Source organism: Haemaphysalis longicornis, unplaced genomic scaffold (assembly GCF_048455015.1).
Source record: "Haemaphysalis longicornis isolate Haplotype H1 unplaced genomic scaffold, Haemaphysalis longicornis Haplotype H1 scaffold_10, whole genome shotgun sequence".
NCBI lineage: Eukaryota > Metazoa > Arthropoda > Arachnida > Ixodida > Ixodidae > Haemaphysalis > Haemaphysalis longicornis.
In genome coordinates this window covers 128,862,355-129,004,792 of record NW_027526204.1, presented here as the reverse complement: position 1 = coordinate 129,004,792, position 142,438 = coordinate 128,862,355, and the positions used below count along the sequence as shown (strand labels likewise).

At 48.0% G+C, this 142,438-nt stretch overlaps 4 protein-coding genes across 6 annotated transcripts in view; 2 read left to right on the top strand and 2 right to left on the bottom strand.

Annotated features, from left to right (window-relative positions):
* Positions 1–861, top strand: part of Ave (sterile alpha motif domain-containing protein aveugle) — a 25,574-nt gene extending 24,713 nt beyond the window's left edge. The window contains exon 6 of the mRNA XM_077690732.1: positions 748–861. Within this exon, the coding sequence (XP_077546858.1) occupies positions 748–779 (32 nt within the window). The 3' untranslated portion in view covers positions 780–861. The remainder of the gene's footprint in view (positions 1–747) is intronic.
* Positions 862–2,296: 1,435 nt separating this feature from the next.
* Positions 2,297–37,219, bottom strand: LOC144159320 (putative peptidase C1-like protein F26E4.3). Its single transcript, XM_077690731.1, has 12 exons — positions 37,065–37,219; positions 33,689–34,060; positions 23,454–23,517; positions 19,607–19,711; positions 13,831–13,921; positions 10,962–11,103; positions 10,168–10,321; positions 9,881–10,043; positions 9,222–9,267; positions 6,954–7,077; positions 5,025–5,067; positions 2,297–3,710 (listed from the first exon to the last, which is right to left on the bottom strand). Exons 2-12 carry the CDS (start codon positions 33,984–33,986, stop codon positions 3,510–3,512), a joined length of 1,431 nt encoding a protein of 476 aa, XP_077546857.1. The 5' UTR covers positions 33,987–34,060; positions 37,065–37,219; the 3' UTR covers positions 2,297–3,509.
* A 15,930-nt stretch (positions 37,220–53,149) lies between these two features.
* LOC144159319 (acyl-coenzyme A thioesterase 13-like) lies at positions 53,150–62,728 on the bottom strand. The gene is made up of 3 exons (XM_077690730.1): positions 62,539–62,728; positions 62,209–62,390; positions 53,150–53,399 (listed from the first exon to the last, which is right to left on the bottom strand). Exons 1-3 carry the CDS (start codon positions 62,620–62,622, stop codon positions 53,186–53,188), a joined length of 480 nt encoding a protein of 159 aa, XP_077546856.1. The 5' UTR covers positions 62,623–62,728; the 3' UTR covers positions 53,150–53,185.
* Positions 62,729–63,134: 406 nt separating this feature from the next.
* On the top strand, positions 63,135–136,787 carry R (carbamoyl-phosphate synthetase 2, aspartate transcarbamylase, and dihydroorotase rudimentary). 3 transcript variants are annotated; one of them, XM_077690729.1, is made up of 43 exons: positions 63,135–63,438; positions 64,252–64,400; positions 66,284–66,556; positions 69,742–69,800; positions 71,419–71,511; positions 72,266–72,407; positions 74,436–74,613; positions 75,393–75,578; positions 76,732–76,833; positions 78,972–79,122; positions 82,205–82,570; positions 84,318–84,539; positions 85,275–85,463; positions 86,193–86,426; positions 87,931–88,068; positions 89,240–89,407; positions 90,056–90,138; positions 90,611–90,860; positions 92,311–92,409; positions 92,512–92,613; positions 93,318–93,440; positions 94,162–94,344; positions 94,956–95,174; positions 97,055–97,228; positions 97,744–97,926; positions 98,232–98,336; positions 101,625–101,909; positions 103,358–103,606; positions 104,639–104,803; positions 118,181–118,312; positions 118,948–119,149; positions 120,861–120,976; positions 121,405–121,620; positions 122,771–122,854; positions 124,042–124,153; positions 126,177–126,565; positions 127,082–127,223; positions 129,026–129,096; positions 129,773–129,898; positions 132,057–132,212; positions 134,032–134,133; positions 134,237–134,331; positions 135,362–136,787. In XM_077690729.1, the coding sequence occupies exons 2-43, from the start codon at positions 64,295–64,297 to the stop codon at positions 135,462–135,464; spliced, it is 6,873 nt and encodes a 2,290-aa protein (XP_077546855.1). In that variant the 5' UTR covers positions 63,135–63,438; positions 64,252–64,294; the 3' UTR covers positions 135,465–136,787. The 3 variants fall into 3 exon arrangements, with proteins under 3 accessions (XP_077546855.1, XP_077546854.1, XP_077546853.1); XM_077690728.1 differs by having other exon boundaries at positions 63,136–63,438; positions 64,270–64,400; XM_077690727.1 differs by lacking the exon at positions 63,135–63,438 and adding an exon at positions 63,696–63,730 and having other exon boundaries at positions 64,270–64,400.
* Positions 136,788–142,438: the final 5,651 nt, after the last annotated feature.

Sequence of the window (142,438 nt, the reverse complement as noted above, 5' to 3'; positions counted from 1 at the left end):
TTCAGAATAAATTACAGTGGGTTTGAACGTGCTGAAAATACCTTTGAGCAATGTGAAACCTGGGTGGCTAGATGGGTGGAGGTTCTAACCTCTCCAGTGGGCTACTAGGGAACGGATACACCTGCCCATATGGGTTAACATTTATAACAGAGTTTTCTAGTGGCTATAAGACTTACAAGACCACCACCTCTGTTTGGAATGCCATTGAATGTGCTTCCCTCTGTCACATTGAATTTAGCTCTGGGAAATGTTTTAAACATTAGTAATCTTGTGCAGGATTGAAATGTTTGCAGTTTTTTTGTGCGTGTGCACTTATTTTGATTGTTTGTTCGTCTTGAGCACTTTTTTGAGCACACTTTTTTGACTCCTGGCTGCTGCTGCCGATTTTTTTATTATTATTATTGGGGCGAAAAGCGACAAATTTCATGTTTTGAGATTTATGCACGTGCAACGCACATGCTACAAAAGTGAGGTAAATTAATTCACAGCGCTGTACTTACGGTTCGCCTTATAGCCAAGGTGTTGCTGAAGTGCATGACGCTGATTCGAGTTTGATTTTTTTTTTTTTTTTCAACACTTATTGGGCATCTGCAGCGATGTCACAGGATTAATAGACTTGATATTGCGATATTGCTTGACAAAGTGCTGCCTCCGTGACATTGCCAGCAACTACTAAAGCAAAGTGTGCGCTGTATTTTGTTCCATCTACACTCTGGTTCTTTTTCTCACTTTCTCCCCTGTCCGCAGGAACGGAATTTTCCACTGTCGGAATGAGCTGAAGACGCCGTACACGTCTCAGTTCAACTCAATCAAGACAAGCTCACACGGGTCCTGCATAAACACTTGCTCATGCCACGTGGATTTGATATTGCTTATTTGAGGTGTGCGAGAGACGCCGGGCAGCGAGCAACGTTCTGTGCGCCGTTTGACGTCATTGCTCCTCGCGCATGCGCAGCACGGCTCTCCTGGAGCCACGCGAAGCTGTTCAACCTCGGTCAGTGTAGCTCAAGCTACAAAAAAGCCAAGCTGCGTAGGGAACAGGGGGAGTATGCACCGCTCGGAAAATTTCGGGGGGTATTCTGGCACTGAAACACGCATTCTGGCTACTCCCCTGAGTGCACCCATTCTCTCCTCCTGCCGCCTTAGCTGGAGGGACATGCATAAAGACAAAATTCAACTAGGGATCATTCAAAAGAATGCCAAAACAGAATTACATTCGTGACAATTTTAACACGGTATTGAAACAACTAGCAACTAGGTGGAAGAGTGGCAACTCAGCAGCCACATTTTCACAGCCCCATCCCGCTGTGATTTTAGTGGGACTTATTTGAGAAAGTGCGGCTGCCGGAGAAAACCATAGCCAGCAACGATGATTTTGCGATTGTATAAAAGCCTCTGGTTGCGCTCGCCTCACCAGTGGCATCTCTGCTGGCCTTGTAATGAAGAAACTCGGAAAATTGTCAGTATATGCGATTTTTTTTTTTTCTCTAAAAAAGTCCTTTGGAATCGAAACGTAGTTGAGTGGGTTACCAAGAGCAAATTCCCTCCAATTCAACAAGTATATATGCCGTCTTCATGGTTTCTTTAGGCACAATCATTGAGGTAATAAATAGGACTGCGAGTTCCCTGATGTGATTTAAAGGAATATGCGAGCATTTATGGAGGATGTCTTTTAAAGACACCACGGAGAGCGATGTTCAACACTTGTAAACCTAGTTATCACGAGGGAGTGGCCTGTTCGGCTTGGCTTTGCAAAGTCTAGGCACACAATTAGAGTTAGGCTTTATTGCAAGTCTGGTGGTGTATATCTTTGTTTCTTGAATGCTGACGAAGACGTTCGTATGTTCCGTGAAGTGCATTCGCTCGAGATTTCGATGCCTGCCGCCGTCTATATCTACTGGATGATTAAATTCAGCCTCTCGCTTGTGCCGAAGCGCATAAGCAGATGGTCCAGCCGGCGCGCCATTCATGGCGTGACTGAGCGACCAAGCACCGGCGAAGCAGCCGTTAAACCCTCGCCTAGTCACGTGGTACCGCAGGGGCGAGGCAGATCACGTGGCGTGACGTCACACCTGCCACACCTGCGCTCCGGCAGCTCAAGGTCATTGCAGCGCGATGAACGACCTTGCGAGACATGGTGCAGTAGAGCTTCCGCTCTAAAATCCTCGCTCCTTGGAACGTCAGGAGAACTCGGATGCAGAGCACTTTCACAGTTATAACTTCAATGGATGCTTCCACACATGTATGAAGAAAAGGACGCTTTCACGGATAGTCATACCAGAAGAGAAACGAGAAGTTTTCGGTGGCAGTGCAAAGGTGGCAGTGTCGCCTTTATTGGGCTACAGTAGTCGATTACAATGCATGAAAGTGCATGAAGCAGTACAAAATGATGCAAACAACACTAACGCAGCTGGCAACGAAATAGAAAAGATCGTGTGAGTGGACTAAGGAGCTAGTTGTTTTACGGTCTCATTACATTCCAATAGTTTTGCGAAAACAACTTAAACTAATATTGTATTTAAAGTTACAACTGCTTCCTGACCAAAGTAAGTGTAGCACTGTCTTATGCGCACACCATTTGCCTTGCATTTCGTGGCCATAAACTGACTATACCGTTGGTGTCCGTGTGCATACTGCACGTACATGTGTTTGACAAAAAGTGAACGCTCAGTCTAAAAAACAGCCAATAAAAAGCACCTTATGCAGAAAAGCCTCTGCAGTGCTGGTGTATGCGAAGACCCTAGGTAACTTCCCCAGGTCCCACCTGTGATTTTGAGAGGTAAATGCAAACTGGGTTGTCAACAGACATGTGGATGAAGTAGCAATGAAAAATGGAGGCTATCAAACCAAGTAAAATGTGACCTCTACGAATTATGTAGAACTTTAAGCATGACATTTGTTTAGGAAAATTGTGTGTCATTAGGTCGTGGCTCAAACATGCTACAATGACCCAAAGTTTGCTAAAATGCCGCAGATTTCTCAAACCACCAAATACGAATCTGACTGCGAACTTAAAACTCACTGTACGGTTTCAAGCACTGAATAAAGCCAGAAAAAAACGTATTCAGGTGTGTGGTAACAATAACAGGGCATGCGCGACATCTCAGATGAAATTTTTACATCATGTTGGCATAACGACTGCGAAAACCAGGATTTCAGCGAAGCCTTGTGCATCTATCACGCAATGCGTCGGCTTATTGCAGTTCAAAATGACAGTTATGTAAGGCCAGAGATGACGCCCGACTTTCTATAGACGAGTTATAGCTCTGTTTAGATAGATATGGTCGTTCTGTGCACAAGGAAATTCGCGCTTCGACGCATTCGTCGGGTTGCTTGAAACCTCCGGACACGGCATGTCGGAGGCAAGGCATCCACTCTTGCGTCTGCTAGAAGTCGTTCCCGTGCACAGCCTTAGATGGAAGGAGCAGGTTGTTGGTAGCAGACTGATGAAAAGTGACGAGCCCTCCACTGGGACAAAACCTGCGTTGGGGGCTGGCGAGTGCAGACAATTAGCTGAGCTCGTTGGGCGGGTAGTCCTCGAACTCCCGCTCGCCCTGCGGGAACTGGCGGGCGTGCTGCCGATAGTAGGAGGCGTAGCTGCGGCCCCAGACGCCCAGCACGAAGGACTCGATCTGGCTTTCGTCTTCGCCACGCACGATCCGGAAGTAGCCGTTCTCCCCCCAGTTGCTTCCCCACGAGTTGGCGCACAGCTGCGTGTGAAAAGGAAGACAGAGAGAGAAGATCGCTTTTAGAAGCACTTCCCACTTCCCACTAAGCAACAAGTATAGGAACCCTCGCACGTGCTCGTACTAACTTGTTTTGTGTCGTATTCATGAACATGAACTTGTGAGTACGTGCTCGAGTGGGCATCAAAAATGAGCGCAAAGGGCGATGTGATTGCTATGCACGAGAAGTATCGTTGACACATTTTTGTGGTTCTCGGCAAGGCGAAAGGACCTTCACCGAGCTGCGCTGCAGGATTCCAAGACTAAATTTCGATCTGCTCAGATCAGGGCTTTCCCCTGCAGAACTATGTGTGCGGTGCCAGGTCCCTGAAACAATCGAACATTTTTTTTCTCGTCTGTCGCCACTTCTACATATATATATATATATATATATATATATATATATATATATATAATTGTATTCAAGCTTTTCTTTCTGCTTCAGGTCGCTTGAATTGATGAAGGGCAAGAATTAACGGGTAATTCGGGTTTTATTCACAACGAAGTTTAATTTTACGGTCTGCTTCTTTCAGGTAATAAATTAGTATTTTGAGGTCCTCGCAAATTTCAGCAATTGAGTTAGCCCTGGCCGTCGCTTCTGGGTACGTGCCAAAAACTTTGAGGGTATCATCATCAACATCATCATCATCACTTGAATGCGGGAAATTGCGCTACTTGCTGGTGAGCTGAGATGAGGATTTTTAAAAGTACGAAGGTCTCCTGCCATATTTGGCAGAAAATGGGCGCTCAAGCTGTTCTTGCAAAATCGGTGGTCTGGCAACACTGCACCACCCTACCTAAGTTAAGCAATGGTGAGGTTCGTTTTCGCGCCTCATTACTGCAGCCGAGCGATGATAACTTTACGCATTAGGGAAGAAGTTGCACTGTTTGTGCGTTGTTTCACATGTTCGTGTTTGCGCATTGCATTTGTGCACGGTATGTTGCATAACAATGGCAGCGCCGAAAGTTGCGTAGTTGCCCTGCTAACTGTCGGAGTTGCAGCGTTGCGGACTCAAGTTTGTCCTTAAGGCGCAAGCTTCATAAAGTTGCTGCTTCCTCCGCCTCCTTCACCCACTCTTTCCATTCGCACAGGACTGGCGTAAACTGTCCACTTTAGCAAGACCATGCATAAGCAATGAATCCGCGCTGTTCTCGGACAGTCTGCAAACACTGGTATGTTAAGATAGAATGATGTGTTCGCACTCAACATCATGCATTGAGCACTGGCATAGTTAGAGCAATGCCCACTCATTCCCGAAGGCTATTCGTACACGTTTTTAATCTTGATGAGCCACTCACCCAGTACTTGATTGGCCGGTACTGAGACCTGTCAACGCCCCACCTGTAAATAAACACAAGTGCACAATCAAGCTTTGAAGACACTTCGTCTATTCACTCTTATTTGTTTAACGAAGTCCATTAGTGGCATGGAGTCGATTATCTTACCAACCGAAGCAGATAAATACACGCTGCATTTTGTGTTTTTTTTTTGTTACTTTAGCTTTATTACCGTTTTCTACACACGGCGTATAAATACAAGTATACGCCAGCATATTTTACGGATGTTTTTGGTGAGACGGTCTCGAGCCGTACGAAAATCTTGGTGGAAGCGGCTTAGCGTGACCAGAAAGAGAAGAACACCGATGCATTTTGAAAGGAGATCGAGTAGACTTATGGCCATAGCCCGAATGTATATTCGTAATACCCGTGTAGATGGTGGATATTTCACCTTAAACTTATAGTGGAACTAAAGTGTTGATAGTAAAATTTGTGCGCAGAATTCTCGTACACCACCATCATCAGCCTAGTTTTGCCTGCTGGCAGACGAAACCTCCCCCATGGCCTTCCAGTAACTCTTATTCCACGCCCGTGCATGATTCTATTTTGCTGCTTATGCTCTAGAGAGATGTAACCGGTAACAAAATTGGTGAGCCGTGCCATTCACATAGCGGCGGATTACCCGGCAAAGCTGCTTCTGTTTCACTGAGTTGTGTATCCACAAAACAATACACAGTTGACTGGGGTGCAGCCCAAAAGAATGCACGAGCATGCTGCTATTTGCCGGCTGGCGGTGTCCACGCAATTGGTGGCGGGAGCGGCTGTGTCCCGTTCGACGCCACATTCTCTCCACCCTCCCGCGCGCTAGCTGCTGCCGTCCGCGGCCTATCCCCCTCTCCGCAGCTCTAACGCAGCGCCGACGCCACATCCTCTCCCCACCAACCAGCGCCTCGGTTGCTGCCAAATCCACTCCCCCTACCCGGGTTCCTACTTGCGGGTGAATTTTGTTCGCGGACATTTCCCAGCTCGATTACCTTTCGCGGGTGCGCATGACGGATAAAGGCTAGAGGTGCAGTGATCTAGAATAGAGGTAAACAGCTTGGTTTCGGTGTGCCAAACAAGTGACATAAAACTTGCCTTTACAGGGACACTAAACGCTGTTGCGTTGTGGTGAAGGTTGACGTTCGCAAAACAGAGTTGCAATTCAGAGCAGGTCCCGTAGGAGAGGAATAGGGAACGTGACATCGATATATTTTAAGAAATTCTTTATGCTAATCACAGTTTCATGAATTTCGCTGTGAAAAAAATGCCATCCATGTTGCACTCGTACGTACTTGCTGTGGATGGCCTCTTGTGAATGTGCTGATCTCGCCTCCGTAGTTCTGTGCATTTCTCGCCCTCAAATCTAACCCCCATTCCTGCCATTTTACTAGTGTCACCCACTTAACTGGGCTTTTATCTTCTTAAGCTGACCTAGGACGTTATCTACCCGTGTTTGCTCCCCTAATCCATGGCTCTTCCGAAGTGGCCGGAACACGTACCCGCCTTTCTTTTCATAGATGCATTGGAAGATGGTACTGGGACAAAAAAAAAAGAAAAGAGTGACCGGACGGTCTGAATTGATGTCTGGGACACCTTGGTCTGTAAAACTTGATTGATTGTAGGGTTTAACGCGCCGACGCAACGCAGGCGATGAGGCGCACCGTAGTGGAGGGCTCCGGATTAATTTTGACCACCTGGGGATCTTTAACGTGCGCCGAAATCTCGTACACACGAGCATTTTTGCTTTTCGCCTCCATCAGAAAAGCAGCCACCGCGGCCGGGAAACGAACCAGCGACCTCGTGCTCAGCAGCACAACGCCTTAGCCACTGAGCCACCGTGGCGGGTCCTTGCTCTGTAAAACTTAGTTTTCGAGCCATGGAAGCGCGTAGGGGCATGCGTCTACTCACCCGACGATGCGCACCGAGTGCCATCCCCTTTTGCGGAACTCCGGCGGCATGGACTCGGAGAGTCGCGTGTGCCGGTACACGCCCGAGCGGTACAGGAACAAGTCCTCGTTCACCAGGATCAGCGCTGCGCATGCGCGCCGTCAAAAGTGCGTATAAGGAAGCCATGAAGACAAAATACAAGTTTGTTTGATTTGAAAGAACTAGCCTTGGTAACTTACGCGGCCACATTCCAGTCATGAAAGACCTTTTCTTAACAAAAGAACGGAAGAAATGTAAAAAAAAAAAAAACTAAAATTTCGCGCTGCAGGGACGTAATATGGGCAAGAGTGGCGTGTTAGTTATCAGTGCATAGTTATCAGAGCGTTACCTGCACGTTAGCGATTAAAAGATAGGATCAGGCAGAACTGGGGGCCCCAGTACAATTTTCCAATCATGTTTCTTAAAGGGTCCATGCAGACAAAACACAAGTTTGGTTCATTCGAGAGATTGCCTCGTTAGAATCATACTGACACCACTTTTAACGCACACTTCGCTCAAATCAGCTTTATAAGTACGAAAAAAGGAAGCGGCCATGCGACCCACTAGCCCATTTCCCGAAACAAAACCTATGATCATAGGTTCTGTTTCGCACAGCTGCGCATATGACATCGATGTCATATGCGCAGCTGTGCGATTGGCTGAAACCGGCAAAAGCAAACGCAAATTAGGCAGGAGCTTGCCTAACGAGCTGTTCGCGCTTAAATGTAATGCATACGAATGCTGGGGTAAACAATGAAAGTTACGAAAATGCGCGTAAACACAGAAGTACCGATGCGCACAGCTGTTGGTACTGGGCGCACTATGCTCGTTTTAGCTGCACAGCACTCCGCGCTTTAAAGTTGTCTTACACGACACTGGCCGATTAGCGTAAGAGACGTTGCCTTACGTGACCCCTGTTTGTCGAGCATACCCCACGTTTCACGAAACGACTACTTTCTACCTGAACAAAAACAAGCCAGGTGCGAATACGGCCAAAAAACAAAGCAACGGCGGACGACGGTTCACGGCTGCGTATGGTAGCGCCATCTGGGAGGACTGACGGGAAGCAAGGCTGCAGAGCCTAATCACGCACTGCAATTTCGTTTGAATACCCGCCACTGTGACTTCATGGCGGACGTCACGAAAACACATAATTGGGCGGGAGAATCAAAATTTTAACCTGAATCGAATAATTTTTCAGTGAATACGGCATCGTTTGCTGCCGGGAAAGCGCTGGAGGCACTGTAATACACGAAATCTTTCGACTAAAACAAACTTGCATTTTGTCTACATGGCCCCCTTTAAGGGTGTTGGGTCGGTGGCCGCCAAGTTTTTGTGACGTAGTCGTGAAATGTTGTTGGAAAGTAGCTTTGGAGTCGCAACTGCTTGATATGTTTTGTTTAATAGCTCGATTATTTGTTGGAACTTTGGGATAACACTGTTATCCGGACACAGTATAATGAACCAAACGTGCATTTTGTCTTCACGGCACTTTTAAGTACTGTCGCGGCGCTGTGTTGGGAATTCAGTTCGCAAATTGGCTACCCACACACCTCAGTGTGGCGTAACACCCGTTCGGTAGTCTGCGGGTAACTTAAAGTTGTCTGGTCATTAAAAATGTCTACCATAAGCAGGTTTTTGAAGTAAAGATTCACGTGTGGGCACTTAAAATTACGGGAGTATTAAAATCCGGGAAATTTCGTGCGATCGAAGCTTCTGTTATACTACGTGTGTGTGCAGGGTACTTCTGATCGGCCAGTGATGAGGCACAGTGCCCAGATTTGGCAGCATTGCGTAGATTTTTCTGCCTGAAAGGTTTCAGAAACACTGTCCTCTGAATTTGAAAAAAATGACCGCAGATTTTACGAAGCATTCCAATAAACCTTCGCGGGCAAGACATGTGTCTTCTAATTTCGCAATTTGTGCTTGGTAGCTGTAAGCGCTTGCATGATGTTATTAGGCCACTACAGCCGGAGGTTTCCGAGCTTGCCCATTTAAGGTTAAAAGAGATTCAGAGTAAGTATTCGCGAAGATACGTACTACTGTTGGCTTCAAGCACACACCTGCGCCCACCGATATCCAGAACGTGGTTATAGGTCTCTCCGCGCAAAGTTTAGGATTTGGAGGCCCTTTGAAGAAACCAACCTATCAATATCTAGCGGCGATGTCAGGGTATTCCTGGGTCACTCACTGCACACCACCAAAACCAGCATTTTTTTTCTCCATTAATCAGCGGATCCACCTACTCACCTTGAACTGGTCCATTGGCGTAGATCTCTTGCATGATGTCTTCTTCCTGAAACATTTCAGCAGGCACCGTTGACCGTACGTTAAAGGTGGGAGGGAGTCGAAATGATTAGAATAAAGCCGAAGCAGCTTAATTTTTAGTGCACACGACAAGCCACCGCACACTCCTTTTACGCGCGCGTTATGCATGTTTCGCTTTCCTTTCACTGCTTTGGTGTCGTGCAAAAAGGCCTACCTAGCAGTGTGCGCTTGTTTTGTGGCAGAGCCAACTCATCGGCATCGCGGGTGGAGAACCGAAAACGCCGTCGTGAACTCGTGGGGCTCTTCCATTCTCGTATAACAACCATTAGGCATCTACCTCTGTCTTTTTTGTATTTGCTTTGATCTTGATACTCCGAGTGAGTGTTTGAAATATCACGCGTGCATTGCAGATGAGCAGATGCAAACGCAAGGGCTCTAGAACAGAGACAATATAAACAATTCACCCGGCATTTCAGTGCCAGGGCACACGCAGACGACAGAACGTTTTATCGGTGCGTTCCCTCCCCTCATTGGCTGATGGCGATTTGCCCACTCTCCTGATTGGTCTGTGGCAGCCGTAGCTTTGGCGGCGCTGCGCGAATTTCGTGAAGCGGAGTCGTGGAGCGCTCGCGCAAACTTACCCTAGCAGGCACCCTGTACGGCGGGGTGGAGAAGTACTTCTGGTCCACCTTTCCCGTGGGGCACTCTGCGTCTTCGGTCGGGTTTCGGCGGCGCGGAATGCGGCAGGTGGCGCTTCCGTTGCTGCGCGCGCCTTCGTACGGGTAGCACTCTTCAGACACGCCTCTGTGAAGAAAGTGAAAAAGCGACGCAATGAATGTATAGATCGATCAATCAGCTTCTGGTGCACGGTTTCACCGTTTCCACGAGATGCACTTATCGTGCTAAGCGATGCTGTGCAGTGACGCACCCGTAGTTCATGAGGAACCTCCATGCGCGGTCGACGTGGCCGCCCTCGCAAACGACCCGGCGTCCTCCGTGCAGGCACGACATGAGGTCCTGCGGCGAGACCTCGACCTTGTCCACGCCCCGCGATTGGATCGACAGACGGTCCGAGGCCACCGCTGCAAGGGCGTGCATGGAACCTTCTTGAACCGTCGCCATCTTGAATATTCGACTGAATAATACGGGCGACCGCGAACCACACAGTTCTGAAACCTGTCGCGCGTGTTGTGTCGGTTCTGTTGCACGTGCCCGATCATTTCAGAGCGGTATAGGCCTTTTCACTGTTTAAGCCTTGATGACATTAACTTAGCGCGCTGCGCATGCGCAGTTAACGATTCAGTCGACTGCGCCAATTCGATTGGCGCTAGCGTAGCCCAACGGCTGCTCCCAGGACAAGAAGCTGGAAAGGTCTCTAAAGACTTGTTCTCTCCAAGTGACTGGCGGCAAAGTGACTAAGGGCAGCCCACCTGCTTGTGGAAGACAATTACGGACTCTATTAAAACTTCTTTCAAACACATTTCAAAGTACTCGGACAACTATGCTGGCGAGAATTCAATGAGAACCGCTTTGTTGAGCGCACGTGCCGCATACAGAGAGGGACGTTATTGCTAGATACGGCTCCCGCTAGGGGATGCAGATGTCCGGTCTTCGGCTTGAAACATGAACTTTATCGTACGATCTGAGCGCCGCCCTGGAGGATGAGGATATCCTGCAGAGGAGACAGCTGGAAGATGCGTGTCTACGGCGACTTCTACGTACCGGCCGTAGAGAAAGCCCACGAGGAGGCGCAGTCTCCCTGGTCCCGAACGGCGTGCACCAGGCCAGACCAGCGGATGCGCGAATCGAACTCATCGGGGAGCTGCTCCCGCTTCGTGATGTGCATCTCGTTCATCTCGGCCGTCTGCGAGTCGAGCGTGGAGGGGGAAGGATTGAGACACTGCACGCTCTAAGAAGTTCTTGTAGGTTGTCCTCACAACAGCGCTCCAGAAGACCAATGGACCTTTCCCCAGTAGCGTAGCCCTCTAGCGGCGGCCGCCCGAACCACACTTGGGGGATTATAGAACACGCCCCCTTTTTTCCGCCTGCCCAGCGAAGTTGAGGAAGCCGTCCCAGGTACCACGCATGGTTTCGGTGGCAGAGCAAAGCGTATACCTGTCGACCGTTTCCGAGTGTTTTAAGCGATGTGGGGTGGCTAACCGACTTTAAAGGTCTGCCAGCCGCTGGGGAGCTGGAGCGGCATTACGCCCCCTCGCAAGCTGGTTCGTCATGCAGACGACAGATGCAGCGTCGGTGGAACTTTTAGATGCAAAGAATCTTTTGCTCGGGGCTATGTCCGCTGTCCGTTGGCGTCCGCACCTCTCCTCCTCATCCCCCTCTCTACGCCAGCTGTGCGATAATGCGCTTCTCACTCCGTCCTCCTCTCCACGCCAGCTGCGCGATAGCGCGCTACTCCCTCGTCCTCCTCTCCACGCCAGCTGTGCGATAGCGCGCTGCTCCCTCCGTCCTCCTCTCCACGCCAGCTGCGCGATAGCGCGCGCATGCGCGCCTCTCCCTCCGTCCTCCTCTCCACGCCAGCGCTTGATTATAACCGCGTGCACGCGCCGCTGCCTCAGTTGCTTCGTCGGATGAGTCTCGCTCCGGCGTCTGATGAGTACCGACAGTCCTGCTAGCGGATTGGCTGACACAAGTTCAGCCAGCATCAGCCAACCAGTTAACAGAGCCGTTTGTCAGAGGGGAACCCTGAGGTGATGCGAAGCATCGCGAAGTTTCCAACAACGTTCACGCGATGTGGGTAACCAACGCAATTGAAAATAAAGGGAATTCCGCGATGCTTTGCATCACCTCAGGGTTCCCCTCGGGAAGATGGTGTAATTTTTTCGAGAACCTCTAGCCACAGCCGCCGATTGAACAGTTCGCCTAGTCTACCGCAGCATCCCGCAGTGGGGAATCCCGCAGCAGGCGCCACTTCAAAAAAATTCCCTCGAACTTCCCCGAGGGGGAGAGTGTGTAAGTGCGAATGCACGGTTGTTGATTGCGCGATTACGGTGGATATCGTGATCTTGGAGTGGAGAGGAGGAGCCCAACACCCGCAGTCACTGAGCGGAGAGAGGAGGAGGAGAGTAGCGCCCGCCGTTACGGCGAGGGCTACACGAGCGCCCTCATGCGTCGGAATGCGGAGCGCCCGCTACGCGAGCGAGAGCTCTCCCGCCCGAAGTGGAGAGGAGGCGCCCAACACCTGCAGTCACTGAGCGGAGAGAGGAGGAGGAGAGTAGCGCGCGCCTATCTCCCCCCGTTGCTAGGGAAGACGAGGAGGAAGACGAGGAGCGCGCGCACCCGCAGTTGCTATGCGGACGACGGCGGCGGACGATTCAGGCTCGCTTAAGAAGTGCGTTCGCACTTAAAAACTATGCACGTCCGTTGCCTCTCGACAGCGCCACAGCGATAAAAACAGCACACGATAAACGACGCGAACAACGTACGTTAAAGTGAGAACACAAAAGCAAAAAGTGGTGAAAATAGAAAAAAAAGACAAAGATATCAGAGCTCAGAAAACGGAGCATCGCTTATTTGCCTCGGTGCTCCAAACTGTCTAATCCAACATGGCGTCGTTTGTTGCATTTTGCCCCTAATAATGGCGGATCGGTCGCTGGGAGCGAGAGTAGCGTGTGCAAAGAGCGCTACTGAAAAAAGGTCCGTTGTAGCAACCAATTGTGCAAACTCCGCCAATGACGAGGTCCAGCATTTGATTGGTCTAAAACAAGTACATGTGCGCAGAGGCAACACGCAATGCGTGCAAGGCGTTTTGCATTGCGCAATGTACCTGCGCAGATGCCATTTTTCACTCTTATTGAATGTCCGGACACGTCATTCGTCGAATTTTCACACTAGGCCACTTCGATTGGTCATTCTGGAGCGTTGTGTTGAAGACGCTCTAGGGATTTTTTAAGTGCGAATGCACTTTATTAGCGACCCCAAACCTTCCATCGCCGGCGGCGGCGGCGGCGTCCGCAGTCCTCCTCTCCCTAGCAACGGCGTGGAGCGGAGAGGAGCGTCGGTAGCAACGGCGCAGTGACGTCACTCACCACGTGACGACACGCCCCTCACCACTCCTCGCGGCGCGACGGCGTGCGTGCGCGCGTCCCTCTCCCTTCCCCGCGCCGTGACGTCACACACTCCACCCCTCTCCCCGGCAGCTGCCGTGCGCCGCTGCGTGTCACTTTCCCTCCCCGCGCCGTGACGTCACGCACCCGCACCTCCTCTCCCCTCGCTCGGCTGCAGCTGCCGTGCGCCGCTGCGCGCGTCCCTCTCCCCTTGCGCTCGCCTCCTCTCTCAGCCACCTGGCTCGGTGCGCTCGGCGCGGCGTGCCCCCCCTATATATGCAGCGATAAACTGCCAGACCTCCGTGGGTCGGCTCGCGCGCGCTCTCTCGCTAGTCTCCTGGCTCGCTCTGCTCCAGTTTAGACCGTTCGCTGGCTGGGCGCCTCTCAAGGCGATGTCAGAATTACTACGCCGTGTACTCTCGGCGCAAGAAATGCATTCGCACTTCCTCACGATTCCCTTCGGGGAGGTGGGGGCAATTTTTAGACCCAGTGCAAAGCAGAAGAATGAGCGTCACTTCCCCACCTACCGGTCTCTCTGGTTGGTGGGTGCCCAGCCTGTACCGAATGCCTTCTTCCAGGAGCTTTCCGATGAACTGGGGGTAGGTCGTCGCCTGCCATCTGCGCAACGGTGCGAACAACAGTGAGCTTGTTGATTGATTGATTGTAGGGTTTAACGCGCCGACGCAACGCAGGCGATAAGGCGCGCCGTAGTGGAGGGCTCTGGATTAATTTTGACCACTTGGGGATCTTTAACGTGCGCCGAAATCTCGTACACACGGGCGTTTTTTGCTTTTCGCCTCCACCAGAAAAGTGGCCGCCGCGGCCGGTTCGAACCCGCGTCATCGTGCTCAGCAGCACAATGCCTTAGTCACTGAGCCACCGTGGCGGGTCAACAGTGAGCTTGTTAATTTTTTAAAGCTCCAAGAAGACGTGAGCTGGATTGTGTGGGATACCGAATCACCGCTCGTCTCATAAATTATTGTCAGCCTGCGCTTTGGATTACAGAGTACACAAGTAGAGAGGACAACCAAACGAACTGGAGTGCGCTCGTGCTGTCCACTTCACTTGTGTGTCCTCTGCCATTTTAAGCACCCTGTAACCTAAAGCACAGTATAACAATACTGCAAAAAACAGCTAGCCAAATTCCTTACCTTCCCCTTATGAAATTGTCATTTGGCGGGACACTGCATGCATTTGGGTGGTGACCACTTCAGCAAACTCACACAGACGGTAAATGTACAATCAGTCGGCAGCAACCAGACATAACCGGCGCAGGGTGCACGAAAATTTATTGCTATATGCTACATCTAGTCATCCCAAAATCACCCTTGCAGTATGCTAGTCATACGGACATCACCCTTTCCAATGCTGCAGGCGACGCAATTCCCGAGGGCGAGTGCGCGCAGGTCCTGAATAACACCTTTTCTTTAGTGTTTACCCGAGAGGACGTCACATCATCACCAGATGTTAACGCTTTTTCCGTTAGCTCAGTGCCTGAAATAGTCTTTAACGAGGCTGGTATACTTTCTTACTCAGCAAACTTAAAACCACTTCAGCATCTTGTCACCTTGGATTCAATAACAAAATACTAAAAAATGTTTCTCAAGGCATCCATCGTATTTTATCAGCTCTTTTCACTCAATGCTTGTCCTCGGGTTTAATCCCCGGTGACTCGCGAATTGCTAAAGTAATACCTACCTTTAAATCTGGCGATCGTTCATCCCCACTTAGTTATAGACCTATATCGTTAACAAATTTGCAAACTTCTCGAACATGTCATTCACTCGCAGGTAATTAACTACCTAGAAGAGCACAACATCATTTTCAAGTACCAGCACGGCTTTCGAAAGGGCTATTCGTGCGACACTCAACTTGCCGGATTCACTCACGATTTACATTCTTACATTGACGCTGGCATACAGTCTGACGCAATTTTTCTTGATTTTTCTAAAGCCTTTGACCGGATCCCTCATCACAGGTTGCTAATCAAATTAACACAGCTTAACATTCACCCGCTTGTACTCGCATGGATTAAATATTTCCCTTCAGGAAGACTTCAGTTCACATCCGTTAATAACACTTTCTCTTCTTTTGGGGAAGTGTACTCAGGCGTTCCTCAAGGCAGCGTGCTGAACCCCTTGCTTTTTTTAATTTTCATTAATGATTTGCCTAACACGGTTTCATCTCAGATCAGGCTTTTCGCGGACGATTGCGTGATCTATCGCAAAGGTTTGCGCAAAGATGATGAACAGACCTTCCAGGCCGACCTAGATGGTATAAGCTCTTGGTGCTCTAACAGGTTAATGTGCCTTAATAATTCTAAAACGAAGCTTATGTCCTTCACTAAACGCGCGTCTCGCATTTCAACCTCGTACCCTTTAAATAATACTGCAGTTGAACTTACTAATTATTGCAAGTACCTTGGTGTTTACCTTACTTCGGACTTATCCTGGAATCATCACATTAATGTCGTACTTGCATCGGCTAACCGCTCACTCGGCCTTTTAAAGCATAACATGAAGCATACCCTATCGCACCTACGTAAACTCGCTTACATCACACTTACACGGCCAAAAATCGAGTATGCATCCGCCATTTGGGACCCTTACCAAGCTTACATAATCAACAACATCGAATCACTTCAAAACAGCGCAGTTCGCTTCATCTTTTCCGACTACTCCCGTCATTCCAGTGGCACAGCCTTGAAAATTCGTACAGAACTGCTCGACTTGTCGCAACGACGCACAGCTTCATGGTCAGCACTTTTGTAGCGTAAGCTACACTGGCCGAGGTTGAGCAGTTTCTCGTGGACCTTGAAGGGCCGCATTTTACTAGCGAAAAATAGACGCGGACGAAGAAGAAGTACACAGGACACTCAGGACTAGCGAGTGTCCTGTGTACTTCTTCTTCGTCCGTGTCTATTTTTCGCTAGTAAAATGCAGTCAGATAACCAACTAGCCCAACTTTATGCCTTAACTTGAAGGGCCGTGCTGCGCAAGCGCGAGGAGCAATGGATTGGATTGGATTAAATTGGATTGTATTGTATTGGATTAGGAAATACAATCCAATTGGAGTAGAGTGTGTAGGGAATTGGGTCTGCAAATTCGTCGGTCTGCGCATGCCAGAGTGAAGTCATAGCCGTGGCAGACGCACGGGCGCCGGCGCGTGCCCAGCTGTGCGCCTCCGTTGCGCAGTAGCCAAGTCTGACGCTGCGCCGGAGCCGCTTGATAGCCGTTTCGCGTGGCTCCTGGAGAGCCGTGCTGCGCATGCGCGAGCAGCAGTGACTGGACTTTACCGGACTGGACTGGACTGGATTGGATTGGATTGGATTGGATAGGACTGGACTGGATTGGATTGGAAATCGTTTTAGCAGAAGTAAGCATGATAATCAGCTATTCTTAGACAACCAGGAAACCTAAGAATAACCAGCTGCACCTTAGCTCAAGCTACGTATATCCTGGCATACCCGGGCTAAGCCACCGCTAATTTTTTTCATAAACTTTATCACCACCCATTGCTTCATGACGATTTCTTTTTTTCGCCAGCTTCCATTCTTCCTAGACATGACCATCCTTTCAAAGTGAAGCGTTTAGCATGTCCCGCGTACAATCGTTGGCTGGAACGCCTTGCCATCACACATAGTCACCTTCATTGATGCTGTTAAATTTAATCAGCTAATACTCACGGAAGTTGTGAATTGAAAACAAAACTATCGTTTTTTTATTGTATAACTTCTGGCAGATTGTTATTTCGAGCTAATATTACATTTATCATATTTATGTTAGCGCATGCGCTGTTCTTTTTATGTTCTATTTCTCCCTGTGTATATGTTTGTTCGTATGTTTTTGTTCACTGCATTAGCCACCCCCTATGTATTACCCTCTTGCGCGAGGGCCTTTAGAGGTACTTTGAATTAATAAATAAATAGACCCCGCCGCCATCCCTCAACGAAAGCTGCTGGGAAACTGAAGTCCGCTTGCGTTCTTAGAAGGTGAAAACCTAGCGAATATCGAATAACTCCTTTACTGATACACCGTGCCCGCGTCTCTTTGTTCGCTTTCTTTTCCTCGCCTTCCGGCGTGAATCACACCGACAAGCAGACGGCGGCATCCACATAGTCAGGGCTCTCTTCCGCGTGCACCAGTTCTGCGCATGCGCCGCCACGCGCACCTGTCACGGCGCCCGCATCAAGCTAATTCTTGGTAGGGGCGAAGCCCCTTTGGGGCTTGGGCTGTCGCCGTCTCATGTCGTCGTCGTCATAACCGTCGTCTCATGTAGTCACGGTACTAAAACACCGGGACACTCGTTTACGCCTCGCGCTAGAACGTAACGCGTACTAAAAGAACACCGGGAAACTCGTTATCGCCTCGCGCTGGAGCGCTTCGTGCTTCAAACACACGAGACCGTTACAGCAAAGCTGTATAACTCTACCCCGCAACGGTTTCATCTCCGCTAGCAAAAACTCCAAGGAGCCAAGGATACACTTACAGACTGCATACTTCGCCTCTGCCCATGTTTCACGTTAGTGGAGATGGCCCGGGATTTCGCTTACAACACCCTTCCCAGTAAATACACAAGCATACGCCCTTGTTAAGTGTATTTTATCTTTAATTACTCCCTTTCAAAGGGTGCTTTTATAGGGTGTAAGGGTGTCAATTATATACAAAAAGGGTGTAAATCATTTTACAGTGTGCACCTGGCTGGTGCTCTGGTGACCCGGATTAAAATCGCACACGAAACCAATTTATTTTCTCTTAAATGCGGTGGTCATTATTGGTATACCATTCCTGCCGACGTCGACGCCTACTACGCGACTACGGACAATTTTCGTGTTTCATGAGACACGCAAGGCGTTCTCTTAAAAACCAGTCCACAATACGTGCATATTCCCGCTCATAAAATGTTGGGAAAGTAGTTTATGGCCTCTCGAAATCAGTTCATGGTTCATTTTTCCCACTTCGCCACGGGAAGACTTTTTTTCTGTCAACACCGATGACTTAGTAGTGAGTGGTGGGATGGCGCTCACTGCATAATATGATTTTTTTGTACGCCAATTTTATTCTCGCCTCCTGCATATCTGGCTTTTCCGCACATCTTCTGAGTCGTGCAAATAAGCCAACTTAATAACCGACAAGAAACAAATAAATGGAGAGAAAAAAATGGAAGCTAAAACGTCGTTAGAGATGTGCAGGGCTGAGAAATTGGTCACCAGAAAGGAAAATTTCTACGATAATTCCCAGGGCAGTGCTTTGCTTTTTGAGGCTAGAGCAGGTTGCTCGCGAACTAAGAGCGTTGAGGGGAAGTATTCACAAAATGATGGGGCATGCGTGGTCTGCGGAAAAGAAACAAACTATGCGGCACATAGTGCTAGAATTCGAGGGTATCCATCCAAATCTACACGAGGGAAATATTCGGCTTCCAGAAGCCCTAAGATTTGAGGGTAGCACAGAGGAAGTTAACTTCAAGGCTGTCGAGGAGACGAAAAGAAAATTAGAATGCTGGTGGACGAAAAGCAGAGAGGGGAATATTGCTTAGGACAGTTACCACCTGTAACAGGGGAAAAATAGTATTTTGTACATAACAGGTTTTTTAGCCTGGCCTAAGAAGCGCTACAGTATTAAACAAAGAGCATAAAAGACAGGTATACTAGTCCTTTTTGGTAAGATGACACGTCATCACCCCGCTATGTGGCAAGTGGCATGTACGTCATCATCAGGCAGAGTGACGTACATGACACTGTCATGTGGCGAAGCATACCTTTTGTGTCGGCACCAAAGCTCCGCAAAAAGTTAAGAGGGAAAAGGGTTTCGCGGGAGGCCTTGTGGGGCCGGGAAATGCCTCCGGCAGCCGTTATTGTAAAACATATAAAATCTAAGCTCTTTTTTTAAGAAAAAGATGATTAGAACGCGAAGCTTTACCCCACGCAACCTGGATCAAAGCCCAAAATCCAAACAGCTTCGACCGTGTCGTAGTGGCGTAATCGTCACAGCTTCGATTCCGACAACGAAAAGCGTTTTTTTTTTTTTTTTTTAATTTCTGGCGGAACTTGATGTGCCTTTGCTTATCATATATATATAATCACCAATTCATCATCGTTTTGTGAAACCTGGCGCGTAAGTTGGCTTTCCTGCAACGCGTTTCTGCTCTTCGGCGCCATCAGTGAGGCGTGTAAGGCTTGGCATTAGAAGAAACATCGCCGGCATTTTTGTCAACCTATATCAACCCATCTTTACTCCATCTAATTCCATCCGGACCGCTCGATTCGTTTAAGTGCTGTTCCACGCATGCGCAGAAGGTGCTCACCCGTAGTTTCCTTCGTTGATCTGCCTGACCAGCTCCGGCCTGTTGACGCACACCCGGTCTTCGCACTGAAGCTGGGCGTGGCGATCCGACACCTTGCGACAAGTGCTGCGGAGCAGGTAGAGCCGGCAGGAGCGAATTAGGCTTCGTTCAAATTACGTTTACTTCGTAGCCTCGGGGCTTGGTATACTGTAAAATCATTTACACCCTTCTTGTTTGTCCCTAACACCCTTATACACCATATCAAAAACAAAAAAATGCACTTTTTAAAAGGGTGCAATTAACGATAAAACATTCTTTAAAAGGGTGTATTCTTGTGTGTACGCTAGGGTGTAAAGGTGTTATGAAATTGAATGACAAAACACCCTTAGGGGTGTTTTTCGTTGTTTTTGCTAGGGTATAAGGGTGTTAATTATAGACAGCGATTTACACCCAAAAGGTTGAATTTGTGTTAAAAAACAGCGCCGCGTTCTTTTGGTGTTTTTTTAACATGCAATGTCATTTATTGTAGCGTTTTCCTACAGAGAAATCCACAGGACGTTTGACCCGAAAGTGATTGAGGTTTTTGTCATTGCTCTGAATGTGCTGCAGTGAAAAGTAACAGCACTTCCTCACCCCACCGGCGGCATTTCGTTGTTTTGTTTTTTTTTTTTTTTTTTTTTCCTATGGTCCCTTTGCATCTAAGTAATCGCGCTCAGCCACGAATTTTTTCGGCTCACGTGTCTTTTCATAGCTTGTCGACACATATTTATGGTCATAGTTGCTGTATTGGCGCTTACAGAGGGCCAAAAAAGAAATACCCTCGGCACAATGCCCAAGAAACCAGCCAATGTCGGCCGGTTTTAGGTACAGACCGGCAACCGGCCCGCTGTCTAAAAAACCGGTCGGGCCAGTCGAAAACCGGTCAGGTGGCAACCGCAAAGCTTAACAATAACATTCTCTTAAAGGACTGCTATTGGTACGTCATCGCAGACGACGTCACGAAACACACCGGCGGATTAAAAGTTTAACCCAAATTGATTAATTTCTCAGTGAATAAAGCATTGTTTGCTGTCGGACAAGCGCTGGGGGTGCGGTAAAACGCCTTTTCTTTCGAATAAAATAATCTTGTATCTTGTCTGCATCGCCTCTTTACGGGTGTAAATCACTGTCTATAACTAACACCTCATACCCTAGCAGAACAAACAAAGGAAAACATTATTAAGGGTGTTTTGTCGTTAGTAGCACCCTTACACCCATTTAAAGAGTTTTTTATATGGTGCAAGGGTGTCGTTTAAAAACAAAGGGTGTAAATCAATGTACAGTGCAGTGATCCGCGGTGTCCAGGACCATGGAGCCCCGGATGTCGGTGTAAGCCTGTGCGCAAGTGCAAGCACGCTATCATCACGTTTTTGTCGCAGACCCGGGATTCCGAGGCATGTCCATAGTAAATGAAGGACCAAGGTCTCCCGAAATCGGGGCTGCAGAGCAGAATAACCAATGCACGCTTTTGAAACGGACACAATTCACATAGAACTCACCTAAATGATGAGACACTGCGATTTTATTCAGCCCTGCGATTTCACTTAACCCTTCCAGCCCTGGCGTCGCCATTTGACGACACAACACGCAATATTCTCTATCGCCTTAAGAACAAAATTAAAGCTGTCAGTTTTCTGTTCAAGGGTTGTTGAAGGGTGCCTCTTGCGATAGACATCACCGTTGTTGAGCTGGACGCTATGAAATACAAGAAGCTTCAGTGGACACAGCGTACGACGACAGGGCGGGTAAGGAAACGGAAATTCCGGTACAGAGTAAAGAATGTCTCTGCTGTGACGTTATTCAGTATGTGACAGCGATCACTTTTTTTTTTGACAGGTCTTATACGGGCCTTTATTGTTTGAGAAAACTTTCTTGAGAACGCAGTGATTGGTAATTCCGGACCTTGCGGCAAAGTGGGCTAACGGATTTTTTTAGTGCGTATCACAGTCGCTTATAGCGTTCTTGTAGCGTTCTTGTAGCGCTGTAGAGCTAGCTTTTCCGCATTCCTTTTTAATTATCGCATATTCACTACGTGACAGACGTGCAAAAGGTGCGTTTTCCGGTTACATAGGGTGCCTCAATTCATGTACGCGAGCTTATGTTCTTTGAGACTCGAACGAGGCTTCTGCTTCAAGAAACAGTCTACGCAGTCGGGCTGCTTCACCGCACAGCTTTTGAGCGCTACAATGAAGATGAAGCTCGTTATGCGGACCCGAGGGGCTTTTCCCGACGGGCTTTTGTAACAGAGCTTGCTTTTTTTAAGTGCAGAACACTTTAGGGGCTCGCCTGGTCGTCGTAGCTGGCTCGCTGGACCCAAGTAGAGCCACACGGCGTTTCGTTGTCGCGGCGTAACCCAGAGGCCTCGAAAGCCAAGAATTTTATATAGTCATAAGCGCTCGAAACTAGTCAACCGCTGACGCTTGTCATACATCTCCCCATTGTTTAGCGCAAAGAAAACTGCGGGTACATTTGAGGCAAAATATACGTAATTAACCGGCAGCCCCCGCGCTCATTTAGTTAGGAATGCTCGTTGGGTTGGTTTTTAGGATATAAGCGAAAAAAAGTGGCAGTGCAATGCCGGCACGTGCGGGAGGAAAAGAAAGCAGAAAAAGAACAGAACTCCCGCTGGCGCAGTTTCAGGCAGAGGGTGCGCGAGCACTGCGAAGGCGGGAAATTCGAATTGCGTTGGGTGGTAGCAGTGAGCGGATAACGGTACTACTGCCCATTATGGCGAATCACTGCTCTGCACTTCCGACAGCTTTCACATTGAGTGGAACTGCTTTAATTTTTTTTTCCGGCATGCTGTAACCAAGTTTGTAAAACACGCGTGCCTTTTCGGGTAGTTCCTGGCCAATTTAAATACCATTCTCTAGTCTCAATAATACATATTGATCACAGGGGCTAAAGTCCAGGTTTGAAGCTACGCCACCCGTGTTATGGCAAAGGTGCTTTGTTGTGAAGCAAGGTTCTTATAAGTAGCTTCCTGTTTTCATATAACTAATTAGAGAACACTGACAAATAAATTCATACTTCACATTGAAAGCTGCAACATCCGTGTTAAGGCAAAATTGCTCTGCTGTGAAGCAAGCTCCGCGCGCTTTATATGGAAATGCGTGCTTCGCAGTTTCACATAACTGATCGGAGAACATTGACAAACAAATAAATACTTTGGTTTCGTGGTCAACATTTTATTCTTTCCACGCGGACTACCCGGAAGATTTCCTCAAGTGTGCCTATGACAGCTTCGATGTAAAAAAAAAAGTGTAATGATAGACAGATTTCATCTCTTTGATTGTCCTTAAACGCGAAGCATGCATTGGTTTGGGAGATTTACTCGCTTTAACTTCACACGCATTCACAGCTAAGTATTTGGGTATCCTTACAAGAAATAAAGCATTCAGTGCGAGCTGTGCGAGTAATACTGACATTATTACAGATACTAGCTCAGCGCCGTAATACTGTTTATGCTGAGGTGCACCCCTTCCAGGCAGGTCGGCGTAAAATAACCCGCCGGCGAAGCATTGCAAAGTGGTAGAATTATAGTTGAAAGAACACTTCGCATTGAAAATATATCAGCATCTGCTCATTTTTGCTGGGCCACAAACGTCTGGTTCCAACACGTTTTCAGATTCCTTCATGTACTTTGTCCTCGTTTTACAAGCTGCTTGGCGGCGTTTTCCCTATGTCACGCCACGTGACGTTATTGCCGTACAAATTATTTATGCGAGCACGTAGTGGCGTCGGTAAAAATCATCGATGATGTGGTCTCGTCAGTCTTTAATTATTCAACCTGGACAAGAAGATCAATGCAAACAAGATGATCACTTACCATCGGTTGCAATCAACGTTCACCGTCTGGCCCTCGTAGTACTTCACTCCATCGACGATGCAAGCTGCGTGAGCGGTCAGTAGTAATAACTTAGTGAGCGTCGTTATAAACAGTGGAGTAGAAGGCTTACATCTGGCGCGTCACATAATAATAAGACAATAACTCAATACAACCAAATAGAGGGGGCCTGGTGTATAGGTGTACATCTATTCGTGACCGTGTAAATGTCGTGCTTTATTTTATTTTTATTTTGTAGGGGCCAACGTTTTTCTAAATTGAGCGTAACGTTTACACTCGTTACGTGGTTAGGATTATAACCTATCCAACACTAAAACAGAAGCAGAAAACGGTATGATTATCCGCCCCTGGATTGCTCTGGCAACAATGTATAATAATTAACTACTACACGACAATGTAGAAATGTGAGCGCAATCTTTAATTACGTGCTTTTGGATCCTCCAGTATTGAATTGCTTAGCGAACCGCCAAAGTCTGGTGTTTATCAGAATGGTAAGCAGCGAACGACGGCAGTTTATTACGTTCACGTTTTCCGCCTATTGTTTCACTGCGTGCTCCGCATCGTTTTCCGTTTTTAACCAATAAAGTCGCCATTGCCGATCACCCCACTATCAACCAGTGACGGAGATGTCACTGCATCGAGCGCTTTCACTCAAGGACGCAGACGGGGTTGCCCTAGATCACTTCGCGCCTATCGCCGGCTCATTGTCGGAGCGCGCGCCGCGGAAATTGCGCAAGTCTCGCAAATTCACGGAAGGCGGCAGCTGCGTCTCGTCTGACGCTAGACGCGCGCAAACGCTAATGTTCTCTTTGCATAAGCTCGTTCGGAGCTGCGACACGTATTGTGCGGCAGACATATCTTTAACTGCACTTCCTATACACTGCGTAGTTTTTGCCTGATAATGGCGCGACGTCCGCGCTGTGGACGCCGGAAGCAGACGGCATGCGTAGTTCCTGCATCGACGCCTCCGTCGTCTGCTAATTGTCGTCTGCTACATCGCGATAAAGGGGCGGTCTCGGCTCGCGCGCCTTCTCGCAATGTGCGAGCGGCTTGTAGCGTGAAGCGTTCCACAAGCGGAACAACGGACCGCTTGCGATAAGTTGGGAGCAGGTCGACGCGAAGCTTTATGGCTTCATTCATTACGCGCTTCCGTTTTTTACTTCTTACTAGTCACAAAAAGAAATAAAATGTGAATCACTCTACAACGTGCGTGCGGGAAAGCCCTAACGCTGCGTGACACTGTTTCATTGACGGAAGCAGTGTTACGCACAGTATGCGCTACTATGCGGGCAGCATTCTTCACGTGTAACGTGGCTTGCGTGACTATGTGCCAATAATAAGATGTGGAGTGAAAAAAATGTCCGCTGGCTTGCCCTGTCGTACAAAAACCGACATTTTGCTGCAGAATTAGTAATTAGCTCACTCGACTACACTTTGCGATTGTCTTGGAAGAGGAGGAATATTATTTTAATTTATGAGTAAATCATTAATGTATTCCGCGGCTTCAGACTGCTGGCCGTATTTGTCTTTGCAAACAAGTTGTGATTCAATTTAAAAATTTATCTCCCTATTCCAAGCTGCAAAGCTTTTATTTATTATTATTCGAAGTGTAAAAGACGAGAGCAGCAATCAGTTCAATAATTCTAGCTTAGCAATCATACACATCGTGTCCAGTAATTTTCACGTGCACGACACGTGAAACCACGTGCGCACATCATGCGTGCTGTTCAGCTCAACGCACTCCGTGTTTTCCAGTTTTTGACAGTTACCGAACAGGCAAAATATTTCTGTTTGTTTTATACCCCCGCTAACGCGCATTTGAAATGACATTCAAGTTAAATGGCGTTCGAAATTTCAAATGTCGCACATTAGAAACTTCTAAGAGCATTTGGCTCTCATGTCATGGAGTATAGAGCGTTGTAAATGTTGTCAGGAGGTATCGGCTGTTTATAACTCCGTTGCCAATACCATCATCATCGAGGCTTGCCTTTAAAGGGTACTTCACAGCAAGCATACTTACTCTGCGGTGAAAGTTGAAGAACAGTTACCAGAAAGTATTAAAGCGTTGGCTGACATAATTTGTGATGCTTTATGCAGGCGGGTGATTTGGTCAGCCGAACGAACCGTGGAAGAAATACTATAGCCTAAGGAAAGGCCTAAGGAAATCGCGTTATGGTTACCTTCTTGCGCAAACTGAGCGCCATAGATGAGGTAGAACTGGTCATGTGATTCGAATGACGAACGAATGAAGGACCATCTGTTTAACCGAGTGGGCCAAGGGACGGCAGATTAAATCGGGAAATGCCAAAAACCCAATGAAGGGAGGAAATGCGGAAATCTGGGGTCAGAGAATGGACTCCAAAAACCCGCGACAGGAGTGGTTGGATATGTGGCATTTGTCGTGCAGTGGGCAAGAATCGGCTGATGATGATGATGACGACGACAATTATGATGATGCCGGAGGAGGCAAGACAATATTAACGATGAATAATTTATATTATTCGTCGTTACGCTCATCTGACAGTCATTGTGCGTGTGTGCGCGCGCGCGTGTATGTGTGTGTGTGTGTGTGGGGGGGGGGGGGGGGTGCGCGCTGTAGCAAATGCTCTGCTCACTTCTCTAGTGGTTTTCAAAATGCGCACCCACCACGGCGGCTCAGTGGCTATAGGGCGTCGTGCGGCTGAGCACGAGGTCGCGGGTTCGATTTTTCAGACGCGGCGGCCGCTTTTCTGATGGATGCGAAAAGCAAAAACGCCCGTGTGTACGAGATTTCGGCGTACGATAAAGATCCCCAGGTGGTCAAAATTAATCCGGAGCCCTCCACTGCGGCGCGCCTCATCGCCTGCGTTGCGTTGCGCGTTAAACAGTACAGTGAATTCAAAATGCGCACGCGTCATATATGCCTCGCGGCGCATAGCGACAGCGTTCAACGCCACAGCCTGCAGGGATCGGATTATGGAGGCCTCAATGTCACCGCGCCTGTATTGTCTACGACAATCTATAAACGCCCAGAGTGGTTCGATCGCCGTCGGGGTCGAGCGTCGCGTTACAGCGGCATCATGCATAGCGCCACGAATCGGTCGCTCGTCACGTCGAACATGACGCCTGTCTCGCGGAACCGCTCTTGGAACACCACCCCCGTCGGCAGCACATGCAGTCCCGCCTGATGCTCGCAGCGAACGAAATGAAAAAAAAAAAAAGCTTCGCATACGGACAGACATTGTTCACTTGCACCAAAGGTGAAAAACAAAATGCAGGTCACAAATGCCAAGAAAGGAAAAGGCACCTGAGGCATGATCCCGCGGAGGTGCTGCGATTTTCGGCGTTAGTATCACAGACAATAGTTGCGTGATATTGATTTGTTGCGTGAACTAAGTGATTTACTGGTTTCTGAAATTACTTATTTAATTAGTTGTTCGTCACGTCTCGTCCACTCATATTGGTTATTTGCTGCTCTATGCGCGTAGTATGTATGTATGTATGTACGTAGTATGTATGTACGTGTATGTATGTATGTACAGTCGAACACGGATATATCGAACACGGCTATATCGAATTATTGTCTATATCGAACTCATAAATTATCCCCTTGAAAATTCTGTGTAAAAGTATAGGAATTCGTACGTTTATATCGAACCGTATTTTTCCCGACATTGCGTATATCGAACGCCGCGCGAGCTGGAAGGTACTCTTCGGCGGTCGCTGCACCCGCGATTGAGGTTCTGGAGGAATGAGCGGGCATGGCGAAGACTGGTTCGCGGAACTAATCCACCCTACCGGAACGAATTTGCGCTTGCCCAGTCGGGCCCCGCTACCGGCCGCCGTAGCGTTAGCGGACGGAGCCCGGTATGCTGAATCTCTCTAGGCACACAAGCCCGAACGCTCGGAAAATGTGAATGCGAGGTAGGGATGCCCCGACTGCGCACGTCCTTTTTTTTTTGTTTTGCGGCTGCGTACGTTCCACGGCTTGCCGAAAAAGTTTTTTTTTTCTCTCTCTCTGGGTCTGTCTTCCCCCGATGTCATCTCGGGAAAGGGAAGAGGGAACGAAGGCGCTGGCGGCCTCCTTCTTTTGCATTTTGCTGCTGTTGCTGCGGTTTGGCGAGTTGTCCCGCACCTTTCGGAGATCACTGTTTCTCTCGAAGATGACCATCGCGACCACTTTGTTGCAGTCCGTTCAGAGAGCCTTCTAATTGTTACCTTCAAAGTTCTTGTGGTGCGCGCGCTGTTCTTCTTTTGCATGCGTGTTGTGCATGGTGTGCGAAGGCGCAGCGTACTGCTGGAATTTTGTAGTTGTGCAGCCTCGAGAAGATCGAGACCAGCTTCTTTAATTTAATTTCCAGAACGAAGAAGCAGGCCAAGGTCAGCGATTTTTTTTTCACGGAAATAAAGCGTCCTGTTGCGTCGTGAGTGCGGAATTAGTTGTCATTCTTGAATGCGACGATCGGTAAGTGCTCGTCCGCCATAGGTGAGGTCTCAGAGCCCATATTTTTATATCGAATTTTTTATATATCGAACTATTTCGCGATCCCCTTGGAGTTCGATATATCCGTGTTCGACTGTATGTGCATGTATGTATGTATGTATGTATGTATGTATGTATGTATGTATGTATGTATGTATGTATGTATGTATGTATGTATGCATGCATGTATGTATGTATGTATGTATGTATGTATGTATGTATGTATGTAGTATGCATGCATGCATGGATGTATGTATGTATGCTTACGTATGTGTGCATGTATGTATATATGTCTGTGTGTGTGTACGTACGTACGCACGCTACGGCACACCCAACGGGTACATACATCAGCTTGATGTAGCGAACGCCGCATACACCACGGAGTCACCACGTCCTGACTTTCTGTAGCCAAATGGAATTAACGTTCCTTCAATTCTGATACTGGAATTGTCTTAGAGTAGTGAACGCTAAAAGCTTTCTCCTTCTGATAACAGCAACAACAAACAGTGTTGTCACGCCCAGTTCTTTCTAACAACACACACAAAAAATGGCCGCAAACGTATTCTTCGTCCGCCAAATGTTCCCCCATCTTCTGCCACCGGCCCGAAGTTTAAAGGGCGGAGACGGTTTGCCCACTCCGTCTGCCGCAGTCTCAATAGAAGCTCCATTCACACACGAGCAACTCTTCACGGGCTGTTAACCTTCGGCGCCGCCTGTCTTCGCAGTTTTTGGCGGGAGATACTGGCGTTAGGCTTAGCCAAAGTTCGTGCAATCGCGCGCCTTTTCTGCCCTGCGCACGCAAACACACTCAAAGAATTGACCTCCTGTCTTTCTTACTTCGCTCTCCACAGATATAGGTAGATAGATAAACGTATCTACACACCCACTTGCCCCCCTCGAAGTGCTCTTTCTCTCAGACCCAGAACAGCCTTCTTCCTGCTACATTTTCGCGAACGGAAGCTTTTATGTACAAAACTTTATTGAGCCTCCGGTTCCTCCTCTCACCGCCGCTTTGTTGTCCGTTTATGGCGCCTCGTCGAGACGGTGATCTCTCTCGTTCGCTTCTCTTCGCGCTGTTCAAGGTCCTTCGGGCGTCCCCGCCTTAACTCAATAGACTTTGCTCTGACACTTCCACAGCCGGCGGGATGTCACCAGCCTTATTCTTTCTTTCTGTGCTGTGTTTGGAATGTTTGAAGCATGCACCACGTTCCAGGTCTGGATTCAGCATGGCTGAAACTTGCGGAAAGCTGTGTATGCTGTGCAGCGACTAGTAGACTGTGTTTTCAAGCTGCCTTACCCTATCCTGCAGAACTACGCCTCGCATTCGTCTTTGGTGTTTATGGCCCTTGTTGAGTTCCGCCAAGCCGCCTGACACCCGTAGTTTTGATAAAAATGGAGCGCAACCAACAGGTCATCGCCCTCAACGGCCCTCTTAGACTTCTGGTTTTGTTTGGTTTCACCTCATTTTTGGTTGCCTTCTCGTCGGCTTGGTCGTCAAGTTGAACCCGTGAACTTGAAAGGCAGTTGACTGCGGTCGGATGGTTGACAGACTCGAATGTGGGCTCGCCATTGCCTTGGCTAAACGACCGACTCGAGTCTTCCTGTCCTTATCTAAGAAGTACTACTATATAACTAATATTTCTACACTCTATTAAAAAACAAAGAAAAACGCCGTTTGTAAGGGTGTAATTAGCGGTGAGACACTTTTTAAACGGGTGTGCTGTGTTTTTGCTCAAGTGTAAGGAAAATACCCTTAGGGTGTTTTTCTTTTTTCTTTTTTGCTACGGTGCAAGGGTGTTTAGACAGTGATATACACCTTCAAGGGTTTAAATTAAGAGAAACTAAGAGAAACTAACAAATTAGCAAACTTTTTAGATAAATAAACAAATTAATAGGAAGAAAATGCATTTGGGTTTGCAGTTGGGTGCGGAGTACCGGTACCGGGACGATAGTGCAATCAATCGAGTAGCGCATACCAAGGGATAGAATCAGTGAAGGGACCGGCAGTTAGCTCGGTGGACGTACGAAATCGTGAAATTGGGGGAAAATAATGGATGAAGGTAAGGAGGGTGGAGGGGGAGTCGCAGGACAGGAGTTGTTGGAATCCTTTCAACGGGCTGCTCCTGCTGATTAAAGTCGAACAAAGCCGCCTGAAGGATGGAAACTGTGCCTTAAAAAAGAGCTCGCAGCCGCCGGGGTTGAACTGACAGGGCTAACTGACAGAAATTACTGACAAGAACAGAAACCGATATAGTTCTTGCTCCAGAACCGAAAGTCAGTGCAGAGATAACATTGGCCGACATTGATATTGTGCACTGGGTCCCCACAAGAGACAGAAACCACTCGAAAATAATCGTCAAGTTTCTAGCATGCTCCTCTCTACGCGCCTCTTCAAAAAGGTGCTCCTCACTGCCACAGATTACGCCGATTTACGTCAACTGAGCACAAGCGACTACTTGGCAAAGCTATTGCAGAAAAAGGCGCCGCAATTGGCGTTACGCTTGGGCATTTAAGGGCCGCATTGGTATGAAGAAAGTAGATAACTCAGCCCTAACAAATTCCTATCTACATCGGATCGGCCAGACATCAAGCCCATATTGTGACAATTGTAGTTCACTTGAAACTGTTGAACACATATTACTGGAATGCTCTGCCTATGCCGACTCAAGGTGCCGTTTACAACAAAAAATTGATTGCCTCCACCCTGGAGTACTTGGACCATGGCCCTCTCCCTCCGCTCAGCGCAAAATCTTGTCCGCGCCATTCGAATTCCTCCAGGACATTGGTGTGTCCACGAAATTGTAGTCGTTCCTCCATCTCAAGAGCCTTTGAACTCAATACCCTGAAGAAGGATCATATTTTTTTCCCTACTACTACTCTCCTTTTCTTCACTACACCTACTACCTTTTTCCCTCTCCTTCTTTCCCCGCAGAGTAGCATGCCGGCGATCTGATGTCGGCAAACCTCTCTGCACTTTCCTCTTTAATAAAGAGTTTCTCTCTCTCTCTCTCAAAGACGATTACGATAAGCACAGAAGCCGATCTAGCCCTCGTAGCGAAAACCTTTTGTCAGATGCCCTCCCTTCCACTTCCTTTTTGTATTTTTTTTTGTTTATCTTATCGTCTCTTCTATATGCTCAACACCAGGGTTGTTAACGACTAGCTGTTTTTTATACAACGCTTTCGCTGTACCATAAACCTTATCTTGTCCTTATTAAATAAGGCGTATACAACATCACTGCTTTTTTTTAAATCTTACTTTATATTTTTCCCTTTCCTAAAATAGTTTGATTGATTGTAGGGTTTAACGCCCCGACGCAACGCAGGCGATGAGGCGCGCCGTAGTGGAGGGCTCCGGATTAATTTCGACCACCTGGGGATCTTTAACGTGCGCCGAAATCTCGTACACACGGGCGTTTTTGCTTTTCGCCTCCATCAGAAAAGCGGCCGCCGCGGCCGGGAATCGAACCCGCGACCTCGTGCTTTCCTAAAATAAGACTTGTTTTATAAGGTGCAGCTCACTGCTTACATTCACGTCGTCCAACGTATTGTCAATCCGAAGTCCATCCACGTTCGGCAAACGATGATCTTGACTGAATCTCTGTATTTCTTTGTTGTCTTTCTTGGCTAGCGTAAATGTCCTGAACGAGAATTTTCGCATTGTAATATTTCGACTTCTGTTTCCTAGTTTCTCTGGTTCACTTTTCGTCATTACATTTCGTGTGCTGTGCTCCTAATGTTCTCAAAGGCTGCCCTTGCTTTCATGACATGAATTTTTGTCTAATTGCACATCCTCCCTTTACATGAATTGCCTGTAATCGGGTCCGACCTCTGAATGGCTAAGATTCCAGACATTGCTGCTTGTATCTGTTAATGTGAAAGCTACACAGTGGACAACTTCAATTTCATCATGATGATTCTAACTGTGATCTCTGGGGAATTATTTGTCGTCGAACGCAACGTCACTGCATTTTACAGCGATTCTGAAATTCAAACGAACGCCGGTGACTTCTGTTAGCCCGCATTGTGATTACCGGACAATGACAATAAAAAGCACGCAGTCGGCTCAAGGCAATATGGGCGGGCTGTTAGATCTCTTCGTGAGTTTCCCTTGCGCCAGTCACTAGATAGTTAAAGCAGATCGGTGAAGTGGTTCCGGTACGGTACAGGGTACTCGACCGGTGCGACTGCACTGCGCATGCGTGGACGTGCGCTCGCGCAGTGGCACTGGTCGCCTATCGGGTGCAGTAACGGGATCGTTTTTCGACTATAGCTTTCTACAGCGCGGAACAAGAACTACGAACCTGTCAGCCTGCTTTCCCGTTTCAAAAGGAGTATATAAATCCCGCGCTGTTCAATTTGTACACGCACCTGTCTATTTACGAAGTCTCATGTTTGGTGCCACGTGGTAAGGTTTAGCAGGAATTCGGGTGAAAATAAGAACGTGGGCGAACCAACTGGCGGAAGTGAATACGTAAACCGACGACATTTACCGTCGCTTCGCCAAAATAGAAGACCGAATGTACTCCTCTGAAGGGCCATTTATGGACGCCGGAACCGGCCTCATATTCTCACCCCGTGTAGTGTTCGGGAAAGGAGTAGCTCCAATGCTTCACGAGACGTCATGACAGACAGTCTGATAAGGGAGACCGCATGCGGAATCAGTACAACCAAAAACAAAGTGCGGTTCCTCTTTCACCGCTACTCAAGCTGAAACAGTTACTCCGTTGGAAAGTCTTCTGCCAAAGCCTTCTTCGGCTGGCTTTGAAGAGTAGCGACCGATAAGAAGCACAGCGACCAATAATCCTAAGAACCACCGCCTAGGCGGCCAAGAGTCAACATCTTTACGTATGTTGACGTCCGTATCGGGTTCTGAGAGGCATCGTCTCCATCGTATTTAGTCTTGCCGTATGATGCTATCGTGCCGGCCCCGATACGCCTCCTCATCATCGCCCCCACTGGCACACGCTTCAAGTGCCGGTTCTTATGATCTCAAGCACTCAAGTCCTTTTAAACCATTCGTTCGTAACTCGATAAGCTTCGAGTGTGATGGCACACTGACCCGGGGCGCATCGACTGCACGTGCATCAACGTAAGGCGCGAAGTATGGGGGCTAGGACATGCCTGGTGCCGAACAACGTCCGGAAATGTCTTGGGACAAGTTCAGCGCCCCGAAAAACTCGCGCCCTGTTCCTCGTCACCAGGATACTCTGGACGTCGCCTATAAGTAAGCAGAAGCTAGTCTTTCTGGAAATGCGTGAAGGAGGTGATAGAACTGGATGACGTGCGGTCCTTATTAAAGCGAAGCTTTAGTGCGGTCACTGATGCCGATGTACGCCAATACGCCCTGCAGAAAAGCCAACTTTCTCTGACGATGATGATGAATGATCGCGGGTGAAGTGAAAGAATAAAAAAAAAAACGCTTCCCGTGGCAGGAATCGAACCTGGGTCCTTCGCGTTATGAAGCCGACATCTGCCCGATTGCCCCGTTTCAACATAGTCGAAGCGAACGCCACCCCAAACCCAAACGTTAGGCCTACGGACTGCACATCCGAGAGTTGCTTAGAGAAGTGGCGCGCACCTCCAGAGTAGAGGACATACTCGCAGTGTGGGATTGGCCAACCAAAGAAGCCATCACGGGAAAGCTTCGCGTTCAACCATCGTCGTCGTTAGACGTAGGGGTGGGTTATCACCTCTACCAACCGTAACTTTCACGATTGACCGGAATATACGTCCGGGGAAGTGCGCGCACTCACAGAGCTCGACGATGTTGGGGGGCGGCTCGACGATGCCCTTGCAGACCCGCGGGTAGTCCGGGCAGCAGTCGCCGTTGCCGGACCGCTCGCAGAAGACGTCGCAGTAGCAGAGCGTTCCCAGGATGGGCACCGAGCAGTCGTCCATGCGGCCCCTGCAGCAGGGGTCTTTCCGGGCGGCGCAGTAGTCCCCCACCAGGTCGGCGTCGATGGCCAGCGTGGTGCCCGCTACCAGGCCCAGGACGAGCAGGGCCCACCAGCCGGCGGGAACCGCCGTACACGTCGTCCTTCTCGAAGACATGCCTTCTATCGACTGCTTCCAAGAAAGAACTCCTTGCTTTGCACTCTTCTGACTCCTCGGCAACCCGTGCTACCCTGTGGACAGCATAGAATCTATTTTGAGAGGGACTGAAGACCACCAACTAGTTTTGAAGGCTTTCCAACCAACATAGTCTTTGGTATAGTCCCAAGCTTTCAGTGGTGAGTGCCCGCTCTGGCTTGGCTCTACAAGGTCGGCCGCACATTAAAGCTCCCTTCAGCGAGAGATTTCCTGTTACACAGTATTCGCTGTAAAGGGATTCTCCGCGGAACCTCTGACGATGTAGCTCTCCTTCAAGGTTTCTGGGCTAGTGCTGAAGTATTTTGTCGCGCTTGCTATTGCGCTGTTGGCCCCACAGAAATGTTTTGCTGAACTAACTAGCAGAGCCACCCGATCGGCCTTGGACATTTTGTGTTGGCTCTTCGTCATCCCAAACAATGGGTGAAGAAGGGCATAAAGAAGGGGTGTTCGGTTAGGCGGCGAAAACGTTGAGGAGAAGAAGGTGAGTTGGGGGAAATGAAATGACAGTCGGAAGACCTTACATTAGTACTAAGACTCATATATCCAATATAGTTTCGTAGTCACAAACTGCTAGCTGTCGGTACTAACTAAAGAGCTCCAACCAGTGATGTCACTGGCATTGAAATCGGCCGTAAACTTTCAGCTGCGTGCCTCATCTCCCGGGCACAATCAAAACCGAACTTTAAGGGAATGCGCCATCTGTTTCATTAACTATAGGCGCCAATGCCTCATTGACTTCCCACTGAATTTTTATTGACTTTAATTTAATTTGAACTAGACTCATAATTCGTCTTGGAAGCGGCATGCTTAGTTTTGTCTTATACGGGTCACGTGACGGAAATCTTAACCAAGCCCATGGGAAATGAGTCTAAGTTGCACACGAAAGTGGTGCGTTGACGAAAAAGGTCCAGCAGCTAACCTCCAGCAAAATTTATTGGACAATCGTTGGAGAAATTTGGCATGACCACGCGCAAGGGTCAGAGCGTGCGCATGTTGTGGACGCCTGCGTGCTTTTCTGTCTTCGGTACAAATGTCTGTTCAGGTGACCCTTTCACGAAAATCTTTCGCTGCCGAGCTGACTGAGTTGAAGTGACTGAAGTACGCAGCACTCAAAAAGGCATCTCTTTACATCGTGCAACGTTTAGACTGCGGGGTGTAATGGAGGCAGGAAAACAATTGCTGGCCCGAGAGGCTGAGCTGTACGATAAACGCGATCGTGTGCATCAATCTTACTGCAGGCAGACGACGGGAACTGCCATAAAGTTGCCACTATCGCATTCTTTCAACATACCGCTATAGCCTCAGAAAATACTATTACCTACATCTCTGCCTTTGCAGTTGCTGTTTTTGCAGATTCAAACTCTCTCTTCTGTAAGTTTGCGACCTCAACGACAGTACATCAGCCCAAGTCTAGGCAGAAGGTGTGGCAATGTGACGTCATACGCTAATATCCTTCGACAGAATAAGAAGGGTGAGGGTGAGAGGCGAGAGAAGGGAAAGGAAAATTAAATTCGTCAGTGAAGAAGCGCCCGGCTTCTGATGCAAAGGGTGCCAGGGACTCTTGGACTGAGGACTCCACTTTATTATGACTCTATTGAAATTTAGCCAGCAAGAAATAATAATTCGCTCTCTTGTCTGTTTGAATGCTGCTTTGCAAAAATCAATTGTACTTTACGTATCATTTCACCACTCCTTTCTGTTATGCGCTACGAGCCTTGACAGTATTTTTAATAAATGAATAAATAAAAATGTTTCCCCTCCCCCTCCTCCGAGTTGGGTTCGGGCAACACAAATCTTCCCAACGTGCTTTTCGAGCGTGCGACGTTTATTCTCAAATACCCTCCCAGCGGCCACTGTCTGTTTCCGCGTCGTCGCACTCGGACTGAGAACGCACAGCCATTGAACCAACGTGGTGGGTTAATTGGAAATGCAAATCTCTTATCGCTCTTTCTGTACGACGTTCTCACTCGTCCTGTTTGCTACGTGGTCGTGTCTGAGAAGGGCGAATCTACATACGAGATGGAATGGCGGTTTGAGCGGTGAAATTACCCAATCTGAAAACGCGCACGCATGGATATCCGGTTGTAAGCGCCAGGCTGCACGTGTCCCATAAATGAGGCGTTCTGTAGTCGAGGGCTACGGACGGAATTATGACACTTGGCTAACGTCAAATTATCACACCTGGGGACCCTGAAATATCGTATGGGCGGGCATCTTAATTGTTCGCCTTCATAAGAAAAGGTTCCACGCGGCAGAGGACCGGACCTGCGTCTTCGTCAAGCATAGTTTTAGGCCCGTAAAATAGAGAGAGAGAGAGAGAGAGAGAGAGAGTAAAGTTAATTTGAAAATAGGAAGAATGGAATGTGACAAGAGTTATGGGTGACGTCCTATTTCCAGGAGTAAAGGAATGTCCCTCCAGATGTGGCCCAAGCGTTGTTGTTTTTTTCTTTCGAACGTAAATGAATGAATGAATGAATGAATGGCCTTTATTTAGGAAGAGGCCTGAGGCCCTGGTGTGGGTTAGGGGGAAAAGGAAAAGGGAAGACCCGTAGTACAAGTAATGATCACGTGACGTTGTAATCGTTTGGAGTTTCTATTCCGGTTAGCTGCAGGCACGGTTTGAGTGTTCACATAGGCACTGGTATGGTTGGTATGTGGAGCACTGTCAGCGAGGGTCACACGGTTACAGTCGCGTGCACGAACACTTGAAAAAAGGGTGGGAGTAAATGACTCGCCAAGAGCGCGTTGCGGTAGGTGATTATGATTACACTAATAAAATTACTACTACTACTACTAACAACAACAACAACAACAACAACAACAACAACAATAATAATAATAATAATAATAATAATAATAATAATAATAATAATAATAATAATAATAATAATAATAATAATAATAATAATAGACGAGTAGCCTAACTTTTCTTAGCGATACCCGATGAGTTTTATTGTAGGATTAAAACTTTTTGAAGTTCCGGAAACTTCCAGATGAAAACTTCTTATTGCTTAAATAACTTTTCAGGAGCACGCTTACCTTGAGACGGTCCGTTCCTCGACACTCCCCGAAGCGTGCGTGTGCGCGTGCACGACCGCCTTTGCTCCTGCCTCGCAGTGTTAGCACCTCTAAACTCTTGGCACAGTGGTGGCGGCGGTTGTGGGCGCTCGACTCTGAGCGCAAGGTGTTTATGAAGGGAGAGACGCCGTAGTTCGCGCTGACAGTCCAAAGGAGCAGAGAGAGAGAGAGAGAGAGAGAGAGAGAGAGAGAGAGAGAGAGAGAGAGAGAGAGAGAGAGAGAGTCGAAAAAAAGAGATAAATACGAGTATGAAGGAGGCGGAAGGAGAACTCCGGACGCGATTGTGGTTGCGAGCCGTTGCGATTTAGGATCGTTTCTCTCTCTCTCCCCCATCTCTCCCTTTCAATCTCCCCCGGTGGCTTCTGTTCTGTGCTTGTTTTGTTTTTCGAACTAGAAAAATGTATTTCTCCTTTCCTTCTTTGCGCATTGTTCCCTCTCCTAGTTGTCCCTAGCTAGGGAAAAAAAGATCGCAACCACAAAGGCGATGTGGAGCAATGCTTGCTACTGTCGTCGACTTGGCGTCCTGCCCGCGAGTTTCACCACCCAGGTGACAAGGTCTGGTGCGTGTGCGCGTCAACGTTGTGTAATCACAACTCCGCCGTCGGACTGGTTCCGGAATTGCTCAGTATTTTCGGAAACTGGGGGAATCAAATGAAAATGGGATGATAGCGATAAGGGACAAGGCGATTGGGGAGGAAACGGAGTCTTTTATATTAGGGATGGTGCTTGAATTTAATTTTGCAGTAAAATGGCGTGGCAGGAATTGACAAGGGACAAGAAAGGGCGCACCACAAGTTCTATGGCGTTCTTTACCTTGCCGGCTTACTGATCTACTTCTGTGAATATTATTCGCAAGCAAGCCCACCCCAAAAAGACTAGGACGTAACGTGCAGTTGAATAACGATGGCCCGGTCTTTACTGGAAAATTTTTGACCGGGCCCAAGGGTTGCCCTATAACCTAAGATGTGACATATTGGGTACGCATTTATGAATCTAGTTAAGGGTGCGTTGATAATGAACAGGTTACGTGTCCGTTTCTCCAGCAACGTAAGATGATAAAGTGTAGTTGCTGAGGGCAAGATGTAAGCAGTGATACCAAGATACGGAGCATGAAGTTAAAAACCGCCAACGGGTGCAAAAACGGTTGCAAAAACCGTAAAAAAGGAAAAAGGTTGGTCAGATGCAAGCGACGGGGCATCGTTAGGCGTGGTCAAATCGTACACATTAGTGGAGAGATGTCGGGAGGGGGGGAGGGTAAAGGTGGTGTGCGTGGGCATGGAACTGTTTTGCAGAAGAGTGTGCCTAATTGTGGGGAGTGTGAACATGTAGCGGTGTACTGTATCGGAAACATGGGGTGAAATAAAAGTATTGTGAGGGTGGGTGTTGGTCGACAGTTTTCGGAGGACGTTATACCTTTGCGTCGAGAGTTGTGGGTGTGGTGGTGGGGATTTTCGGCGGGACAATCACAAATGGGCGAGAATACCTGTACAGGGTAGAAAGGAGGTAGTTGGTGAGGGAAGAGATAAGGTGTTGTGGTTCGGTTCGGTGCACGGCCCACTGCCCGGTGTTCGTGATCTCGGGCCGCGGCGCGTGATGCTTCGTTGCCCCACAGGCCCGTGAGGTCAGGGGTCCATACCATGGCGACGAAATTTAGGCATAGTCGTAGGATAATCTGGAGTGCTTCACTTTTAACAAAAAGGGGAGTAACAATGTGGTAACGGGTTCTATTTACTAACTCCTTACGAACTTTACTACTCCTGCCACTAAGGTCCTGCCACTAAGTAGGAACCCTAAATGTTATCGTTACTAGTCTAGGCTGCACTTGGTAACTGCTGCTTGTCTGATGCTAACATTTATTGATAGTAACAAAATTGTGCGACTTATTGAACATAATAACTGCAACACTTTTCCCACTCCATCTCACGGTGAAAAGGTTTTTGCAAACCCACATGCTGATTTGTATATGCTCACATTAAAATGCATAATTCTAAAATTTTCGCTAAAATGTTTTATTTTTGCGACAAGCGCACCGACTCTGTCCAAGAACTTTCCGCTGCTGGCTGTAAAATCAAGAAGAGCAGATGTATTTCTAAGGTAACTAATTTATACTCGCTCACCCCGTGCATCACGTTGGTTTTCTTGCTCAATTTATTTGTTGTGCAAGTGTGATGTGTGCAAGTTGAATGTGTGTATATCATCACTAGTTCATGAGAAACAAGCTGACACCCACCGCGATGGCTCAGTGGCTAAGGCGTTGCACTGCTGAGCACGAGGTCGTGGGTTCGATTCCCCGGCTGCGGCGGCCGCTTTTCTGATGGAGGCGAAAAGCAAAAACGCCCGTGTGTACGAGATTTCGGCGCACGTTAAAGATCCCCAGGTGGTCAAAATTAATCCGGACCCCTCCACTACGGCGCGCCTCATCGCCTGCGTTGCGTCGGCGCGTTAAACGCTACAATCAATCAATCAATCGATCAGAAACAAGCTGACGAATGCAATCGACGACTTACGAAGTGTCGGTTGCAGCGAAGGACGGCGGATGTTGAATCGTTCTTTTGTGTAGTGTCTATTTAATGCACCAGCACCCTTGCCGGGGCCTCTCCGCATCGCTAAAACGGGCCCAGCCCATCTGAAAAGCTATTTCCCCCTCGACAGCAGTTGATTCTACGCTCCAATTAAGGTCTCACGTGCCGTAGCCGCACCTGGACCATGAGGCGTGCCGTCTGCTGATGAATTTGGCGAGCAAGCATGCAAGCCAACAAGGAAGCTGGCATTCCCACCTTGGTGCGCGGAGCCGAGCAGGCATGGCCCGTCTCCCAACATGCAGAATATAATAAGCCAAGTCAAGCTCACAAGCTTATCGAAGGCAGCCAATCCGCTTGTCTTTAACGTGGATACGAGGGGCGCGATAATCCTCCTTAAGAGCGGTTGAATCGGTAAGCTGGTGACCACGGGATTACTGGCCGCGGAACATAATTAATTCGGAGAAGGGTTATATTCGTTCGAAGCAGGGCGAAAACGGACGCGGGTAAATTATGACTCGAGCTAATATAAAAAAAGGGTCGCCATACCGCCTTGCGAAAGTGGATGTCAAGTGAAGCTGTTGTAAATCACTAGAGATGCTGATGGGGGGGTATGAAGTGTTTCTCGTGGTCTCGGCGGGCTTGTCGCTTGCGCTCGGCTTCTCTGGCGGCAAATGCTGGGTCCCGCCTATAGCCTGATGCATGCGCTCGGCGTCTTCGGCAGAAACTGCTCTATTTAGTGACATTAGTCCTGCCTAGCCTTCAAACATAATCTGCAAACATAATTTATCATCCATAATGTGGTGTCGATGCTTCTTTTGTGTTTTTTTAACGGATACTGAGCTCTATGTTGTATGCCTAATTAACCTGACGAATGCGCTCGGTGTCTTAGGCGAGAACTTCTGGGTCTTGCCTGGGTTTTTTCGTTTACGACACCAAATCTTCCGACCAACTAGAGGCTAACAGCTTCGCTGTAAAAAAAGAAACAATGCTCTGAAAGCAAATACTCAACAACCGCTCAAGTTACGGAAGCGTGTTTGTTTTTACGAGACCGTGTTAAATGCGTGCCAAAAATAAAACGACTTCGGAAATTCTACGAAGAATTATTGGCGGATCTTTTGCCTAATACAGCGAGAATTATACCTGACTTGCATACGCTGTCAACACACTCGTGTCTCCATTCGGTCATTGCTCTATTCGCATTCACAAGGTATCAGCATTCATCGTGTCTGAGAAGTAAATTCCGTCTTTTGCCGCTTACTCGGTCACGCGTGCGTTGCATCTTGACCCCCCGCGTATCGCACCGGCACACCACTCATCCACTTCGACTGCTCGCATCTTGAGACGCGTTCGCACTAACCTCTTCACTCTGTATAAGGCCGCAGGGCGATGGCCCTAACCCCGAGGCGCAGCTCTATCGTCACCAAGTCCATCGGCCTATTTCTGAAGATATTGACCTTTCTTGAGACGCGCGTGTGTGTCTGTGTGCGTGTGTACGTGCTTTACGAGCTTATCGGGCCCTGGAATTTAAGGTTGCGCAGAAAAACAAAATTCCGGTATGGGTCTTACAAGAGCCACTACATGAGCCCCTAGGTAAGTTGTTAAAATATAGTGACAACTTGATGTGGGCCACTTGGCACTACATGACTAAAAGGTTTTTAAGGTACAGAAAAAACGCGGACACTATAGAAGAAAACGAACGAGACGAACGAAGCGCTTTCTTTGTCTTGTTCGTTTTCTTCTATAGCGTCCAGGTTTTTTTTGCGCCTTAAAACATTTTAGTTACAATATAGCTTACGTTAGGTACGAAATCGGCGCATCTGAAGCACTCTTTTCAACGCAATGTAATAATTATTCGAGGGGCGCAAAATATTCCTCAATAACATTGGTACAGAAACCTTCTTGTGCTTTGAGACTGAAAAAAGATTGATGTGGCGAGCTTGAGTGAGTGAGTGAGTGAGTGAGTGAGTGAGTGAGTGAGTGAGTGAGTGAGTGAGTGAGTGAGTGAGTGAGTGAGTGAGTGAGTGAGTGAGTGAGTGAGTGAGTGAGTGAGTGAGTGAGTGAGTGAGTGAGTGAGTGAGTGAGAAACTAAGTTGATAAAATTAGGCAATCTTCATAAATTAGGCAATCTTCATAACTACATTCCGTGCCCTATTAAGACACCGCCATATGTTCAGAGCGGTTATATATACAATGGCAACAATGCAGGGCATTGCGTGAGCGCACCTTATTAATCGTACCATGCGTATGAATACTTGGCGTCATTAGCGTGCTGTAATTTCCGCATTATGGGGCGAATAACCGTCAGAACCTCTAGCAGAGAGTTGAGACTCAGTGGTCTTCGAAGTTCCTCTGTAGACCGGACATTGTTTCCAGTAAGATGTGTCCCACATCAAATACTACAAACTACACGTCCAAACTATACACGATACCCTCGATACCATTCTACCACCAACATATGCTCGAAAAGACGTTCCATGTTATACTGTGGGGTAAGGAGAAATTGTGTGGGAGAGTATTTTAGGGGTGAAGAACCTTATAAAGGCTCGGGTGTCGGCGTCTCCTGTCGTATCATGTAGTCACGGTACTAAAACACGGGGCAATCGTTTTCCAACGTCTCGCGCTACTTTAGCATACTTCTTAGCATGCTGCGGTGTGTGACACGAAGACAACTTACGGCAAGTTTGTCTCTCATTTAATTGCTTAAATCCAGTTCAGCGCAAGAGAGGGCGCCACCGCTTCAGCAAGCGCGCGATTGCTCCTCCCACCGGCGCTTCTCCGGCGCCCAATCAGCGCGCGCCATGGGGCAAGAGAGCGACTTACAATTTTTGAATACACTTATACACTGCATGCTTCGCCCCATGGCCCGGAATCTCTTGCGAGTCGCCCTGCAGCATCACGCTGTCTCGAGCAAAATGAAATTGGAAAAACTACGGTTAGGTTAAATTAAGGTTGCACATACATTGCGTTTAGGTTAGGTTAGGTTTGTTTTGTTGGGTTACGTTACGTTACGTTGGAGCAGCCTTTCAGGTAGGTGATGCTGGGTAACGACCTGCAAACAGACTCTCCTAAATTTTGTATCCTTTACTGTCTGTAAGACCTTGATAACAATGTCATACTCCATTTTGTAATGACGGTGATGAGGCTGTGGCATGAAGTATGTACGCACAGACAATTCTTTTCTGGTACCGAGCATACATTGTGTGTATATATATATATATATATATATATATATATATATATATATATATATATATATATATATATATATATATATATATATATATATATATATATATATAGTGAAAGCTCGTTGATTCGAACATCAATAATTCGTATTTATGGATAATTCGAACAGTACGACTTGGTCCAGCCAAGTTTCCATAGAGGTCTTTGTATAAAGAAGCCCGCTATAATACGAACCCGAATAGGTTCCACCACGGATAATTGGGACTACGCGCCACCGCGACGGTGCCTTGGCGCCTGCCACACGGCCAGAGAAACGCAGCTCTGTGCCTATATACACACTGTAGGCTGCGTATAACGCAGAAGGCAAAATAGGGTAAAGGTGAATCCCTCAATGACCACATGGCGGACGTTTTGGAAGACGCGTTCTTTGCGAACTTCGGCCATGAGAAATCGAGTTCGGAGGTGTGTGTGGTGCGCCGACAGCTAGATGAGGGCATCATATCCCAGGTAAGAGGAGCAGGTCCTGTCGCTGCCAGAGACGACGAGAAGGATGATAACGAAGCATAGTGCGGCGTCCACTCAGAAGTTATGGACGGATGGAATACCGTGAAATATACCGCCCGTCTCTTCTTCAGTTTTTAAGAAGGTGAAGATGAGTCTGTCGATTACATTTGTTTGTTAGAGGAAGAGAGAGAGAGAGAGAGAGAGAGAGAGAGAGAGCGAGGGAGAGGGAGAGAGAGAGAGAGAGGGAGAGAGAGAGAGAGAGAGAGAGAGAGAGAGAGAGAGAGAGAGAGAGAGAGAGAGAGAGAGAGAGAGATGGAGAGAGAGGGAGTGAGAGGAGGAGGGAGTGAGGGAGGGAGAGGGAAAAGCAAACGGAAAGGCCGAGAGGTTATCCAGGCTTAGAGCCCAGATTGCTACTCGACACTGGAGAAGGCGTGTGCAGGGGATGAAAGAGAAAGCAGACAAAAAAGAGGGGAAAGGAGAAGGGCCACGCACACACTTTAGTCCCTTTGCGGGCACTATAGTCTTTCGGTTAAGCCTGTTTCCTTCATAAAACGCAAAAGGGCTTTTGTTGCTTTCTGCGAAGTCGATTCTAGGGGTCGGTGTCCTAGAATAGTCTCTAGTGTGAATGGTTGATTGTCCAATCGGTTGAGCTCGGCGGCCAAAACACGTCTTTCTGATGAATACTGCGGGCAACGACAAAGCACATGTTCGATTGACTCTTCAACCTTGCAGGCGTCGCACTGGGCACTGGCCATGCCGATGAGGAAGGAGTAGGCTTTTGTGAAAGCCACTCCCAACCACAGTCTACAAAGTAAAGTAGACTGTGATCGAGACAGCCCACACTGAAGACGGCGTTGGAGTAAAGGGTCCTGGTTATGGAGGCGCGGATGCACAAAGTCCGGTGTATTCCATTGAGTAATGGAGGTCATCCGCGAAAACTGACGAAGCAGCCTAGCGGCATCTGTCCTTGCAAGCGGAATCAAGATGGTTCTTTCACTGAGTGCTTACTGTAGCCTTTAGGGACGAAAGGCCGGCCGCAATCACGAGATTTTCCAAGTATCAAAGTGTTGACATGCCCTATACGACTTCGCAATCGTTATGTACTGTCGTTCTTGTTCGCTTTCGTTAGTTGGAACTTTCATTAATTCGAACTGAGATGGCGTCCCCCCCTTGCGGTCCCAATCAACCAGCTTTTACGGTATACTATATGTGACATGATAAACTTCATCTAACCGGCAAAACTTGTCACCGTTCTTCTATTCCAGTCCGCGCGGGAGCATGCGGTAGTCCACTCGGGAGCATGCGGTGTGGTAACACCGACGCATGCTTGGTGGTGGTCCCGACGAGGGCTGCCAACTTATTCATCGCCTCCCGGTGACCCTGACATTCGGCGAGGACGGCCAAGGCATAACGCCGCCCTCCGGAAATAAACTCGCCTCCCTCGCCGGTTGTTCAAGAACGCCCGGCCATTGCAGCGCGAATTCTTTTCGATGTTTTGAAACAGTGCGTCGCTTTCTGTACCGCCCGTCCCCGTCAAGTCACGTTTTTTTTTTTTATTCCGGGCTTAGTGAAGACTTGTTTTAATTTGGAAGAACTAGCTTTCGGTAACCCACTCCACCCGATTCCAGCTACCAAAGACGTGTTAAAAAAGCAGCGGGAAATATTTAAAAACCTTCAAGTTTCGCGCGACACGACGTCAGCAGCAGTGACGAAATAGAGGTAAAAACGTAGTTATCACTGCGTCAAATGGGCGTTAGGCCGGGTTCAGACTGTTGCCGCAACTGTCGTAATAACTTTAAAGAATGACATCATTTCACGTCTCAGCTAGCCAACCGAACTGTGTGACATGCCCTTTTCTTACGTCCATAGATCACGATATGGCTTTTGCGACGGTAGTCTGAACATGGCCTTAGCCCTCTCGTGATATGACGGAACGAAACTATAAACCTTCTAATTCGCTAATCTTTCGTAAGATCAGGGGCGGTATTCTCGTAACTGTACCTTTTGAAAACGTCCCTTCTGGGTCCCTTTCATCGTGACGTACAGCCGGTAAAAGGCTTGTCTATAACACAGCTTTCGTACTCTCAGCCCTATCCTGCCCCGCCGGAGCGGGATTTGAATAAAACTACTGCGGAATTCTGAAGTCTTAGCCCTTAGCTTTTGCCTCCGACATGTTTGGAACGAGTATGTTTCCGCAGTTTTCGAATGTAGCTCGTTGAAGTCGAAATCGCTGTTATAGACAAGCGTTTTACCGACTGTACTTCCGGTTAAGCATTGGGCGTTGGCAGTAGGTTTGCCGCGCTTGCGTTACGTCACTTCCGGTTGTTTGCTTTTAGCCAATCAGGGCTCGCCAAAAGGGACACTTTTGAAAGGGACGCAAAAGGGACAAAACTCGAGAATACCGCCTCAGGACGTGTTCTGGGCTGTGTTGCGCATGCGCAGTTACATATTCTTGTCGACTGCGCCAATTATAGGACCGCTAGCACAGCCAACTGATAAAGTGGCGGCTCCCAGGACGAAGAAGTTAAACAATCACATAGCCATGTTTTTTTGGCAATGGCTTTATACGTAGTGAATGGGTCTATGTCGTACCACTACATGTATAGCAGGAAAAAGTATCCAGGGGTGCATGAAAATCTGAATAGATCCCACGACATCGCTTAGCGACACTTTCCGGAACCCACTATAATATTACCCCGGAACAGTCAGCGATCTTTGCAAAACATTCGGCCAAAGGGCAGATCTCGAACAAATAATATGGGCATGCACAACAACAACAAAAAAAACCGCAAAGAATAAACACCTTTACTTTAATGACGACCAATTTATGATGATTTGATTGTAGGGTTTAACGCGCCGACGCAACGCAGGCGTTGAGGCGCACCGTAGTGGAGGGCTCTGGATTAATTTTGACCACCTGGGGATCTTTAACGTGCGCCGAAATCTCGTACACATGGGCGTTTTCGCTTTTCGCCTCCATCAATGACGAGCAATTGCAGGCGGCTCTGCTCAGCTCCGAAGAATTGCTACAACTACTTATCCAAGAAGCTGAAGAAGCCGCCAGGGGCCAAGGACTCCTAGCTGAATACTGAAAAGGACAGGGCACTCCCACCTCTTCCCTTCTAGCTTCCTTGGAAACAAATAAAGCTGTTTCTCTCTCTCTCTCTCTCTGTCTTGACAATGACTTTGGTCGGCGGCCGCAGATCGCACGAACAATATCCTGTGATAAAGACCAGGCGAGGGAAGCCTTCTCCTGTTTTCCTTCCCAGTCGAAAAACACAACAGGAATTTCTGTCGCACAACAGAAATTTCTGTCGCACGACAGAAATTTCTGTCGCACGACAGGGATTTCTGTTGGGACTACAGGATGGTCTGTCGTGCGACAGGAAGTTCTGTAGTACAACTACAGAAAATCTGTCGTACGACAGGCATTTCTGTCGCACGACAGGAATTTCTGTTGGTACTACAGGGTGGCCTGTCGTGCGACAGAAATTTCTGTAGTACAACAACAGAAAATCTATTGTACGACAGGCATTTCTGTCGCACAACAGGCATTTCTGTTGGGAATGCAGGGTGGTCTGTTGTGAGACAGGAATCTCTGCAGAATGATGACAGAATGTCTGTCGTACGACAGACATTTATGTAGTACAACAGACATATCTATCATGCGACCGACATTCTGCAGTCGAAATTTCCTTTCCTAGCTCAGTTTTTTTATGTTTGCTATAAAATTGGTATCTTTGTCATTGGGACACAGTTTTGCTTCTTTTGAAACAAGCTTGTATTTTGTTAACTGCGCCTATCAATCGGTACTGGTGCTGGTGATATCGTATATGTTACGGCTAAAGTATGCAGTTTGAGTTTCCTCTTTAGGAAAAAAATTAAAGCCGTTCCACTCAACGTGAAAGCTGACGGAAGTGCAGAGAAAGTGATTCGCCATAATGGGTTGTAGCGCCGTTATTCACCAACTGTTACCACCCAAAGTTATTCAAATTTTCCCCCTCCGTATAGTGCTCGCGCGGCCCCTGCCTGAAACTGCGCCAGCGGGAGTTCTGTTCTTTTAGGGGCGAAGCTCCTTAAGTCATGGGTCTGTCCATCCCTTGTGTCTCGTGGTACGTGACCGCCGCATGCTTTCGGAGATGTCACAAAGTGGGCCGCGTTGCACGCGCAAGAACCGGCTGCAACCGGCAGCGCAAACTCGGCACCGGGAGCGCGAGCTTGTCTGTGTTCGCCAACGGAGGCGCGAGCGCACGTGCACTGCGAGGGGGAGATCACGCAAGAGATCACGCCACGAACGCAGGCAGTCGTTCTCGGAGATCGAACGAGACGCTAGGACCTTTGCTCGTTTCCTCTCGTCTTGTTCGGGCACAAGTTCGCCCTAAATAAAAGTTCTTTCTTTAGCGTTGTGTCCCATCCTGCGTGACAAATTGTGGTGGAGGTGCGGGGTAGTCCTCGATGGCGCGGGGTCTTTCACCAGGTCTGGGCCTGGGAGCATTGACTCCGAAAATAAAAGTTGATTTGTACAATGTACGCACACAGTCTTACGTCTTTCTTAATGATGTAATGGGCGAACTTTCACGGGAGAGTTACGGTTACCGATGATCTCCCCCTCTCGAGCTTCGCCCCACTTATCATCATTCATTCCGTGGATATGGCGTGATTTTTTTGTGCTCGCTTATCCTCCCGCACGTGCCGGCGTTGCACTGCCACTTTTTTTTTGTTCGCTTAATATCGCAAAAACCAACCCAACGAGCGTTCCGAACTAAATTAACGCGGGTGCTGCCGGTTAATTACATATATTTTGCCTCAAACGTACCTACAGTTTTTTGTTTTTTTGTTTTTTTTTCGCTAAAGAACGGGGAGGTGTACGACAAGCGCCAGCGTTTTTAAGAAAAACTGTACAGATATTCCGAACCAATTTCACTGAGGCTATAATGGCCCGTTCTGCGAAAGCCTGGCGTCAGCGTTATGTGTTGTGCTAAATATCCAACTCAAAATATCCAAATATATATAGTACCAAATATCCAACTCGCTGGGACGATAACATACCCACCCACGATTCTCGCATATCCACTGGGTGGATTGGCGACTAATGATGACAGCGATGAAATAGTTACCCAGCTCACGACTTCGACATGGTAACTTCACGAGTATGCGCTACTAATGCATACCAGGTCAAAGCTCGGCCGTATACCTGCGACAAGGCACCCGTAAATCATATCCTTCGATAAAACGTGCTTCATCCTGCTCAGTCGGTGGTGAAAAGCCAGTTTTTGCATCCGCGCGACCGCAAACCTGGTAACAAAAACGAAGATCACTTGGTCGTGCGTGCATAGCGTGCTTCTTCACTGCTCTTGGCACGCAACACAACAGCGACGACATTCGAAAGTGGCTGCCAAGATATATCCCGGTGTTCCTGAAATAGACGGTGCCTGCCCCACCACGGATGCTTGTTTGCTAAACAAACCCTCCTTTGTCCCCACCGCTCACCTCTTGAGAGCGTAATCAGAATGCGGAACTAGAGTCAATCCCGCAGTTTTTTTTCTTTTCTATAGTTTCGTTTCAGCAGTTGTAATTGCGAGTAAATTTAACGTTTGAACACAAGTATATGCCACGGACTCTTTTAACGCGAAGCATTATTTGGCCATGTCACCACCTCTGCGGTACCTGGCTATCTAGTCTGTTACGCCGAGCCGTCTACCATCGCTACGTGTACCTTTCCCTCGGTCCACCACCCCCAACCCGGACATTTAACGAGAGATGGAGGATATTTCTGTCCAGGGCCCACCCTGGAGGATCAGCTACGGCTGGCCACCAGGGCACAGGCGGCGAGAGCAGCATATGGATTCCCGTGAAGAGGGAACCACCTCCGTCCGGTGTGGAGTTCGCACAGAAGGCCTCTGGAATAAAGTTCATTCTCTCTCTCTCTCTCTCTCTCTCTCTCTTCGCGCGGAGCTGCCTTTTAATAGCGTCCCTACGCCTCCGTAGGAGCTTGATTGACACCAAAATGCCCCTCCCGTAGACACTGCTCATTCAGGGCGAATTCGAGCTGCACCGAAGTTGCTCAACCACATATATACCGTATTTATTAAAATATAAGGCGGTCACAATAAGGCGAGGGTGCTGTTTGGAAAGTTGGGAAAAAAAAAAAAAACATCGCCACACTATATATATGCTGGGCTTCGAATATAAGGCGGGTATGACTGAGACTACGGATTTTGAAAAAAAACATCGCCTTATATTCGAATAAATACGGTATACTGCCAACGTGCGCGAGGCTCGCGCTTCCATACAAGAACGACTACAGGTTTGGGCTGCAGAAAGTAGGTGGCTGTAGCCCAAACCTCGAGCAGTGGGAGATTGCGTTGTCCAGCGCACACCTCGCCGACCAGGTCATACTGGCGGACTGGGCGGAACGTGCGAAGACAGACTTGTGGACTGAGAAGCCACTCCTACGCTTAAAGGGGTCCTGAAATACCTTCCGCCGATGCGTGGATGTACATGTAACCAAATAAAGCAATGTATTAGCAATCTCCTCCTGCAAGAATTTTGTTAAAGCGATGAGTATTAGCTGAGAAATCGTAAATCAAAAACCGCGCATTATCGCCGAGCCGCGTTTCCTCCTCGTTTCAACGTATACTCTCCGCTGTTGACGGCGCGCGAGGCTTCCCTCTCATGATGCTGCGTTCCTCGGCGGTGACGTACTTCCGCTATTGCGCTGCTCACACTGCATGCCGTCTGCTACGGGCAAGCTTTGTTGACACCATGAATCCCGCACTACGCTAAAGGCTGGAAAAGCGAACGAAAAATCTGGCCGCATGTGTGCGGCGGCCTGGCCTTGCCCTTTCGCGGTATACGTTGCTGCAGAACTTTGCTATCGGCGGCACGTGACTTTTTATCGGCGGCGAACTCGCAGCCGCACGGGGGGATCGTGCGCTCGCTCCCTTGGATGCACAGCGCACTGTTTATCCAAAAAACGCCGTATCAGATGTGGCCCCGCTGGTGCCGTGTCTTATTTTGTGGCGGTGGTAATTCCTGACGGCGGCATGTGAAAAAGACATTTTAAACCGATACAGAACCCGTGCACAAAACGCCAGTTCAGCTTGGGGCGACGCGTGGTGGAGAGCGGCAACGTTGGCAAAACATGCTGTGCCGCGGCTCTGAGCTTTTTAGCGCTGAAGCGAGCGCCATTTCTTTACATCGGTTGCCCTGGCAACAAGGCACAAACCGCTCTAGAAGTCAGTTACGGTTGCGTGATCCCGGCTCAGCTTGGGGCACCACCTCGCGGCATATGGGCACTGTAGGCATACTACTCACTCTCATTTGGAAGTGCGAGATGCGTTTGGCATTACAGGAGGCGATGGTGTGTGTGTTGTGGACGCCTTTGTTTCGCGATGAAATGCGACGTTGTGCTTCTGCGGGTGGATAGTGCTTCCCATGGTTTGGATTATCTTTCTCGAGCGGCGTACGACTCAACCTCGCATGGGGTATGTGCAGTGTGCGTGGCTAAAAGCCATCTCGGCTTGCGCGCCAGAGTTAAGTGACTTGCTGTTCGTCCCCGCAAACCGCGCGCGAGGTGAGTGCCGAATTTACGACGGGCAGGAGGAGGCAACCTATCGTCTGTCAATCGCGGTTCAGACTTGCAACGCATGTTGTGACGTTGTGTTCGTTCGAAACACATCTCTGGATTGTTTTGAAGTGGAATAAAGTGTATCCGTCAAACCCGGGCATTCGGCTCAGGGCGTTCTCTGCGATTGCACGAAACAAGTGCCACGGGGCTTCAACGCTTTCTTTACGGAACGTACTCAGGTAAGAGAATATCCATGTCGTGTTATGGCCGTGTTGCATTCAATACAAACGGTTAAGCGTTTGTTTACACTTGTTTCGTTTGTCGTAAAATGCCCAAGCACTCCGACACTCCGCTGGCAGATCAGCCGGCGAGCCGACGCTGAGCAGACGACTCATCTATTTGCCGGAAGTGCGTGAAAAAGCCGCCCAATAGCAGGATGTCTAGCTCATGACGAACATCTGGGAATCGATGATGTAGACATGTGAAGATGGCGGCGTCCAAAAACACGAAGGAAAGGGTGAAAAAAAAGCGACAAACTTTGCAACGAAAGTGTGAGCTTTCCGCTGCGCGTAAAAGAGTAATACTTGGCCCAGATGACCTTGACGACCCAATCTAACGATTGCGCTACTTCATTTAGTGTGCTCAAAACGCCTTTCAGGGCCCCTTTAAAAATGCTGAATATAGTCTTACTATCTCCCTGTCTCTCGAATGGAATTGTGGCTTCCCTCGTACTTACGGCAAAAGCCTTATATTATCTTTGTTTAATGGAATGCGTTGTGAGGTACAAAAATGAGGGTTTAGGCCGCTGCCGCCCGTGCAATACAAGCCCTTGAGAGGCGGCGACACGGAAGCGAGAGAACGGGAGGCTGCTGGCGATGGCGAGCTATCGGAACGAACTTAATAATAATAACAATGGTGTTTATTGATTCCATAAACAGAATACCTTTGCGGGCCTGCCGAAGCAGGGCTTGAAGGGAGGAAGCTTCGGAGGGCTTGAAGCACGGGAGAGCGCTGTCCAGGGGGCTGGCCAAGTGGTGACGCGCGCGGGAGCAAAGTTCAACAGCAGCACTAAGCTTTCGCCTTCCCATTCTTCGAAAGTTCTAACCATACCCCGTAAATAATATTTCATTAAATTGTTTCAAGTGCAGAGCACTTAAAGACCACGCCTTGTCTTCGTAGCTCGCTCGCTGGACCAAAGTGGAGCCGGCGTTCCGTCGTAGCCGCTGTCGTCGCGGCGTAACCCAGAGGCCTCGAAAGCCAAGCGGATTATATAGTCATAAGCGTTCGAAACTCGTCAACCACTGGCGCTTGTATACATTTTCCCGTTGTTTAGCGCAAATAAAACTGCAGGTACATTTGAGGCAAAGATATACGTAATTAACCGCCAGCGCCCGCGTTCATTTTAGTTAGGAACGCTCGTTGGGTCGGTTTTTACGATAGTAAGCGAATAAAAGTGGCAGTGCAACGTCGGCACGTGCGGGAAGAAAAGCAGGCACAAAAAGAACAGAAATCCCGCTGGCGCAGCTTCAGAGGGCGCGCGAGCACTGCGAAGGCGGGAAAATTGAATTGCATGGGGTGGTAGCAGTGAGCGGATAACGGCGCCACAGCCCATTGAGTGGAACGGCTTTAATTTTCTTATTGGCACAACTGGAACTTGGTTTGGAATTCGCGCCCGTGTGCGGTATCCAGCCGGCAGCCACCGGGTGTAAAAAGAGCGGGAATGGCCTCGGCGCGACGGCACGCGGGGGTGACTGCCGAAGAGGCAAATAAAGAAGGAAGATTCTCGGTCGCCATGTTACGCGGTGCCTTTGAGACTGTTCAACAGCTTTCACTAGAGCCACTAGACTAGTTAGCTTATTTAGTGGCTCTACCCTTCCCATTATTGAATGGAATTCTAAGCATCCCGCGTAATTTTATTAAATGCAGAGCATTTCAGTAACTCACGATGTCACCCGCGTTGGCGTCCGATCCCTCGACCCTGCGGGCGGAACGCAATGTACAAGGTACTCTACCCACTGCGCCACAAAGCCGACACAGACTGGGGGGTGACGAACGCGCCTTATATCGTTGACTCATTCAAATTACTGCTGACGAGCGCTCTCTCGTCAGCAGTTGCCACAAGTGCAACAACATTAACGTAACGCAAACTGCTTAACGTCGTGCGCCCCCGGAAATGCTCTGCATTTGATCGTGCCCCTCGCGAGGGGGATGTTTGCGGTTTACGTGACGATTGCGCGCCTGCTTTGGCGCTAGTCACTGAAAAATTTTTCTTTTACCACAAAATTTTATTTTATCGAACATCAGGCGGCGGTGGGCTTGGGCGAAGCAGAGGGCAGCTTGTTGCCCAGGTAGTCCATGTCGTTGCGCAGGTGCTTGGTGTGCAGGCCCTTGACGAGCAGCTTCCCCGACTTCTTGTCGCGGATGTCGACGGTGAGGAAGGCCGTGCTGCCGCCCAGCTTCGTCGTCACAGCCTCCACCAGGATCGTGTCGCCCTGCACCGCCCGGCCCACGTAGCTGCGCGGTGGCGGCGAGAATAAAAAAAAACATCGACACGAATTAATTTATAAACACTCCGCACAAATCAACAAATAAAATGGCTGCGGCTTAGCTCCGCTTTTTCCCGTTGCAAAAGCTTGGCTTAGTCTACCTGAGTCTTGGTTTCGCTTGGTTAACCTTTGATTTAGCTGTATTGCCGACCACGTCTCAAAGCCCTTAGGTTATTCCGTGCAACGCTCACAGAAAGAGGCCGGGCGAACGCGGCGTTCATTCATAGCGAACGCACCGTTCCTCTTCGCCGGGCGCGAGACGAGTCACGTTGCCCGAAACGACCCAGCGCCTCATGCATGGGTGGCTGCGAGGGTGGTTGGCTGCCTCGGCCGCAGCGGCGGTGACGACCGCTGTGGGCGTCCGCAGGCGCCAACAGCGGGCCCGGCGAATCACGCGATGCGCTTCGAGGGGAGTGTCGCCGGGGGGGGGGGGGGGGGGTCTCTGGTCAAAAGGTCATTTGCGCATCCTCCACCACGAAATCGCTGGACGAAAGTAGTAAAGCTTTTCTTTAAAGGGACACTGAAGTGAATTTGTCAAGCTCCCGTTTTTGCTTGCACTGTGTAGACTGGCTCAAATTAACACACTATTCATCGTTTATCCGGTTGACAAATCGGTAATTATTTTACAAAGCGCGAAAGAAGAAAAAAATTGCCCCCACCTCCCCGAAGGGAATCGTGAGGAAGTGCGAATGCATTTCTTGCGCCGAGAGTACACGGCGTAGTAATTCTGACATCGCCTTGAGAGGCGCCCAGCCAGCGAACGGTCTAAACTGGAGCAGAGCGAGCAGGAGACTGTAGCGAGAGAGCGCGCGCGAGCCGACCCACGGAGGTCTGGCGGTTTATCGCTGCATATATAGGGGGGTACGCCGCGCCGAGCGCGCCGAGCCAGGTGGCTGAGAGAGGAGGCGAGCGCAAGGGGAGAGGGACAGCGGCGCACGGCAGCTGCAGCCGAGCGAGGGGAGAGGAGGTGCGGGTGCGTGACGTCACGGCGCGGGGAGGGAGAGTGACACACAGCGGCGCACGGCAGCTGCCGGGGAGAGGAGGTGGAGTATGTGACGTCACGGCGCGGGAAGGGACAGGGACGCGCGCGGCGCACGCCGTCGCGCCGCGAGGAGCGGTGAGGGGCGTGTCGTCACGTGGTGAGTGACGTCACTGCGCCGTTGCTACCGACGCTCCTCTCCGCTCCACGCCGTTGCTAGGGGATAGGAGGACTGCGGACGGACGGCGCCGGCGGTGGAAGGTTTGGGGTCGCTTATAAAGTGCATTGCACTTAAAACTACTATGCGCGGTTTGCGGCGGCCGCACCAACTAAAGGCTGTGACGTCAGGAGGGGGGGCACCGTGATTGGACGATGCCCAAAGTTAGCAATCAAAAGTTTCGGTTTCGGTTTCGGTTCTGTAAAACAACATGCTTGACATCTGATGGCGTTGTTGGATGGGCATTCTCGATTTCTCAATTATCGCCGTACCGCGCTTCTGCCATGTTGTCGGCTGTCAAATGTTTAAGATAAACCTCCCAGGGCGGCTTGGAATCGTAGAAATCACTAGACGAGGCCTACGCAGTGGATAAACGCCCTCCGCGTCACCGCAGACTCTCAAATGCCATGCGCTTTTCCCGCATATTCGGAGCTTGCCTCACTCATGTCTGTTCGTAAAAAGCTAGTTCGCACCAGGCCAAGGGTGTGCTGATTCAGGCCTGGGCCCACTGCCCGCAAGCAGTCGGTGCTTGTGGCAACAGCACGCCAACGAGAACTCGCTAGCGCGTCATTGTCAGTATGCGCGCGTTCTGCGATCTCGCTCGTGGAGCAGTGAACGTTACGGCCCAAAAATGGTGAACTCAGTTCAGAAAAGATCGGCCGCATACGAAAAAATCAACTTACAAAAAAAATATACATGTACCCTCGGGGATTCGAACTTGCGACTTTCAAAACAAATTCCAGCGCCTCAGACCGCTGGGCCACGAGCCGGCGCTGGCCAAGCTTGGATATATAAGGTTTATAATGTATGACCAGTTTACACTGTTATTTATTTTAAGCATTTTAAGTACTTTATGTGACTATTTGTTGTATATCACTCCTGCAGTAAGTGTCCCCCAAACTTCCACAATATCTCACGTCTAGCAATTGCATTTCTTTGACGGAAAAGCGTTCGCAGATGTGCGGTCGTGCTGCTGACCGCTGTGCTTGTTTACCCAGCGCAAAAAGTGCTTCCTGCTCCCTAGTTTTGCGCTGTACGGTATAAGTTTCAGGTGATTTTATTTTCTTAGTACCTATATTGACTTCGCTGACTCTTCTCCCGCCTTCAATTGGCCTTAGATTTTCCTACTAGCGTATGGTCAGCGAAGCGTCGCATGTGCACTTGTGCAGCGCTTGTGTGGAGCGACCCGGACTCTGAGTTTGACACAGTGTGCAAACTAACAAAGTAAGGAAAGGCACATTCTTTCATTCACAAAGGTGTTGTGGCTTAGTTTCAACTGAGCGAGCGAATAGCGACGACCCGTCGGCGGCCGGCGGACGAAACGCTGGGCCGACTGACTCGATCGGTAGGTCGGCTGGTCGGCGAACCGTGCAGTAGTTTTCCAGCTCATCTCCTGCTGACGGCACACGAAAACGCCACAGAAAATGGGCGAGCGTAAAGAGAGGAGGACAGCATTTTCGAATTGATTTTTCTACTAAATAAATTCGCGTAAACGCGGCCAGAGTGGTCGAAACAATGCCTACGGACTCCGAACTACAATTTGCGCTAGTAATCCCGCAATGTTTACAAATCACTTCAGTGTCCCTTTAAGTCATGAGTCTGTCCATCCCTTGTGTCGCGTGGTACGTGACCGCCGCATGCTTTCGGAGATATCGCAAAGTGGGCCGCGTTGCACGCGCAAGAACCGGCTGCAACCGGCAGCGCAAACTCGGCACCGGGAGCGCGAGCTTGTCTGTGTTCGCCAACGGAGGCGCGAGCGCACGTGCACTGCGAGGGGGAGATCACGCCAGGAACGCAGGCAGTCGTTCTCGGAGATCGAACGAGACGCTAGGACCTTTGCTCGTTTCCTCTCGTCTTGTTCGGGCACAAGTTCGTCCTAAATAAAAGTTCTTTCTTTACCGTTGTGTCCCATCCTACGTGACAAATTGTGGTGAGGTGCGGGGTAGTCCTCGATGGCGCGGGGTCTTTCACCAGGTCTGGGCCTGGGAGCATTGACTCCGAAAATAAAAGTTGATTTGTACAATGTACGCACACAGTCTTACGTCTTTCTTAATGATGTAATGGGCGAACTTTCACGGGAGAGTTACGGTTACCGATGATCTCCCCCTCTCGAGCTTCGCCCCACTTATCATGATTCATTCCGTGGATATGGCGTGCTTAATGCACTTTATAAGCGACCCCAAACCATCCACCGCCGGCGTCGGCGGCGTCGGCGTCCGCAGTGCTCCTCTATATTTAAAGAAGAAACAGCATCCGGCGCCAGGTTTCGATCCGAGGACTTTGCGGGCCGCAGCCCGACGCTCTACCGAATAAGCCACGGACGCGACGCCGATATTGTCAGTACGCGCCTTATATCTTTAACGCATTCAAACTACGTCGTCAGCGGCGTGCGTTGGCGACTCAGCGGCGTTATAGCGGCTTGATAACTGCGTGGTGTACACGTGATACTACAAACCCGATGGAAGAGATGGAAGAGAAGGCGGCGAGGCGGTGGGCTGCGGGGGCCGAGCGCAAGCGCCGCAAGCGGGCCGACAACCGTGCATTCGCACTTTCACATTCTCCCCCTCGGGGAAATGCGGGGGAATTTTTTTTTTCATCTGTTCCGTTTCTGTTCATTTATAATTGTTCTGTTCAGTTCATTTATAATTCTGTTTGAATTTGTGATAAACACGTACGACTATGTGTGTTGGCCGTCTTATCGTTGCCCAATGCTGTTTCGTGCGTGGGAACGCCACTATTCAGAGCACATGAGAGCAGGAAACTGTGCAGAAAACGGATTACATATAGGGAGTTGCGGTTGTCTTGTAGAAGTAGCGACAAAACCGGTACATTTAAAGGGACCCAGAAAAGCTTTGTGAAGGTGGCAATCAAATGCGTTCAGGTGATAGAAAACATAATGGGAGATTTTTGAGCCAAATGTGAGCCCCATACGTTGTACGGATAATTTGTAAACAATTTTTGAAGATGGCCTTTCTCAGCCGATGAGCGCGACGTCGCAGCGAGCCGATCGCGGTTGACGCAACGTCAAGGCGCCCCCTGATTCGCCCGATCGTCGGCCGCCGGCAACGTCACTGCCATTGGCTTCCGGCTGCTCTTCCTCCTTCCTGCGCGATCCCGAGGCAAGCAGGTCCGCAGCGATTGACTCGTGCCTAGGCGCAGGACTGTAGCTAGCCCAGAACGGAAGTCGAGCGCCGCGATGTCGCATGACTATTCCCAGTGTTTCCAGCTGCTTTGAAAGCAGCAGAGAGGGAGGAGGAATCGATCGGCAAGGGGGGAGAGGTGCATTTAATTGCTTCTGGCGCAGCTAATACTGAATGCAGATCAATAATTCCAACGGCATTGCATCGCTATATATATTGGTGCTACGCGACAATACAGGCCTTTTGTAACTGTTACAAAAGGCTTTTCTGGGTCCCTTTAAAGGGACACTGAAGTGATTTGTAAACATTGCGGGATTACTAGCGCAAATTGTAGTTCGGAGTCCGTAGGCATTGTTTCGACCACTCTGGCCGCGTTTACGCGAATTTATTTAGTAGAAAAATCAATTCGAAAATGCTGTCCTCCTCTCTTTACGCTCGCCCATTTTCTGTGGCGTTTTCGTGTGACGTCAGCAGGAGATGAGCTGGAAAACTACTGCACGGTTCGCCGACCAGCCGACCTACCGATCGAGTCAGTCGGCCCAGCGTTTCGTCCGCCGGCCGCCGACGGGTCGTCGCTATTCGCTCGCTCAGTTGAAACTAAGCCACAACACCTTTGTGAATGAAAGAATGTGCCTTTCCTTACTTTGTTAGTTTGTACACTGTGTCAAACTCAGAGTCCGGGTCGCTCCACACAAGCGCTGCACAAGTGCACATGCGACGCTTCGCTGACTATACGCTAGTAGGAAAATCTAAGGCCAATTGAAGGCGGGAGAAGAGTCAGCGAAGTCAATATAGGTACTAAGAAAATAAAATCACCTGAAACTTTTACCGTACAGCGCAAAACTAGGGAGCAGGAAGCACTTTTTGCGCTGGGTAAACAAGCACAGCGGTCAGCAGCACGACCGCACATCTGCGAACGCTTTTCCGTCAAAGAAATGCAATTGCTAGACGTGAGATATTGTGGAAGTTTGGGGGACACTTACTGCAGGAGTGATATACAACAAATAGTCACATAAAGTACTTAAAATGCTTAAAATAAATAACAGTGTAAACTGGTCATACATTATAAACCTTGTATATCCAAGCTTGGCCAGCGCCTTTTTCTCAAGGGCACATGTTTGCAATGCCGTGTTATACCCGGCCGTCCTGCACGTGGCCAGAGTATCGACCATCGACGCAGGCTCAGTGGCCAAGCTACACCGGATGTTCGCAGTATTCCTCTGGCGATTCACCTACGAGCCTATGCGTCGCACGAACATTTTCTGGAGTCCGGAAGCGGGTGGCCTCGGGCTTGTTAACGTGGAGCTCAAGCTGACAGTGCAACGTTTTTTGTTCTTCCGGGATCGTCGCGACGGTTTCCTTCGGGCTGCTCTGCAAAACGTAGGCTCCTCACATTTGGCCCCTTGGCTGCCAACAACAGCGGAGTTTACACATAGTAACCGGGCAACGGGCTTTTACCAAGAAGTGGCGGCAGCGGTGGCCCTTTTGCAGGGACTGTTCTCTTGGGAGTACCTGTGCGCAGTGGCCCCGAAGAAGTTGTACTGGGACCTGGTGGAACAGATTCTTCCACCCCCCATGTATCGCTCACCACCTCTTGGGCGCATGAAAAGTGACGTCCTCCGGCGAGTGCGGAAGCTCCCCATTCCTTCTGGTTCGAAGGATTTCTTCTTCCGCTTTCACACAGGGGTTCTACCCACTAAGGCAAGACAGGGGGAGAGGGGCTTCTTTCTTCCTGGAGGGACCAACTGCTTGTTGTGTGGAAGGAGGGAGACGGCAGAGCACGTCTTTTTGGAGTGCAACACGGCGTCGTATTTCTGGGACGAGCTGCAGTGCTCTTTCGACACGTACTGGCAGCTCACCTGGATGAACTTGAGGTTCTTGGAGGCGGCCTCGGAGCACCCGCTTCTCCGAGACTGCGTCCACGTCATAGGTCTCCACTCGCTATGGAGGGCGAGAGTCGACGTGGTTGAATGTGCCGAAAACCCGCGGCCAGCGTGGAGGCACTTTGTACAGAAGGCGCAGTGGGCAGTGGCCGCCCTCGACGGGCCCGATTCAGACACTGAACTTCGCGACTCACTGGCGCGGGGCTCACGAACCCTCATGGAGTTTAAGGTAGAACAGCAAAGGAGATGGGACTTGATCTGAGGGTCGGAAGCGGGACAGCACCATGGGCCACTTCTGCCCACTAACGACTTCTACGCCCAACCCCTCGTCCCTATTACATTACCGTATACTGTAAACAAATGACACCATCGCCCATTTGTAAGTGTTTCTAATAGGAACCACGCCAGCACTGCGTGGCTTTGCTGGCACTGTCTACGAATAGTTTCCACTTCCCTGGCGAAACACGCTGAATCTTGTCTCGGCTTGTTCAGCTCCCGAACGCGATTATTTGTCTGTGTGAGCAAAGGATGTTACACTGTACTCTGAAACCTCTGTAACCACTTCTTCTGGCCCTGTATGTATATTTGTAAATAAAGTTACTGTTACAAAAAAAAAGCCGGCTCGTGGCCCAGCGGTCTGAGGCGCTGGAATTTGTTTTGAAAGTCGCAAGTTCGAATCCCCGAGGGTACTTGTGTTTTTTTTTGCAAGTTGATTTTTTCGTATGCAGCCGATGTTTTCTGAACTGAGTTCACCATTTTTGGGCCGTAACGTTCACTGCTCCACGAGTGAGATCGCAGAACGCGCGCATACTGACAATGACGCGCTAGCGAGTTCTCGTTGGCGTGCTGTTGCCACAAGCACCGACTGCTTGCGGGCAGTGGGCCCAGGCCTGAATCAGCACACCCTTTGCCTGGTGCGAACTAGCTTTTTACGAACAGACATGAGTGAGGCAAGCTTCGAATATGCGGGAAAAGCGCATGGCATTTGAGAGTCTGCGGTGACGCGGAGGGCGTTCATCCACTGCGTAGGCCTCGTCTAGTGATTTCTACGATTCCAAGCCGCCCTGGGAGGTTTATCTTAGACATTTGACAGCCGACAACATGGGAGAAGCGCGGTACGGCGATAATTGAGAAATCGAGAATGCCCATCCAACAACGCCATCAGATGTCAAGCATGTTGTTTTACAGAACCGAAACCGAAACTTTTGATTGCTAACCTTGGGCATCGTCCAATCACGGTGCCCCCCCTCCTGACGTCACAGCCTTTAGTTGGTGCGGCCGCCGCAAACCGCGCATAGTAGTTTTTCTTATTTCGCGCTTTGTAAAATAATTACCGATTTGTCAACCGGATAAACGATGAATAGTGTGTTAATTTGAGCCAGTCTACACAGTGCAAGCAAAAACGGGAGCTTGACAAATTCACTTCAGTGTCCCTTTATGGAGCTTCGCCCCTAAAACGAAAGTGCGAGTTGTTACCTTACACTGCGAGTGCACATGCATGCATGTATATGGGTTGAAGGGTGATTTTCAAAGCTTCAGAACTTTCCGTGAGAGGGGTTTCGCGCAATATATATCCTTCCCACGGTAATCTTGTCGGTCAAATTAAAATGTGTGGTTGGTCAGCAGCAGCTTAATAAACTTTCTACAACTCTCGCCGATGACCAAGAATTCGTTGGGATTTTCAGACACCATACTGGTGTTTTAAGCATGCTTCGTCTGGCTTCGTAAGCTGCCGACGATCCGAAATCATCGCGTCAGAAAACTTCTTCAAGGCCAGCAGTCGCACTAGCTTCTGCATTGGATACCTTGCCGATCTTGCCGGTTTCTTTTCTTTTTTGTTTTTGAAGCTGACATCGAATTCTTGCTTCTCTTTTCCACGCAGGCCTTATGTACGAAGAGTAGTGCGGGAAAACACTAGGTACAGCATTTTACGTCTTTTCGTGTCACTCCGGAAGACTTCCGGCTGCAGTTCTTTATAGAAATGGTCTTTGCCCAATGTGTTTTCAGGGCTTCGCTCACTGGGAACTCATGGTAGGCGACATCCGGATCCTTTTTTCGCACGCTGCAGAATGGGACACAAAAACACCACGTTCTTCGGTTTTAAATTTCCCGAGCAAAACATCGTCGCTCAATTAGTTGGCAGGTATTACACGAATTTAGCGGCAGGTATGCTCGCAGATATTCTAAAAGATATGTAATATGAAGAGCCGTTCACTGACAAAAAAGCAGGAATGCTCAGTGCGTGGTTTGCCCACGGATCGTCTGCTATCATGCGACGTAGCGCGAGAGTATCGGTGGGTGGCGCCACCACACGGAATTAAGACGCAGTGGGAGAGGGCAAGGCGGGCACGTTTTGGTGTAACGCCGCAGGCAGTGAAATAGTAAGGGTGGCGATGGACTCCGTCAGCTCCGTCTGGCCAAAGCATGGCCAAAGCTCTCAGTCTGGACGGAGTTGACGGAGTGTCCAGACGGAATGAAGCGCTGCAGGTAACCTTCCGCCCAGACTGAATCCACACGAGAGAACGCTAGCCACAGCCATAAAAATAAAACACTCTAACCTCGTACTCATGTCGACGCTGACGTTTCGCACGTCTCGAAGCGTCAGGAGGGCGTAGGTGCTAATCACATCGACAAGGCTCGCAGAGAAGCTTCCTTGCATGGTTCCGAGCCGGTTGAGGACATTTTCGTTGATCGTGACTTCAGCCGTACACTTCCCGTCGCCAGCCGAAACTATGTTCACCTGGTTGTTTCAAAGAGAAAACCATTGGAGAAAACCTGAAGTTGGATAAAACTCTAGCGTGATGACATAGCGGTAACATTTCAGTCGCGACCGGCAATAAGTACAGTGCGGAATACAGTAATCACGGGGAAATAAGAAAGGAAATCACCGCATCGAAATGCCTCGTGAACGTTCCACTGCTGACGACGCGTTGTAACAACTGGCGAATTCGGTCCACCGTGTACGCGGCCATGTCGTTTATTTCACGCTGAATCGGTCGCTGGGCTGAATGATTTGTTGACAACGGGTGGCGAAGTAGAAACAGGAAACAGCTGAGATGATGGTAACTGCAGCAATTTCACGCTAGGGGTGCTAGGGGCGCTATTCGGTTTCGGTTAGGGTTAACTAAATTTAATTAAATGACTAAGATAGGCCAGATGGCGCATGCCGTCACCCCAATTCAAACAAAAAACAATTCATTATCATCATCATCATTATTTTTTAGGTAAAATAGAAGAAAGATATAAAAAATATAAATATTCATATAATTTCTTTGTAATGGTACTAAACTCTGGGTTTTTAACTACAGAGGACGAAATCAACGCATTTTTTTACATGGCGAGCGTTCCATATGCGAATGTTTTGAGTTGGACCATTTGGGCCATTAACTCTATGATTTGGGCCAACCATGGTTCGCACCTGGTGTTCTGCTGTCGCAGACGACCAGGTCCAGTTCGAAGCTGTAGTTTAGTAGGTAACAGCTCTTGCCAAAGAAACATATTTGAAGCGCACAGAAAAATAAACCAAAAGCTGCACCAATGCACATCAGTAATGTAGCGACACACACCGGCGGATTGTACAACCGAACGGGTCTTCATGCCAGGAGGCCCGCCGCTGTCCGTCTTCAAGAGCGCTACACGTGTTTTTCAGTAAACAATGTCGCCCCGCTGAGCGCTTCTCGGGGATACAGCCGCTTTTCCAAGACACAAGCGATAGTGGAGTCGAGCTGAAGGCGCGCGTCGCCTTCGCATTTTCCTTCAAGCGCTAACTGCGACGTCTGGCCTATCCGGTAAGGCCGGGAGCGTTGCCTCCTTCGCGCCCGGCGTTACACGAACTCATGACGTGCACGCGTTCTCACATTACTACCTCACAGACTGTGGTTTCAATTGTGCCATTCAGTCCTGACAGGGCCTTCTGTGTCCCTTTCAATCCCGCCTGCAGCTTAATCTCTGCAACGCTTGTGTTACGTAACGTCAAAAATTGCATGTGCTTCTCCTCTGTCCATCCGTCTGTACGTAACCGTCCGGTATGATTATTTTTCCGTCTATTTTAGGTCAACCGATGGGGCATTGTATTAGCAGGTAATTAGTTCATATTTTGCGTATGTGTGTGGGTATGTGTAGCTAGTAGCTGCGACTGAGTACTAATTTTTCACGTTTTGTTGTTCCGGCGAGTCATGTCGGCCATGTGATTTTTCCCGCCCCTTTAAATTTGAAGGAGTAACGATGCCGACCTGCCTCGCCAGTCAGTTAGATTCACTGCGCAGCAGCGAAGCCAGGTAGCGGATGAATGAACTGTTCGCGTTTTTTCTTTTTTTTTAATTGGCTGCCAACGTGTGCGCGGCCAACTCGATTGCCTCATTCATTGCCTTGTTTCGCAGACAACGCACCTCCTTAATTAACAAGTTTAGCATTAATTATTCCCGTAATCGTTTGGTAGCGCGCCAATCGATGCTTGCCCCGCTTTAATTGGGACAAACTTTTCTGCTATCTAACGACGTTTCACATGGGCTCGGGACTCAAAATACGCAGTGCGCAGTTGTGATTGGGTCGTAGTACGACTTCCCTTGGTTTCTGTGCCTTTACGTGCGCGAATATTTCAGATTGCACTGACTGCGCAGGAGCTGCCTTGCTGAGCACGCATCCATGGAGTCCGAGCCGGAACGAAGATGTGCGCGCCTTGTGCTAGAGGACGGGACGGAGTACAAGGGCACTGCATTCGGGCGCCCCGAGTGCATATCTGGCGAAGTCGGTGGGTTCACAGATTCCCTTTCTTGAACCCAGTGCGCGCTTGTAACCAGTGAATACTTATTTCAGGACTGAGACACTGGCAAATTATGGTGAAATCAGTGTCATGTCGAAGCCTGCTTTCATTCATCTTCTTTTTTAAAAATTTATTTATTTATTTATTTATTTAAAAAAGTATTGCCAATCTCTAGTACAAGGTCCTTGGCAGGAGGGGGCAGTAAAAAGACCAGAAATCAAACGCGACATGAACGCGAAAACGGAAAAAGAGAAATGCAGCTGTAGGCCACACCTAGACATTTATACGTGCAGTAATATCACTGCTGGCACAAAGGAAAATACTTATGGTCACTAAAAGAGTCTGAAAAAAAAGACAAAGCAAGATAAAAGCAAGAATGCAGCTTAGCGCACACACGCATAAAAAGTTAGCGTTGCACAAAAGTAACAACGTACTACAATGCGGCAAGATACAAGGCATTTTTTGAGCAGTGAAAGCGACCAAGCACAACGCAGCAAAGTGAGCAAAAGTATATACTGCCATACGACAACTTAAAAGAAAAAAAAGACGTTATTGAGCAAACCAAAAAATCCTACAAGGGAGCCACAAAGCACAACTGTAGTACACAGAGAGCACCAGGTGACAACTGCAGATGAAGACACTACAAGATGTGCAACGGGAAAGTAGTTTGACGCGGGAAATGTACTGAAGGTGCTGTTTTTTAGTGCAGTAAGGAATGATTAAACTGCCCTCCAGTCTACAATGTTGTCTTGAAGTCAGCTTTACTCGCGCGTGCTATGTGGAACTAATGAATTTTAAAGCTATCAGTCTGAATAAAAATTTCTTTGGTTTCTTAGGGTGTATTTTCCTTTAGGTGTACCTTACCCTAGCACCGCCAGCTTCATTTTTGTGCCAGCTTTGCGTTCATTTATGCCGAAGTTTTTTTAACAACCTTGCACCTGAAGTAAAGGCCCAACCACATGCACGCGTAAAACTGACGTACTCGCGCAACGACGTAAACCGGCGTACGCGGAATGCATTGCTACACGCTTGTTACACCCAAGTCAGACCCCGCCAGACATCGACGCAAACTTTCGGGTGCACGGTGTTGACGTGGACCTCTGGCGGTGATGTTATCTGTCATAACAAGACAGCGAATTGATAAATAAGCTAACTTTACTATTAATTATGCCATAAAACAAAGTAATTTGTAAAATACGGGGAACAACCGGACAAACCAAGCGAAGCAACGAGCAACTATGGGAGCAAGGCAGTTTACGCCAAATGTAGTGGAGGGTTTTTGTGCCTGGCAAGTATGCATACTAATCCTCAATGTTTTTTAATTTCCCAAGAACTGTTTTAGCTGATTCTGTAATAAATAAATGTACTTTTGTAAGAATAGGCATTATTTGTTTTATTTGAGTTGAAATGTAGTTGAACTGGTCGCCACAAAGCTGAGTCCGGGGTAGTCGAGCCACACTGCGCGGCGCATTGGTTTACGCGCGCGTTGCGGCGATATGTGGTTATTCGCCCTCTCCGATGTTGCCGGTTGGTGTAAAGGCAGCGGCGTATGTCGCCGGAGGCGTACGTCGTTGCGCAAGTACTTCGGTTTTACGCATGCATGTAGTTGGGCCTTAAGTTAGTCTCCGGCCTTCAATGAAGGGGCACAGTTTTTTTTGTCTCCTATGTTATGTTAACTTATAGGGGAAGCCTGGCATTCTGTTATATAACGTGTTTAATACATTTTAGCTATACCAGCTAATTCGATAGACATGCGTGCATGGCCTCCAATGTATTTTTTTTTTGTTGTAGGACTCAAAGCCTTAAAAAGAGAGTTGAACTTTTTAAGCTTTATTTATTTATTCATTTATTTTTTGTCTCCATTTGTGCAGTGTTCCAGACGGGCATGGTCGGCTACGTGGAGTCGTTGACGGACCCATCCTATTGTCGCCAAATTCTCGTACTGACGTACCCGCTCATTGGCAACTATGGGGTCCCTGATAGCTCGGAGAAAGATGCGCATGGCATTCTCGTCAACTTCGAGTCGCATCGCATTTGGGCTGCCGGCCTGGTGGTTGACGAGTGCGTCGACAAGTACAGCCACTGGAGCGCCAAGCGGTCCCTGTCGGACTGGCTTGACGAGTCTGGTGTGCCAGGAATATCAGGTGAGGCAGTGAGCTTGATCCATTGGAGTTTGCGTGTTTTAATAGCTCGGGGCAAAACAGTGCAATTCTCATGTCTAATAACTTTTTGACCAGGAGAGGGGAAGTGCCGCAAAGTTCCGAGAGAACGCTTTCCCCGAAACATCGCTCACTCCCCTTTATGGGTAAAATATTCGATTTACTAAAAGACCCCAAACATCGATCGTCCGGCCCCTAAGATCGATGGCTTCAGCACCGATGAGTGAACAAAATAAACGCGAATCATATTCATGGGTTTATTTTGTCACTTATTTGTCTTTTTTGCACTTGACCCCAAAAAGGTCAAGAGGTCACCCATCTCATATTTTTACTTGATATCTCTGCAGTTTTGGTTGGCGGTGTGGCCACTTTTTTGCTATTTTTTGCACCTGACCCGGAAGTTCGCCCATCCCGTATTTTGCACTTGATATCTCTGTACTTTGGGTGGGCGTTCTTTCAGAACTTTAAGATATATTTGTCTTTACAAAGCAGGGGGAGGGGGGGGGGGGGGAACAAAACAACACCAGTGTGTGTACATGAAGATAATTGCACAACCAGAGGTGGTTCGGATCAACTGTCCTTTACTTTCCTTGGACTTAGAGGGACCACAAAACACCCAAGGGCTCTGCGAAGCCTTCACCGGAACCTCCTCCCCATTGTTTCCTTGCCAAATATTGGTGGCAATCTAAAAAAAATGTCTTCCAAATACTCCAAAGTAGGAGTTGTTAGATAATGCATAAGTGTGCACCGGCCTCCTATGTAATGAGCTCCTTTAAAGCTGGCTTTGCTTCTTTACATAAATGCATTGCTGAGAAAGCCTTTCTTTAGGGGGTGGGAGATACAATATAAGGAGTTAATAATACCGCATTAAGTCCCCATGTATCACTATAGAGCACCAGTTATTAAGCCCCATTAAAGCCGGCTTCACTACCAAGTACAAATGTAATGCTGGAAAGCCGCTTTTTCAGGGGAAGATTAGCAGCTTTAGGTGAAAACAATAGCATTTTTTGCGCAGGGAAAGTATGACACGTCAAGCGTAACAGACGAATAAGACGAGTTTCCCCGGGTCCGCATATAAATGCTTACGCACTCAAAATTTCACCTTGCCGTGAGGCATGTGCGTTCTTTCTGCCCTGATGGGGCACAGCGCTAGCAAAAATTCTGATACAAATTCTAATACACGTATATGCTTATTGCCACTAATAGACCTATCAGTCTGTATTAGTCTATTAGGTCTATCAGTTTGTATTAGCCTATTAGTTCTATCAGTGTGTATTAGTCTATTAGGTCTATTAGTCTGTATTAGTCTATTAGGTCTATCAGTGTGTATTAGTCTGGTAGGTCTATCAGATTGTATTAGTCTGATAGGTCTACCAGAGTGTACTAGTTCTATCAGAACCAGTGGCAAGTTCGAACAAAGCAATGAAGCATGGAAACACATTTTATTATCAGGGTACACAGGCAAATTCCTCTGGCTGAATAATTTAATGATACATTAGTTCGTAACCTGATCAAGAACGAACGAATAAATTGCAATGCGAATCCACAAAATAGCTGCACCATGCAATCAGAAAAGCTCGTCAAACCTGTACGGTCCAGCCACAGTTACACATCGAGCGCATTAATGGCCGACTGAACACCATTCCCATTTCGATGCAACTTCAAAACGGCATTCACCCTTCCGCAACACGCGATTAGAATGGAGTCTTCTTCGTGAGGCATTCCCTTGAGAATGGACAAAGGAGTCCGAAGCGGCGAGGTGACGGGTCAAAGATGGGTCGGGCGGCGGCCCGGATCATATTTATGTTAGGCGGGCGCTAGACACATCGCCAACACTTCTGGATAACGTGATGCACACGCTTTCTTCGATGTCAGGCGTTCGTTACACAGCATAGCAGACAGAACAAAGATGTCCGGAGCCGCGAGGTGACGGGTCCATGATGGATCGCGCTAGCGGCCTGGTTAATACTTGCCAAAGTTATACGGGCGTTAGACACATCTCCAACACTTCCCGATGACGCGATGCACAAGCGTCTGATGTGAAATAACGCCAGAAGCCGCTTCCTTCTAACCGTCTCCTTCCCGAATGTACACACACGCCAGCAGCACTTTGATGTTGTCGCCATATTGGCTACCCAACGAATGGCATTGCTTGGCTTGACTTCGTTGCAGTTTTTCGGCTTAGATAGATTTCTTGCTGGGCCACTCTTCTTGCAGCCTCGCAGGTAAGGTCAGGTAAGGTGGCTTATCGCTGGCGCAGCACTCCCAGCTCCCATCAGCTCTCTTCATGTAGCGCATTTTTTTAGGAGCGAAAATGAAAAAAAAAAAAAAATGTTGACCTATTTTGCACAATAATTAGGTTGGAGATTTACGGAGATTTATTAGTGAACAAAACGCTTAATAATATTATACCAAATAAAATTATTGCTCAAGGGCGATCATTTCAACCTTTTGTCTTGTGATTTTCGGGAAAAACTAAAAATTCAGGAAATCGCACTTTGCAGGTTCATTTGTATTAGTTCTTATTTGAACCAATATGTCTCTATTAGTTCGTATTAGACTCAGGTCTATCAGATCTATTTGTATTTGTAAACTAATACAAACTAATAGGTGTATTTGTATTAGACTAATACAACTTGTATATTAAACTTATAAAACTGATACAAGCTTGTATAAGACTAATACATGTCGTATACACCTAATACAAAAATGTATAAGACTAATACAAGTTTCTATCAGAATTTTTGCTAGGGAGTGTACAATGTACCCTGTTTCAGTGCACCAAGTCTGTGCGGGAAAGCCAGACACACAGAAGGCCCGTGTAAAAGCGATTGTGTGAGTGACTTTAGCCACAAGAGCAAATTGTATTGGTAGCATGTCAACCGATAGCAGTGTGTCAATCTGCCATGCTTGTACCGCGTCATACTGTTTCCACCGTTGGACTTTGCGTAAAAGCCGCAGACGCAGAATAAACTTGTGGCAGCTATTTAGAAATCTGCTGCAACGTGCAAGGGTTTAGATGGAGGCCAGACAAAAAATGCTCTCATCAGCTGAGAAGAAAGGGGGGAAAAATAGTTTGCGCATTCCGTTAACACTTGCATGAGTAAATTTACACAACACATTTGCAGTTAAAAGAAAACAAGTTGATCCTAATGTCCACTTCATTGCAGGCATTGACACTCGGGATCTCACCAAAAAGATTCGGGAGGTTGGCACCATGCTTGGCAAGGTCAGCGTGGCAATTTCTACCTTCCCTAATGTTTTTCACATCTCGTGCATGTCTGATAGTTTTATATTTCCATTTTGTCTGAATGAAAAGAAAACAGCCGCTTTGATGGTGCTTGAAAACAGGCCCGGGTACTGTCGGTTGCAGATTAATCTTTTTGCTGCTGGGCTGTCTGCTCTTTATTGGGACTGCATCGAGCTGCTGTGTATTATGTACAGTCATGGACAAATCAAATGCGAGCAGAAAAGTATGAAAGAGAACGCACAATCTAAAAATACATTTCGTGGAGGTCTTTTAATGGTTAGGTTGGGGTAAATTTGGAAAGACCCTTCCTAAACTTTGTTACTGTTGTCAAGCCATGTGGCAGTTTTACTTGCATGGAATAAATCGTACTATTTGTGTGTTGCGGTTTGTATTTCCATGTTCTCATTTCTTTTGTCCATGGCTATACATGCTTCCCTAACTGGCTGTATGCTGTTCGAGGGAGATCTTACATTACTTTGCACCTGTTAGGGGCAGGTAATGAAAGGACACTACTAACGGTGGAAGCAGTGTGTGATATTCCTTTTTTTCTTCTTTTTTTATTTTCTTTTCTTTCTTTCTTTCTTTCTTTCTTTTTTTTTTGTTGTTGTTGTTGTTTGGTCGTTCCATAAGAAGATTCTTTGAGAACAGAAATCAGTATTGTCTATGTAGTGGCTGGTCCATGTAGGTTGAACACGAGTAGAAATGAAATACAGGGTGGTACAACAATAATTAGAACGCTAAAAAATTTTTTCCTGAGCGAACCACTGCTCGGATCGTGCTCAAACTTCATACGAAGGTCGCATCTTGTGGTCTATTTTGTTTGATACCGGGGACAATGACGGTACTTAACTGTTTATTCTGAAAATAAATAAAAACGATTTTGGCCCCTGGGAAAATGGCGGCCAGTTTGGACGCGCAGACCAGTGCAAGCTGATCTTGGAACGATGGCGCCACCTGGGGTGTGCAGAGCGAAACGGACGATGGGGATTCACGGTAGGAAGTAGCCAAATAGTGTAGCAGGCGATCAGAAAACCTCTTTTGTCCCTAGTTTGCGATGATCACAAATAGTTGTATAACGCCGATACCAATCATAATAAAATATTGCCACGGTTCATCGTTGCCAGTAAACGTTATATTTCTTTGTTCTTCTGCTTTCACATTTTCTGATCGTCTGCTACCTCTAGGTTTCTTCCTGCCTTGGAAGGAGCCAAATGAGGTAGCAGACAATCAGAAAACCTGCTTTCACATTTTCTGATCGTCTGCTCTCCCATTTGGCTCCTTCCTACCGTGAATCCCTATCGTCCGTTTCGCTCTGCGTACCCCAGGTGGCGCTGTTACAAGAAGAGTTTGCACTGGCCCGCACGTCCAAATCGACCGCCATTTTCCTATAGGCGAAAATCGTTTTTATTTATTTGCAGAATAAACAGGTAAGCACCGTCGTTGTTCCCGGTGTCAACCAAAATAGGCCATAAAATGCGACCTTCGTGTGAAGTTTAAGCGCAAACCGAGCAGCGGTCCGCTAAGGAAAAAAGTTGTGTTCCATTTATTGGCGTAGCACTCTGTACAATGTGTGTTTCTTCTCTTTCTTTCTCTCCAGATTATCGTAGAAGGTAAAGATGACTCTTCGCTCTCTTCGCTCTCGTTTGAAAATCCAAACTTAATGAACCTCGTGAAAGAAGTATCTCTAAAGGTGAGTAGCCAAGTTACATTTGTACATGTTCATTTTTTATTTACAATATACTGCATGCCCTTTCTGAGGCTCAAGCAGTGGTGTGGCACAGAATTCAGTTTCGTGGGATCTATGCTAACAAGGCAAGGAAAGCAAAAAGGAACGCAGAAAAGCAGTACAAGAAATAATAATAAAAAAAAAAAGCATACTGAAGGCGATGCCTGGTACATAAAACAGAAATAAGCAACACGAGCTGAAAAAGAGCAAACCATTAATATAAAACAATGCAATAAACCATTGAAAGGGGGATAAGAACAGGAGGCGGCTGAAATTCTACATGTTGAGGAAGTTTTAAACAGATCGGGGTACATTTTCTGACAGAAATATGTGCTGGGAAGGCATTCCAATCTGCTGCTGTTCTTGTCGCTTCTGCTGACCAGTGCAATGGGTGAGTGGCTAAGGCTTTGCAGTGCTGAGCGTAAAAACATGGGTTCAATCCTGCCACGGTGGCTGTTTCTGTCGTGAATGGATTGCCAGGAAATAGAACTGAATTTTCAGTCGCTACAATCAGTCTCTGTCGGGATCTACTGCAAATATTCATACTGCCTTATCGACCGGCATAACAGCAAAGCAGCACAAATGGGACAGGGAGTTTTTGACATTTTGTGCCTCTGTCCCTCTTTTTCTATTGTTCTGTTTGTGGTTATTGTGGTCGCAACTTTGCTGCGCACCACCGGTGGCGGGCTCTGTATGATCCTGGGCATCATCATTACAGGAGCCCAGGGTGTACAACGAGGGTGGCAGTCCGTCAATCATCATGGTGGACGTCGGCATGAAGTATAATCAGCTGCGCTGCCTCATCTCTCGGGGTGCACGTGTCACCGTGGTGCCCTGGGACCACCCTGTCAACCCGCAGGGTGAGCATAGTGTCCCTGTGTATGTACAGCCGGTAAAAGGCTTGTCTATAACACAGCTTTCCTACTCTCAGCCCTATCCTGCCCCGCCGGAGCGGGATTTGAATAAAACTACCGCGGAATTCTGAAGTCGTAGCCCTTCGCTTTTGCCTCCGACATGTTTGAAACGAGTATGTTTCGGCAGTTTTCGGTTGCAGCTGGTTGAAGTCGAAATCGCTGTTATAGACAAGCGTTTTACCGACTGTACAGTCGGGAGGGCTATTTTGCTAGCCACGAGTGCAGCTTCTTTAGAAAGAGTCTGCCCGACAGCTAATGTATGCATTTTTTAAGGCAATTTAGGACCTAAATTTTCACTCACTGGTGTAAAAAAAATTTTGTCGGCTGAAGAGGAATTTGCAGAAATTTGTGATTTCGTGCTCTGTAAATTTTTGCTCACGCTGTACATCATCGTTGCAGTTTGCTCATCTCATGTTTCTGATTTGCCTGAGACCGAATCAATACTAGCTCGCGCCGTCTAGTAGCGTGCTTTGAACGTTCAGTCTTTTTGGCATTGTTCATTTCTCTGGTGTTATTGCACTGTAGGCATTTTTTAACCGCCTTGTCATCACAGAATAGTGTTATTGTTTTTATTTGAAGCATTATGAGTTCCAGCCGTAAACCTGCAAAATTATTTCGATATTGGGTTACCGTAAAAACCCGCGTATAATACGGACCCGCGTATAATACGAGGTGTAATTCGGGGAATGCAAAATCAGAAAAAAAGTTTTCCTCCACATATAATGCGAGGTAAAGAGCACAGAAAACATTTATTTGCACTGCAGTTACCGTCCAGTCATTGTCAGTTTTCGCTGGCACTGTCTCCCAACGTCCGTTCAGTCATCGTCAGGTTCGCTGCTGCAGTCTCCTGAAGTCGCCTTGTCGGAAATGTCTTCCCACAGAAAGTGGTCCTCAGTGCCATCAAGGGCGTTCGAGATGCTGCGTTTCTTAAAAGAGCGACTGATGAGCTCATCTGAGATGCTGGCCCACGCATCTGCGATCCACCAACAAAGCACCGCTTGAGAAGCCCGCGTCAGCCATCCGGTAGCTGTCACTTACGGGTCTCCTGACCTCACCCACTCTTGGTAGCAGGACCTGGTGCAGTCTTTGAAAGGCTTGTTGATGCAAACGTCTAGCGGTTGAAGCTGGGATGTCATTCCCCCTGGAATGACAATTAGTTGGGTGTGGGGTTCGCGCAACAACTCCTTCACGAAATCGCCCAGGTGGCAGCGAAAGGCGTCCAACACGAGCACTGACGGAAACCCCCAACAGGGCTCCAGGCCGCTGACACCACAGACTTTATCCAGTCAAGCACCAGTTGCTGTCTCCACCCGCGAATGCTGCCTTTGGTGACGCCGAACTGCCGTCCTGCGGCGCAATTCCTGATGGTCTCGGCTCATAAAATAACTTTTCTTTTAATTGCAGCCGAATACAGCCTTCATGCACGTGACATCGTGATAGACTTGCGGTGAACGTGCCGACCCTTCGCGTGGTCAAAACAGTTAAAATGGCGCCGGCTGAGAGAAGCAGCAGCCAGCTAACACCACCGCAAGTAGGCACACACTCCGCTGAAACCGAAACTGCAAATTTTCGGCTGAAAACTTTGGGATCCACATATAATACGAGGCCCAAATTTTACATGGTAAAATTGGGAAAAAAACCTCGTATTATACGCGGGTTTTTACGGTAATTTGGTTCGCATCATCCTGTTGCGAAAATTTGAGTTGTGTCACAAGTTGAGTGCAGGAAAGTAGCTGGTAAGTTGCCACCCTCTCTTCTGTTTTCCTCTTTACTTTAAACTGATTTGATTGAAATTCGTGTTAAAATTGCCGTGTGTGTCATTTTGACGACGCAATCTTTCCACTGAAATGGACTTTTGTGGTATCTTCATGCCTCCTCTAGATTTTTTCTCAGTTGTGGGCAATTTGCTCCAGCTGCCTGCCGTGGCTGGAGTTTGAACTGCATTCTTATTTTGCTCCACCCTGGTCTTTGCAGAGTGCGACGGGCTCTTCTTGAGCAATGGTCCAGGAGACCCGATCCAGTGTAAGGAGACTATCAAGATGCTCCAGGGGTTCCTCTCCTCCAGCCAAGCCAATCCGAAGCCGATCTTTGGCATCTGCCTGGGCCACCAGCTCATGTCCCTGGCCATAGGGGCCTCCACCTACAAGATGAAGTGGGTGCATTTCAGTGGGCGGTTTGGTCCCGTCCGCTGGTCACTTGTCCGATCATTTTGTGGCAGTGTGTATTATCTGCACAGTCTCTGAGAAAAAGAAACTGGCACCTGTCGCAAACTGTAGGGGAATTTGTGGGTGTGCACTTAACGCCTGTTGTGGGTAAAATTTAGATGAAGCATTGATCTTAACATTTATATCCCTGGCATTCAAAGTTTTGAAGTATTCGTAACACTTAACTTCAACATTGAGCTAGATCTATGCTGTGTTCAATTTGCAATTCCCGTTTACACGTATACAGATCTCCAACTCTTTCATTGGTCCAATAGAAGGGGTACAACTGATTCATGTCCTTTCGCCATAGTGCAGTGGTGCATTCAGAATTAAGTGGTCAGATTACTAAAAACGATGACAAGCACTAGCTTCCTTTTATTTCCTTTGTTTTCCTCACCCATCCACCCTTTTTCGCTAGCCCTAAAGTTCTGAAATAGCAGCTAAAATGTCTTGTATGGCTTGACACTTGGTGCGGCAGCTTTTTAGCAGTTTCACGGGAGTGTTGTTGAAATTGCCGTCCTTTAGAAAAGCGACACAAGTGTTACCATGCGTGCTTGCCCGCTCTCGTCTATTTCACCGCTTTGTGCCAGGATAAAGTGCCTACAAACCAGCCAGTTGACTCTCCTGCGATGTGTTGTACGATATAATCAGCCAGCCATACCGCCCTGCTCACCATGTTTTGCAAATTGTTCGCCTCAAACCAATGCGTGTCGTGCCCCGCTTCCAGGTACGGTAACCGCGGCCACAACCAGCCGTGCCTGTTTGGCGACAGTGGCCGCTGCTGCATCACGGCACAGAACCACGGTTTCGCGGTGGATGCCACGACGCTTCCGGCCGAGTGGTCAGCGCTCTTCACCAATGCTAACGACCACACCAACGAGGGCATCGTCCACAAGAGCCTTCCCTTCTTCAGGTCAGTCCGACACACTATGCGCACTTTAGAAGTGGGGTATGTGATGGCTCATTCAATGTTGTGTGGTTTAATGTTTGTGAAATGTCATTACATACGGCATTGCTGAATGCACTTTAGTATTAATGCCTCATACCCAAAATGCGAGACGGTCCAAGGCTTGCTGAGAGAGCTAGTGAAGAATTGTGGATCAGTCAGTGAACTAGTTTTAACAAAACAATAATTTCCGTCATATTATTAGTTAATGCTGACGTTCGCAGCTCTCTCTCTGTTGTTTTTCCTCCAATTTCTTTTCAAGCCTTCCTTTTTATCAAGCCTAATGGCCTGTAATTGTTGCTGAGCACGTTGTCTTCTCTTATCGTTTTGCAGCGAAGCTGTTAGCCTCTCAGTTTCGTGTCGTAAACAAAAAACCCAGGCAGGGCCCAGCAATTTTTGCCCAAGATGCCGAGCGTGTGTGTTTGGCTAATCAGGTGTGCAGTATAGAGCTCAGTATTCATCTAAAGAAGGAAAAAAAAAACCACAAAACAAGCATGGAAACTGCATGATGGATGATAAGGTGCTGGTGAACAATGGGAACACCCCCACGTGTTCTGTAAAGATTAGGTTTGCAGCTGTTCTCGAAAGGGGAGGGCAGTTGACGTCATTTGAGGACTGGCGCATGCATCAGGATAGGCAGGACCGAGCATTTGCCACCAGAGAAGCCAATTGCAAGCGACAAGCCCACTGAGATGACAAGGAACATTTCGTACCCTCCCCCCATCAGCATGTGTGGTGGTTTACAATAGCTGCACTGGACAACCACTTTCGCTGGGCAGGATGGCATCTGTTTGTTTTTAAGCCTGCACCACTGGGAGCGGACACCTCTCGGCATAATTTATCTACTAACACTCAGGACTCTGCTCACATTTTCAGCAATCCCAAACGTTTATAGCAGAGTAAGATGAATTGAGTTCCATAAACTATTGACCCCTCAAAGGTGCTCCTGGCATTGCACTGTCCAATTATTGCCTGTAACAACCTAAAGAGTGGTCGTTTTATGCCGCGGGTTTTCTAAGCGTATCCTTGATACCCCACGCTGGTGTTTTTCATAGCCCCAATTTGAAGATTGGTGCTGCATGCTAACGATGCACTGCTCACACTCTATGATCCATTTCAGCGTCCAGTTCCACCCGGAGCACATGGCTGGTCCAGCTGACCTGGAGTTTCTGTTCGACGTCTTCCTCGATTCTGTCAGGGACTCTCTGGCCGGCTCAGCTTGGTGAGTGACGTAGGGGTTGAGTGAATTTATAGTTAGATTACTCATCTCATTTTTGCTTGCCGTAGTTGAGGCGCATTTTTTCTCCTAATGTTTAGCAGCGGAAACTAGGCACCTTATTAGACACCTCGAAAAACAAAGGATTGTAGGAGTAATGCTAGGCGAAAGGAAATCAGTATCTTGAATCAGGGAACAAGCTTGGTGGGAAGATATTGTAGTCTAAATGACAACTGATTGATTGATTGATTGTGGGGGTTTAACGCGCCGACGCAACGCAGGCGATGAGGCGCGCCGTAGTGGAGGGCTCCGGATTAATTTTGACCACCTGGGGATCTTTAACGTGCGCCGAAATCTCGTACACACGGGCGTTTTTGCTTTTCGCCTCCATCAGAAAAGCGGCCGCCGCGGCCGGGAATCGAACCCGCGACTAAATGACAACTAGTGAACCCAGAGGGTTGCAGAGTACAGTCGAACCCCGCTACAACGAACGCCGCTTCAACGAAATTTCCGCTTCAACGAAATATTTCCAATTCCCCGTCAGCTAGCCATAGAAGTCAATGCAACAAAGTCCTCGCCACAACGAACCATTTGTCTCGCTTGCTTTCGCTTCAACGAAATTTTAGATGATTTGGGCTGAGTTCGAACAATTATTTTACAATAAAATAAGCATAGCGCCAGCTATCTGTAACTTTTTATACATTCAGGACGCTTAGTTTCACCGAAAACATGCGCGTTGCGACCACACCGCCGCACAAAACAAAACAAAAAATAACTCATAGGCGCACGCCATTGCTTGATGGTGATAACAATGTGGCTAGCCGTCTTTACACGAGGTGCAGGCCCGCTTCGCCAAGGCGGAGCCCCAGAGCTACAGCCAATCCATATCCAGTTGAAATTGCATGAATGTGCTCCGCTGCTGGCGCGGTGCCGTCATGTGTGCGTTGTGAGCAGCTGTCCTTGCCGTTTTCCTTCTACCATTCTTCATAGCCAAGAGCAAAAATCATGTTTGCGTGTTTGGCCTTGAAGCCTAGTCATCCTATCTTAGTCGCGGGTGCGCGGTCTTGCCTGCCAAGGTCAGTAGCTGCCGTGCCCTGTCCGAGGATAAGATAATGGCACTGCTCCTGCCACAAGCGAGAGGGGGGCTTCCCACAGCCTAGCAGTTATCTGCAAGTAATCAGCTCGGTGGGCACGCCTTGTTGTACAGCGATACGTTTTGCGCCTGCATATCTTCACCCCCCCTCCGTAATGCGTTCTTTGGGTGGTGAAAAAACAGATAACCATTGGTATGTTTGTTATCCGAATAAACATGAGTTATTGCGCGTCACTCCTTTTTCTAAACATTGTATTATGCTGCCAATGTTGCGGAAACGCACGGGGCTATTTTTCTGGCCTTTCCGTGGTGTGTTGGGGCAGATTTCGCCTCAACAAATTTTCACTTCAACGAAATTTTTCGCACGTCCCATCAATTTCGTTGTAGAGGGATTCGACTGTACTTAGATACCGAGAGGTGGGAATAGAAGTAGGGGAATGCCATTAACTTTGAGGGATGAATTAGGGAAATTTGGGGCAAAGAATGGACTCTGGCTGCACAGGGCAGGAGTGGTTACAAGTTGTTGGAGACACCTTCATCCTGCAGTTGGCTTAAATAGGATGATGATGGTGGTGGTGGCGGTTAATTCAAATCAAAGCGTTTGGATCCCGCGTCAGCTGAGCCAGCACACACAACTTTGTTGGATTTCCCCTGAACACGAGGTCGCGGGTTCGATTCTCGGCCGCGGCGGCCGCTTTTCTGATGGAGGCGAAGAGCAAAAATGCCTGTGTGTTCAAGATTTCGACGCACTTTAAAAATCCCCAGGTGGTCAAAATTATTCTGGAGCCGTCCACTACGACGCACCTCATCACCTGTGAAGCGGCGGCACATTAAACCCCACAATGAATCAATCAGTCAATCTTTCGTGCATGCCCTGTTCATCCTAGATAGCAAGCGAAATTTGACTGCCGTATTAATGAACGAATGCTAGTACTGTTTGGGCTTGCAAAGCATGTTGTGACGCTCCTATTTTTTGGCCATGAATACGGAGAAAATTTCTCGCCAAACGCATCTGAAATGTCCTCGTGAACCCTGCTTTCCCCTCGGGCAGCGTGCCCATAGAGCAGCGCATTGCGGCCAAGTTTGAGGCCCTGGCCCCACCGACACCCGTGCTGTCCAAGCGGCCACGCAAGGTCCTCATCCTTGGCTCGGGAGGGCTCTCCATTGGCCAGGCCGGCGAGTTCGACTACTCGGGCTCTCAGGTGAGCCACCTCCTCCCTCCCGCCAAGAGCGTATGGCTGTTTGTGTAGTATGTCATCTCAGTGAAGATTTTGTTGTTGCTCTGATTGCTTGTCGGTTGAGGCTCCGTTCCACTCCAATAGTACTTTGGTCAAATCTCCTGCCTGGAGTAGTCGCATGTAATAACTTCTCTGGAATGAAATCTTCTTTCGTCTCGTGCACGTAATTCATTTGAAGCTCATCTGCGTTTTAAAACTCTGTGCAGCAAAAAAGATTAGTATGTTTGTTGTTCGAGTGAGCGTGCCATTGTTAAAAACGCATCCACCCAATGGTGCTTATTGTTAGTGTTGAGCACGTCAGTATAGGTCTCTCTGTTTTCAGTTAACTGATTCAGTGGTGTTCAGCCACCAGTGGCAGTGGTAAAGGGGCTCCGTGAAAGAATACTGTAAGTCTGTGAGATACATCAGTGGAAGTAACACAAACGCTTGTGTTACTTCCAGCAGGGAGCACATCAGCAGTTACATCCTGATTGAGCCCGTTGGTATGGGTAGCAAAGAGAGCATCGGAGGCGTGTGGGACAGTGCATGGGGAGTGTGGTGTGGTGTGGCACTGCAGGAGTGTGAGTGAACAGCCATGCTTTGGGGACTATGAAGTGCCAGAGTAGTAAGAGGCAACCTGTAATTCCCTTGGCAATACTGTACTTTCTTAACACTCATTGTACACACAATAAAATACATCGCAACAGGCTGAAAAGCCAAGCAGGTGTTAACTGGGAAACTGAACTTCTATATTCAGTCGATAGAACAAGGCGAAAATGTGCCTCGAGCTAACTAGGTTGAAATGAAAACGAACTACCATGTAGGTTTAACTTAAACTTTGGAAAGGCCATTTAAATTTGACAACGGAGCAGGAGATTGTGAGGTTTGAAACGGGCTTACGTCAGAACACAAAGGCAGCAGCGCATAATTTCCTCATGTGTAGCTTAAAGGTGTTGTGCCACCAAATTTGTTGCTTGTGCATTCTTTGTTGCAAACGTTTTATATTTCATTAGAAAACATGATACATGCTCTCACATGCACATATTCTGAGTAAAAAATTTATTATCGCACGATTCATGTGAACAGGATTCGGTTTCGGTTTCTGGGCGCCGATTCAAGCAGTGACGTCACAGCGTTGCGCCATAGCCTCCTTTAGTAGGTTATATAGGAGGCTATGGTTGCGCGGACGCTCTGCCACGCGTGTCTACCATGCGGCGCTGCGGTACGTTGCGACTTTACTGCGGCGTCTGCTCCCCCACATACGTGCTTCACCACGGAAGTAAACACGCCGACTCGTCACGTCAAGCCGCGACAGCTCCGACACGGATTCTTTGTCTGCATCCTCGGATGCAGACAAATGAAAACCATGGATATGCAAACCATAAAAATGCTAAAAAAAAACGCTCAAAAAAAAAAAAAAGCAACCCTCCCCGCGAATCGAACTCGCAACGTTGACCGGGCGGGCGCGACGCGCGAAACCACTGAGCCACCGAACAACAGGTTTGCCAGTACCGATATAGCAGGTGTACTAGATGGAGGCCCATCCTTGGAGTCGAACGTCGGTGTTTACTAGCTAGTTTACAGAATTCCTGACTTGTAAACTCAAATTTCTTAAATAGCGCTTGCGCAGCAAGGTTTTGCGAAGCCCCCGCAACAGCTTATCGCCATCAACTCTGCTATTTTGCGAAAGCGCTCGCAAAAATAAGTGTGCCCGGCTGCGACTGCGATTTTGCACTAAAGGGATAGTGCTTGCCGTACTTTGGTTTTACGTTTTACGTTAAAAACCTTTGCCGATACTGATCTCTTATTACCCAAATTACCCTACGTAACTCTTCTTCTGCACGAAACTATTTTCTACAGGCGAGCAGATCGCACACGCATTCCGGGGTCGCGGCGTCGCCGAAGAGCACGGCCGAAGCGTCGAACGCCAAAATACGGATCGCATTAGCGCTAGTGTTGAGTTGTATGGGCTTCATTGAACTTACTGAGTTTATTACACTCCAGAAACTAACAAAATAAAGCCGCGTTCATTGCGGCACGAATGTTGTCGGGGCGCAGTTTCTCTCGGTCGATTCCCGACGACGCCTCGGGCGACCAGTCAGGCGACCGGTATTGTTGGCGTCTTCGGTCGGCGAGTCAGTCACACTACGGCGACTTTCCATCGGCCGACGTGTTTCTGTCGCCGTCGGCGTAGTGTGACAACGCGGTCTGGATATTCGGCAGTTGGCCGATGGTTTGGCGACTCGTCGGCGTCGCGTCGTCGTCGTGTCGGCATAGTGTGTCTGATACGACCAAGCGACCAAACAAACTGTGGTAACTGGAGTTCACGTTGACGTCGCTCGAGTCGCTAACGTTGTATGACGTCACAAACTTTGTTACGCTGGCAATTCCCTGACGTCATGGTTAGTGGCGCTAGCGATGGGTCCCGATTTCGAGAAGAGCATTTAGGTAATTTTTAGAAGCGAATTAAAATATATATTAAGCGCTTGCTGTACCCAGCACTTCGTGTTGAGGGTCGTTGGATGCAGAGGAAGCCTACAGCAGGCTTTTTACAGAGTTAAAATTTGGCGGCACAACACCTTTAAGAGGCGTTCAGCTGTTCTTCTCTGAACAGCTGAACAGCCGTAGAGAGCAAGTAGGAACATTTACAGGGCCAGCTAACCTCGCCAGGCACGCATGTCTGCAGGGCTAGCTAGTGTGTCCGTTAGGGAAAAATTCACCTGTCAGGGTGTGTGATCAGGTGGTAGGGGGACAAGATGACCCCCTTCCTCTTCACCCCTGTGTACAGTTGATGGTATAAGGAGTTCATTGCCCATACCACATCACCTTGGCCCCCTCTTTTAGCAACACAGGGCCAGTTAACCAGCATGTCTGTATGTCCCCTGCTGTGATGTAATTTGCGAAGGAGTAGCCCTTAATCAGTTAGGGCAAGGAGGGGAAGGTGAGTGAGCTCTTCCTCCTCTCTTTCAGCACATGATGGGGAGTGTTGTCCCCTACCACGTCGCCTCTGCCCCTATAAATTCACTGTGGTTGTGAGCACGTCACGGCATCCGTGTCTTTCCTGCAGGCCATCAAGGCGCTGCGAGAGGAGAAGATCCAGACGATCCTGATCAACCCCAACATAGCGACGGTGCAGACCTCCCCCGGCCTTGCGGACAAGGTCTACTTCCTGCCAATCACACCCTACTACGTGGCCGAGGTGATCAAGTCCGAGCGGCCCGACGGCGTGCTGCTCACCTTTGGCGGCCAGACGGCGCTCAACTGCGGTGTGGAGCTACAGAAGAATGGCACGCTGGACCAGTACAAGGTGGCTGTGCTGGGCACGCCCATCGAGTCCATCATCCACTCCGAGGACCGCAAGCTCTTCGCCGAGCTGGTCGAGGAGATCGGCGAGCAGGTCGTGCCCAACTGCGCCGTCTACACCGTCGAGGAGGCAAGTCTCGCTGCTTCTGCTGTTGGGATGCCTGCTGGGTGATGCGGAAAGTGTTGAGGTGGATTGGCTGCCTGTGATGTCGCTGAATTAGTACTGCAGCCAACAAGCTCGTCTACAGCAACAAGTCGTCTTGCTTTAGCTGGCCTTTACTGGGGAGCACTGTTGGAAACTCATCGTGCAGACTGCTGGCTGAAGTGTTGGGCTTAGACTTCAGAGCAGTGCAGTAATTTTCTCTAAACGGTGTTGTGCTAGGACAACAAAAGGCAATAAGTTCAAAAAGCAGTGTAATAAGCTAGTCTGTCGACTGCTTTGCATAATGATCTGTTTGTGTGACGGTCAGTTATGCTACGTTACCACAAGGAAGAACTTGTCAACAAACAAGCTCCAAGGTAGCACATTCAAAATTTGTTCATTGGTCACTGAGACTGCCCAATTCAGCACAGGGTCAGTGCGTGGTTTGGTTTGTTGTTCATTGTCAAATGGCACCAAGCTGGAACCAGATTTTTTAGAGAGAAGCTTTAGTGTCCTCGCTGATGTCGTTGTATGCCAATAAACCCTGCAGGAAAGCCAGCTTTCTATGACGATGATGATTAATGGTCGTGGGTGAAGTGAGAGAAAAAACTCTTCTTGTGGCCAGAATCGAACCTGGGTCCTTCGCGTTATGAAGCCGGTGTCTATCCAATTGCTCCACTTCAAAATGGTCGAAGTGAACGCCAAGCAGCAGGTACCGATTCACGTTGTACACCCCAAATGTTAGGCCTGCGGAGTGCACACCCGAGAGTGGCTGTGGGTATTTTAGAAGAGTGGTTTGTACCTCCAGAGTAGCACATACATGCAGTGTGAGAGTGGCCAACCAAAGAATCCATCACGAGAAAGCTTCGCGTCCAACTATCGTCGTCGTTAGTGTCCCTGTGTATGTACAGCCGGGAGGGCGATTTTGCGGGCCACGAGTGCAGCTAATTTAGAAAATTTATTCCCCGCGAGTCTGCCTGACAGCTAATATATGTATCTTTTTAAGAAGATCTAGGACCTAAATTTTCACTCACTGGTGTAAAACAATCTGTCGGCTGAAGAGGAATTTGCAGAAATTTGCGATTTCGTGGTCTGTAAATTTTTGCTCGCACTGTACATCATCGTCGCAGTTCGCTCATCTCATCCTTCTGATTTGTTTGAGAGACCGAGTCTATAGAATGCGCCATCTAGCAGTGTGCTTTGAACGTTCAGTCTTTTTGGCATTGTTCATTTCTCCAGTGTTATGACACTGTAGCCATTTTTTAATCACCTTGTCATCACACAATAGTGTTATTGTTTTTATTTGAAGCATTATGAGTTCCAGCCGTAAACCTGCAACATTATTTTGTGCATGATTTTTCGAAGAGCTGATTGAAGTGGCTAAGGATGGTCTAGATGAGAATTCAGAATCTTGCAAAATAGGTAGAGATGTGTCACTTGCATACTCAGGTGGAAGATATGATACTTCAAATTACGAAACAGAAGTGTACTTGTGCTGGCTATACAAGGAAACAATCACATGTGTTGGACTGCCAGGGTAACAGAGTGGCGGCCGATAGATGGGACTAGAAAGAAGCAAGGGAAGACCATTAACTCGATGGAGGCACGAATTAAGCAAATTTGGAGGCAACAACTAAGCTTGCGTAGCCCAAGACAGGAACGGTTGGAGATAGGCTGATGATGATGATGGTGGTGGTGGTGGTGACTTACCTGCTCTTGTCCTGATTGCGCACAGGCCATGATCGCTGCGGAGAAGCTGGGCTTCCCGATCCTGGTGCGGGGCGCCTTCTGCCTGGGCGGCCTGGGCTCGGGCTTTGCCCACAACCCGGAGGAGCTGCGCGCCCTGGTGACCCAGGCCCTGGTGCGCTCCAGCCAGGTGCTGCTCGACAAGAGCCTCAAGGGCTGGAAGGAGGTCGAGTACGAGGTGGTCCGCGACGCCCTCGACAACTGCATCACGGTCAGTGGCCTCGTTCACGTGCACCACCACGGCTGTTTGTATTGCAGCGTCTTAGTGGGGGGAACAGCCCTGCATTTTGATCCCAAGTCACTGCCTGCTGGAAGTGTAGATGTACAGATAAGGCTATGCCGGTTTGCGGGAGGCATAGGAACAGTATTCTTGGATGGTGGATATCTTGCACAATTGGAAAATGGGGGGTTTTCTCCATCTGTCATGTTAGCCTAGTTTGATACGCATGGTTTTAAACCGACCGGGTGATGAAACAAATCTTGTGTAGCAGATAAAGTGCCTTTAAAACATAGTGTGTTATGTAGTACGTTGTTGCATTCAAAACTAGTGCTTGTTCTTCTTCTTTTTTTTTTTAAAAAGTTGGAAATAGTGTTTTTTAATGTAGTATGCAGCTGCAGTTAAAAGCAGCTCTGACGCGGGTCTTAAATAGAATGAAAAGGCGGGCATCATTACTGGGCACAGGACAAAGCTTTCCTTGCAAAGGAAATTCTGTGGTTGCTTTCGCTGTAACAACCTTGACACGTTACCAGATTGCGTAGGCGTTGTTGCACAAGCTACCAATAAGCTAGCTTGCGCAACAGTGCCGGGATGTGGCAAAGGGCTGGGAATTGCCGAGTGTCTGGTCTCGCCGTCCACCCAGTACGGTTTGCTGACCTGCCCTCAGTTGCAACGAAGAAGGTGTACGGAGCCATATCTGCCGGGCACCGACTTCTTCCCTCCTGACAGGTGTGCAACATGGAGAACCTGGACCCCCTGGGCATCCACACGGGCGAGTCCATCGTGGTGGCGCCCAGCCAGACGCTGACAAACGAGGAGTACAACCGGCTACGCACCACGGCCATCCGCGTGGTCAGAAGGCTGGGCATTGTGGGAGAGTGCAACGTCCAGTACGCCCTCAGCCCACACTCCTTTGAGGTGGGCTGCGCATTTAGTTGGAAGAACTATTTCTTTCACTTGCACTGACTGCACTGGTGCAAGCAGTGCAGCATACGCTCTTTTTTTTTGTACGGTGAAGTTGTATACGGCTAGGTTCCAACCAAACCTGCATCCGTCTTCAGAGCCGTGTAGAATACGAATTTCCTTCTCCAAAGCTATTGTAAAGTGCTTTATAGCTCCCAGTCTGACCTTCTGAATTGTACTCTAGCTCCCAGGTATCTCGGAAAAAATTGCGCTGAAATTTATCGCTAAGACGATGCTATCATCATGCCGATTTTTATTTCCCTATCGTGTTACAGAATTCCTGTCTGCTGTCAATACATGGCGGGCTACGGAGGTGACACAGACAGTCCCATGTTTTTCCCCCTGACTAATACTCTAGTCTTTTAAAGTTTCATTTAGCGAGTTAGCTAGGAAGTATGCTCTATTGCAAATTACAAGCAAACGTGTCTTGTTTCGTCCACTCCTTGTACTGTGCCCAAATCATTCTTCTTCGCTGAATGGAAGGGCGCCCAATTTTGTTTCACTTGCCCATTTTCTTTTTACTAGTGTAAAAAAAAATATAGTTCCAATAGCCCTCTGCACTTGTCTGCATGACACTGACCCTCAATTCAGGTTAAAAAGGACGTCTCTAGTGTACAGGTGGAGTTTGGCGCTTGAATGAAGGAGGAACGCACTGCTTGTCGTTGTCTCGTCTTTCCCCCGCAGTACTACATAGTGGAAGTGAACGCGCGCCTGTCGCGGAGCTCTGCGCTGGCGAGCAAGGCGACGGGCTACCCGCTGGCCTACATTGCGGCCAAGCTGTCCCTGGGCATCCCGCTGCCGACACTGCGCAACACGGTCACCTGCCAGACCACCGCCTGCTTCGAGCCCAGCCTGGACTACTGTGTCGTCAAGATCCCCCGCTGGGACCTGGGCAAGTTCCCACACGTCAGCAACAAGGCAGGTCTTCCATAGAGCATTGGTGGAACGGGGAGAGGAGCGGTGGGGAGGTGTGGTTCCGTCTCTTTTGGGTTTTTTAAAGACGATAGTCTTTCTTGGGCTGCTTAAACCCAGAAATTTCGGTCTGTCTGTCTATGTCTGTCTGTCTGTGACTCGATTCGGCCACCGGGCCAAAGTGAAACGAAGTCTGCGCAATAGTCTTATATACTCACAGCCAAATCTAAACGTCTGAGTCCGGTGTCAACGTTCATACTTGTCAACATTGTTGAACAAGAACAAGACATTTTGCAAATATAAGACAGAAATTAATACACAAAGGGATATTTACAGTGTTTCTTTAAAAAAAAAATCATGGATGCTTGATTTTTGCGAAATGAAATACAGTACTGCATCCACTGCAGAAAAAGAATTCACACTCTTGCCCGCACCACTAAAGCAAGCTTCTGGTGGCATTTTAAGAAATCAAGCGGCAACAGTTACGAAAGGTTCCACTATATATGTTCCACACTATATATGTTCCACATTTTGCTTCGAACGCACGTGGACTAGGGCAACGCGGTTCTATAAACATTGAAGTAGGACGCCTCGATTCAGGCGTATCTCCGTCGTACGGCAGCACTGGCATCGAGGCACCCGGCCTGGAGCCGTGGAAGAAGGCGGTAAATTTAAATTGACTTGAGCAAACCTTTAGCGTGTTTCCCTTGGGAGAGGAGCATGACGGAAGAGGAACAGCATGAGAGGTGAGTGGGAAAACGAAGGGAGGCATTTACTTGGCCAATGTCGACAAAGACGATCGTCTTTCGTGGACATTTGCAACGAAAGGAGCAGATATGCGGCCAATATTTTTTTTTTATTTGGAAGAAGTAGTTGTTCGTGTGCATATAATGCCTCTGGAGTGTTTTTTTTTCCCCCTTCTTTTTTGCTCTGCTTGTTTTATATTGGTTGTTGTATTTTGAGGCGTTACCCTTCTCCCTCTCTTGATGCACTGTGTGTTTGATTTGGTTCATTTTAATATGAAAGCACCCTTGCACGCTACTGGCATCACCAGTAGCATATCCTTTCTCTCTCCCCCCCTTTTTTTTTCACTAGTGTCTATTACGAATATCGGTAAGGATTACGTTTTCCTTGTGGAATGCCTTTATGATGATTGCAGAGGGCCAAGTTCGCTGTCTCGTTTAGCACTTCTTGCGGGTTGATGTAAGTGCAAATGCCGAGACAAATACTGTAGATCCCCGTTGATATAGTTCTGTCTGCAACATTTTCCTGGCAGTTACAATGTGGCCGCTCATACCCGCTGTAGTTCAGTTTTGTCAGGCCATTTGTTTTTACAGAATAAAATTTTTCTGGTCCCCCACAGTTTCAAAAAATGTGCCAATGATGTTTTACCATGTTTAGGATTCGGTGCTCACTAATCCATAAAACAACTGCACGAAATGTAGCAACAGTCATGGCTTTTCTGATTGCAGCGGTGATGTTGTTTAATCCCTCTACCCCGCTGGAACAGATTGGCAGCTCCATGAAGAGTGTGGGCGAGGTGATGTCCATAGGACGCTCGTTTGAGGAGGCCTTCCAGAAGGCAATCCGAATGGTGGACGAACACGTGTCAGGCCTGGATCCTTATCTGAAGCCCGTCAGCGACCGGGTAAGAGTCGGACAGTTTTATATCAATTGTTTTTCATTCCTGCTGGTTGATGGCACTCGGTATCTTCGGACTACACTATATGACGCACCGCGGATGGTCCGTGGTTATTCAGAGGATTCTGCATGACAAAGAAATGTGAAAAAAAAATTAGCGGATTGCTTCTCAGGGAGTTTGCAGTGAGCCCGGGACTGATCATTGTAAAACCGTAATGTTTTCCAGCGTACAGGAAAGATGTTCAGACAGTGTCGGTGCGGCAAGATGTTGCTGCGCAAATCCCTGAAATTAACCTTCCATGTTGTACTAAGAGATTGTTAGCGGGTTGTGGTTGAAAGGTAAAAATGTAATTAACCCAGGTCAGAGTTGAAATAACGAAAAAATTGCACCATCTTCCCGTGGGGAACCATGAGGAGGATGCGAAGCATCATGGGGGTTCTGTGTAGGTTCCATTGTGTTGCCGTTATGTTGTTTCATTTATTGGAGCACGAATGGGAACGTAGTGTGAACCCTCATGTAGAGACAGAGAAATGTAGAGACAGCAAAGAGACCGGCACCTGCATTACCTGATCGAACACCTCCTGGTTCTCGTCTTTCTTTATTGTGTGCTCACGCTCCTACCCCGCTGCTCGCCCCCTTCGTCCTCTTCTCTGGTTGAGCTGCAAGGCGCGTGGCGCTTCCTGCCACAGCTTTCCCACGGGAAATTCAACGTCCTCCTCTAAAGTTTTCAGTTCGTCGTTTCCGTTGACGTTCAGCTTCGCGTGCCTTCGTTGTATCAGTAGCTGCTTGACGTAGTTTGAATGAGTGAAGGACATAAGGCGCGTTCGTAGCACGTGCTCCCGTCTCGGTTTGTAGCGCAGTGGGAAGAGCGCCACGTACCTCCCGTTGCGGCCACAGAGTCGTGGGATCGAAACCGGGTGCCACCTAACTATTTCTTCTTATAGTGGACTGCGCTGACGTCAGCCCAACGCTGACGGGGCTGAAGAGACGCGCATGCGCAGTAGAGTGCGGACAGCGGACAACAACGACAACAAGGGAGAGAGGGGCACAGCCCCGAGCATGAGATGTTTCGCATCTAATAAAATCAAATTAACGGAGGCAGAATTAACAAGTGTCTAATGTGTGCCCTCCTCCCGTGTGGTGCAACTATTGTTTTGTGTCGCTGTGCCCCTCGCAGGAGCTGGCGTGCCCGACGGACAAGCGGATGTTCCACCTTGCGTCGGCCATCAAGGCCGGCTACACGGTGAAGCAGCTCAACGAGCTCACTCAGATCGACCCGTGGTTCCTGAGCAAGATTGTCAACATCATCGAGTACCACACCTTCCTCGAGGGACTGCACAGCAAGGTGCAGGGTGTTTCTGTTCGTCCTTCGTAAAAAGCATGCGCTGTTCCTACCTTTGTACCTCACCAACAAATAGTCCAGCGTGGTACCCTTTTGGGAGGTGAAGTGTGGCACTTCACTGAAAAGGGCTACACGTGTTGCATTTTCTTGTGCACACCAGTGTGTGGTTTGTTTCATTGATGTGCAGCTTTTATCGTAAAACATGACTGGCAGCGAGCAGAAATTTGATCGTCTGCTTTTCAGACTGAGGTGAAAATCAAAAATGTCTGTGTTGAAATTACGGCACTTGTTAAAGATTCGCAGGTGGTCAAAAATAATTTGGAGCCCACCACTACGGTGCGCCTCAGAGCCCATGTGTAGCTTCTCTGCATTAAACAGACAAAATTTAAATTTTGGAAAATAAAACTTGTCTATCTTATCGCATACCCATTGTTGTCAGTATCACGACCCGCTAATCTCTTACCTGAGGAGCCGAATGAGCAATACAGTGGAACACTGTCTATATGACTTTCTGAAGACTGCACGAAAATGTATGACTGGTGGTGGGTAGATATTGCCTTAGTACATGCTCGCATGCAATAGATGGGCTGGGAACTTATGTGGGCTTAAAATTTGAACTTTTGTAAGAGGTTTGATGTGTTTAATTTGCAGCCGGCACTGCTCACACACGACGTTCTCCTGCGGGCCAAGCGTCTTGGGTTCTCGGACAAGCAAATCGCCCAGTGTGTGGGGAGGTCAGTTTTTATTATTTTTTTTTTTTATCTGTTCTTCGAAATTTTCTGCTCATGTGAGCTTAAATGCGTGTTTTGTATTTCATCATTAATCAGAACACACTGTACTTCTAGCTTTGTTTATTTCGCATGCCACCAAATGTAGAAGTGCCTTTACCGGGCCTGCTCTGAAGATTGAAAAGTAAGGGGGGTGGGGAAAGGATGTATGATAAGTAAGTCATCCCCAAATTCTGAAGTGATGCAGTGATTCATTGTTGACATATATTTAAGTTCCCTTTTTTTTTTTAATGTAATGAGCTTGTGCAATCACTTTTACGACCCTTTCTGCAACCCAGCACTGAGTAGTTTTTTGAGACTGAGTCGTTTCTTTTCTTCTTTTTGTGTGTATTCTACAATCCTTTCTTTAAACCAGCACTGTAGTAATGTGGAATCCCTTTTGGAATCTCTTCTGCAACCTCTTCCACAATGTTCCCAGCACGGAGTTGGTTGTGCGCAAGATCCGCGAGGAGCTGGGCATAGTGCCCCGTGTGAAGCAGGTGGACACGGTGGCGGCGGAGTGGCCCGCGGCCACCAACTACCTCTACCTGACGTACAACGCCGCCACGGATGACATGGAGTTTGAGCACCAGAGCGCCATCATGGTGCTGGGCTCGGGCGTCTATCGCATCGGCAGCTCGGTCGAGTTCGACTGGTGCGCGGTCAGCTGCGTCCAGGAGCTCCGCAAGGTTGGTGTCTAGCCCCTTCGCTGTTTATTCCACCATGCAACCGTTGTTTCGAAGCCTTTTGAGGTTGGTAGTTTTGTCGTAGTTACTCATGCAAGCGTTGGTCCCGTTCACTTGTCCTTTGTCCATAGCCACAGAATGTCATTGTCGTCATCATCATCATCATCACAATCATCATCCTCCTCTGTAGGTTCACTACAGGCTGAGGGCCTCCCCCTTAGATCTCCATTCTGGCCTTTCGTGCTCTTCCCGAGCCCATTCTTTGCCCCCTAGTTTCGTTATTCCCTCCATTGAGATAATGGTCTTTCCCTACGTAGAGTCACGCCTCTCGATGGCCGCTCGATTGCCCTGGTGGTCTACCTGTTGTCATTTCGTCGCATTACATGTTGTGGGCTACGGTGGGACTGAGAGGGCCAATGGGGGATACAGGGGGTTTCACCACGCCCGCAAAATGACCCATCCAAAATGGTCCATGGAGGCTCGCGGCGTCCACGAGGGAGACGATGCGACGGGTTCGACTGGCTGACAAAGGCAACGACCGGCTCCAAAGGGCCAGGATGAACCAGGAGATTTATTGGCCGAATGATACAGCGCATACTCAATGCCAAGACAGGGCTAAAAACTACACTGTACTGACGCGCGTCTTAAGACCCCACCCAAACCCCACCCGGCTACGGCTGAGGTTGCAAGTGGGCTGCTTGCAAGGTAGGAATAGGCCTACCTGGCACGTCCGGTAAGGGTCAAAAGCAGGCCTTGACCGAATGTCTCAGCGGAGAGGGAATGAGCAGCGTCCCGGTTCTCGAGCTCCGACCTCCTCAAGCCCCATCTCTGCTACCCAAGAGACCAGCGAAGTGTGCACACTGCGCTTATGAGGCGTGGGGGAAAGGAGGCAGGCTCCTGGGCAAGGAGGAGCGACAGCGGTAGCGGGGCGGTTGGTGCGGGCAGGCATGTCGGCCTGCGAGTCGACGCAGGGTGGGACGTAGGTCGTGGGCGTACGCGCGCGCGGCTAAAGGTTGTGTTTGTGGGGCGGGGAAAAAGGGGATCTAAAGGATCGCCACAATGTCTAGCCCAAGTCCATTTCTTCCGCTTAGTTTGAAATTACGTAATATGTTATCTTCTACCGATCCCATTTCGCCGTTCACGATCTGTGAGTCACGAAATGTCGCACGGGAAAATGTATGGAGTGGCGATGCCTGTTTTCACGCTTTTGTTTTTTTGCTTTAATAACTGACTACTGTTGCTTTGAGTTGTACATTTGTATTCACCACACTTTAATCGACCGATAAAGGCTGCCTTGCTTTTGCACTTTCATGTCCTTTTAAATGCACATAGGTCGTGGTTCAGAGTATCAAGATCACTAGTGCTTTCATCATTAGCTCTAGTAGTATCCAAAGGCGTAGAACAAAAACATGGCGCACATGTTATTTGCTCATCTTGACCATCATTTGCGCAGCTGGGCAAGGGGACCATCATGGTCAACTGCAATCCCGAGACTGTCAGCACGGACTACGACATGTGCGACCGCCTGTACTTTGACGAGATCAGCTTTGAGGTGAGTCCTGTTGGCCACTTCCTGTTCAGTTCTTGTCTGAATAAGAGGACCCGTTGCATGCTGCCTGTGCTAACCTCTTCTCCCTCTTCCCTTTGATTGCAGACAGTGATGGACATATACACTCGGGAGCAGCCGGAGGGCATCATTCTCAACATGGGTGGCCAGCTGCCCAATAACATTGCCATGGACCTGCACAGGCAGAAGGTGAGGAGGTGGCGGTGCACACTCAACTTAATATAGCATTTGTGTGTGATAGCTGCTATCGTGGGTAGTCTGTTTTAATCGGCCTAATACACGTAACCTATTAATAACTTACCATCAGAGGGGCAAATGGTACTAAGAAAGCAAAGAGGCAGGGAAAAACATGGCTTAGTGAGACGAAAGCTTGGGGCAGATAATTGCAGACTACGGACTAATTAGCGGAGTGTAAGACAGATTACAATGCACAGTGTATATAGGGGATCATGTTGCAGAGCACTGCATTTCTGTTGTCTGTGCCGTCTGTTTGAAGATTTTCGTACGTGTGGCTGAAAGTGAATCGGTCAGTTTTGGTGCGTTCCAGGGCCGACTTCACAAATTCATAGCAGCTTCACAGCTTTATTTCAAGAAGCACTTGTTGCTCGTATCCCCTATAAAGCTGCCGTCATGAAGTGGCTGCTGTGAAGTAGTTTATACTGAAGCCTTGCCGGAGATCAGGGACCATTATTGGGCAAGGTATTAATGCTGAGTAATTCTCGTACGAACAGTAACATTTCTTTTCCTTTACGGTGGTCAAAGCAGTAGACTCGCTCATCACCTGTGAGGTGCACAAAGTAGATGCGTTCTCTGGGGCTGTGGATTGTTGTGCAGCTGATGTTACGAGTATTTACAGTAGTGAGCTCTGCCTGCCTTTCTCGCGCGATCACCAGGCCCGCATCCTGGGAACGTCCCCTGAGTCAATTGACTGTGCCGAGAACCGGTTCAAGTTCTCGCGCATGCTGGACTCCATCGGCATCTCTCAGCCTCGCTGGAAGGAGCTCACAAACTTGGAGGTAAGCTGGCCTGAGAACTTGGTCCCCAAAAGCGTGGGCGCCGTAGTGTGTCATCTAGCATCTTCCCACAAAAGTTGACTCTTTTTAAGTGCGTGGTTGTTATAGGGCTGTGGGTTCACGTTTTGCTAGCTATTGTCTGCAGGTATTCCTGTGCTCAGACGGAAAAGTCGACTGTGGTGTGGCGCACGCAGTTTCTAAATGCATTTTCGTGACTCATTCTTCGTACTTCCATGTTGGTTATGCTTGCTGCTTCCCAGAGCCTTTCTCTTCTATAGTTTTATTCCTTTTCCCAGTGGCTTGAAAGGGCTTGCACAAATGTTTGCACGCTTTTGACACACGATTGGCGGAAACGGTTGGCGGAAACTCCGATGTCCGATTAGCTGAACTTGGCAGCCAGAGCCAAATGGTTACCAACATCATCAGCCTTGTTCACTGACTAATACTTGGTTCTAAAGTAAACGGATTATGGTTATTTTTGTTGGGTGGTAGTTTCTGAAAAGACCTTGGCAAAGGGTTAGTCGAGACGAAGAAGCGTACTAAGAAGCGGTCGTGAAAATTGAGCTCTGTTTATCGACCGATAACTTTCTTTTTCTTTTTGGGCTTGTCTGGTCAAAATTAATCCGGAGCCCTTCACTACAGCGCGCCTCATCGTCTGCATTGCGTCGGGGCGTTAAACCATACAATCAATCAATCAATCTTTGGGCTTGTCGCCGGCGTGCAGAACATCAAGTCGTTCTGCGAGGAGGTTGGCTACCCCTGCCTGGTGCGGCCCAGCTACGTGCTCAGTGGCGCAGCCATGAATGTCGCCTACTCGCACCGCGACCTCGAGGGCTACCTCAGCGAGGCCAGCGCAGTCTCCAAGGAGCACCCCGTCGTCATCTCCAAGTTCATCTGTGAAGCCAAGGTACCGCGTAGCGAGCATCTCATGCAGCACCAGCTAATGGGAACATTAGGTGCAGCGGCGTTAGCCAGTGAAGGCAGCTCATGCTCTCGGATACTGTCCTCTGTGTCGTGCTCACAGAAGTAGGAAGCAGGCGGACTGGATTTAGAGTGGATGCCCTACTATGCTAGATCTTTCAAGGTCATTCACTGTGTCACAAGTGGCCTTCAGCCACCCGCTTGCAAGCTGTGCCTTTTGTTCTTATCGCTTCGCTCGCTCGGAGCCTCGGCATTGTGGTACCCAATTTCACTAGGCGACGGTGAAACAGCTGCTTTGCCAGGCTTGGCCCCCCAGTCTTGCCATCGATGGCGCGTGCCGGCTGGGCTGGTTGTGTGTGCCCTTGAACACAAGCGAAATGGTGAATCCAGTCATCCAGTAGATATAGCTGAACTGCAGGCTTCGAAATCTCTAGCAAAAGGGCAAACTTTCGCAAAACAGTGTGCATATTCTTTGCCTTCGCCCGCAATAACTAGGTTTCGAAGCGTAAAATGCGAGCCTTTTTTTTTCTTCAGAATCCGTTGTGCTTGCAGGCAGTGCTAATCTAGTGAGGAAGCTGGGTTGAACAATGGTTGCAGGAAATCGATGTCGACGCTGTGGCCAGGGATGGCATCCTGATGGCCATGGCAGTCTCGGAGCATGTCGAGAACGCCGGCGTTCACTCGGGCGACGCCACGCTGGTGACGCCACCCCAGGATCTCAACTCTGAGACGCTCGCCAAGATCCGCGCCATCTGCCAGGCTATCGGCGAGGCGCTCATTGTCAGCGGACCCTACAACATGCAGCTGATCGCCAAGGTGCATTTCCGTGCCTTCTTTCCTTGCCTGCGTGTGTCCAACTTCACTGGATGCAAACGTAAACCTGCACTTTTGTCACACAGAAGGGGGATGTGTCTCGTTAGGATAAGTCTTTTCTCACAGGCAAGGATTTACAACAAATTATAGAAATTGTCAAATAAGCGCTTTATAAACCACTCCGCATTATAGTGAGCCGTATTAAAGGCAGCCTCACTGCTGCACGCACGTGCGTTGCTTGAAAGAAGTTTTTCTAGGGGCGACGTAAGATGTCACTTATGAAGATATGAAGTCCCTGGTGCTTTATATCGAATACTTTCATAAAAACCACTGTTCAGTGTTGTATGACAGCTGCATATGACCAGTACTCATTTACGGGGCAGAAACTTGGAGGCTCACTAAAAGGGTTCAACTTAAATTGAGGACGACTCAGCGAGCAATGGAATGGAAGATATGTGTAACATTAAGGGACAAGAAGAGAGTAGAGTGGATCAGGGAGCAAACGCGTGTTAAGGACAAATCAGTGGAACTTAAGAAGAAAAAATAGGCGTGGGCAGGGCATGTAATGTGGAGGCAAGGTAACCGTTGGTCATTAAGGCCAACAGAGTGGATCCCTAGAGAAGGCAAGCATGGCAGGCTGCGGCAGAAGGTTAGGTGGGCAGATGAGATCAAGAAATTTGCGGGGATAAACTGGTCGCAATTAGCACAGGACCAGGATAATTGGAGATCTATGGGAGAAGCCTTTGCCCTGCCGTGGGCGTAGACATGATGATGATGACTGTTCACTGACCCCCTAAAGTCAGCTTCAATGCGATGATATGTCTTCAGGGGCAGTATAAGAGGTGACGTGTGAAGGCTCTAGAGGTGACGTGTGAAGGCTCTAGGGCCTTTTACGACAGCATTTTTTGTATGTGGCCAAAAGTGGGACACATCAAGCCAGGTAGGCGGACAGACGAGTTTCCATTTTGAGTGCGTGTAGACATGCTTAAAGGGACCCTGCAGCACTTGCCATCGACTACTCGGAATGTATTTTGAGGTGAAGTCTATTGTCCCAGCAATCTCTTCCCACAAAAATGATGAAAATCCGTTCACTATCACCAAAACTACGCGCGATGAGAAATCGCGTATAATCGTTCCCTCTCAACTCGACCGCAGACAACGCGACCAAAGCGGCACGCTCTCTACCGTAGAGGGGGGCGGCTCGCAGCGTTCTCTTCGACGGTGTTCGATATACCGCGGGTTGGGAAGTTTTCTCCTTTCCTCTGCAACGTGGAGGGGTCTATTTTCGGTCTGGTGCCACGAAAAAGCAGGCATGGCTGCCTGCTCGCAAGCGTGCGCTCAGGCTGGTAGGGCGTTTTTGAAGCAATAAACGTTTGTTGTCGAGCGGTCTCGTTGAAAGGAGAGTGTTGAGTTTGTCACTCAAAGTCAGCGTGCACTCAAAAAACGAAAGAAACGCCAAAACTGTGCATACAGGTTCAGGCATAGAAGAGGTTGGTACACAGCACCGACGACAGTGGATCGTCTCAGGAAATGTGCGAAATAAGCCACCAAGTTGGCCAGCGACAGCCAGTAGGACAGCCATGGCTGCAATGACATCGTTTAGGCCATGCCAGGAATGCATAATGAGGGAAACTGAAGAGATCGTGGCTGGTTTTTCTGCGTCTTTCACAGCAATTCGCGCGCTCACTGCTTCACGTGCACGTGTAATATTTGACTCAGCTATTCCGGGCAATGTAATCTAAATGACACGCAGATTTACTTGCACTGCTCAAAGGGTGTTGCAGGGTCCCCTTTAAGGATTTCAAGAATGAAAACACGCCCTAACCAAAGCTTTTAAGCAGCCATGCATTCTTGTATTTTTTAACCTCGTCTTCTCCTTTTAGGACAACCAGCTGAAGGTGATCGAGTGCAACCTCCGGGTGTCCCGCTCCTTTCCCTTCGTCTCGAAGACGCTCAACTGCGACTTCGTCGCCTTGGCCACCCAAGTCATCCTCAAGCGACCCGTCGAGCCCCGAGATCGGGACGTTACATTTGGTGGGGCCAGAGTCGGGGTCAAGGTAGGTCAGAACTCTGGTGCATGCAGTTGTCTCTTGGCCGCATGTCAGTAAGTTTGGTGCGCAGCTGTGAAAGACACGGTCACCACTGCCATTGCAGTGTGGCGGCAGATTGCTTTTACTTTTCATTGCTTTTCGTTGTTTTGTAGCCTAGAGATATAGGGAAAAGTGAAAAGCAGCTAGGTATTTGCACCATTCGTGCTCTGTAAAAAGCGCCACTGCTGTCAGTTGATGTTATTTGGAAGTGTGCTTTTGTTGGTGATCAGTGCTTGCAGAGTTAGCCGTATGTGCTAGTGGGTGGTAAAAAAGCAGTGCCTTGTTTACAGTTGCAATGCCACCAACTTTCATGCGGCGAAACTTTGTGAAACAACCATGCAGTGCTGTACTGCTTTCATGTAGTGGCACGGCTCACTCGTATCCAATTTTTCTATAGATCTTGCCTGTAGTGTGCCACATTGGAGGTGGAGGTGTAAGGCACTCCTCTGGACTCTTGTATCATTTGTACGTTCGCAATGCAGGTGCCTCTGTTCTCGTACTCTCGCCTGGCGGGTGCCGATATCCGGCTCGGGGTGGAGATGGCCTCGACAGGTGAGGTGGCCTGCTTCGGAGAGAACCGCTACGAGGCATATCTGAAGGCACTCCTCAGCACGGGGTTCTGCATTCCCGAGAAGAAGATCTTCCTCTCCATCGGAAGTTACAAGGTGACTGCCTGCCAGTGCATGTTGGGAGCCGGCATAGAGCCATTAGTTGAGCCGAGGCGTTGATGCTGAAATCGTCTCTCTCACTGGATCCGTATAAACAGAATTTTCATTCAGTTTTCTTATAGTTACAACTCGGTTCTCAACTGCAGCTTTATGCTAACAATTTTGTGCCAGATAGCGGCTTTCTGCCAGACAGCGGCTCTGTGCCAGATAACGGTTTTGTGCCACATGGCAGCTTCGTCCGAAAAATCTTTCCTCTTACATATGTCTTGGTCGGCCGCTGTCGCACTTCTGTTCCGACACAGCACAAGGCGGAGTTCCTGCCCAGCGTCCGAACCCTGGAGAAGATGGGCTTTCAACTGTATGGGAGCCTTGGCACCTCGGACTTTTATATGGAGCACGGCATCAAGGTAAGTGTCTCTGTACAATTGTAGGCAACCACGCTTAGAAGAACAGTTAATGAAGTGTAAGGGAAAAAAAGTTGTGCTACTGCCTTGATTGCATTTAGAGCAATGCTCAGCGTCCTAACATAAAAGGAAGCTTTTGATTTCAAGGCCCCGATTTACTGCAAATTTGGCAGTGGATGTAAGTGTGGCCCTTGGATTTTACAAATTTGTGATAGAAATTTTTAGCTTAGATTGGAACGCAAGCGACAGAGCAATTCAACATTTGCAATCTTTACAAATGTGTGGGCAGCCAATTTTGCAGCCAACAACAGCCAATGTTGTTGCCACGTTAAGTATTTTTGCAATATCAAAGAAATAAATTGCTGATGTCTCCTAAATGTATCAAAATGGCTAGTACCACTGGCTGTGCGGTCGGGAGGACAGTATTAACTTCATTTTAACGTGGTTCAAAGTAGTCTGCATTGTCGTAGGCGTATGTAGTTGCCTATTTTCGCAAAAAGGTTGTGGGTTTGATCCCTGGATGTGGCAAATGTGTTGTTGGTGGCGGAGAAAACAAAAGTGCCCACGCTTTCAGGTGTACGCCGGAGAACATCAAATGAGCTAAATTAAACTGTAGCCTTTCGTAGTATCTCCTCTCATTGCCAAAATGTAGCTTTGGTGCATAAAACCCAAATTTTGTATCCCAGATGTGGATTTGTGACCCAGGTGCAGATTTGTAACTGAGTGTGGATTTGTAGCCAAGGTGTGGATTTGTAGTCGATGTGTAGATTCGTATCCGGGGCCTGGCTTTGTAGCCGAGGTGTCAATTTGTAGCCCAGGTGTAGACTTGTAACCAATTTGTGACCCTGTAGCCAAGGTATGGTTCTGTAGCTAAAGTATGGCTTTGTAGCCAAGGCACGGCTTGGTGGCAAAACTAGAGGTTCGACGCATAGGGCCCCCAGTTCGAGCAGTCCCGTTCATGGAGAAGGGCACGAGACATACCGTATTTACACGATTGTAGGTCGACCCCTTTTTTCAAATTTGACAATCCAATGTCGGGGGGTCGACTTAGAATCGAACTCAAACCGTCTACCGCTAGTAACGGCAAGAGAAACGAGAAATCGGAGGTGTTACGAGGTGGGGACAGCTTTGCACCCTCGTTCCTATGGTTATGGTCTAAAGTGTGAACCGCATGAGGCGTTTTCTGCCCGCGAAAATGCGCCGCGCTGATGCTGCTGCAAATACCACGCTAACCACGCGCATGCTGCGAGGTACGGCGGCGGCGGCAACATGGCGGCATCACCAGCCGCGAAGAGGTGCACGTAGCTCCAGCGACCGCTTCTAACCACTCCCTAAGATATCACTGAATGCACAAACGAAGACGTTTGTGCAGGAAGGGATCTGATAATGTGGTTGAAAACGAAACTATATAGCATTATCCGCGCCTCGAGGGAAAGCGCCAATCAAATATCCGCCGCCGCGTGGTAGAACTTAAAGGAGCCATGAAGACAAAATGCAAGTTTGTGTTATTCGAAAGATTTCGTGTTTTATAGTGCCCCCAGCGCTTGTCCGAATGCAAACGATGCTTTATTCACTGAGAAATTAATCAATTTAGGTAAAACTTTTGATTTTCCCGCTCACTCGTGCGTTTTCGTGGTCCCAAATGACATCACAGGAGCCGACCGCTCTGCAGCCTAGGGTCCCTTGATTCACACATCCGCCGTACAGGGTGGAGACACGTATGCACTGGCGCCGCCATTTTGGTCCACTCGCTCGCTGCCGAAACAAGTCATTGTATCAAAACCGCGCTAAAATTATCGCCGCAACGGGGTTAACTGGCGAAGTTTGAATCATCTTATCTGTTTTGCATTGCTGGGTCTCGTGGGAAACGAGAACAACGCGTTGTGCACGTTGACCCAACTGCAGCGGCACGGGACCGTTCAAAGGGTGTCTCCACCCTGCACGTTGGCACTGGCACTGAGGTACTCGCGCGTTTGTTTACGTTACTGAACCTAGATGGTGCCACCATACCGTGGCGTGTCGTTTTCTGCCTTTTTTTTCGTTCTGGGAGAAAATGGTTTCGTGAAACATAGTGCTCACTCAACAAATATGTTCACGTAAGACACCGTCGCGTCAATCAATCGGCCAGTGTCGTCTGAGACAACCCCAAAGCCCCGCAGTTCTGTGCAGCTAAACAAGCATAGTGCGCGCAGTACCAACAACAGCAGTACGAAGCGGTACTTCTATGTTTACATGTGCTTTCATAACTTACACTTACCACAATGCTTACGGCTTTAAAAAGAATGTGCCCCATATTTAAGCGCAAATAGCTCGCTCGGCAAGCTTGTAAGCTCTGCCTAATTTGTGTTTACTTTCGCCGGCCTCCGCCAATCGCAGAAATGGCTCGAATGACATCATAGGTTCTGTTGCGGGAAATGAGCTAGTGGGTCGCATGGCCATTTCCTTTTTTCCTAATTATGTAGCTTATTTGAGCGAAGTTTACGTTAAAAGTGGTGTCAGTATAATTCTAACGAGGCAGTTTTTTGAATGAACCAAACTTGTGTTTTCTCTTCATGGCTCCTTTGCAGTAGAAGCTGCCGCGTGCGGAATTGTCGACGCGGACGTGAAAAAGTCGCCCGCGCAACGCCGACACGCACGAATCGCGTGCAAAAACGCGTCAAGAAACATTTTATTCGTCTCTAACAAACAAAATGAGTATTAGTGAATCCCTTGAATCAATGCGCCGCGCTAACGTAGCCCAAATCGTATCACGTTCAGTACACTTCTGAACGCAGTGGTGGGAGGTTAGTCGCTCAGAAGTAAATCGCGCGCGCCGCCACTTCTGTCAGCCGCCATGTTGTTTGTTTTGGTATCGCGCGGCAGTGGCCGCGCCACTTCTGTCAGCCGCCATGTTGTTTGTTTTGGTATCGCGCGGCAGTGGCCGCTGCCGGTTGCTTCGATGGTTGTCATCTCGCAGCGAATGTGTTCTTCCCGCTCAACCCACAGCGCATGGTTATTCCGGGTGCTTATACAAAAGGTTTTCTTTTTTAACATCTACCGCGCATACCGCGAGCGCACGGCTCTTGTGAGAGCATCGATGATGGTAGAGCCGCCGTGTGGGTTGACGGAAGAGCTTCTCTTTGTGATACAATTTTCTATGCGGCACTCGCTTTTTTTTTTTTTTTTTTTTTGAAAGATGCAGTTTTTGGGGGTCGACCTACATGCGAGTCGACTTACAATCGTGTAAATACAGTAGATGGCTTCATTGTAAGTCGTGGGACCTTAGTGGGACGTCTGTGGGACCTCTTGCAGATTGAGCCGATGACGTGGCCCTTCCACGACCACGACGTGGACGATGAGTCGGCCAACGGGGGCTCGGAGAACAACGGCAGCGCGTCCTCGCAGCAGCAGGGGCTCAGCATCGCCGACTTCCTGGAGCAGAAGGAGTTCGACCTGGTGGTGAACCTGCCCATGTGCAGCAGCGGGGCCCGCCGCATCTCCACCATGTTCACCCAGGGGTACCGGACGCGCCGCATGGCCGTCGACTACGCCGTGCCCCTTGTCACCGACGTCAAGTGCGCCAAGCTGCTGGTCGAGGCGAGTGGTGGTAGTAATCGCAGAGAGTTTGTGGCCGAATTAGTTGGCCCGGTCGTCCACAAGCCTTGCCAGAACATCAGTTTTCGACTTTAGCGTAGATTGTCTGAAAAATTGTGACCAAAAACTGTTCAAATGGATGTGGAGGACTTAAGTGTCCCCATACCCATCAGAGAAATGCAGCAGTTGTAACTACATTACCTTATGCAAAGGCAGGAGGAGACGATAATTGTGTAAAGCGTTGCTATGGCGGGTGCCTTGAAGCGCTTGGGGATGCCGGCTGGCCCCGCCAGAGACGATTAAGCTTTTCACCACGAAGGATATTTGATGGGCGCTTTCCTAAGTGGCACGGATGCCATTTTGCAGTGCAAATTTGGCCCACATTAACAGCTTCATGCCCGCATGAACAACTTCATTTGCCGCTTTGTATAGCGTTTAAGCAGGCGGTTCGAAGCAGTTGCTGGAGCTACCTGAAACGCGCAAGTAATCTTTTCCCCGGCTGCGTCAGCGCACCTGTGGCTCGTGAGGCACGTTTTTGCGTGCAGAAAACACTCCATGTGGTTTACGCTGATGCCTGCATAGACAATTAAGCTCCGACAGAAACAGTGTGCCAGCCGTGTATGCGCGCCATGTTTTTGCTTGTGGGAACTGCTTCATGCGGTCAACACTTCACTTTAACCGCGAATTTCAATGCAACAAAGTAAATTGTGAATTTTACCGACTTCGTTACGTCGAGGTATGACTGTAATATATACTGGAGGGAAAATGTGGCGTCTATGTCATGGCGAGCCACGCTTCAGCAAGCATGCTGTCTGAAGTCATGTACCGGGCAGGAATGTTCCACTTGTCCTTGGCATGGCTCGTAAACAAGCCGTAGAGTTGCCTGCGGCTGCAAAAAAGCAATTGTTAAGAGGTTATTTTAAAGTTGTTCATTGTTAAAAGATAGTGTAAAGTTGTATGGTCAACAGAAAAGTGGAGCTGCAAAGGATTAGTTCGTGAGTGATTATTTAGAAGCTTCATGCGTGTTTCCCTTTCTTGTTCATTTTGTCTCAAAACTGAAGAGGAACATTGCTAGCTGCTAGGCTGATGGTTATGTCAGGCTCCACTAGATGCCAGTACTTGTTCGTGCTAAAAGCACACAACGGTGTTTGATGTTCCAAACTGTCCCCCACCGAATGCAAAGTAATGCCTCGACCCTAGTGTGAGTGCGATTAATAACATCTCTTTTGACACCGCTACCAAGAATTGGATTAAAACAAAACAGACAACGCACGCCTTTTTTTTTTTTTTTTTTTTGCGAGGGTGCGGCGGGCGCAGTGGCACAAGCCGCGCCATGTCTGTGCTCAAGCGGCACAGACATGGCTGTTTCCAGAGTTGCCAAGCGAAGAGATTGACCACTACACTTTTCAGTGAATACCATCTATATCGCCCCTTCTCGTCGTTCATGACAGGCCCTGCGACTAGTCCACAAGGCGCCGCCAGTCAAGACCCACATCGACTGCCTGACGTCGCGCAACATTGTGCGCCTGCCGGGGCTCATCGACGTGCACGTCCACATGCGGGAGCCCGGCGCCACCGAGAAGGAGGACTACGCCTCTGGCACAGCGGCAGCGCTGGCCGGGGGCTTCACCCTCGTCTGTGCCATGCCCAACACCCGTCCCCCGCTCTGCGACGCCGAGTCTCTGCACACTTGCCAGGAGGTGAGAGGACACCCTGTCGTGCGTCGGAGTGATGCATTGTGTTGTCACCAGCCTCTGTACTGCTATTTCACAGTGTCTTTGATGCTAAAAACATTTGCAGAAGGGTGAACGAAAGGTTCTGCTATTCAATTTTAGTGTTTTCTTGTTACTGTGTTTTGTTTGTTGGGCAGGAAACGACTGCTGCAACTGCACTTTGTGTATCGGGGGTAGCCTTCATTTCAGCCATTCCCTAGTGTTATGCCTACGGGGCTTGGACGTCTCAACCCAGAAGTGCCCCACACAGTGCGTACGTGTTGTGTACGGCACTTCTAGGTGGAAAAAAGGGTATGTGCAGGGCTGAGTCTACAAAAATGATACGTCCCTCAAAAAAGTGCAAAGGAAGGTTCACAACTGCGCGGATTGAGTAAAGCCAGCGGGAAGCATAGAGAAAAAAGGGGGGGAACTAGGAAATGGCCGCCAGTGAGCACAATTCGCACCACCCGCCTCGGACGCAAAGTGTCAAATTCATGCTGCTTGGTGTCTGGCATGTAAACAACGTTGGGCCACCCGTGAGGCAACGTGCATTGTGACGGCCTCATTAAAGGGATTGTACGCACGCTGCTTTCAGTGCCTTCTGCAACACTGCTGAAGGAAATTAGATTGTGCATTTGCATGTTGCGTCTTCATATAATTCACACAATAAACTCGTGTTACGACGAAGTTTTCAGGACTGAAAACTGGATTTGTTATAAGCGATCATTCAGTAAAATCGCCTGTGTCCTATGATTTGCTGTCTATGCACTGTAATCTGAACTGTGAAACACTTTGAAGTAAGCGAAAGCAATTCATAATAAACAGGTATGATTTACTGTCTATGCACTGTAACCCGAACTGTGAAAAACTTTGAAGTAAGCGAGATTTTGAATAACGCAATTCATAATAGCAGGTGTTTATTCTATATCATTGGTTGTTATTACTTGTAATTACTGTTTGGGGGTTACAAGTGCCAACCGTATGCTGGAATGCCGAATTTTGGGTGTCGTTGACGCGCAGGCAGCCAAGTCGGGTGCTCGGTGTGACTATGCCCTCTTTGCGGGTGCCAACCAGACCAACGCGGAGACCGTGGTGTCGCTGGCATCCTCGGTGGCTGGTCTCAAGATGTACCTGAACGACACCTACGGCCCCCTCTGCATGAGCACTGTCACCGACTGGCTCAAGGCAAGTCTCCCGGGGTGTTCGGAAGCCTAGGTGCTACGCGTATCTTCCAGCAGTTGTTCTTCTGTGGACTTCTCACCTTTGGCCAGATTAGTCTGGAGACCTCCACTACGGCGCGCCTCATTGCCCGTGAAGCGTCGGCGCGTTAAACCCTACAATCAATCAATCAATCGGCATCTTGGGCCAGTGTGTCAGCTGGGAATTGGAAACAAGCTTTGGGCAGGGATCTTGTTCAAAGTAAAAAACCAAAGCCGCTTTGTTAAGAGAAAGGTGGTCAGAACCAGGGTGTCGAACCGGAACCGGAACCGAACCGAAAACCGGAACCGAACCCGAATTTTTGCCCGGAACCGGAACTGAACCGGAACCGTATTTTTTCCGCCATTTTGGAACTGAACCCGAACCGGAACGAATTGAAGGAACCGTTCCGAACCGGTTCCGGGGCCTAAAAACTGTGATTTCTAGTTTTCCATCCCGGTACCCTACCTTGCATCCGAAGATATTTTTACCATTCGCCAGACGCCACCACGCAATATTTTGCATAGTCTGCAGTTCCCAAGGACCATAAGGTTCTCATCTTATTATTACCCTAAATTTAAAGGGGCCCTGAAAGGCATTTTGAGCACACTAAATGCAGTAGCGCAATCGTTAGATTGGGTCGTCAAGGTCATCTGGGCCAAGTATTACTCTTTTACGCCCAGCGGAAAGCTCACACTTTTGTTGCAAAGTTTGTCGCTTTTTTCTCACCCTTTCCTTCGTGTTTTTGGACGCCGCCATCTTCACATGTCTACATCATCGATTCCCCGATGTTCGTCATGAGCTAGACATCCTGCTATTGGGCGTCTTTTTCACGCACTTCCGGCAAAGAGATGAGTCGTCTGCTCAGCGTCGACTTGCCGGCTGATCTGCCAGCGTAGTGCCGGAGTGCTTGGACATTTTACGACAAACGAAACAAGTGTAAACAAACGCTTAACCGTTCGTATTGAATGCAACACGGCCATAACACGACATGGATATTCTCTTACCGGAGTACGACCCATAAAGAAAGCGTTGAAGCCCCGTGGCACTTCTTTCGTGCAATCGCAGAGAACGCCCTGAGCCGAATGCCCAGGTTTGACGGATACATTTTTTTCCACTTCAAAACAATCCAGAGATGCGTTTCGAACGAACACAACGTCACAACATGCGTTGCAAGTCTGAACCGCGATTGACAGACGATGGGCTGCCTCCTCCTGCCCCTCGTAAATTCGGCACTCACCTCGCGCGCGGTTTGCGGGGACGAACAGCAAGTCACTTAACTCTGGCGCGCAAGCCGAGATGGCTTAAGCCACGCACACTGCACATACCCCATGCGAGGTTGAGTCGTACGTCGCTCGAGAAAGATAATCCAGGCCATGGGAAGCACTATCCACCCGCAGAAGCACAACGTCGCATTTCATCGCGAAACAAAGGCGTCCACAACACACACACCATCGCCTCCTGTAATGCCAAACGCATCTCGCACTTCCAAATGAGAGTGAGTAGTATGCCTGCAGTACCCATATGCCGCGAGGTGGGGCCCCAAGCTGAACCGGGATCACGCAACCGTAACTGACCTCTGGGGCGGTTTGTGCCTTGTTGCCAAGGCAACCGATGTTTGAGATCGTCAAAGAAAGGCGCTCGCTCCAGCGCTAGAAAGCTCAGAGCCGCGCCGGAGCATGTTTAGCCAACGTTGCCGCTCTCCACCACGCGTCGCCCCAAGCTGAACTGGTCACATGATTGAAGCGTTTTGTGCACGGGTTCTGTATCAGTTTGAAATCTCTTTTTCACATGCCGCCCGCAGGAATTACCGCCGCCGCAAAATAAGACCCGGCACCAGCGGGGCCACATCTGATACCGCGCTTTTTGGATAAACAGTGCGCGGTGCATGAAAGGGACCGAGCGCAAGATCCTCCCCAGCGGCTGCGAGTTCGCCGCCGATTAAAAGTCACGTGCTGCACTGCAGCAACGCACACCGCGAAAGGGCAAGGCCAGGCCACCGCACACATGCGGCCAGATTTTTCGTTCGCTTATCCATCCTTGAGCGGAATGCGGAATTCATGGTGTCAACAAAACTTGCCCGTAGCAGACGGCAGTCGGAGGAGCGTAATGCGGAAGTACGTCACCACTGACTAGCGCAGCATCATGGGAGGCAGTGCTCGCGCGGCTCGCGCGCCGTCAACAGTTGAAAAGAGGAGGAAACGCGGCGCGACGATAATGCGCGGTTTTTGATTTACGATTTCTCAGCTAATACTCATCGCTTTAACAAAATTCTTGCGGGAGGAGATTGCTAATACATTGTCTTATTTGGTTACATGTAGATCCATGCATCGGCGGAAGGTATTTCAGGACCCATTTAATGTATAGTCCGTATACACTATTAGTTTGCTTTAGGTATTGCCCATCTCCCCAAATTATCTTTTTGCATTTACAATAACTTAAGTTAGAACGCATATTCCGTGGCAACATATCATGGGGTATTCTTTATGGTTTCTATCTGCAGTGTGTTTAAAATCGTGTGAAGTTTTCACGTTGTTAATTCGAATGCATCCGTGTCCGCTTGTGAAGGCCTTCAGGGACCCCATCAACAATAAATCCGTATCTTATACTTATTTTAGTTTGAGTGGACACTTATACAAAAACAGCACTGAGACACAAACACTCTAACTTCTCTACGTCACCATCACTTTTTCTTGTACAGTGCCGTTGTGTCCTTTGGTTACTGCCCTAGGAGAACATAAGAATTGAAAAAAAAAAAAAATAAGGGCCTTCTCATTTTCACTTTTAAAGTAAATGCGATAGCATTTCGATGCATGGATTTAAGTCGATTAACCCCGATTAGTGGGTAGACTAGGGTGGTTTAGTGAGATGAGTGAATGAACTAATGTGAATTAGTGGGACTGCGGTGTCGATTAATATGGATTAGAGGAATTAGCGGGTCAGTTAAGGCGGATTAGAGGGTTGGACCAAACATGATATATTTGGGGTCCTTTGCATTTCTAAATTTTGCAGCGTTCTCTTTCTCGACCAATCAGGAAATTTAGTTACGCACAAAATAGCCGGGAAGTTATGTGTCGATCACCTGAATGCTATAAAAGGCCTTTTTTATGTACGTATTACGCTCTTATGTAATTTCTTGCGTAAGATTTACATCTCGCAATGAAGTTAAAAACTAATTGCCTAATGCATGTCTTATATTCACCAAAAGGTTCTCAAAATGTGTATATATATGAGGTAAGACTAGGAAACAACTAAACTGAAAGAGAAAAAAAAAAATCGCGCCAATCCACCCCGTGAATGTGGTTGGAAAGCAAAGCTGTAAACGGCACCCATAACGATTACTCATGCGACGATAGGAAAACCAGAGAGAAGTGAAATGCACTTAACCACACAATTTATTACTTCAAACAGATATTCTTGGTAAGGTTACATCAATGCATGATGCTTGAACGGTGTTTGGTTGAGTTGTATTGGTGTAGCAAGAGTGGAAACTTTTTTTTATAAAATCTAAGTAAGCTCCTACCCGGTGTTAGACGATCTGACTTCTCCGTCTCTGCGCCGCGGACGGAGGCGACGAGACTTGCGGCTGAGAAGGAGGAGGAAGAAATACTTCTGTTCAGATTTCTGAACGGCCCAGGAGTGCAGCCTTGGGGAGTGGTTCCTTCTTCTGTGGGGCCCATATGCAGTACGCGCGGCCTGTGTTCTGACCACCCACTGAAGCTGGGTCGGTAGAGAGGGCCTGGACAGCAGCATCTCCCATTTCTCTAGTTGGGTAGTTGACGGAAAGAGAGGAGGGTGCTCAGGGCTAAAGTCGCACACCCCGATTACGGGGCGGAGTATTTCTACTTCTGAGAAAAATTTACATTCAGCGTCGTAGCGATTCGGATGCATTACGTGAAGACGCGTAGGCTGTGGGAAGGAGCCCGGATTGTATGAGCCGTAGGGTAGTTTGTTGTTCTCTGGAAAGGTCAGGGTAAGGCGAAGGTACGGTCTGTCTCAGAAGGCGATAATGCTGGATTATCTCCCTGGACATGACAAGCGGGTGACTGTCCTCGTGCAGCTCCATAGCACGGGAGGTAAAAGCGCAGGCTAGTTGGGTGGGCGTATTTGTTGCCCTCCATTGAAGCGTGAGGCTGTGTCCAGATGAGCTGAATGGAACCGTTTGGGGAGTGGTTTTTTAGCACGCACAGTGCAGGTCAGGACACCCAACCCGACTGGTAATTCCAGTAGGCTTGCTGGGAATCGGTGACTACCCTCCGAACCCCTGGTTGAGTGAGAGCCAAGGTGATGGCTGCGTCTTCTGCTGCCGTCATTTGGTGGGTCCTAAGCGAGGTACACGCAAGGAGGTTGGTTCTGGAGGTAGCCACGATGATGGCGTGTTGCTGCCCTCGATTTTAGGAGAAGTCTGTGTAGATAACTTTATGAGCCCCATCGAGGGTGGTGTTTAGCGCTTGAGCCCGTGCTTTTCGTTGACCCTCGTCATGTGAGGGGTTCATATTTCTAAGCAAAGGCAGCATCTTTAGTTTTAGTCGCCAAGAGTCTGGGAGTACGTCAAGCGGAGTGACATTTTGGGCGGCCCAGCCAATCTGGTGAAGCATGCGTTTACCCACCTCAGTTCGGAGTCGCGGACCTTCTGGTTAGAAAGATGGCCTTCTATCAGCTCTTCCACCGTGTTTTGGAGCCCATGCTAAGCAGCCTCAGTGTGGACGCATTCATGAGAAGACCAATCGCCTGCTCAACCGCCTTTCTAATCATTATATAAAGCATCTCTATGTCTTCCTCGTCGAGAAGAAGATAGGGGTTTGTCGTAAGTAACACTCGAGAGGACAAAAGCTTCAATTAATCGAAAGGTACCGTATTCTTTTTGTCCTCGATTCTTGGTGGCAACTCGCCTGATCATGTGTATGATTAGATTATTGCTGTTTTTGAAGCGCTGCAAGGAGACGTCACTCTTGGTGTTGGCCTGGAAATGTAGGCCCAGGATCTTGATGCTGGGGTTTGGAGTGATGGCCTGGTCATCAAGGAGTATTTGAATGTATTCCTTGATTTGGCGTGAGGGCGGACGACAAGGAGCTGTGATTTTTTACGTGAACACTGGAGGCCCCAGGCCTTAGCACATTGGCGTACTAGAAGAGAGATGCCATGGATTGGTGTCAGCTTCCTTTAATTTTTGTAACTCTTAGTACATGAGCAAGGTGCGCACAGGGCCGCTAGACGGGCGTGAGTGGTCTTGTGACGCTTTCACGTGGCATTCAGCGAGAAGGCAGGGGGTAAACACGTAGATGTGCTTGGTGAGTACACCATTTGTCTTCCCGTGTTCACGTGGGCCCGTAGCTGAATCGGTAAGACAACGGGCTCTCGCTTTGTTAGGCTATTAGTTGCAGGTTCGATTCCCGGCGGTGCCAGTAAATTCTTTTATTTGTTCGCTGGAGTTTTCTGGTGACACCAACGGTCGCGAAAGAACCCTTGGGGGGTAGAGGTAGAAAGCTTTGCTTTAAAATGGCACGCAATTTAGTGCAAGAAAAAAACTCGAAATAAAGTTAAGGAAAAGAGATAAAAATTGAGCGAATGGAGCCCAGGAAGCGCAGAGCGCCTAACAAGAAAAAGGAGTCAAAGCGCACACGACGACGCAAACGCGTACAGACGTAGCCATGCGCACAATGGAATAATTACAAAGTTTTGTCTAGTCCTGAATCTCGCAAAAAAACGCAGAAGAATTTTTGTCCCTAAATATGAGTCATCGTTGTTGTCCCAGGGTCAAAGAAAGTGACACAACTGAAGGCTTGCTCCGCGTCGAACACGAGACAGGCAGCTCGCCGCTGTAACTCGCGGAGCGGAAAATCGCGGGCATATACACAATAAGTGCTCGGTATAGTCTCGCGCACAGCGCACGTGGGGCACAGTGGTGAATCCTCCCACCCTATTTTGAACTTGAAGCTTCGGGTGTAAGCCACGTTGAGACGCAAACGATGCAGTACACCTTCAGACGCTTTGCTTAGGTCGGGTGGAACACGGAATTTACAGAAATGGTCAATTCCATGTAGAGATGGATATCCGCTGCGAGGGTGCTGCCACTTCAACATTTGCTCTCTCCAACCAGTTCGATAGATAAGGGCACAACCATCCTCTCGAGAGAAAGGAAGCTGTGTCGTGTTACGCAGAGAGTGGCCAGCGCTGGTGGCTGCATCAGGTATTATATTTCCTTCTATTCCCGAATGACCAGGAAGCCATTGAAGCACGATGTAATGGCCCGCGTGCACTACCGCTGTGTGGATTTCACTGATTTCACACACAAGCTGACTGCAGTGGTTGGACAGCCTTCTTAGAGCTTGCAGAGCACCCCGCGAGTCTAAGAAGATCACCCATAGTCGAGCTTGATGTGCACCAATGAAATGAAGGGCAGCCCTTACAGCCGCTAGCTCAGTAGCGGTGGATGATGTTTTATGGCTCAGTTTTTTCCTGATTGTGCACTGGACCGACGGAATCCATACGCCAATGGCAGATGATTCTTCGGTCACTGAGCCATCTGCATAAACGTGGGTGTGGCTTGCGTACGCGGTAAATAAATACTCAAGTGTGAAAAACTTCAGTGCAGGTGCGGGCATGGACGACTTTTTGCTTATTCCGGGAATTGTCGTTATTATATTCCATGGTGCAAGTAACCACAGTGGCAATGTTGGCTTCACAGGTCGCTGGAAATTTGCTGGAAGCGAGTCTTTTACATGGGATGCAGTGGTGGCTGCCATATGATGCGCATGGCACCGAGTGCCGTGGCGTAGTGACGTTCGAAGGCACTCTTGATGTTGAAGCACTGACGCATAGAGGCACCGAGCTTCCCGCAGTGTTCCAATTGTCGACGTGCATTTGGGACGACCCAGGCACACGCGTAGAGCTCTCGCCAGCACTGAATCTATGACCTTAAAATTTGTAGAAGACAGTTGATTCAGGGCCGGCAGGCTGTAGCGGAGAAGGCCGAGAAAGAGTGCTTGATAGAGTCCAAGAAGAGAGGACACGGAGCATCCCCAAGATTGTCCACTCAGCATACGCAAAATGCGCACAAAAGACAAAAGCCTTTCTTTCAGCTGCCGGATATGAGGAGTCCAAGTCATTGAGCGGTTAAAGACGACGCCGAGAAATTTGTGACATTTGACATAGGGTATCTGCGTACCTTCTACACTGAGCGTGTATCGTGAGACGTCACGCCGAGTGAACGCAATCGCTGCACACTTCTGAGGGGAAAAGATCAACCCGCAGCATCTCAGGTACTTTCGCATCGCCAGGATCGCTCTCTGAAGTACGGCACGAATGTTTCGGCGGTTTTTGCCTGAGGCCCAGATGCAGATGTCATCTGCGTACAGCGAAATATTGACGCCTTGGGGAAGAACCGTTCGCAGGCGTATAAGGCATATGCTGAAAAGGGTCGGACTCAAGACGCCGCCTTGAGGAACTCCATGTGTGACAGGATGCTCGGTCGTTGCGCCATCACTGGTGACCATATAGACGTACCGATGTTGTAGGTAATCGCAGAACCACTGGAACATACGTCCTCGCAGCCCTACGAACGTCATCTCTCTTCGGATAGCTTCGTGTGCCACGCTGTCAAACGCTGCCTTGACGTCCAAAAAGACAGCTATGGTGATGTTTCCAGCTGCTTTTTGTCGCGAGATATCCACCGCCAGGGAAAGTATGTTATCCGTGCTGCTTCGTCCTCTCCTGAATCCAGACATCTGCGATGGATAAACACCTCGATTTTCAAGGTCCCAAGCAAGCCGTTCTAACACCATCTTCTCCATCACCTTGCCAATACAACTTAAAAGTGCAATTGGCCGGTATGAATCGATATCGGTTGCCGGCTTGCCTGGCTTAAGGACCGCAACGATCCGGACGACTTTCCAGCTGGCCTCAAGGCGCCCTCTCTGCCACGATTCGTTGTACACGGAGAGGAGCTGATGAAGAGCTTTTGGGCCCAAGTGGTGTAGAGCCAAATACGTGGTGCCATCAGCGCCAGGGGAAGAAGACAAATTGAGATTATTCAACGCCCTGGTAAGCTCTTCAATGGTGAAAGGTTCGTCCATCAGCGTCGCATTTGTGGTGGAGTGACAAAACGTGGACACCTCCGAGATCACAACGTTGCAGGGAGAAGTGGTGATCTTCATGCAAAATTCTTCTGCAGAAGTGGTGATCTTCATGCAAAATTCTTCTGCAACACTCACTTCACTAACGCCCTTCTGAAGAGCAACCGTCGAGAACGGGTAAAGTGGACTTGACGGGGTTCTTAAGGTGCGAAAAATTTGCCATATACGTGTTAGTGGCTTTCGTGGATCCAGCCGAGAGCAGAACTGGCTCAAGCGCAGTTTAGCGAGCTTGCGGATGTGCTTTTGGACATGTTTCTGCGCACGTCTAGCAGCTCGAATGTCGTCCGGAGACGACGTCTTGCGTGCTCGCCGCTCTGCTCTCCTGCGAAGGGCGCGAAGGCGCTCGTACTCACTGTCTATCGCTGATACCTCTTTGGGAAGCAAACAACGTCTCTCGGACGCAGCCCTCGCGTTAGAGATAGCGTCAGAAAACTTTTCATGTGTAGTAAAAGTCGCACTGCCATCCTCCAGGATACCTCTAAACTTCTCCCAATTCATGCTGCACGCTGCGAGTTTTTGCGGACCACCACCAATTCCCTTGATTATTGTGTAACTTGGAAGATGGTCACTGCCGAAGACCATCCAGGATTCTATGGGCACCAGCTCATAATTGCATCGCCGGCAGACAAGATCACCAACGTTGTGGCTGGACATTTGACCCGCTTAGCCAGCGCTGATGAAGCCAAGGCCGAGCGCATGCATCCTGCATACATACCAGGAAATTAATTAGCACTATAGACTATCCCGTAGAATGTATTCCTTCCCGCACAAATCGCTAGCGAATAACCAGGAAAGATTATTCCCTGCACTGCGGATTAACACCTTCCCACACATCACCAGTCTTCCCCTCTTTGACCGGACACAATTCTCTCCATTTCGTCGCTTCTGTGGGGAGCCTGGGAACCTCATACACACAGTAGGCGGCTGCGACAAGTCCACCCTAGATCCACCCAACATACACGTTTCCATAGAGATTCGGGAAAAAGCCTTGGCCAGCTCCGGCCTGGAAGATCAGTTTCTCTTGATGGAAACGACTGTCGACTCTACTCCTTGAATGAGGACGCCTCTCTGAAACTTTTCCTCGATTTATTTAAAGTTCATTTTCCCTCTCTCTGCGAGGGATAATTACTGCTGCTTGTGACTTCACTCAGCTATTATCTTTCCTAGAGCTCAACCGCTCTCACCTGTCGCTGAAGTGCCATTTAGCAAGTTCCTATCTCCGGTGGTTCCCTATCCAATTCCGTCCTGTACACGGTGTCCAATGAGTCATTAAAGCCGTTCTTTCTTTCTAACTGATGCGTTAGCATATGAAAGATGAGCAGAAGGAAATCGCTTTAAACGCCACCAGTCACGCTTGACAGTCGGAGGTTGACGCCGACGCGGGACTGTTTTCGACTTCTAGCAGTGCTAATGATTTCGTGTTAAAGCTAAAGCGCCGTTGAAACAAGGGGTACATGAAAAGCGTAGCAGACCAATCAATTTATTTAAATGCAAAATTATTTGGCTCATTGTGCAAAAACGGGGGTGCATGCGCGCGTGCGTGCCTAGACATTTGGTGGAACCAAAAAAAATGTTGGGCGCTCAGGCTGTCCTGCGCGCCAAAAAGACTTCCCACTCGCCAGTAAACTACCTGCCTGCCTGGCTGCCTGCCAGGCAGGCGATTCCTGTGAGGATGCGTGATTTCGGGACGAGGGGCGGCCCGCCACTAGAAGCCCGGGCGGAGAGGGGAGGCGGCGGAGACGCAAAATACTGTGCCATGGCGACACTCCAGGGTACGAAAAAAATTCTGCAGAAATTCAAACAAGTATCTACTAATGCGTTGCATTCCTATACCGCTTGTCCTCAGTGTGAGTTTCTACAGCCAATTTTTTGGTCTTTATAAATCCTGTCCGACCAATTATCTCAATTGACGCTGTTATAATTACAAATGGAATATTCGCGAAATCTCCAATATTGTGGAAATGCAGGCAGTTTTACGGTTTCCCATTTTCCTTAATTGCTTAATATTTTTCTTATTTTATAGTTTTTCAAAATTTCGTTCGACCAGTCATTTCCATTTGCGCTATTATAACGATTACATTTGTAACTCGCGAAATCGGCCTTATTGTGGAAATGCAGGGTGTTATACGGTTCGCCAGTTTCCGCAATTATTTTGCATTTTTTAATTTTTTACATTGATAAATTTTGTTCGACTAATTATCTCCATTTACCTTATATAACGATTACAGGTGGAAATTTCCCGAAATCCTCATTATTGTGCAAATGCAGGGTGTCACACGGTTTGCCAGTTTCGGTGATTACTTTTTTTATTTTTTAGTTTTTCATAAATTTTGTGCGACCAGTTATCTCCATTTACCGTATTTACCCGATTCTAACGCGCACTTTTTTCCCGACAACATAGGCCGAAAAATTGCATGCGCGTTAGAATCGGATACAAAACCGAAACAAAACCGTGGGCAAAGAATGGTGCGCATTAAAACGATTGTGGACGGACGGGTCGTCTGCTTAGTAGGACGGGGCAATAGGCAGTCTGCAGGGAGGCTGCCCATTACCAGAAGATTCTAGCGAAGATGCGCCGAGTGGGAGGCGTCGGAGGAACCCGTGTGCTGCCCACAGGTCAGGAGGCTAACTGTTTGCCTTCCAGAAGACTGTGGTGAGAACGCATTATTTGGAGACGATGTGCGGCCCGTCACTTGTCGGCGAAGGGAGTGGATCACATGGCTGCACAGTGGCTACGTAGAGCCATGCGTTAGAGCGCAGCCCTTAAGCACCCGCTCCTGTGGTTTCGCGTAGTCCCTCAGTGTTGGACTCGTAAACGAGAGAACGAAGACGCCACCGAAGATAGAGCTGGCAGGAAAACGGAGGTTGCAAGTATGACGAAAGTGTAAGGGGGAGGGCGTAATTCCGTGACCGTGCGAGACGTGCTTCACAGTGGCGACCCCTTACGAGATAACGACAGAGTATGCCGCGCGCCGTCGTGCATTAGCTGATGACGCGATCACTTCCTGAGGCACAGCATCTATGCGCCGTCGCCGAGAAGACTACAGTTTGCGCTGCACTCAAATTTCGCATTAGTGAGTGTCGTAATCGTCCGTCATTTTCTTCCTCAAGAAAACAACTGCGGGGTATAAAACTGCAGTTTTATTATCCAAGAATAAATTAAATTAAATTATAAAAATGAAAGAAACTAAATCAATAAAAATAAACTTGTGGCCATAAAAAGCAGGGATTTCAAATTCATACAAATATGCAGTCTTATGTGTCCGAGCGAATTTTTGATTTCGCTTCATTTAATGTTGTAATCCTGGACCTACTATAGAAAACATTTTGCAGTACATTTTACAGTTAAAGGAACTCTTCAACACTTTAGATCAACGCTCTCACTCTTATCTTCGCATCTGGAAGCACTGCAAAAGTTATAGCTATTGCCAGCACAGAGGAGCAGTGCTCGTCCTAGCAGACACGCCTTCCGTTTCTGCTTCGCTGTTGTGGTTTCATTTTAATGTCGCAACTTAAGGAAAGCCGGCATATAGCCGCTACATGGCTGTAATGACGTCATTCCAGCGGTAGAAGAACGCCAAGACTGGGGAAGGAGAAAAATATTTCAAGCAAGTTTGTAAGTTATCTGATGGGGACAGAGCAGTACTTTGGTCTGAGGGACTTTCCGACTCCCTGATATAAGTACTGGATGTGTTGGTTGACTACTTTCTGCAAGCATTCACGATTTCGAACAAAGTTGAAAAAAGTGTTGCAGGGTTGCTTATTTTCGGCCAAAAGAAAACATTTGCACAAAAAAAACCTACATTATGGCTTCGTTTTTGAGAAGGAAACCTGACAAGGAAATGAAAACCCAGCACAAAAAAATTAACAGAAAAAAAACACGCTTGCTTTTTTTTCCCCCGAACCCGTTTGAACCGGTTCGAACCGGTTCGAACCGGAACCGAATGGTGCGCCGGAACTGAACCCGAACCGAACCCGAAAGGCTTGAACCCGAACCCGAACCGAACCCGAAAAAATTCCGGTTCGACACCCTGGTCAGAACACGAAGCTTTTTCTCATGCAATCCGAGTCAAAGTCAAAGTCCAAAATTCAAACGGCTTCGGCGCATTCGGGTAGGCGTTGGCTTCGTAACGTGAGGGAGCACGTTTGATCACAACCGTGGCAAGTGTTTTTCTTGAGGCGCTTGTGCCTTTGTGGAAACTTACTGTGTAAGTTGGTTTTCCTGCAGTGCATTTTGGGTGTAACGATTTGGATTTCGGCCTGTGACTCGGAACTTGAAGACATTGGCTTTCGAACAGAGAAAGCCTCGCGTTTTGACCCGTCACCCACGATGATCACCATTGTCTAAGAAGGTTGGCTTTCCTGCAGTGAGTTTTTGGGCAGTGTTGCCATCAGTGAGGCATAGAGAGCTTCGCTTTAAAAAGGTTTGTGTTAGCGCTGGTTGTACTTTGAAAACAGCACTGCTTAGGGATTGCACAAACGGTAAAAGAGAAGATGCCTCCCCTCTCCCCACTTTAAGCACTTTTTCGCATGTTAATTCACAGATTTAAGTGTAGAACTTGAAGACTGACTAAGACTCCTCCCATACTATAGAAAATATGGCAGGCTTTCCCTGAAACTGTTACACTAAAAATCTCTCTAAACCATAGACATGCTTTTTAATTACAAATCTTTGTTAGCAATGTTAGGCATGAATAGGCAAATGATAGTTCTGAAGGTTTAATCTAAGTAGCAATGCAATTTTATGCAGCAAATACTAATTTCAGCAACGATTTTGGTAAAACCTGTAAAACTGCTCCAGTGTCTTAAAAGAGATCTTTTTTTAATATGCAAGCACATGTTCTGCTGTTGAAAATGTTCTGCTGTTCTGCTAATATGCAAGCACATGTTCTGCTGTTGAAACAGTGTGGTGAAAATGAAAGCCCTAGCTACAAAAAGAAATTCTGCTGTACCTTGCAACTTGGGGTCATTAACAGTGATAGTGAATGCTAGGAGTCTGTCCCGTTATCTGTCAAAACGCCCCTTTCATTAGGCTGGTGGCAACTACTGAAGCAGACACCTTGTAGATAAGGCATATGGCATTGCAAATGTGAGGGACATACGGGAAAATGTGTTTTAAGGTTTTCTCATGCAAGGCACCCTGCATTTGTTGGACATCAGACATCACGGATGGTCGCCCCACGGGCGTGAACCTTAACCACCTGTGTGCTTTGCGAACCAAACACTGCAGCACTTTGAGAAGTGGCCGAGGAACGTACCGCTGTGCTGCCACGCCGAAAGTGTGACGACGGCTGCCGTGATCCTGCTCGCCAAGTTGCATCAGCGACCGGTGCACATTTGCCACGTCGCCAGGGAGGAAGAGGTGAGCTACGCCTGTCTCTCAGTTTTTTTTTATTATTATTGTTATTATATTATTATTTTGGGGGCGAAGTTCCTTAGGGGCTGTTGGCGTCTCCTGTCGTTATTGTAGTTGTCATTTCATGTGGGTACTAAAACGCCGGGCAACTCGTTTACGCCTTGCTCTAGAACGTAACGCCTACTAGAAAACACCAGGACACTCGTTTACTCCTCGCGCTAGAATGTAATGTGTGCTAAAAAAACGCCGGGAAGCTCATATGCACCTCGCGCTGGAGCGCTTCAAAACTCATGCTAAAAAAACACCGGGACACTCGTTTACACCTTGTGCTAGATAGCTTTTTTTGTGCTTCAAAGACAAGAGATCTTTAAAGCAAAGCTGTATACCTCCACCCCTCAACGGTTTCATCTCCGTTGGCAAAAACGCTGAGGCACCAAGAATACACTTACTTACCCGCTGCATGCCTCGCCCCTCCCTAGGTTTCACGTTAGTGGAGATGGCCCGGGATTTTTTTTATCCATCTAGGGACGGTGTTGCCCAATTCTTTGGGGCTGAATGTCGGACCTTTGACAGTTACGCACGACAATTGATGGATACAGGTTGTGTGATTGATGGTGATCTCCTCTCCCCCACCCGTGCAGATAGCGATAATCAAGGCGGCCAAGGCCCAGGGCCACCCGGTGACCTGCGAGGTGACCCCGCACCACCTGTTCCTCACGGTGGACGACATCGAGCGGCTGGGCCCCAACGTGTCCAAAGTGAAGCCCCCGCTCATGACCGCCAGGGACCAGCAGGCACTGTGGGACAACATCGACATCATCGACTGCATCGCCACCGACCACGGTGAGGGGTCCGATTCGTCGTCGCCGTCTTGGCTGTTAGTCTGGCTGTTGAAGGAGCGCCAATCACACAACACGACTCTGCGATGTCAGAGAATTCGCCGTAAAGTGACTGAAGAGTCGCCTTTGCTTCATCTGTTTTTCTTAATAGACCATTTATAATGTAACCATTTATAGTGCGGGATTGGATATAACGGGGGTTTTTGTGACCACTGGTGTGCCTCCCATAGAACTCGCTGCATAAGCATGTCGCTTGAAACGCAGTTGGGCAAAGCACAATACCATTTCGTAGTGCGGTTTTTTTGGCGGGTCCGCTGATTGATAGGCGCAGCTGGAGCATCATTTAGCGTCGCGAGAAAGAAAGAAAGAAAAAAAAAAGACGGAATCAGCCATCTAATGCAGTGCACGCTCCCTGCTCTTCTCTAACTTTGACACACCAAGGAAAAAAATAGGCACCCTTTGGTTTGCTGTACTTGTGTGATAACCACAACTGCCCTTGCTTGATGCACTGCGAACGATAGCTAGCTCCCCTCACGCGCATTGAGTTGTTTCATGAGAGCATTGTGCAGATAAGCAACCGGCCTTTTCCTTTTCGAACTTCTGGAGAGATAGCGATCTGCGACAACGGAGGTTTCCACTACCCCTACGTTGGGCTGATAAGCAACCGCATTCGGCATCACGAATGCAAGCGGGGTGGGGGTGTTGAAAAAAAATCCTGCTTATCAAATTGTCCAGCGGAATTGGTTCATATACTCGGTGACAACTTAAGAACGGCACCGGAAGTTGCCGCTGTGCCTTATCACCGTAGCGGGATGTTTCTCCACGCGGCGCAACTAGGGCGTTACTGGGAATATTTTGAACATAATGTGAGCCGTTCCCCTGATTTTTTGGACTTAATATGCGTATAAACGACTCCAGTGACGACAAACAAACTGCGTGAGACAAGGCAGACGATATCACGCATTCATAGCAAACCCCTTTCAAAACGTGTGCGCACTGACGTCACAGGTCTGGTGCTTTGGCGGAGTGATACACTACATGAGGTGGTGCCGTTCTTGAGTTGTAACCGAGTATAGACGCTGAAACACAGCCGTGCTCCCTCAAAAGGCAAACACAAAGCGAAGACAAAGTAAAGACCGCGCCTGTTTTTAAGACACCTTCGTTTGAGTGATGATAAACAAAGAATAATTAAAAGGGATGTGGTTGGATTTGCACGTTTTGTTTATGATGCGGTACTCTTGTAGTGCGGATTTTCGTGGCTATTGCGACATACATTATAAGCGGTCCACACTGTATATTGGTTAGTTGTTGGAAGCTGGTGATAAAATTTGTAACATTGTTATCGGAACAAAGCAGCCTTTCTAATGAACTAAACTTGTATATTGTGTTCATGGCCCCTTTAAGCTGGTTGGCACACTCGGTGAGCCACTTCGCTTGCTTTTTTTTTTTTGTGATCTGTCACCCATTACTTAATTATATTGCACCTTCGTTTTTTTTTTTTTTTCTGGTAAAATGCACTGCTAACACTGGTAATCTCCAATGCAAGTACTAGTGGAAACTGCACTAGTGATTGGTAGTCATTTTCCACATAGCAGGGCGACCATGGGCAATCGTTTGCAAGATCCAGGCATTGCTAAAGTAAAGAAAAAGTGGTTATTTTTTCTCACAGTATGAAGATGCCTACTGCATGCAAGTTTCCCTTTCCTTCTTCGCAGCGCCTCACACCTATTCTGAGAAGAACCAAGACAATGCCCCTCCTGGTTTCCCTGGCCTTGAGACATCTCTGCCACTCATGCTTACGGCGGTGGCAGAGGGAAGGATAACCATGGAGGTGAGGAGGAGAGGCATGCTATCGGACAACTGATCGGATCGTGCGAGCACAAGGAAGCTGGTTCTGGTAGGAAGTTATGTGGGGAGTCATTTGACACCTCTGGTAGGGGGTTTAGATGTAGGAGTCATTTCACACCTCTGGGAGGGGGTTTAGATGTAGGAGTCATTTGACACCTCTGGTAGGGGGTTTATATGTAGGAGTCATTTGACACCTCTGGGAGGGGGTTTTGTGTAGGAGTCATTCGACACCTCTGTTAGGGATTGTGTGTAGGAGTCACTTGACACCTCCGGTAGTGGTTATGTGTAGAAGTCATTTGCCTCCTCTGATTTGGGGGTTAGGTCTAGGAGTCATTTGCCGCCTCTGGTAGAAGGTTATGTGTTGGAGTCATTTGGCACAGTTGTTGCGTTTGCTCTGTTGCCCAACACCAGGCCCTGGTCAAGAAGATGTACCACAACCCGAGGCAGATCTTCAACCTTCCCATCCAGCCGGACACCTACATTGAGGTGGACCTCGACGAAGAGTGGACGATCCCCGAAAAGCCGGCGTACAGTCGTGCTGGTTGGACACCCTTTGCAGGCCGCAAGGTTCGCGGCCAAGTTCGTCGGGTGGTCATCCGTGGCGAGGTGGCCTTTGTCGATGGACAGGTGCGTGTGTCGTCTCAAATCGCTTCACTTGGTCACTGGAACACTTTTTCAGATAACACCATACCTGTGGACAAGCTGGTAGTTGCCTCTGCGTGGGGTTGAAGTGACCTTGTGTGCAGCAAACTAGTGTGTCACGGTGTCGTGAACTAGCGTTGTGTCACCTTCAGAGGCTACTTGTGTGTCATGCCCATAAATGCTAGCTTGGTTGCGCTATTTCGACCATGTATAGCTGCTTATCATGGGTAAAATGGATTACAGTAATTGAAAATGTCCTTGTGACTGTAGAATGTAAGCCTAACTTTGGCCTATCATGGAGTGGATCGGAATGTTGAGCCATTAACTTACCAAGCAAAGTAAGACACAAGGAAAAACAGCAAGCAGTCTTTGTCTTTTTTCTTTTTTTTTGCTCTGGTGTGTTTTTAAGCTTTAAGCCGTAACTTGTAACTTTATTAATAAAGTTCATAAAGGTATTTGAAACAGATGCTGCATTCATAAAGTGAGAACTAATTCCCTTAAACTAATGACCGTACGATCTTAAACAACAAACAGGGCTTAAATGAAATTTCTTGCCATGTGTTGCAGTTTAAAGTCCAAATAAATGGAATAGCACCTGTTGTCAAGTTCAGCACATGCCTTCCTGGTCTGAGTTTCTCATTATTCGGCATAAACAGAGAATAGGCATTTTTGCGGTCTTCGTACTAAACTACTTTTTTAAGAAAAAAAAGTTTAAAAATCACTAGATATCAGTAGGAAACACTGCTGCCTAATTTAGCTGTCAAACTGCCACCAGTAGTTATCACAAACTAGCAAACTAGCACAGCCACCATTTCTGCAGGGTCTGCACGTTACAGGGCACTTGAGCTTTGTATTTTCTTTAACAGCAGAAGCTTCTTTAAGTTTTTTTTTTTTTTTTTTTTTGTACAAAAACAAATGTACCCCAGATAAGCAATAATGGAGCCATTCTCACAGTCTGTGCATTTCCCCAGTTTTTCCTTCTTTTTTTTCTTTTTTTCATGCGCCATTTATGGGCATTATGTAGCTGAATTTCTCATGGGATTACCTTGTGCCTGTGAACCGTGCCTAGTTACTGCTTGAGCGTGGCCGAAGCCCTCGTGTGACCTAGTTACCTTCTTGTTCTTGTTCTTTGCAGGTTCTTGTAGACCCTGGCTTTGGTCAGGATGTCATGGCTGCTGCAGACCTCGAGCGCTGTACAAGCCTCCAGAGTTTGACACAGGTTTGTCAAGCCCTTTTTGTGAAGAAAAGGGTGCATGGAACAGCGTGTGTGCGAGAGGGAAGTCTTGGCAGAGGCTTGAAGGAATGGCTTGAGTTGAAGACCTCTGGTCGGCTACTTTGAGCTGGCAAAAGCCAAGTACTACAGCAAAACCTGAATTACGCAACCCTGATTTATTTCTTTTGTTTATTTATTATTGCGGTGTTTGTTGAAAGCTTTTGCGTGTCGTCTAATGGTGGTGTACAGCAGATAAGCTCGAGAACTTTCCGCTGGACAATAGAACGCTGTCAAGCCTTACCTAATAGGGCGGGAAAATTACTAGTATGTGCAGAACCCCTGTCCTGCACACCTGTCTCACGGCAGATCGACAATCGGTTTGGCCGTACGGGTCTGCATGGCGAAACAAATGTCATTTGATAGTGATAGACGTGACGATTAGCGAGCTCGCAAAATTGGATAGTTATAGTTCGAGTGCTTCTGGAATGTTTTCATGCATATTAGTTTTTTTTTAAACAAATAATTCTTTGTTTAAAATTAAAAAAAAAAGAACATTGCTGTTTTAAGTGACATCAGTAAACATTGCAAGCCGAGACAAGTCCGCAAAAAATCCGTGTCAGGGTTAGGGACGAGATTTTTTTTTTAAGTACTTGTCTGTCTTTCTTTATTTTAAAAACAATATGAAGGGGGAAATATAAGCAAGCTAACAGTCTTTAGGAACAATATTCTCTAGTTTATTACTGAACTTTCTTTTTCTTGTCTAGTGACGCGCCACTGCTGTCGAGACTACTCATTTGGCCGCTGAATGAGCTCCCCAACCTCATTTAGCTGCTAAATGCCATTCGCCTCGAATATCATTTTGTATTCTCGCGCAGCACCAAACTAACGACATTTAGAGCGAATGACATTTGCTCTAAATGTCATTAGGTCTGCTGTGTGATGGGTACTAGTTTGGCTGGTCGCACCAACATTGAAAATGCCGGCAGGATGTTCAGTGTAACTGTTTTTTAGCGTTAAACTATGGTGTGGCTCAAGTGCATCCGTGCTAGTGGGGTTTTAAAGTAAACGCTCGAGGCCACGGCCTGAGCCTTGCTGCGGAAAAGAAGAAAAAAAAGATATTGGGGACGGAAATGAGCTTCACTCTCCACTGGTGCGGAATCCCAAGAGTGCTACCTGCTGTCTCCCGATTGCAGGGCAGTCCCGAAAAGGCTGGCTCTGCTGTTTCGGAGACGTCGTTCTCCGTGTCGGGTTCGAGGGTCACCAAAAAGGCCCACTGGCGCAACTCTGTCAAGTCTCTGACCACGGGTGAGTCTGAAAAAGAGAAAGGGGAAAAAAAAGTTAAAGCCGTTCCACTCAGTGTGAACACTGTCGGAAGTGCAGAGCAGTGATTCGCCATAATGGGCTGCACCGCCGTTACCTGCTCACTGCTACCACCCAATACAATTCGAATTTCCCGCCTTCGCAGTGCTCGCGCGCCACCTGCCTGAAAAAGCGCCAGCGGTAGTTCTCTTCTTTTTGTGTTTGCTTTAATTTCTTATGCTTTAGCTGTTTTGCATCATTTCGAATGCGTAATTTTGTTCTTGCGCGGCTGGAGCCTTTCTGCATCATTTCGAACGTGCCATTTTGTTCTTGTGCGGCTGGAGCCTTTCTGCGCCATTTCGAACATGCCATTTTCTGACTGCGCGTGGGGCTAGCCTTTCGGCGTCATTTCGAACGTGCCATTTTTTTTTTTCTTGCACTGCCACTTTTTTTTTGCTTACTAGTATAAAACCCAACCCAATGAGCGTTCCTAACTAAATTAATGCGGGCGCTCACAGTTAATTACGTATATTTTGCCTCAAATTACTTGCACTTTTCTTTGCGCTAAATGGGGAGATGTAGGACAAGCGCCAGCGGCTCACAAGTTTCAAATGTTAGTGACTATGTAAACCGCTTGGCTTTTGAAGCCTCTGGGGTACGCTGCAATTACAGCGCTACAACGGAATGCCCTGTTTCTCAACTTGGGTCCCGCGAGCGAGCTACGACGACAAGGCGAGCGCATAAAGTGCTCATGAAAAAAGTGGGCATGAAAAAATCGCTCTCGCATTGCCGATATGCATGAATTGCATGCAATAATTCATCTTGCGGTTCACGCCTTAAAGGAGCCATGAAGACAAAACACAAGTTGGGTTTATTAGAAAGACTGCTTAGTCCCGATAACAATGATACCTATATCATCGCAATCTTTGAACAAATAACGGAGATATTGAAGGAAACGTGCGAAACAGTCGCGACCCCCTAGCCAATTTCCCGCAACTTTTCTATGACGTCACGGAACCTTGTTTGTGCGATTGGCGGCCGCCTAACTGACCTGTCGCGACGACACATGACTGGACGCCTGTAATGGGGCCTCTAGTTCCATTTGACCGCATCACTTGAATGCTAACGTGCAGCTAATGCACTGAAAATTATGTTTTATTTTTGGCCTGTATGACGTAATTCTTGCTCATAACACGCCACTGTGGCGCAAAATTTGAAAGTTCTTAAATACTTCTTGATTTTTTTTTTTTTCGTTAGAAAAAGCATCTTTTGTGGCTGTAATGGAGCTGAGTGAGATACTGAATCCTAGTTCTTTCAAATTACACGAAGTTGTATTTTCTCTTCATGGCTCCTTTAACTGTTGCGGCGTGTAGCGAGTTTAGGCACCATGAGTGAGGAGGCGAGTGTGAAGTTTTACGAACTCCAGAAACAACTTCTTCGCGACATGGAGGTTTAAGAAAAACAACAAAGCATCACAGTTTTTTTCACGTGGAAGTGAGAAGAGAAATAAACAAACTTTTAGTGCTCAATTTCTTGGTCTGTGTTGGCTCATACGAATTTGGGATGATACAAATATTTTTCGCAGTCCCATGAGATTCGTATCATAGAGATTCTACTGTACTGTGCCAGTTTTCATCAAACTCTACAAAGAAATAAGAAAGTTGATTTCAAACACCCTGTCTCCCCTAGACTCTTTTGTAATGGCGGAAAAATGGCCGATTTTGGGTGCTTCCACAAAAAAAAATTTTCCCACTTGCCAAGTTATTGAATGTCGCCAATAACTTGCACATGTTGGGGCATGGTCCCAATTGAAACGTCCTTTGGCCAAATGGAGGATCAATCATTGAAAATTAACCGTGCATTGAAACATGGACAAAAAAGGGAGACAAGTCTCCCTTTCTTGTCCATGTTTCAGTGCTCAATTTTCAACTATGAATGCCTGCCAGCTAGGTTGTCTCTCCACTTTAATTCCAAGCAGAGGAGTGCCGACGGAATGCAAACAGTGTTCCTGCGTGCCCTCACCTTGCAGAGATGTACAACAAGATGTTCCAAGAACTGGGCCTTCCGGACCGCCTGCTGATGCCGACCGGTGGGGCGGTGGCGGGGAGTTCGTCGGAAGAGCCGGCAGCCGCGACGGTGCGGCCCGGCGTCGGGGGCAACGGTGCAGGGTCTCAGCGGAGCGTGAGCCCGCTGCAGGCCGGAGGCGGCGCCAGCACAGTGGCCCCGGCTGGTGGCGGAGGGGGAAGTGCAGGTGCCCCCGTGCTGTGGAGCCTTCCGGACGTGCCCAACGTGCTGCAGGGGCGGCACATCCTGTCGGCCAACATGTTCCACAAGGACCAGATGCACGCCCTGTTCAACCTGGCACACTCCTTCAGCGTCTTCGTCCAGAAGGACCGGCCACTCGACCACGTGCTAAAGGTGCGGGTCTCCTCCTCCTCCTCCTCCTCCTATGTATTCGTATGACTTTCCACGCTGTATAACTTCCCAAAAGTTGTGTTTCTGCTCGCTAGTTCTTTTGTAGTTCACATTCCCCCCCCCCCCCTCTCCGACCTGCAATACAAGTTTTACGCTCCGGGCACATGATGAAAGTACTGAAGTAATATCCAAAAAACCTTTCTCAGTGTTTAATAAGGGTAGATGTTTTGGTGTGAATTTTTCGTGGTGCTTAAACAGCCTAAAAAACGGGCATTAGTTTTTCCAAACTGCTCCAAAATTGGCTTTTGGCTGCTCCAAATTGTTGAACATGAGTAGCATCACTGGACAGCAAGCCACCAGCAAGCCACTCTTGCTGGTGGCGCCCCTAGCAGCCCATCACGGTTTTCATTACTGCGGTGACCTTGCTGCCTCCGTTGTTCCGCCCTGCGGATGACATACCTGCCAATATTCGCCTCATTCAGTATGGCATGGTGATGCCCCGTTTTTCCCCCCGTCCAGGGCAAGGTGATGGCGTCTGTTTTTTACGAGGTGAGCACACGGACGTCGTGCAGCTTTGCGGCCGCCATGCAGAGGCTCGGGGGCTCCGTCATCCACATGGACCAGGCCACCTCCTCTACGCAGAAGGGCGAGACCCTCGAAGGTACGCTCCGCCTGCTTACCCTAGCAAGCGTGATGACTCTCCAGCAGCAATGTCGGTTCGTCAGATTTTAGTTGTGAAGACAGTCGCATTTAAATACCAACTGCACTCGAAATTTCAACCTCTTGAAAACACTATTTTCATATAGCCTGCCTAAAAAAAAAGCAAGATGCAAAATACAGCAGCTGAAATACGTGCATGGATGCCGCAAGCGGCCAGCAAAGATCAGCGATTTTGAAACCGAAATCGAGAGGAGTGTGGCCATTGAAGGGACATTGCAGCCGTCCAGCGAGCGGCCGGACAGTAAGCAGCTCGGGAGCAAGCCTGCACGCAAGCTCTACACGCGCAAGGGGCAGCAAATGGGTGAAGCGTTCGCAGCAGAGCTTGACCGGTTCTCCAGCTGCGTGGCTGGTCAGAGGAAGAAGCCCCGGAAAGCAGGAGCGTCACAGGCACGTCATGGCTGTCTACGCGATCCACCGGCAGGTGCAGCGTGGTCTGCAGCGGAGCTTTTTTAAACGCTTCAGACTGATTAACGAGGTGTTTCACGGGGCTACCACTCGTGTCCCAGCTGATGTGGTGGTACTTACTACACATTAAAAATAAATTTGGGCAAGTTGAAATTTGAGTGCAGTTGGCCTTTAACGGCCTCAGACTTCGACAAGGGCTGGGCGTAAGGTTCGTTTTTGACTGTGCGCTGCATTTATAATCAAAACGTTGTTCTTATCTGAGACTGCAGTTTTGCTTTCATACTTTCATGTGTGAAGTCTGGACAACGAGCTGCAGGGATGGGATGTTTTGCCAAATACACCGTGCCATATTGCGTTACAGTAAAACCTCGTTACAAGAGACACTGTTACACGAGACACTTGGTTATAAGAGACATTTGAATGAAAGCGGTTTGGTTGGTTTTCCTATGTCCGCCATGTTAGCAACATTGCATACAAGAGACCTTGTTTACAAGAGTCACGTTTTTTGGTTCCCTTGAGTGTCTCTTGTAATGAGGTTTTACTGTACCACCTTCAAGATAGCCTGACGCTCATGTCGGAGTAGCGCTGCAGAGCACCGCGCGCCGCTTCTCAAGAGCGCAGGATTTTTTTTTTTTTTTCTTGTTTTTTAGCACTGCAGTGATTAGGATTTTGTGTGAGAACACAAACAAGTATGCTTGGATGCATATTTTTAGAGAGACCAATTTAATCTCAAGTGGTTTCGCGGAGTGGCACAGCCGCCAGGACCCCTAGGTTGATGGGCCTGCAACAGTCCAAAACTTGGTGTACAGCATTGATCTATATATTGAATCACAGCTTATTAAGAACGTAGAAGCAACTTGTATATCTTAGAATTTCTAAAACAATTTTTAGGCTCAGTACAATCACCGCGATGTATTGTGTGTATACATTTTTGTGCACATTTTTTTGTTTTGTTCACCAATAAACTGTCCATAATTGTACCTTTCACAAAACTGCTGTTATGTGTTTGAAAGAGCAATTTGTAAGCTACAATTTCTTGCATAGCACTGCTAAATGTTCCGAGTAGCTCAAGAGAAAAAAAAATTTTGTGAAAGCACTCAAAATTGGCTATTTTTTGGCCATAACGAAAGAGTCAAGGGCCGTTAGCAAGTTTCAAAGGAGGATAGTAAGCAGTGTAACATGTCTCTCTCTCTCTCTCTCTCTCTCTCTCTCTCTCTCTCTCTCTCTCTCTCTCTCTCTCTCTCTCTCTCTCTCTCTCTCTCTCTCTCTCCTCTCTTTTTTATGAGCAAAGTTCCAATGAGTTGTTAATAAAGGACTCTTCTTGTCCTTGGTCCGCAGACACCATTACTGTCATGTCCAACTACAGCGATGTCGTCGTGTTGCGGCATCCAGAGCCTGGCGCTGTCATGGTGAGGACAACACTTGTGACCTTCGAGTCTCTTGTTTAACTAAGGCTGTTAGGGCTATCGCTTTTAGAATCTTTCGGGTCCATTATTGACGTAGACAAAAGCTCAGGCGCCATAAATGTCCCACTTGTCACTGACGTCAGGGTTGGGGTGACACCCTGCAGTTCGCCAAGGATAGAAGGAATGTAGTTAGGAGTAGAATGGCCGTCGCTGCCTCCTAGATTTGCACATTGAACTGTTGGGATTTTGTGATCAAAATCAGCGGTCACTTTCGTGAGACCGTCGATCCATTGCAGATTAGTGGGCACCATTTTCTATAGGACGACTGATTATGTTGGGACAATTGTAGCGAGTGAAGAATGAAATGCGTGACTCAAGATCTCTTTTACTAGTTGCAATTCTTCATGTATGCACAAGTCCAGTTCTTTTTTGCTGCTCCCTGACATGCCCTGCCCTGCGTAAAATCGCCAGATGCAGTTACTATGGCTAGTAGGCCACACGTGATATTACGACTTGTTTTCCTGGTATTCAAGATTGGGTGCTCTGCAGACATTTGTTTTTTCATCAAAGTAGTGGTGTGGGGTGACTGAAACTAATCACACTGGCGGGTGTTTACGAGAATTGTTCCGTTTCTGCAACGCACATGGCAATAAACTTGGGCCTGCCCTCTGTTTTTCAGCGAGCCTCAAAGCACTGCCGTAAGCCCGTCATCAATGCGGGCGATGGCATCGGCGAGCATCCGACACAGGCACTTCTGGACATCTACACCATCCGCGAAGAGATCGGCACTGTCAACAACCTGACGGTACGGGGGTGATACTCAAAAGTGAACTTATCTCTGCCGTCTCGGTGCAGTGATTTGGTTTGACATTCAGCTTAAAAGAAGGAAAGTGTGTAGGCTTATTGCTTTTTTGTTAACACACAGCCCATTCTTGATGCAAGTTGTGGTGTGATTGGGAGCATTGTTTTTACTGTGCTTGCAGCCGTAAACTGACAGCAATGAGGCCCAGGGGATGACCTAGTACAGTGGAATCTCGATGATATGATTCTGGGTGATATGAAGTTCGGGATGATACGAATTTCGGGATGATACGAATTTCGGGATGATACGAATTTCTGATAAGTCCTGGTGAAATTGCATTGTTTGCAATGGGGAAAATTTCGGCTCTTACAAATGAACCTGCGCGGCCCGGCGGATGATACGAACGAGCCGGTGAGGCGCCCGACTGCCGAGCGGGCAAGCGATGGTGACGTACGGGCTCTCTGTCCATTCTTTGTCAGTCTTTCTCCAGGAATGGCCGGGCTGTTGTTTTTTGCTCGCGAAAATTTGCGGTGCACTCCTCAGGCGCACTGACGCCGCCGCGAAACCACCCGCACGCTGCGCGGGGCGCAGCCGGCCACGGCAACCAGGCGGCAGCTTTGGTCGCGAAGTGGTGCAGGGCACTCAAGCCACCGCTTCTAACCGCTATTTAAAATGCCGTTCAAGGCACACACGAAGTTTCTTGTGTGGAAAATGAGCTAATAATGTGGGCAGAAACGGTACTGTAAAACATCATCCGCGCCACTAGTGAAAGCGCCCATGAAGTATCTGCCGGGGTGCTAAGCCTAACCATCTCCGGCGGAGCCAGCCGGCTGTCTCGAGCACTTCGAAACTGCCGCCCTGAGGTGCACGCCTTCCCATTTGCGCAAGTCGTCAGGCTCCTTCCACTCCCATGCGATTTGCGCGTCATTTTCTGACCAAGGCACAGGCAGCCGTGGGCACGAAATCACCGATGCGAGCGTGAAAATATCTCGCGCGCAACGCCGATGTGCACGAATTGCGTGCAAAAACACTCCTGTAGTGAGCTTAGGCACCGCGAGTGAGGAGACGAAAGTCCAGAAAGGACCACTCGGCGACATGGAGGTTTTAAAAAAAAAAGCAGGAAAACGTCACAGATTTCTTCAAGCGAAAGTAAGAAAAGAAATAAATGAAAACTTCCTTTAGTGCTCAATTTTTTGGTCTGTGTTGGTTCATAAATATTTTTTGCGGTCCCGCGATATTCGTATTATCGAGACTGTAATAGGCTTGCATTCTTTATTGAATAAAATGGTCTTTTTTTTTTATATAAAAACAACACAGTACCTCTCATTCGTTATCTACTCCATATTCATTTGTGAACCTATGTGAACACCATCCAAATCATTATTCAAAAAATTTCTTTACTCTCATATATACAAAGTTAGTGAATTAAAATCATGGCTTATGGTGTAACAACATTTTTTTATAGCTTTGGGACAGACGGCACAACTGTGGAGATATATATTTTACGTATCGACCTTTTTTCCCAGGAATATTTTATAAATTTTATTTTGAAGTAAGGCTAGTAATATCCAGTATTGAATTCGGTATTTGAATTGTTTCCACTAATTGCTCAAAACCATCCTATTTGAAATTGATTCAAGCCAAACCTCTGCTGAAATAGAAGCCATGATTATATTCTTGCGTGAAACGCAGAGAAAGGCCTGCTTTCGGCATTGTTACGTCTAGTGAAGCATTGAATGGCTTTCAGGGCGTATGTGTTTTCAGCATCGTGAATGAAACGCGATGCCTTTTCCTGCTTTTGTACCCTGAATTTACATTCAACTCTAATCATACCCCATTGAAGCTGGACAAGTACCCAGCACCAGAGAAACTTTTAATTCAGCGCTAACCAAATTTCGTAGATGTTAGCGAGACACCATACAACATAGTCTGCATTTCACGGGGCCCAGATGTTACGTGCTGCATCTCACTGGACATTTACGAACCAGAAACATGTATTCATTCTGTCGAAGCCTGTTTCTTTGCTAATGCAGGAATTTTTAATGAAAGTTTCGGCTGCAAAGCACCTTATCGACTGCGGTTCATTTTACCTCAAGGGGCAGGTTGCAAGGTGACCTGATGTCCCGGTCTTGAAATTTCTCTTTATGGGGAAACTGTGCAGGTGACTTTGGTGGGCGACTTGAAGCACGGTCGGACAGTGCATTCCCTGGCGCGACTGCTGACCCACTATGATGTCCACCTTCGCTACGTGGCGCCGGCTAACCTGGGCATGCCGGAGTCGGTGCGACAGTTTGTGGCCTCCCAGGGCCTGGTGCAGGTGAGTTGGGGATAGTGGTGACGTTGAAAGTTGTGTCAGCAAGTGTGCTGAGAATGTCGCACTGAGACAGGTATTACTATGATGCCCTTATCATGGGGCTCACAGTAATGTAGCAACTCGGACATTTTGGTTCGCTGTGAATGCGTTGTTTGAAACGAACCTGTGGTGGATGCCGTTTTTTCGATCGAGGTGAATCGTGCGAGGAGGGTGGGGAAGTGGGAACGGCCACTTTCGAACTCCAGAAAATGCCTCTGAATTGTTCCAAAATTAACCTGGAACACCGGCAGCCCACTCTAAATCTTCACTCTTTATAAAGTGATTTGACATCTTGAAATCGAATATTGCAGCCATTTTTACCAGTGCTGAAGTCGGGAAGTGCAGTACCCAGATGCCATGAATGTGGCTTCATTGTTTGTAGTTTGAAAAGCAAATTCATCACTGTAGATTAGTTAAAAAAATTAAAAAGTTTCTTTTTTATCTGATACGATTGTTTCAGTTTCTTGCTTACAAGTGCCATGTGCCCACAGAAACAGCGGAATTATTAGCTCAGATCGGTTGGGCACAATTGCAAGGATACAGGAAGGCTAGCACCTGTTTGTCCGCGTTGTGTTGTGTTATTAAAAATAGTGCTGAGACAGGGTTTGCCTTAATAAGGCTGCTTGCGCTCTTCCTTTGTGAAACTGGTTTCTCATTTATCACTTACGTACGTCCTTTGCGTAAACCTCGCGAACAAAGATATGACATTGGCCAGCATGCGCGCACTCCCCTTCTATTGTGTGTGCGACCAACAAAACCATTGGAGCGCTTGTACATAACGGGAGCTGAAGAACGTGGCCTTTGGTTGTAATAATCAAGAGATGGATGGCAAGGCCTCCAATAGACAGGCGTAGTACAGTTTTGCATTTGTGGTGACACCATGCTAGCCATGCCTACCTCTCTGCACTGCTGATCTTTTTGTTTTCCCCTAGTATCGAGGAAGTACGAATGTTGGTGACAATCAAAGCAGACTCAGAGTCGGACTCCGTGTGGTCGGAGTCCATTTTAATCGTTGCCGTGTGTTTTCTCGGTTAGACGAGCTTCCGTTCAACTCCTAATTTCAGACACTGATGTTGTGGGAAATGTTCCGCAGGTGTGAAGGTCCAATTTCTGTGCATGGTCCAATGCAGAGAAATTGGACTATGCAAATAAATGAAGGTGCTTCCCCCCCCCCCCCCCTTCCCCCTTTATGCCTGCGTGTACAGTGCTCTTGATAAACGGAACTTCAAGGGACCGAAAAAATTAGTTCCATTTAACAGGAGTTCTGTTTACTATGGGAGATGTGCAAAAGTGCAAATTTATGTATCTCATGGAACTGTGAGCACTAGAAGGTGGATGTAGCAGATAGATATCAGAAAGCAAGGAAACTACAAGAGATTTAGGCACAGCATTCACAAAGTTTATTTGGGAACAATTAGTCAGTGTGCACTAAAAATGCATCAGTTTGTTTTGTTTGAGACTTTACAGCTGCATCTTGAATATCAGGATCTTCAGCAGCTGATGCTCGTGGCAATGGGCCTGACAAGAAGTTCCATTTTCGGTTCCGTTTACGTGATGATGCGGAAATTTTAGTTCTGATTACCGAAAGTATCTTTACGTTATCTGATTATAAAACCAACCAACTTACAGGCTACTGTTCTGTTTAAGCGGCAATTCCGTTTAAACGATTTACGTTTTCCGTTTATCGTGATTCTACTGTTTTTGCTGGTCAGATTTTCTTTTGGACGGACTTGTGACTCGGGGGGTGCCCCCTCTTTTTCTTTTCTGCCCCCTTGGAGAGCAGGAAGAAATGGAGAGCCTGGAGGCTGCGCTGCCCGACACAGACGTGCTGTACATGACCAGGATCCAGAAGGAGCGCTTCAGCAGTGCCGAGGAGTACGAGAAGGTACCAACAATGCCGAGGGATGCGCGGGAGTTCTTGGCGCTGGCTATACGGTGAAACTTGTGGCACTTACCGCTCTTCCTTCTCCTCTTCCTCCCCTTTGCAGGCTTGTGGCCTGTTTGTGGTGACGCCGCAGCTGATGACCAAGGCCAAGAAGCGCATGATTGTCATGCACCCCCTGCCACGGGTCTTCGAGATCAGGTGCGTGCTCTTTTGCTCGCGCGCCTTCGGGGTCCAGAATCGTTGCGTCGTCTTTATCGTGGTGCGGGCATCGTAGTATGCACCGTGTTGTGCACGTGTCCTAAGGATGAGAAAGGGTGTCCCTTTCCACACACATGCTGCATTATCGAATGAGATGGGAGCCTAACTCGAAATAAAGCTTTGTTGTTGCATATGATGGAGCATCATCATCATCGTCATCGTGGCCCCCCTCGTGTTAGTGAGGAGTGGAAGGATGAGAGGTATCAGTGGTACCACTTTTGACTGGTTATTTTCCCGGGAGCTGTATCGCAGTGAGTGATTACATTCTTCACGAACAACTAATCAAGGATCATAAGGGTGCGGTCATTTTCCCACCAGATGAGAAAGATCGTGACTCCTCCCCTCTAGGGAAAGGGTGGTGATGTGACACCATGCGAAATGCAAAGTTTCTTGCCAATTTTGCCCTGTCATGCCCAAAAGTTTGGTTTTACAGGCAATGTACTTTGATTGAATTGCAAGCGTTTAGGGAAAAGTGGCCTACAAACTTCATTTGTGTCCCCTTTGTAAATTGTTGCTGATGTTTGTGCCCTCGTTACCTGTTGTGGTTATCGAATTACTCTCGTGCTGTCATTTCGCTGAAGCGCTGGTCGCTGTTTGTTTACCAGCAGGTTTTTAACAAATGCGGGCCCTGCTTTATACACCAGCCTGTGGCATGCTTGAAGTGTCTGTAGTCATTTTAATGCGAAAGCATTAGTCAACTCAGTAAGTCAAAAATTCTAGCCCCTGTAACACGGATAGCATGCAAAATGGTTGACAACTCAACGAACAAAAAACTAGGTCATTGAGTCAAAAGAAATAATGGTAGTAATGAGAGGGCATGTTTAGCAATCGGACAACGCTTTCACAGTCGCTAGATTATAAGGGATGCTTTGGGAGTCCTAATGAGTGCTCGGAACAATCTCCGCAGTGGTGGTAGCACACGGCATCTTTGTTGAAAATGCTTCCAACTTTCCGGTTTCCCCTTACGCAGCCCCGAATTCGACACGGATCCGCGAGCGGCCTATTTCCGGCAGGCGGAAGCAGGAATGTACGTCCGCATGGCACTACTGGCCATGGTGTTGGGCCGTGTATGAAGAAGGAACGACACTCTTCCCGCCGCGATCTCAACGGGCTGCTGATCCTTACTTCGTCTTTTTTCACTCGATCTTTCTGCGTCGTGCTTCTGTCCTTTTGCCATGACTAAGACGACGCGCGGGACATTTTGAGTGACATGGGGGAGAGGGGGGTAAAACCCTGTGCCTTTTTGACCAACTGTGCTACTAGCAAGGATTGCTCGATTACCAGACACGGCTGACACCATCTCGAGATCTGCTCGAAGCTTCAAAGCTGCTGGAACGTCGCAAGGGCTTGAATAATTATTTCGTAATAGTAAAGCTAAAGTTGTACCCGTAAGCCCTGCGAAGAAGCTTTACAGGGGTACAATGCTCATTCCGAGATTTTTTTTACCGTTATTTTGTATGTGTTTGTTTTGACGATAATTAGATAAATGAATTCTTTGAATGCCGAAAAGTGCACGTTGGATTTGTGCAGCTCTTGATTTGTGTGGTTTCATTTTTACCTCTATGCAGCGTTTTTTGTAGAGGTAATCGTATTGAAAGTTTTCGCAATTTTGGCGTGCAGCTGTCGCAAGAAATTGTTACGCACGAGAGGCGGGGTCTTTGTAGCCGGTTTGGAAGATAGTCATGGAGCTGTGATTGCATGGAGTGCCATAGACTTGCATTTTTCTCTTTCATTAAGCATAGTGAGTTGTGTGGTGCAGTGTCGTCTCCTGTTAGCGCTGTGGTTGTGACGTTTCGCGCTGAAGTGAAGCCATGTTACAGCAGTCCTGGTTAGTATTGTATAATCTTTGTTTTGCGTATCCAGGTTGTCAGCGGTGTCTTGGATAATGAACTTCAATATTTTGAGAATATTTTTCGATATAAACACGTTTGAGCATTCATATTGTGCTGAGCTTTGTCAAAAACAATGAAATCTGAAAATTTAGTTGGCTTAGGTTTTCTGAGCTTTGTCAAAAACAATGAAATCTAAAAATTTAGTTGACTTGGGTTTTTTGGGGGGGCGACGGTGGCAATCATTTTTCTTGCCTGACCTACAACTGTTCTCGACGTGCCATCTATGACACTGTGCTACCTTTATTTTTACATGATACCTTGAAGAGCCAGTTTTGTCTATATGGACACATTAGAGAAACTGTCAAATGCATTCCCATGTCATACTATATTCTGGTGTATATTCTTTTGTTATTATGGTCACGAATTATTGTTGGTGTCAAGAAGTTGCTGTCTGCAAGAGATGCTCTTCAAATGATTTTTGGAATGTGTATTTTGATTACAGTTCAGCAGAAAAAGAAAAATAAATCTGCTTTTCGCAGTGCCTTTTTTGCCAGCATGACAACCTTCCTTGTACTTTTATTTCAATGCATGTCATTTACCTGCTAACAATGTTTAGCTGGACCGTGTCACTGGAACAGAATTAGTCAGCAGTAGGCACGGGTTGGGAGTTTTTCTTTTTCATCTCTATTTTTTATTTTTATTTTTTCTAGCCCCGAAATGCATAAAGTAGCAGGTATCTTGAGCTGGTACACTGCGCACTGCTGACCGAGGTTAGGGCATTCAGTTTGAACTATCAATAGCAAAGGTTAATCCTTGGAATACAGCTACAGAATGTGAACAACCTTAAGATTTTTGAATTTTGCTATGCCATCAGAGATACCTGTCAGAGTAAAGGAAAAGTCAATTTAAAGGTAATAGCCATACATTGCCCGTTTTGCGAAAATCCGGCGTCATCATGGCTACAAACAGGCGGGTAAAGCTGGCTCAAAAATGTGTCTAAACACGAATGCCGCCATGATGCCACGCTGTAGTTGCCAGATCAGTAGTGGAAGATATGGCTAACAATTTTTCTTGAAAATGGGGCACAAAGTTAGGGCCCTAAGCTAAAATTAGGCAACTTTTATGGCAATAACTGAGTTTTTTTACGAGTTTGTATGCTTTGTATTAGTTTTCTTGAAGTATTCATGCTTGACGAACAAAAATAAATGAAATTATAAGCAAAAAGAAGACGTCGGGCTGAGGCGCCAAATTCAGTTTCGGTATATTGTGAGGAGCGTCAGTCGTGTGGGGCTAATTTACAAAGGTTCACTCTAACACGCCTTAGTGTCTGCTGTGTCACTTCGTTGCTTGCGAAGACACGCTTGCGAAGACTGCCGATGATACGGAATAAAGCCGCCGCCGCCTATCTTCACGGACACCTTCTCTACATGTCTGTAGTGGCTGCTGCCGATTTGAACTCGCCGTCAGCCGGTCATATGATGTTACGCGAAACATGTCTGGGCAGATCGGCTCCTTTTAATCGTATATGATTCACAAATTAAAAACAAACAAATGTACGAACCATTTTACCATGCCTAGCGTATAACTAGGCTCTTGTTTACGGGTGCTGTTATACTTTCACTGAACGGTTTTTTACTCGAGTCAGAGATAAAACAACCGCCAACTAATAATAATAATGGTAACTTTATTTGCACGATAAGGTGGTTTTCTAGAGGAGGACAAGGCGAAGCCGAAAGGTCATCCCGAATGTAGGTGCAGAAATCTCCTGTATGGGTGTGGCCGATTGGTGCATGCTCCTTCGATCGCTGAAACACGCAATCTGAAATTTTCGAGAATATATTTGATGCTTTGCATGACACATTTCTTAAATTCGGCGGATCAGCGACGTTGTTTAATTACGTATACTTGCACCTCTGCTCTCATATGGCCCATGTATATACCTGCACAGAGGGGGGGGGGGGGGGGGAGGAGTAAACTTCGTTCGTGTGAGATAGGCACCCGTGTGGTGGGGCGTTAAGAAAAATTATTCTGTCCTTCCCTGGGTGCCTTCGCCAATGAACGGAAACGGCCACTTCTGTTCACGCCCAATTATAAGACCACCCCGCCTGCAGGCGGTTTTGCCTGAAATGCCTGCGGGTTCGGCCGGAAATCTGTCTGTCAACAGAGACCGCCTAGGAAGCATGTTGAGGTAACACCATAGCCTCCTTTAAAGGAGGCTATGGGTAACACACATATGCGCTTTCTTGGGTCGCGATGGGACCGTCATGTATTTTGTGCAAGGCGAAGTCGACGAAGGATATACGTCTCCCTTGAAAAGTAAATTAATTTGAGTGCACCTATAAATTGTTATTACCGCTCATTAGTTCAATCATAGTGGTTAATTTTGAAACAGCTGCCAAACATAACTATGGCAGGTGAATCAGACTGCCTAGCATGAGACTATCAATCGCTAATATAGAGTATTCAGACAATGTGCATTGCATATGGCAGTCATTAAGAAAGCCGACAAATTGAACTCTCAATTTTATTATTTGCGACAGTTACATCTGCACGTATCGGTTCAGCCAGGGCCATCTGGAGACGTTCTTCAGCTGTATACACTATATAAAAGGAAGGAATGCAATATACGAATGCGATAGAACGAAGGAATTTGATATGTGTAGCACAGCCTTCTCATTTATGCCAACATCAAACCGGTGGCCACAAAGGTGCCACACCAGACCTTGTAGAATTTCCACGCTTCCATTCCAGCGTGCTCACAGCAACAAGGATGATGACGAAGTTGCATTACCGAAGCTGGGTTCCAGTAATGCTGTAGCTGATTATGGAAGTTCTGGCTAATGCTCATTCAGATTGTGGTCATCAGCATTCTTATTTTCATCAAAAATAGTGGGCCATCGCAATGCCATCAGTCCATGTATCAGAAGCAAAAATAAACACAGAAAAAGCAAGAGGGTCATATGTACAAGCAATTCTTATCCAACAAATTTTATTTCACCACCAGTAATACCACCAGACCTCTAGGGAAGTTTGTGATGGTAAGAGCAAGGCTAAGATGACCTAATGTGCGACTTCAAAGAAAGGAAGAAACTGTAGAAGAAAGCTAGGGAGGTTAACCAAGGAAAGAAGAAGAACTGTCCAGCTGGCTGTGCTACATGTGGAAATGAGAACAGTAAACTTGAAAGGAAAGGAAAGGACTGGCATAAAATAAAGGATAAAAAATTCGGGAGAAAAAAAAACATAGCGAGGAAATGGCCAGTACAAAGACAGCACCATGGGCGAAAAAAAGATAGGCATAAAAGAAGCAGGCAAAATGACGAAATGGGCAAACGAAGGATGCTGCATGCTGGTAACACCCCTACAGCACCTGTGACTGTTTTTCTCTCTTAATCACTGCAATCTGCTTCTTCAAGGCAAGAACTGATTTGGCTACTTCAGCTCCATCTTGTCTAAAACCACTGAAATATGTCTGATTTTCTGTGTACATAATGTAAATAGGGTACATAATTTCTAATTTTTTAAAATTTCTCCTGAAGTGTCTGCTCCATCGTGGAAGCTTTCGTGACTAACTGCCTTTGCTTTGTTGATTTTTTGCTCTTTTATGCTGCCTCTGCTTGTATTTGTTTATTTCGTTCTTCTCCTCTTCTCCAGTGCTTAGGTTTTTTATCATGAAATTGTTTTTTCTTCGAAAAGGTTTTTTGGCTTTTAACCCTGTCTGTTTATTGACTTTAAACCTGCCATAGCTTTGCTGGAAATAGTTAATTCTTCACACAATTTTCCTCTTTTTTTATTCTGGGAGAGGGGGCATGAAATTTTAAAAGGTAAAGAGCCCTGCAGCGACTAATGAACACTTGCACTACTTTCTTTGTAGTTGGAAGTACTGAAAGCTATAGTTCCACAAACCCAGAATGGAAATGCACGTTCTACATGATATCTTCTAGTCTCTGGTTTGCTTTTGTCGAGATTTTGTTTAAGCTGCTATTAAATAGAATTATTGCGACCTAATGTAACCTGACAACATTATTCATGTACGTTGTGTGACATCCCCAAGCATATAATCAATGACAAATCCTCTAAGCGTATAACTAGAAAAACGAAAATCTCTTGAGAGAGTTTCTTGATGCACATAACTCAGTAATATTAGGCTTGGGTATTTCACGGTTATTGAATCTAAGCTAATGCAAGGGCCACTACCTAAAAGCATTTCAACTGGAGAAAAAAGTTGACACACGTGCTGCAGGGGCCTCGTAGACAGGCACAGGAACAGGCACAGAAAGCATGTTTGTTTAGCATAAAGTGCAGTCACAAATACGATTTCCATTTACATGCATTTCTTGGAAGCGTCGTCCAGTTTGAACTTCCATCCGCTAGAAAAGCAAGTAGTTGTAAAGAGCACCTCAATAGATTGCAAAAAAAATCAGCTGACGCATACAGGGGGGGGGGGGGGGGGGGGGGGGGGGGGGGAGGCATGTGAAACATGTTGAAATAGCGCTGTACAGACGGGACAACAAAGAAAAGACTACACAGGACTAGCGCTGCATATCAACTGAACTTTTTTAGCACACACAAAATGATATATACAGAAACAGCGCATGCGCGAATACAGGGGAAGCCACCAGGAAAAAAATCAGGGGAAAAAAGCAATCAAGGGGAAGGGATTTCTTGTTAAAGGAAGCAGGAAAATAAATGGACTGGGGATATTATTAAGCTCTCATGGGAGCTCACCTGCATTTAACACAGTCTGCAAGCGGGAATAGTTGGGGAAATAGGATAGGAGAAAGAAAAGTAAAGATTAGAAAGGTGAGGAAAGAGTAGAGGAGTAGTTCCACTGTGGTCGATTCCGTCGCACACAACACACCACGAACACTGTTGGCTGGCGTAATGCTGCGTCCGGGAGACGAGAAACCTCGAAGGGAACAGTGAAGCGCGGAGGCGAGCATGGTGCGACGAAGAGCGAAGTCTGCGGCGGTCCCGACCGCTTTGGAGACGGGTACTGGGAAGGGGGGGGAGCTGGCACTCGACCGCCCACACCAGCAGAGCGAAAGCCAGGCGACGTCCAACAGCCCGCGCTTGCAACGGGCCGCCGAAATGAAGCCCCTCCCAAGCACAGGAGCACGAAAAAACACGTCCGCTCAACTCCGAAGCGACGACCGAACTCTCCTGACGCACCCGCAAAAGCTACCTCTCCGAGCGTACGAAGTACCCGCTAATCTAGGCGCTACCCTTTTCAGTTGCGGAGAATGCAAAACTGCATCTAACGGGGCAGCATTACACAAAAGTTCGCTACCTACCACAGGAAAAGCTTCACACAACGTTTCTGCACAGCAAAGTTTTCACGGCGCACTCACAGCAACGGTGGCTGCCATGATAGAGTGTACTAGAAGTTTTAGAGTGGCCCGACCGGCCGCCCGGAGAGGTGCTCGTTTCGCGCAGAAAATAGCGGCGGCGCTGTAGTCAACAACAACTGAAAGCGGCGGCTGGCCGCGCGTACGGCCGCGCGCCCAGTCGGGCCAGGAAACGCTGCTTCTTTACGCGCGGAGCGCTCGAAATTTGTTCTGCGGGACATCCAATTGCTTCAATATACTGTAGGTATAGTGGACTGTGGGTAACGAAAGGAATAATAAACGCTGCAGCTCATTTTGCGTTAGTTTTGCCTTTCCCGCTCGACAACAACGAAAAAATTACGGATTTTTCTTAATTGAGCGCAACATTCTTAGCGAATTGTAAATAAAGTATTTGCATCGACATTTTGGCTATTCCAACTTCCCATCAAAATTTATTTTGCGCGAAATTGCCTGATATGAACCAGTTCATGATTGTTTGATGACTGTATCCTTATTGTGCTGCTTGATGGACATAATTGGTCGACACAAATGACATGAAAAAATATGAGGACTGGGATGATGGCTTTTCAGAAGAATTTCTTATTTATTGCCACACACTTTACGCTCCGACTGCAGTTATGTGGGTTAATATCATAGGTTGTGTTTGTTTTTTTATTGCGTGAGTTGTTATTTAAGCAGTGGCCCGCTTGTGATAATTAGGGGTCACCGTGGTGTTAATGTTGTCGCCTGTCCGAACAGAAAATTACACGCGCAAGGGAGATATCTTTTTAAATAAAAAAGGGATAGCCGAGCGGTTATCTCAGTTGTTCCAATCACCGTCTTTCACAGAACTATGCCCAAAACATTCTATTAATCGCACCACCTTTCACC

Bases quoted from the DNA above. Each gene is read 5' to 3' on its own strand.
- R (XM_077690727.1), top strand. From the start codon at position 63,711: ATGGGGCATTGTATTAGCAG. The intron at 74,614-75,392 runs GTGGGTGCATTT...CCCCGCTTCCAG, and splicing joins GCCTCCACCTACAAGATGAA to GTACGGTAACCGCGGCCACA. The intron at 76,834-78,971 runs GTGAGTGACGTA...CCCCTCGGGCAG, and splicing joins TCTCTGGCCGGCTCAGCTTG to CGTGCCCATAGAGCAGCGCA.
- LOC144159320 (XM_077690731.1), bottom strand. From the start codon at position 33,986: ATGTCTTCGAGAAGGACGACGTGTACGGCGGTTCCCGCCGGCTGGTGG. The intron at 23,518-33,688 runs GTGAGTGCGCGC...CCGCTCACGCAG, and splicing joins CCCCAACATCGTCGAGCTCT to CTTGCATCGTCGATGGAGTG. The intron at 9,268-9,880 runs GTAAGTTTGCGC...GAAATGTTTCAG, and splicing joins CGTACAGGGTGCCTGCTAGG to GAAGAAGACATCATGCAAGA.
- LOC144159319 (XM_077690730.1), bottom strand. From the start codon at position 62,622: ATGGCCGCGTACACGGTGGACCGAATTCGCCAGTTGTTACAACGCGTC. The intron at 62,391-62,538 runs GTGATTTCCTTT...TGAAACAACCAG, and splicing joins TCACGAGGCATTTCGATGCG to GTGAACATAGTTTCGGCTGG. The intron at 53,400-62,208 runs GTTAGAGTGTTT...GCCACCGCGCAG, and splicing joins AGCGTCGACATGAGTACGAG to CTACGTGGGCCGGGCGGTGC.